At 37.9% G+C, this 144,179-nt stretch overlaps 1 protein-coding gene and 1 long non-coding RNA gene across 2 annotated transcripts; one reads left to right on the top strand and one right to left on the bottom strand.

The window, feature by feature from the left end:
* The first annotated feature begins 32,164 nt into the window (after positions 1 to 32,164).
* Macc1 (MET transcriptional regulator MACC1) lies at positions 32,165 to 99,115 on the top strand. The gene is made up of 6 exons (XM_037210920.1): positions 32,165 to 32,774; positions 72,779 to 72,901; positions 74,932 to 76,973; positions 80,110 to 80,298; positions 96,729 to 96,972; positions 98,994 to 99,115. Exons 2-5 carry the CDS (start codon positions 72,787 to 72,789, stop codon positions 96,939 to 96,941), a joined length of 2,559 nt encoding a protein of 852 aa, XP_037066815.1. The 5' UTR covers positions 32,165 to 32,774; positions 72,779 to 72,786; the 3' UTR covers positions 96,942 to 96,972; positions 98,994 to 99,115.
* Positions 49,118 to 59,657, bottom strand: LOC114701040. Its single transcript, XR_003735771.2, has 3 exons — positions 59,593 to 59,657; positions 51,648 to 51,759; positions 49,118 to 49,356 (listed from the first exon to the last, which is right to left on the bottom strand). It is a non-coding gene; the product is annotated as an uncharacterized LOC114701040 (long non-coding RNA).
* Positions 99,116 to 144,179: the final 45,064 nt, after the last annotated feature.

Consider the following 144,179-nt stretch of genomic DNA (forward strand, 5'->3'; position numbering starts at 1 on the left):
CAGTGATAGGATTGTGGTTTGGGATAGAGGAGGATGCAACCTTTCCAAAGCATTTGGAAAAAAATAAAATTAGAAGCATATGGATTGAGAAATGGCTCAGCAGTTAATGGCATACACTCCTCTTAAAAGGCCCTGGGGTTCAATTCCAAGCACCTACATGACAACTAACAATTGCCTATAGCAATAGTTCCAGAGGATCCAATACCCTTCTTCTGGGGATCATGGGAACCAAGTTTGCCTGTGGTGCACATATATAAATGTAGACATTCACACATACACATAAGAAATAAAACAAATCTAAAAAAAGATTATGTAGCTAATTAGAATTGTGTTAGTTTGTAAGTAAATATATTAGATTTCTCACCAAAGTTAAAAGGTGCCTAGAGTTTTAGTTATGTTTTTTAGCTTTGAGAAATGTATTCTATGAGTAAACATTTTCTTCCTAGGAAAAAGATTCTATGAAAATTAAGATTTTACAGGTTGGGGAGTTGGCTCCCCAGTTAAGAGAGTTTGGTGCTCTCACAAAGGACTACAGTTCAAATCCCAGCATCCACATGGTGACTTGCAGCCATCTATAACTCCAGTTCCAGAGGATCCTATGCCCTCTTCTGACCTCCTTGGGTGCCAGGCATACAAGAGGCAGACATGTATGCATGCTCACAGAACACTTACACACATAAAATAAATACATCTAAAATTAAAAAGAAAAGAACGGTTCACTTGTTCTCTGAACATAGCAACAGAAAGCAGGTCATTATTTTCCTTCAGCAAATTAACTAAATGTGTTGGCCCTTGAGCTTCAATTACATTTGAATGCTGGAGTGACCTTGGCATTCTGTTTCTATTGGGAAATAGCTGTTTCCATGGTTCTTTGCCCATTTTGTTGCTTTGAAATGGTGCAGGGCTTCTGCTTCTAAGACAGTGAGGAGATTGGCCCATTCTGGCTAAGGCATGCACATGGCATTGGGATTTTGGAATTTCTCATTTGTCTGATCTCAGTTACTATGATGGTGGCAACACAGAAGATAAATCCAGGCAAGTGAATAGACAAAGTTATAAATCAGTTATATCTGACTTGATGTCCATTTTTTGGTGAGTTCTCATTTCAAACACTGCTTCTTCATTCTTTAAGAAATATCTCCTTATAACTAACTGTTGCCAGTTTCTGTTTCTACCACTCCACTAATGCATCTTCGTAGACTGAGATCTCTAAGGAGGAATAGCATGTTGCTGGATCCAAGAGGTGTTTGTCAATCTTTGTCCTCCTTGACCTTCCTGTATTATATGGCCCTTTTGTGGAAAGTTCTGTCATCCTGTGTGATTCACTCTTTCATAGTTTCTCCTCTTCCTATCCTACGTGCTCAGTTTCTTTCACAGCATTCTCCTCCCCTGTATTTTCTTTAAATAAAGCAAAACAATTATTGTGTGCTTATCCATCCCTTGATCTGATTCTCACTTCCAGCTGAAGACACATTCCTGTCTTCATTATCTTCATTCCAGATCTTTCCTTCTTACCATACATGTTCACAAGGACCCCTTGAATACATTTTCACCTAAAATGGAATACAAGTACTTCAAATTCTGTTGTTGGGGATTTTTGCTTTTTGGGGGGCCCACCACCCAGCTCCCAAGTAAATTCACATGCGGAGCCTTATTCTTAATTATGAATGCTTGGCTTTAGCTTGGCTTAGTTTTTAGCCAGCTTTCCTTAACTTTAAATTATCCCATCTACTTTTAGCTTCTAGGCCTTTTCTGTTCTCTTACTTCTGTAAATTTTACTCTTACTCCTTGGCTTGCTGGTTGTGTAGCTGGGTGGCTGGCCTGTGGAGTCCTCCTCCTTCCCTGGCTGTTAGATCTTTGATCTCTCCTCCCAGTTTTCTCCTTCTATATATACACTCTCTGCTTACTAGCCCCACCTATCCTTTCTCCTGCCTTGCTATTGCCCAGTTCTTTATTAAACCATCAAGTGTTTAACACAGGCACAGTAATACAGCTTCAGAGTTAAACAATTGCATATGAACAAAAGTAACATACCTTAAAATATTCCACTACAAGTTCAACTAAAATTTTATACCCAAGCTAGATTTTTCTCCTGTCTCAGTCTCTACCTATGCTATAATAAGTTATTCTGAGAAAGAAGCAAGTGAGAGGAAAAAAAGATTTATTTTAGCTTACAGCTCATGGTAAAGCCCATCATGAAGGATAAATCAAGGTGGCAGGAACTTAGAGCAGCTGGTTACATGAGTCTACAGTCAGAAGAGAACAACAGAAGGAAATTAAAACATGCTACTGTTCAGCTTGCATTCTCCATGTCATGCTTCCAAGGATCACTTGTGCAGGGAATGGTCCTATCCACAATTAATGTGGATGTTTCCATATTAGTTAATGTCATCAAGGCAGTCCCTCACAGCCATGTTCAAAGGCCCATCAGGCAGGAGTTTCTAGATTTTGTCAAGTCAACAACCTGGGTAAGAGCAGATGTTCAAACCAAAGCCTGTGACTAATTCAGGTTTTCTTAATCTTGAGCCTAATGAAATATTCCAGAAAAGTGAGGATGAGTTTTAATGACCACCACCTTTTTGTTTTAGTAGCACATTGCTTATCCCCTTACTGCATCATGGTGTAGTCCCTTGGATCTTTTACTTAGGCAAAATAATGTTAGGACATGATCTCAGGTTCCTCCCTTCTGGAAGAGCTAGGCATTAACTTCCTTAAATGTAACCCTGTTCTTGATAGTTCTAGTTAGGGCTCTGTATCTATATTAGAGGTTAGAAAAAAATATCTTCATGTGGAAATATATCTTATGTAGGGTTGAGGCCTCTTGGGCTTTTACCATCCACTTTGGCATGCCTATTGTTATTGTCCTTGTTCAGCTCATGTCTGGGAAGTCATGCTGGTGAGACTTTATGGATGTTGCTTCTGACATTACTAGGAGACTCAGTCTCACAGCAAAGTCCCTGCTCCGTTGGCTCCTACAGTCATTCTTCTCCCTCTTCTGCCATGTTCCTGGAGCCTTGGGTACAGTAGTTGTTTTGTAGCTATATACATTGTTGTGTGATATTTTGATTGCATTCTGACAATAAAGTTTGTCTTGAATCAGAGGGTGGAGCTAGCCATTAGCTGACCAAAATTAACCATAGAGGTTTTGGAGAACTGAGGAAGTAGTAAGGTGGGGCTTAAAGAGTATCTTGACCCTTTTGTATGTAGGAATGGAAGAAGTAGGAAGTCATTGGTGACTGCTTCTCTGCTTCTCTGATCTTTGAACTTCCTACCCCAATAACTGACTCCTGATTTTTTATTGAAAAAGAATAATTAGATAAACACATCAATCAATGGGGACTGGGTTATCTAGTATCAAATGGTAACCCTGAAAGTAAACATACAAGTAACTTTATGCAGACTGAGAAGGCTATATTCAGACATATATGTGTATATATAAACAGTTAATAATGGGAGGCTTTGGAGTGAAAACAGGGAAGGGGGAAATGGTGTAATTATAATATCAAATATAAAAGAAATAACTAAAAATAACTAAAAATAACTAAAAAATAAAATGAAATAGAGAAAATACTATGTAGAAGTCTATACAGATAAAGACTAAGAAGCTTTTATTTCTCAGAATTCTCTGAAGCATAATTACTCCTTTTAATTTGAATAACACTGGCCTATGTTATGGAATCTAATCCTTCTAGTCACCCAACAAGTACGTGCCTATCTTAATAAACCCTTCCCATTATAATCTGTTCCTTGCCACATTGCTATTCTTGTCTTTTAGCAAACCGGTCCCTTTCACTGTTGGCTTTGCTGCAGCTCCATCCTTCTGTTGCCGGAATGCTATCACTGCCTTGAGTGACTGGTCACATGTAGGCTACCTTTAGGAGGTAATTCAACTCACTCATCAGAAACATAAGTCAAGGTTTTCTATGCCCAAACACTGTTCCCATGGCAATGTTGGTTACTCCTAATTTTGAACACCACAGCCTTTTTATTTATTTATTTATTTTAATAAAAATCACTTTATTTTAAAGAACTTGCAAATATAAAATAAGTCACACTGCTAGATTAACATAGCCACTCAAACACTTGCCCAGACCAAAAGATTACACATCTCAAAGAATGTCTATATAGTTAGAATGGCCATTCTGAAGTCTGTTTCCACAGACTGAAAGCCTCTGAGTCTTCACCCGGATGGGATCTCAGCTGAACTGCTTAAAAAGTCTCTAGTTCCTGGTCCTTGAGACTTATATACCTTTCTGCTTCCTGCCATCTCTTCCTGGAATTAAAGGCATGTGTCCAGGCTGGAGAGATGGCTCAGAGTTTAAGAGCACCAACTGCTCTTCCACAGGTCCTGCACCCACATGGTGGCTCACAGCCATCTGTAATGAGATCTGGCACCCTCTTCTGTGTATATAATAAATAAATTAAAAAAAAAATAAGTAAAGGCATGTGTTCTTCCCAAGCAAAGACATGAGATCTCAAGTGCTGGGGTTAAAGGTGTGTGCCACCATTGCCTGACCTCTATTTCTAATCTAATGACTGGCTCTGTCCTCTGATCCCCAGATAAGTTTTACTTGTTTGAGCACAATTATTACCACATACTTATCCACATACATGAAAATGAAAAATCCATGATTGACTTAACTAGAAAAATAATTATCTTTATGTCACTTTTCACAACTCATGTATCCTTTGCCTGCATTCAGTCTTTTCTCATCACCTACTAGTACCTTTATTGTCATCCTTTCTTTTCATATACTTTTATGTGTTTTGTGTATGCTTCTAGTTCTATACGCACCATATATTAGGTAGTTAGGCTAGTCTCATCCAGTAGACAAGCACAGAGTCTTTTGTGTAATTCTCATTATTAAGCAAAATGCTTAGATTAAATTTTCTAGTGACTTTTACATGATTTTTTGAATTTGCATTTTCTAAATTGACTATGCACAACATCCAACCCTTTCCTCAAGGCACAAATGCACCCCTCTTTTGGCACACAGTTTTGATGTTGCTATGTTCCAATTAAATTTTTCAGTGATTTTTGTTGTAGATCTTATGTTTCTTATGCTAGTCATTTGTTTATTAATACATCAAACACTTGTTGAGAGCCTGTATTATTAATGGGCACAGAAAAGTAACATGAAATAGGAATCTTCATGTCCCTGTGTTAGATTTGCTGTGATAGACTTCAACGTTGATACAATATGGGTCCTTCAAGAAAAAACAAGTTTGTCTTATAAAGTGTTAGTCCTTGGGATCTTGAATGTGTCTATCATGTTTAAGTCAGTGACATCTCAGATAAGACACAGCAAGAGGCAAAACTGTAGCTATGACCCATTTACTGTCAGAAGATTCCTTTCTTTTATTAAAATCCGTTTAAGGAGAGTTTGTGCTTTTGTTCAGACCACAGAGGTCGCTGAGTGAATGACTTTTTTTTTATCTTAATGGGATCTTTTATGCAACTGTAAGTCATTAAACTGGGAATAGGAATGTGACTGCCACCATTATTTCCAGAAGAATATTCAAATGATCATTTCTAAAGAAAACAAACATCTCTTGCTAATGATTGTTTGTACTGCCAAACAAAGGCTGTTTGTTTTTAAAACTGTTCAAAATTTTATGCAATAGGCATGGAAAAAAAACTTGTCTTTTTTTTGTACTATTTTATAGTTTTAGTCAAGAAAAAGGAAATCTAGTACTTATTGAATGTCAGTTGTGTACCCGGAATATTCCAGGTGTGTTTTCTTACTCTCTATGATGAATCTTGGAGCAGAGGGTAATGGGACTGGTTTTGTTCATAGAACAAACAGATCTCAGGGGAAGTGAAGTAGTTTGTCCTAGATTCCTGACAAGAAATTGGCAGTCTGACTTAGAATTCAAGGCTACCATGTTTGTCTAGAATCTTTCTAATATGTGACAGTGTCTCTCATACAAGCGATCAAGGCCAGAAAGAAACAATGTTATCCAAGGAAAGAGTCTATGTTTCTCATCTTTGCAATGATGCTAGCTTAGGCAGGATGCCCCTCTTGTTATTTGTCCCAGGGACAATTACCATCTATTGATAACTATTGTCCTCTATGGAAAAGTCATTTCTAGTTCTTTCCTAAGGCTAGAAACTTGTCACACATGAATTTTTGTGATGTGATTTATAACACAGATAGAGCTACTATGAAAAGTCAGAATCAAAGTTATTTTGACCAGTGGTATAGCAAACAAGTGTTTTACTTATTGTATAAAATGAAGCAAGAAATGTTTGATAAACAATCCCCATTTCTACCTTGTTTTTGCCAAATGCAAAATTAATTTTTAGTTTTCTTCTTAATTTATTGTATGATTTTGGTTACTAAGCCTTTCAGAAATTTTGTTTTCTTTTCTGCTGGTCAAGTATACTGTGGCCCAGTTTTGGTCCACTATTGGAAGATATCTATAGTTAACTATGGAAAGTTAGGATTCTATGAAGGAAAACATTCACACCAGGAACCAAGACAAAGCTAGGTCCTTTCTTATTGAGACTAGAATATGATATAACTTTATTTCAAAATATTAATGTTTATTCCAGCTGATATTTCAGCACCAAGATGCTGTGTAAAAAGGTTTAAAAGGTGCAGCTGACATCTGATTTCTACTATTTCTCTCTGGATTATATTAATTAATGTTTGATTTCCAAATACTTAAGCAATAACTAAGTATAATTCATTAGCACTCAATCACAAAGTGACATTAATGGCACATCTATTGTGGGAGAGAAATGGCTGCAATCAATACTTAGACAAGCAAAATATATATAAAAACTGCAGCTTGTTCTTTTCATTGATCTTTTGAGTGAAGAAAACTCATTACAATCCAAATCAATAGTGAATGGCAGGAATTGAGTCTATCTTCACATATGGTTAATTTGTTTCAGTAAGATTTAGTAAGAAGCCTAAACTTAGAGCAGTTCAAATTAGAAACTGACAACCAAGTTTTGAAAGATTTGTATTGCAAACAACTTTATTAGTTCCTACAATTTCATTTAGATTATGCCCTGAGCTATTATCAATTTTATTTTACAGAATAGAGAATCAAAAGAGAAAAATCTTTCCACTGTTGTTGTTCTTCATAACTAGTAGTGTTGCTCACAGCCTAACGTATACATGATGTAGCTCTAGATAAAGGGCTTTTGAGAAGAGACTGGATCTAGAGACCTCTGATTTTATCAATGGATTGATCTCTTGATGGGTTCATAATATGCTGTCACCTTTGGAATTTGGTGAAATGTAGGAGGTGTGGACTAAATAGGATGTAAACTAGAGACATGGCCTGGAAAGATATATTCAGTACCCTGCTTACTCTGATTCTCTGCTTCCTGGCCACTATGAATTAAACAGCCTCTTCTACCACATGATACTTCCACTACATGATGTTTTGACTGACATACCTTAGCAACAAAGCAAACAAACTAAAGACTGAGACCTTAGAAACCATGAGTCAAAAGTAACCTTTCCACTTTGTAAAATGTTTCACTTAAGTATTGTGTCACCATCATGAAAAGTCCCTGCTTCCAATGTTGTGCATGTACAGATACATAAAGCCTGAGAAAGCTTTAACAAAGGCTTCTAGATACACAAAAAATGGAGCCAAGAACAGCTTCATGGTTCAAGTCTCTCAATGCAGGTTGCAGTATAGAACCACATCCCCTGGCTATGGCAGGCTTGAGCTGCAGCATGGTGGACTCCCGCAACCTCATACACAGGCCAAGGTAAAGAGGTTTATTCCAGGTGCTGTTGGGCCTGAGAACATGGCTGCATGCTACCTGGTGGCAATGTGGACCCCACAGCTTCCCAGAGTTGGGGAGGTTAACATGACTCTTGTTGGTACCTCTGCCATATTGAAAAGCTGAGTGGGCAAAGCTGCCACTTTGGTCCTAGCCACTCTTGCTTAGCAGTTTAAAAACTCTCCTGGTCAGAAAGGATTACAGATACACAATAAAGGCAGATTCAGACAAAAAGACCTCTAAATGGGTCACACTATGTTTAAAAATGTGCATAGGCTTGAGAGAGAGAGAGAGAGAGAGAGAGAGAGAGAGAGAGAGTCATAGATGAAAAATTATTGTTTTAAGATAATAAAATAAAGTTCATAAAAGGGATAATAAGATATATTAAAAAATAAACCACATAAAAATGGGAACTACACAGAGAATCTGGATTATATATTTTATTAAGTTTTCTTTGAGATTTTTAATAGTTATTGAGCTAACTACGGAGAGACATTTGATTGTGGGGACTGCTAAATTAAATCAACATATATATTTTAAAAGGTATCTTGACTTCAAAATTTGGGTCTAAAGATATGTTACTTTGGAAAAGAGGTTCTGTTTTTGTTTCCACAGAAGATGAGAAACTATGGGTTACTTCCAGGTTAATATGGTTTGATCAAGGAAGAGCCCTTGAAAATCCTGACTACAAACATAAAGAAATAAACCTAAAGTAACCTTTAAGACACATGATGTATATCTTACCTTCTTGAACATAAAACAAAAAATTATCTTTGGATGGCTTGTATACAATGCATAGTTTATATTTATATTAATGTGTGTCTGTGTGTGTGTGTGTGTGTGTGTGTGTGTGTGTGTGTGTGTGTGTTACCTTTAAAGGTTTATATGTTTTCAGAACAAAGGGACCAGACACCAATAAAAACAGATGACCCAGATGATCCAGCATTTCAATACACTTCTGTTACTGTTTCCTCTGAGTTCTGCATCCAAAAGAGCTTCAAGGTTGCTGGCTGAGATGGACCAGCTATACAAAATACTCTAGTCAGGACTTGACCATAATTCTAATTTTTTTCAGGGTCTCAATAAGGTTACTAGTGCTCCCAATCAACAGGAAGTAGTCTAGAGAAGTATACCCACATTCCCAAAATATTGCTTATGAATATTTGTTGTCATTTAAATGGGGGTTGGTTATAAATTGTTATTGGTCATAGTCAATCTCTTTCTAAAGAAGAAAGGGAGATATGATATAGAAATGATGGGGAAAGGGTAAATTATTATAATAAAAAGGGTAGATAATTGAATCTACTTTAATCCAAAAGCAACTGTTAATTCAAAATGTTTTACATTGTTATGGGGCTTAGTTTATTGATACAAAATTTAAAGTCAATTTTGTTATATTGTGTGTATATTTCTACTCTTGTGTAAGGCATTATGTTTATTCAGCTCATATAATGTATACTTAAAAATTGATGTTAATAGTCATCTATAATAGTCAAACTTATAGTCATGTTAGTTAGGTTTTCTAGGTATACAAAGATATATTTCAATTAGGTAATCTTCAAACACTTCAAAGACCTACAGAATATGGCATTTAAAATGTTTTAAGAACTTAGACTTTTCTAGACAGTGAAACACATCTGTAACTAGAAGCACCAATTACTTCAAAGAGGGTGATGGGTATTGAAGAAACTCCTTATGGAGTTTGCTTTCAATGTGGCAAGGCTAGCCATTTTGGCAAGAAACTACTCTTGCCTGGACTGCTTGACAGTACACTGTATAAACTGAAAATATAGGACCTACAGGAAAGTGACCGCTAAACTTTGCCAAACAAGGCAGGATGGTCCTTCAATGTTCTTGCTTCACATAAGAAAATGCTAGACATTCTGCAGGACACAGAGGAATACAACTGATGAATTTTGCCAATATAGGTGGGACAATCCTTCAAATTTCCTGCTTCACTAAAGAGTCTACTAGATACTCTATGCCTGTAGGCTGAAGATGGATGCCCCAGTTTTACCGAAGAATTTTGGGTGACTGTCCAGGCAGCCAGATATCTGTTATTTCTAGAGTTTTGGAACAGATTTTTTTTTGGCAGATTTGTTGGCAATGCACTTCCTGTTTACTCAGGTAATATTATATCCTTCTGGGGTCTTTGATGGAGTTGAAGACTAGAAAAAAAAACCTAGTTATTGTAGTTTTCCTTAGTTATGGTAAAAGGTAAATTAGATATGAAACTTTAGACTCACAAAGATAGGATAGATGATAGAGTATTGTTGCTAGAGTTTTCCTGCCTTGCCCACAGTCAGGACAAATCTCTGTCTACCGCCAGTCCCACAGCCGCTCAGATCCAACCAAGTAAACACAGAGACTTATATTGCTTACAGACTGTATGGCCGTGGCAGGCTTTTTGCTAACTGTTCTTATAGCTTAAATTAATCCATTTCCATAAATCTATACCTTGCCATGTGGCTTGTGGCTTACTGGTGTCTTCACATGCTTCTTGTCATGGTGGCAGCTGGCAGTGACTCCTTCTGCCTTCCTGTTCTTTCTTTTCTCCTCTCTGTTAGTCCTGCCTATACTTCCTGCCTAGCCACTGGCCAATCAGTGTTTTATTTATTGACCAATCAGAGTAATTTGACATACAGACCATCCCACAGCAAAGTATTTTCTTTAATTTTGCCAAATACAAATATACTAGATATTGTAACTGTAACTCTTGCTTTATAACTGTTTAGTTATATGTAATTTTACTATGTTAAAGTGAAAGCCTTCCTTTTTGATTAGACAGAAAGTGAGAAGTGCTGTGGGATATCTTTCTGTATGCTGTGAATATGTTTTGCTCTCATTGGTTGATAAATAAAGCTGTTTGGCCAATGATGAGGCAGAATAAGGTTAGGCAATATATTCAAACTGAAGACAGAAGTGAAGAAGGGTGGAGCCAGAGCAGATGTTGCAAGCTGCCCAAGAAGCAAGATGTGAAAGAACTAGTAAGCCACAGGACATGTGGTGATGCATAGATGAATAGAAATGGGTTAATTTAAATGTAAGAGCTAGCTAGTAATAAGCCTGAGCCATTGGCCAAGCATTTGTAATCAATATAAGCCTCTAAGTGATTGTTTTAAAGTGGCTGCAGGATGGGGTGGGACAGAACAAAACCTCTGGTTACAAGTTCCATTACTCATTCCATCCCTCCAGAATCCTACCCACAAAACAATCCAAATCTGATGAGTGTTATTTGATTGCGTGATAGTCATGCTATTTCCTCCTAAATTTTCACAGTTCATTTCAGAGCCTAGATCTCCAGGCTAAGTTTGTGCCATGTGACTTTGTTGCTGATACTGGATTCCACTAGTGATTTCACTTGAGTCTGAGTTGTTCATATACATCTATGCTGCCTAACTGTTTCTACAGGTGTCAAATACTGTTTCATTCCACAAATATTTTTTAAGAAGCTACTATGTCCTGAAGATGTAGCTATAAATGAGATGGTCAATTTCTTTGCTTTTACAGGACTTAAATTCTAGTAGGGGAGCCAGGCAACAATTATGCTGACAGATCTATAGTATGGTTGTAGATATTCAAAGCAGTGTAATGAGAAAATATTTTGTATTATAATAGAGAGCTGTGGATATTGCTCTGTATGCTGTGAATGTGTTGCTCTGATTGGTTAATAAATAAAGTGCTGATGGCCAATAGCCCAGCAGGCAGTATAGGTGGGACAAGGAGAGAGGAGAATTCTGGGAACAGAAAGGCTGAGTCAGGAGGCTATGCCAGCCGCTGCCACCACCACCACTATTAGAAGCAAAATGTAAAGATACTGGTAAGCCACGAGCCATGTGGCAAAGTATAGATCTATAGAAATGGGTTATTAAGATGTAAGATCTAGCTAACAAGAAGCCTGAGCCATTAGGCCATACAGTTTTAATTGATATAAGCCTCTGTGTGTTTATTTGAGTCTCAGTGGCTGCAGGCCTTGGTGGGACTGGAAAAACTTCAGCTACAATGGATTATCTGTATTACCCTCTCACATGAAGATTAGATTAAGATATTAGGAAGAGTATTGATACTCCTATCTTTTGTTGTCTCTGGAAAGAGTAATGATATTTGCATCTGGCTCATTTCACTTGTTATAATGTCTTCCAGGCACATGCGTGTTTTGGAAAATGGCAAGATTGTGTGTGTGTGTGTGTGTGTGTGTGTGTGTTTTAAAAGAATAAATAACATTCTATTGTAACAGTGTGTGTGTGTCTGTATTTATACACTATGCACATAACATTTTTCTTATCACTCATAACATTAGTTTTAAGAAAATAGCACAAATTCAGAAACAGAGAATGAAACAATGCTTGCCTTGAGTTGGTGAGTCAGGCAGAGAAGAGATAAATGGGAGCTGCTGCTCACAGGAAGCACAGCAGTATGTCTGTAGGATGAACATCTCCAGAGTTGTAACTACACATGCAGACTTAATGAAATTATGATATCTTTGGGGTTTTGTTTCATGGGTAGATTTTAGTGGTTCTTGTGGTGAAATGATAAATATGTTAATTTACTTCACTATAGAAATCACTTTATTATCTCTATATATCCCAAAATGTTACATTGCAAACTTGAATTGTATACTATAAAATTTGTATTTTTACCTAAATAGTAATTGTGCTGTTTAGAGATCCTGAATGGCTTCAAGTCACAGTGTCAACATCCCTCTACCTCCATCACAAGCTTGTTTCAAATAATTCAGGGTTACTCCTATAGTGAGAAAAAATGAAGCTGATAATAGATAATGGCCAATGAATAGCAAGGGTTTATTATAATCTAGGCACCTGGCTCAGTACTTTGCATAAAATTATTAAATTTATTTCATTTAATAAAAATATAAATGCCATGAACTAAACATTATAATGTTTGTATTGTGGGCAGAAGCCCTAAAGATGTTAAATGTCTTACTCATGTTTACAAATGTATCAAGGGATCAGGAATGGGCTAAGGTCTCATCTCTTAAACACATCCATCTACGTGAAGTGAATAGAGTTTACATCAGATTTTAAGTGGAAAGTAGTGAATTTCAGGATACAAGTCATGGACTGTCTGAGTGTAACCAGTGGTCTTAATCAGTTAGAGAGAAGTCCAATTGCTAAAAACCACAGTTCTTTCTGCTTTACCTGGGGTTGTTGCCAAAGTCCACAACAAAGAAGTTACTGAACACAGCAGTGCAGGCTGATACAAACAGAAACTATGAGGAAAATAAGATAACTTTTCTCTGCCAGAATATTTCGACAGGACTCTTAGTGAAGTATCTGTAGGGTGTTCCTGGGAAGAACAGGAGGAAAGCCTTTCAAATATCATGAACTCAAAAAGGTATTTGTAGTTGGTGGATACCTGGGTTTTAGTACTTAAGACTTTCTAGTCCTTGATGCTTACCTGTCTTATATGACTTTCTGTTTCCTGTGTAGGTTAAAAGTAAAATTATTAATGTTTGCAGTTACCTCTCTGATCACCTGTTTGCTAATACAACCAGCATTGATTGAGAATGCCCCTTTTTGTCAAGCACTGGTTAGAGGGTTGGAATATTGGTCTATTTACCTTACTATAATGTGCTGTACTATTGTATGCTTTACTACAGTTAATATAATCAAAGATTGAGTAAATTTGTGAAGAAATTTGTTTAGTTCTTAGCTCTAGACGTTTCAGGATGAGGTGCTGCATCTGTCATTGACCTCGCTGACCAAGCTCTGAAGTGGCATGGGAAACAGCATGGCAAGGAATGGAAGCTTGTATGTGTACATGTGTGTATACGCACATGTCCTGCAGTCAGTCTCTCCTCCCCTTTTTACGAAACTGTCAGTGTTCAATTATGGAGGCTACAGCCTGATGGTCTTATTCAGTTATGAGCAGCCCCAAATGCTCCAGTTCTGAACACCATACTTGGATTAAGCATCCATACCTTCTTGATACCTCACAATAGGTATTAAACTTCAATATTCATTTTGAAGGGAACAAAATACATTCAAATTGGTATGTATAAAAATTAAAGAGCTAATTTGTGTTTTAAAGGTGCTTGCAGAATATCCCTTCTTCCTTGCTATAGTTAATGCATATTGTTAGTTTGTGATACTAAGAATGGAACCTAAGGCCTTAGACTTGCCAGGCAAATGTTCTACCACTAAGCTGTATTCTTGCCTCAGTAAGTACATATTATGACAGAAAACACTATGTAATGTTATAGACTGTTGGTTTATAACCCAAAACAAGGACAAATACCCACTAGAGCTTATATACTAGCCATTCTAAGGCAGAGAGAGAGAGAGAGAGAGAGAGAGAGAGAGAGAGAGAGAGAGAGAGAACTCCTGTGACATATGTTGAGTTGAAAAGGTGAGGTATAGACATTATGGAAAAAAGTCAGGGAAAAAGGATGAAAATCTGACCTGGAAAAAAGAGAATGGGAGGGAAAAGGAAGAATTTATTATCTAATATTTGTTTTAGAGGGATTATTTGCAGAGTCGAGAATGAATGAGGGTCTTAAAGCTCTTCCTATGCTTTCTATTCATTTTTTGTTGTTGTTGCTTATAATACAGTCAGGTGAACAGTAAAGGGACTGAAGAGCTATAAGGGAGTAAGTGGGGGAAATACACTCAAATTGAGCAGTTTTTAAGATTTCAGAGGATGGATTTTAGTTCTAGAGTATTGGTAGCTCTCCATAGAACAGTGTAACAAGATAAACATCTTAGGCCTCAAAACACAATTGAAAAGAGCAGTTTTCAACAGTAAATTGACACACTGGGAACATTTTTATCTGATTTATTCTGAATCCTCAATTAAAAGACTCTATTGAAAGTGTTTGGCATGACAGTCCTCTCATTATTGCTTCATAAAAGTCATTGCTGAGGTCAACAGCAACAAAAAAATGATATGATTTTATGTCAGGTCAAGAAATGCGGAAATATACTTTTCACTAATGAAAATTTACTTCCTCATTTTAACAAGGTACTTTTTAAAAAACTACTGTCACTCTAGGGTGCTGACACTTTCTTACTTGGCAAAATTTGTATGGTTTTTAAAAAACTACTGTCACTCTAGGGTGCTGACACTTTCTTACTTGGCAAAATTTGTATGGTTTTCTGATCTCTAATTCATTCAGTATAATTATTTCCAAGGCTGCTTAAAAGTTAAGTTGTGAGAGAACCACTTCAATGTGACTGAAATTCTGTGGTTGACAGGTAGTTTGTCAGACATGAATCAAGTATCTTTTCCCACACCTCTCTGCCTCTCCAAATCATGTTCTTATTAAGATCACAATGTCAGAGCATTCTCTAGCTATTCAGCCACATTTTGTGTCACTTATCCTGAGCATGGGCGCAGCTGTTGTACATGAACACTCTGGCAGAGGAGAAAGAGGGGATGACAGGCTTAGCATCCCTGGATCATAATTATAACAAAGGAAACCTAGGCCAGAACATTCTTCTCATGGTCTTCAAAGAGCATGCTCCATTACTTTCTAGAGTTTCCTTGCATATCTGTGCTAGGGAAATCACTAGTTCCAGGAAGCCAAAGTGGAGAGCCATCCAGGTCTTGTTTATTTGCACCTTACTTCTCTATGCCACATTGTCCATCTCATTCTTTTATTTGATACCCTATGAATAACTATGGTCTTCATTATTAAGATGAGATCCTAAATCAGCAGTAACTTGTTAGAAATGCAGTTGTAAATTCCTATTTCTAGGTGAATCATAATATATGTTTTTAACCAGAAGCTCGGCTTGTATTGGAATCTTTCACATCCACACATGCTCTGATATCCTTTCTCTGTCAAACCTGTCACCACATAGCATCTTTAGTTCTTTGATATAGTTATGTTTTTCTTATCTCTCAAGGACAGGCTTTCATATAATTAGTATATTCCAATTCATTTTTATATTATCCTGAAATATACTCAGAATCTGGTTTCTTTTCCATCTAGAATGCACATGTAGGAAGGAGCCATTGCCTCTCAGCACTCTTTCATTTCTACTTTACCTGACAGCCTGCCACTTTGCCCTTCTCAGCCCAGGGCATTAACACTTTTCTAGGCAAGAGCTCTTGACTAGGGTAAACCAAATGGTCCATCACATTACTTCTGGTTATAGTGACTAGTGACCACAAAGGGATGAGCATGTGATCACTTTGACAGAATGAGAAAACAACCAGATTGGTCTGGGTTTTCAGGGGAGGAAGACGTCTTACTTTTGAGGGGGTTTCAAGATGATAGGTTGTTGGGTTCTGGAGTTCCTCTTGTGTTCATTTCTACCTTTAGACCCAGGCAGAAGTGAACTGATGCTCAGTCATTTCCACTACCATTCTGCTTTTCATTCTGAAGAACCTCCATGGTCATGGGAACAGGGGAGAATATGCACTTTTAGGCTTCTGTACTGAACAAGGGAAGCTTTTTATGACTGTTGTGCTCTAAGCTCAGACCTGTAGACTATGTAAGACCCCCTCATTATCAGAATATAACTTGAATGAGAGAGAAGCAGCCTCATCCACCATTTTTCATTTATTATTTATAGCTCATGAAATGTAGCTCCTAAGTCAGTTAAAAGTTGCCTATTAGCCATGCCCTACCCACGAAGACTGAGTTGTTTCCTTTTTTTGTGCTTCCTTTTCTTTCCACAAATTTTTGTTAATACTTAACCATTATGGTACTGTGATTTTTTTAAAGAACATGTTTATCACTTTATTTGTAAAGAGCTCCATCTTCATTATCCACTCATTAATCCCATGAGTCTGCAGAGGATTGATTCCATGATTCCTATGATACCAAAGTCTGAATGTGCTCTCATCTCTTGTATAACATTCCAGAATATTTGTACATAACTTGAAGATATTCTCCTGTATGCTTTAAACCATTTTATAGTTATTTATAATACCTTGGACAAAGTCAATGATGTATAGATAGTAGTTACATTATTTAGAGAATGATAGTTAAGAAATAAAAATCTGCACATGTTCAGTTGTGATGCAATATAAATGTATCCTATCTTTGCCTAGTTGAATCCACAACTGAGGAAACCATGGACAAGTAAGGCTATCTCTCTATTGATAAATATTTAATACATAGATGAAGGAAAAGGTTTGAAAAGCTGTCTCCTTTTAATCTCCTTCATGACATTTTGTTATTTTTGTTTTCTAAAACTCTTTATTTTTCTCTCCCTCTGAATAAGCTGTTTTCTCTTTCTTTTTCTCATACACTTTTTTAATATTTGCTATAGCATAAGATTTTTAATCTTCCTATTTCAGAGATCACTTGAGCTTCTAGAACTTTGGCCATTTTTTTCATTAATGATTTCAAGAATATTTGTCTTTAGGAATAACTTAGTGCTTTCCTTGGAAGGGTTCACTAATGTTTAGTTAGTTGTTGTGGGTTCCTTGTCTATTAGCTTTTTGAGAACCTTACACAATATTGAGAGAGGAAGAAAAGAGAATCAAAGTCTGTGTACATTTTCAAGTAAACCCTGGTATTTAATTATAGGGTAATTTTCAAATAGCTGTGAGTCATACATGCTAAGCGCTTTAATAATGTTAGTCATTTACTCTTAGCAAGAGTCTTTCAAGGTAGGTAGATTTATTATTTCCACTTACAAAAGAGTCTCATGAGGCTGAGAAAGAGAGAGAGAGAGAGAGAGAGAGAGAGAGAGAGAGAGAGAGAGAGAGAGAGAGAGAGAAACAGAACCAGAATTCTATCACATACCCATCTCTATCAATGTGAGTATACTAGAAGGATGCATAGTGTTTGGCTTTAACAATAAGCATTTTTTGAAAACTACTTCCCCAGTTTTTCTTTCAATTTCCTTCAAATAAAGTGGGGACTGAAAAAGGCCTTACCTTCATTTGTGTGCATTCAGTAACTGGGGCCTTCTAGGATCTTTCATTGTCTCTTCAGTAAGCTGCCACTCATAGTAAAACTTTACTGCAATAATACTTTTGTTTGTCTCGGGTACACCAAAGCATTTTATAAGTATAAAAAGCAAGAAAACAACCCAGCCAGTGGCATAGATTAAAATTTTGTTGTGTGATTCTAGGCAGGACAGAGGCCTATATTGGGCTCCTCAGCAGCCTTATGAAGAGAAGGAGGAAACAGATTACTTCATCATGGTAATTCTTACAGAAGAGAAACCCATGAATTGAGCATAAGCCACACTCAGAAAAAGGTAAAGGCAACTGTGACTTCAAAGGTAAGTCATCCCATAGACACTCCAAAGGTTCTGACCTCTGGAGAGTTTTGATCACTTGTTTCCTTCTAATCTGTGAAAGAAAAAGTAACTGAATTCTGTAGTGACTTATGACTGGAAATGTCAGGGTGTGTCTTCACAATAACAGATTTTTGGGTGTCTCTGCAGGTCTGTGTGGACATATGTATTGTAGAGGAAGCTGCTAGATCGATTTGCTTTACCAAATAAAGATGCAAGCTATGCTCATTGTCAACTTTGGATCTGACTTTCTTCTTAAAAAGAGTTATGCATGACTATTTATGGATACTTTGGGAAGTTCTGGAAATTAAGATACCAGGAGTAGAATCTTGACACTTTGGCTAGATGTGCAACCTTGGGCAAACTTACCTTGTTCACATATAAGTGGAAGGTGTGAGAAGTACTATTTTGTAGGATATTATGAGGATTAAATGAAAATATTCATGCCAAATGGATAAAGGAATTTCTCCAGTGTCTGAGTGCATTTGGTAGTACTGAGTACAAGTTGTGCCCCTGAGGTTGCACTGCCTATAAAAATATGAGGAATCCAGGGCTTTGCCAGGAGTCACATTTGATAATGGTTAATATATTGATTGTTATAATCAATGTAGAGTAAGCCTTTATTAAATATTAACCCTGAAATGGAGTAGAGTACAAAGAGAAAGTAGCCTGGACCCAGTTCATATGTCCCCTCCCATATACATGCTTGATAGCAGAAGCCATTGCATGTTAAGCCATCTCACTAGCCATACCATCCATTTATATTTTTTTCTTTTTCTTTTTTCCTTTTATTGAAAATAGAATATTATCTCACAGAATATATCCTGATTATGGTTTCCCATCACTCTATTCATTCCAGTTCCTCTGTACCTCCCCTCCCATATGGATCTACTCCCTCATTGTCTCTCATTGGAATAGAATGGGCTTCTAAGAAATAATAATGAAATATAACAAATTAAAACATAAGATAAAACAAAAACTATCATATTGAAGTTGGAGAAAACAAACAGAAGGGAAAAAGCCCAAGAGGTGGCATAATAAACAGAGATCTACTCATTCACACACTCAGGAATCCCATAAAAACACTAAACTGGAAGCCATAATATATATAACAAGAACTTTGCAGATCTATGCATGCCCTATGCATGCTGCTTCAGTCTCTATGAGTTCATATGAGCCTTGATCATGTTGATTTAGAGGGTCTTGTTTTCTTAGCATCATTCATTCCTTCTGACATCAAATTTAGGACTGAGTATTCCATGGCCTCTCACTCTTTGTGTAAAGTCTGTCTGTGGGTCTCTGTATTTGTTCATCTGCTGCTGGAGGAGGCTTCTCTGATGATGGTTGAACAAAGCACTGATCTAATGAATATAGCAGAATGTCATTAGGAGTCATTTCATCATTATTTTTTATAATAGCTGAAGCTTTTTATAAGCCAAGCAATTATTAAGTATATATTACTCATATATTCCTTCAATCTGTGAAAAGTTAGAAACTGAGACACAGAGATTCAATAATATGCTGAATGGAGAAGGTAAAATCCAAGACTGTGCTTGTTTGATTTTGAAGTTCAAGTCCTTTATCTGCTCTGTAAGCCTCACAACTGCTAGGTGTGACAAAGCAGAGATTATGCTCATTTCCAGTCAGGGAGTGCTTGGCTTAGATTAAATGTCTTATATCAACATTGTGTAGCTTAATATCTGGAAAAACTAGAGTAGGAATCCGGGTGTTTGGATTCTTGCTTCACTTGCTTTTTTGACTATGCAGTGTTGAGAACATTCACAAGCACTTGAAGAATGGTTGTAAATATTGACTAAATACTTAAACTATTTACACTTTACCCTATTATTCATATTATTCTGACTCAAGTTATATATGCTTTTAACAATCTGTATTATCTTCTCTGTGTTAGTCAATTCTTTTGGAAGCTAAATGTTGCTTCCCAAAGAAACAGTAGCTGAAGAAGAGATTGGATTCATAGACTAGCCAACAAAATTTCCTTAACTCTCAGGGCATAAAGATACAATGTTCTGTAGCTAGAGTTTTCCTGCTTTACCCACAGTCAGGACAAATCTCTGTCACCCGCCAGTCCCACAGCCGCTTAAACCCAACCAAGTAAATACAGATACTTTTATTGCATACAAACTGTATGGCCGTGGCAGGCTTCTTGCTAACTTTTCTTATAGCTTAAATTAATCCATTTCTATAAATCTATACCTTGCCACGTGGCTCGTAGCTTACCAGCATCTTCACATGCTGCTTGTCATAGCAGTGGCTGGCAGTGACTCCTTCCACCTTCTTGTTCTCTCTTTTCTCCTCTCTGTTAGTCCTGCCTATACTTCTTGCCTAGCCACTGGCCAATCAGTGTTTTATTTATTGACCAATCAGAGCAATTTGACATACAGACCATCCCACAGCAATATTCATACAAATTATTAATTATTAATCTTTTAAAAAGAAAATAATTAATTGCATTAGACTAAATTCTAATGACTGCTTGGTTTTGTGGACTTATATAAGGAGATTTTCTGGGGCAATCTAATCTCAATAAAAGCGCTAGAAGTCGTGTTCACTTGGAAGAAGGAGGATAGAGGTAAATACACAGAGGACCACCCTGTTACTCAGTGGGCCATACATTAGTCCGTGAAGGTCTGATTTTTTTCATCCTCCTATAATCTTTCCACAGCAATATAAGTACACAAGTTGCTGACCTTTGTGTGAGACAGAAGCCATATACTCTACTAGATTACCCAGGTACCAGTCTGATTCTAAATCCTGAACACTACAGAGAGTGATTCTTTGGAAATCATGTTTGCACCCTTTAAAGTCTAATATGTCATTGCAACCCCAACATTGTAGAGTGAAGTCTGCCAGGAAAAGGATCAAAGGGCAAATCAATATCAACAGCATAAATATGAAAGGAAATTGTGTGGTGATACCACAAACTGCCTTTGTAAGAGTCTTAAATTTGTGGAGAAATCTTTTATATTGTGTGGCTTGCCTTTTGGCAAAACAAACACATCCAAAGGATTCCCTGCGCTCCTTCATATTTCAGAACTCTTACTTACATCAGCTCACTAGTGAAAGTGAAAGGGACTGTTCTCTGTTGAATTTCTTCTTTGGAATCCTGACGCATTCCCTGAAATATTTTAAATACTTTTTATAGTTTTCCCCCACTCACTAAGTGGTACTTTAAGCTGTTTATACAAAATATTTATTTTAAAATATACAGAATAACTTATGGAGTGTTGGAACATTGGGGATTCTAGAAAGAAGGTGGTATCAAATATCACCATGTTAAAGCTGACAAAATTAGAGCCATGATAAACATATGTCTAGTTCATTGCATCTACTGAGAAGATATATTGGGTCCTTTGAGTGTACCAGGACAATGAATGTTGAACAATGTCTGTTTCATATCTCAGAATACCACACCTAAAAGCATGGGCCCTTCTCTTATTGAGAATGCTGATTTGCAGAAGGCAGGAGAGTCTTAAAAGGCAGATCTCTTTTAAGAGTTGGCCTTCTCTCACCCTTGTTTTCTCTCTTTCAGTTCTCTCTCAAGCAGACTATAGAAACTAGAAGTTCATTCCTCTAAAATGGATTATAAAAACTGAAATCCCTTTCCAAAGTACAGTCTATAAAAGTCAAAAAGTTCATGTTCCAAATTTCTCTGCCTTTAAGTGTGATTCGTGGTCATAAGAGAATTCACTCACCTACCCTGTCTGAAAGTGTAGCCTCATTCCTGAAGCGTCCTGTCCTAGATTCAGCTGGGGATAGAATGCTACACACAATGGTTAGAAAGAATCTGAGTGGTAGGCACTGCAGATTTCCCCTGGGTCATTACCATGAGGTCATGCTTCAATTGTGTCTACTCACACTTCTGCATGACTGGATATTCTTTATGGGATCTAAACAATGTTCTATGAGCTTTGGGTCTAGAGTTTGGAAGGATTCTGTATCAGGCATGAGTTTTGTTGTTGTTTTCCTCAGTGACCTGTGCCAGTCATGACCCCTGTAATACAGGAGTATAGATGTAACCAACTGTCTTATTAAATAAGAAACACAGAAATAATGCAAAAGAGAAAGCCGAGAGGTCAGAGCTCAGAGCTAAAATCTCACCCTTCCACCTGCGGTGTCCCAGCTTCCCGAAGGAGACTCTATTTCCTGTCGGTTCGTCTATTTAAAGTATTTTGTTCTGCCTTCTCATTGGTTGCAAACCCAAACACGTGACTGCCTCGTCACTGTCTGAATGTACAGCCCCCTAGGTCTTAAAGGCATATGTCTCCAATGCTGGCTATATCCCTGAACACACAGATATCTATGGGATTAAAGGCATGTACCACCACTGCCACACTCTTGCTATGGCTCTAATAGCTCTGACCCCCGGGCAACTTTATTTATTAACATACAATCAAAATCACATTTCAGTACAATTAGATTACCACCACACAGGAGAAGATGTTACTTTTCACCCCTAAACTTGAACAAATATATGCTGTTAATATTTTAAAGGTAGTCTTCAGTGCAAAGAAGTTCTAGATAAACATTCAATAATAAGAATCTTCCCTTTAGAAAGAAAAAATGTTATAATTAAATTGTAATCTCAAAAAGAAAAAATGAATTAGAATCTTATAAAGTTGATATGGGCACCAAATTATTAGTTTAAAAATTGGAAATATAAAGAAATGAATTTTTAAAAAATCTTCCCTTGAAGTCTCTATGGCAGTGTTTCTAATTATCTTCATGATCTTTACAGATATCTAAGAATCACGCCGGCACCATTAAAAGTTAGTGACCAGAACAATTCCCAAGAAATTAGTATAGTCTTAGTATAGTTTTTTTAAGGATGGATATGATAAGAGCAAGTCTGTTTTCAAGATTCAGATAATGTCTATTTTATAGACACAGATAATGGGAACACATGACTTCCATTAATGCATTAAAAAGCTATGGAGTGTTGAAAATAATTTGACTACTCAGGTAAATTAATGTGAATAGTACTCTTTCTACATTTAGGCTTAGACATTTGAAATTGGATCTTTAATATAACAAAACTGTTAGTCACATTCATTTTAAAAGCCTCAACTAATCATATATGTGTTTCAAACATTGATTTTGATCTTTAAATTTTTAAATTGGGGCTAATGAGATAGCTTAGTGGGTAAGAACACATGCTGTTCTTCCAGAGTATCAGAGGTTGGTTGTTAGCACCCATTTCCAGTGGCTTACAACCATATGTAAGTCCAGGACCAAAGAGTTGATGTCATCTTTTGGTCTCTGCATATACCCATGTACAAGTGGCATTCACTCACACAGACACAGACAGATCTCATGTATAAGAGACAATATGTGATAATTTTCTTTCTAAGGTAATATAGTTAGTTAATATTATCAAAGTATATTTTATATGCATGGCTAAAAAGTCATAATAAAACTCATTATTTTATAAAACCACTCTATGGAAATTGTGATGGCTATTCTGTTTGTCAACTTGATTACATCTGGAATTAATAAAATGCAAGCAGCTGGGCACACCTGTGAGAAATTGTTCTTGGTGGATTATTTTAGGTGGGAAAACCCAACCTAAACCTGGGCCACATCTTCTGGAGTCAGCCCACATAAAAGGATGCAGAAGAAGGACACTTTTTCTTTTGCCTTCTTGCTCTCACTCTTGTTAGCAATTTCATCTATCTTTCTGTTGAGGCAAGTGACTTCTTCAGGATCCCAATATAGACTGAAGGCCAGCTGTGACATGTGCACTGAGAAACTACCAGATCCTTGGCCTTTCTGTTAGAAGACAGCCATTGTTGGGACTAGACAGACCATAGCCTAAAAGCTATAAACCACTCTAATAATCCCCTCTTATTATACATATATTAGTCCTATCAGTTCTGTTCCTTTAGAGAACACTGACTAATACACTGATAAAAAAAATAAGATAACCAATTTTTGAAAAAGATGGCAAGAATGAGCACATAGATAATAAAGTTTACTTTAAACTAATGTAAAAATTGGCTTCTGTATAATGGAGGAGGCAGAAGATAAGTGGCTGGGAAGGACTCAGGTGAAAGGAAGATGTACAATAAACATTGAGAATTTTTAACAAATTGGGAAGGAAATGCCTGAGAATTGCTAACAAATTTGCTGGGTAATTTTGACTTACCTATGATCCTTGACTTTTTCTAAAGATAATTAGAAGGGATGACCCTTCTTTGCTGTCCCCAACAGTACCTGAAAGCAAAGACAACCTCCCCATCAGAGTGAGACCTTTCTCCACTGGGAAGCAGTGCTAGTCAAAACTCTATGTGACCAACTTTTAGCTTTGACACCATCAGTTAAGTCTTTCTTGCTATAAGAATCACAGTGTTGAAGATGTATGGAAAAGACAAAAGACAAAGTGTGGAAACACAGAATGTTACTCACCATGTTTGTGTAATCACTGAGGAAGAACTTCCACGTGATTAAGGAAATAGCACGTTTTGTAAAATGAAAGATCCATAAAGCCATGCATTTGTATCTGTTTTCTCTAGTGCAGTATGCTCTGCTCTTAAAACAATCTCTTGTACACTGTCAACAGCCAAGAGTTTTGGTTGAACACAAAAGTGACAGCTCACATTCAAGAAATTCTTGCCCTTGTAAATGATTGTGCAGCATTCCTTTCTATAGTTTTGCCATTCCTGCGACCAGTCTGTCTCTCATTCTGCTTCATTGCCTTTTTGTGCTGATGCCAATCACCTATTCCTACTCTATTGCTTTCTACTTCAACAGTCTCTGATTACTACTGAAGCTTTTGATGAGTTTGCGACATCTTTCATCTTGTCAAGATGTTAATCAGAGTTTTTCAGTGTTCCCTTGCCTATACCTACCTCTATTTGAAAAATTCATTTGTGTGATAAAGAGAAAAAATTGATTTTTAATTAGTGAGTTATTACTTAATATAAAAACATCCTAACAGGGCATAGTTCACATGTTAGATGACTTCATGATACTACTATCTAGCTATGTATTTTTCAGTTTGTCCATGGAAAGGCAATAATTACATAATTGATCTAATATTTATTCCTGAACACAGCATACTCAGAGGGTAACACACACATGCCAACACTTCTGCATGTATTATGAAATAAAGAGTCCATGGATCAAGACTGAACTTTATTATATCGATGAATGCTGATTCTGTGCTATTCCTTTCACTGTATCCTTTTAGTTCCATTTTATTTATTTCAAAAAGTTGGTAAATGGATTTATATGCCATTCATTTTTTAAAAAAGGAATTTCAATCTAGTCACTTGTGGCCAGTCATGTGAGGAGTCAAGGAAGTAATGTCATATGTTATGTGGCCTGAAAACTTTTGGCTGTGGCTAGGTTTTTTTTTTTTAAAATAAGGAAATTGTGGTGTGACAATCCATATAAACTCTCAAGTACAGGCAAACTCTTTTCCTTCATTTAGCCCCACCCACCACCATCTCCAGCTTTGTTGTTTTCATAAGCTTACCTCCACTGTAATGTTGCTGAGAGTCCTGTAATGGGAACCCCTCTGAGGCATATTTCTATTCTAACATAATCTATTTTTAAAAACTGCTTTGATGACTCGTGATAGAAAATAACTTTGGGTCTGAATCACAAGTCTGTCATACTAAGATAATGAGTGATTGTTCAGAGGCAGGTGATATTTTAGACACCCAAAGCCTCTTCTAACATTTTTCCTGTGTAAAAATCAGACTATTTTCTATCACCTCAAGTGGGAAACCTGTGCAAAACCCATACCCAACCCAAAAAATGCTATATGGAGAATTTCCCAATTCTAATATAGATAATGCAGTGTGGCAGGTGAAATAATACCCCTAAGAAGTCCTGTTCCTAATCCCTGGCATGTACAAATATGTTCCTGACATTGGAAAATGGACATTGTGGATGTTGCTAAGGGTCTGTGTTTTGAGATGGGGGTAATAAAATTAGTCAGATTGTGTGAATGTAATCATAGATCATTGGAAGCCAGGCAGCTTTCCCTCTGAGGTCACAGAGACTTCATGACAGAAGACAATCAGAGATTTCATAAGACTCCCATTTGCTTTTTCTGGCTTTGAAGACAACATAAGGCACTCAAGTTAAGGAATGTGAATACCTGAGTGGCCCCTAGAAGAGAGAAAGGGAAGAAGGACCCTCCCTTGCAATATCCATAAAAGAATGTGATCCTACAGACACCTTGGCTTTGATTCAATGAGATTTGTGTCATTTTCTTGAATTCCAGAAATGAAAGATTATTTTTAATTACATTTAGTGTGGTGGGAGGCACATGCATATGGAAGTCTGAGGACAACTTGCAAGATGTGTTTTTTTACCATGTTGTCCTATTGATTGAATTTGGGTCCTCTGGCTTGGTGACAGTTGACTTTACTTGCTAAGCCATCTCACTGGCCCAGAAGTTAAAAATTACTTTTAGCCATTAATTTTGTAGTACTTTTATATTGTAATGATTAAAAAGGAATATGCTATGAATGAGTATGTTAGCACTGGGAGAAGGTACCTTGATAGATTAGGCATTCTGGATGGGAATCCTCCTTACAGAATATTGGATGGGTGATTTATGGCACCCATTGCCTTCTCTTCCATACAGCTCTGGGAATTTGACTAGTGTAGATATACTTAGATGTTTATCTGTAGAGTTCTACCTTAGGCTCTCAATGATATTGTAGAGCTCATTGTGACATAATACTAATTAGGAACATGCAGCATAAGAGGTAGCATTCTCAGGGCATGCCAACTTCCTTCATTTCTTAAAAAACGTTTTGTGTCTTCTTGTGAAAGATTTAAAAATCTGTAAGAGATGTATTTTTCCTGTTACTCTGACAAACATCTGAGGTAGTCATAAAGACAAAAGTCATGGTTATTTATAGCTTTGTAAATTTTAGTTCCTGCTACTTTTGTATCATTATAGGGTACCCAGTGTAGCATAATGTTCACTTTGTGGACCAGAAATGAAAGGAAGAAGTGTTCCCTTCAAGGGAATAATATTTCAATGAGCTTACAACCTCCTACTAGACTCCCCTTCTTAACAGATTCTACCATGTTTCAATGTCACACATTGGAAAATGAGCCATTGAGAAACAGTTACACTCCAAAATATTGCATGTAGTACCTAAACTATATAGTCATATAAATTAGTGCTTTCTGAATGCCCTTTCCCTGTCTTCCAGATTGTGATTTTTATAGACTACAATTCAAAGATGACATTCTTAAAAAAAAACACAAAAACTACCATTGATATGCCAGAGATTAAAATTTCCTCCCCAATTAGCTGGCGCAGTTGATATGTTGTATACACACACACACACACACACACACACACACACAAAACACACATACACACAACACACGCATACATATAATTTGTTAATGGAATGTACAAATTTGTTTCTTCGCAGAACTGATTGACAAAAACATGCTTTGGAAATCTTATGAAAATCATAAACTCCAAGTTGTTGTGAAAACACGTGAAGAACTTTTTCCAATGGTGATGTTTGTGGCAATTATATTAATAAAATAGAGAAGAATCAACACATAAATTTTAACATCTAACATATGAGACAAGCAATCTATAGGCCTTTTAGTAAAAGCTGTACAGAGCACCTTTTGCTGGAGATTAGCAGCAAAAAGGCAGCCTAGAAATATCCTGTGGTGCTGTCAAGAGTTGACCCCTTTCCTTGAAGATAATCCTGGAAGCAAATGAAAGGCAACAGTAATGACTTCTAATCTGCTACTTGCTGGGGGTCAGTTTATGGATGATTCATCTCATAATTGAGCCCCGACACAGAAAGATGTAATGAAGAAAAATATGAAATTGTGAGAACTTGGCTCACTTTCTTATTCTAGAAAAATAAGACCAATTAGACCTAAATTAGCTCTAGTCCTAATATATTATGATAATTGAGCTATTCTCTACAATTAAATAGTAGTTGGCCCTATTAGAAACTGTTTTTGGAAATTCGTAGTGTGATCATGACTCAAGGACAAAGTGACCCAGAAATAGAAGTTATACCAAACCAGAGTCTGAGAGTCCATACATACTGAAACAGGACAAAGAAAAACTCCCAGGGGAACTTTCTTCTAAGCTCCCAAATTTGCCTTCCTCTTTCCAATATAAGCTATTAGGAAAATGAACATATGGAGAATATACTGTTTCCTTACACTCTGGTGCAGTTGCAGTACAGATACCAATCATAAATGACATTTAACATGTCATTAAGGGACATTTTATTAGAAAAGAACTTGTTCATTAAGTAGCAGTAAGTAACATGGTGGGCATATTCAAACTCCTTTTTGTGTTTTTTATTTTCCTAGGGATATAGGAAATCACTAGCTCCAACACTTTCTAAACACACAGAGGGAAGAAAGTTCAAATTCTAAGTGATTTTAATCATTAGCTGGGGGGAAATTACTTCTGTATTCACAAGCAATTTGACAAGGTCCAAATATTTCAAGGATTTTTAAGTTAGAAGGACCACCAAGTAGACTTCTTCATTTACTTCTCTACTCACTTTAGGTCAACAGATGTAGACTATAACCAAGCATTTTAGAGCTTTTAGAGTTTTAACTATCTAATGATAAGTAATATCTAGTCTTTGATTTAGTAGTGTCTAAACATTGTAGGATACACAAAGCAGAGGTGATACTTGTGACAATATGGTAAAAGATGTGATCGGTGCTTACATCAAAATCTCTAGTTTCAATCAGGTAAGAGTAAATACTTGAAGTTGATTGAAATTAAAAACTAAAATACAAAATTCAGGTCCCAGGTTCCTGAAAGGGCTGGGCAATCATACACATGGCTTAAGAAGCTACAGAAGCAGTCCAAACAATGTGCCTTGATAGGTTTATTATTTTTTTCTAAGCCCTAAAAACCACAGTTTTCATGACTCACTGACATCATGAATCCCAGTTTTGCCCTCCACGGTGGCACAATCACATCCAGAGCAGGGCACTGTTTGCACAGCTGCCTTTGTTTGCCGAGTGTGGATTGTCTTCTGTATCTCCTTCTTTGTATTGACAGTTGCCAATTTTATCCCAGATAGCTGTAACTGATTGACTAGATTAAGAGCTTTGTCTCTCTTATCTATAAGGCCAGGCAAGATAGCAAGTCACCAGAAAGTCACCTTCAGTACTGAAGTATGTAGATGAAGGAAAAGAGTAGAATTTAAACTTTAATGGAGTACACCAGTCTCTTTGGCTTAAATGTTCTTTTGAGGGACTCTTGTTTTATTCTTACTCTTTGAATATGTCCAATTAATATGTTTGTGAGGGGGCAGGGGGATCAAAACTATGGCAAGGAAAAGAGGCCTGAAGTCCATGTGGTGGGTATATGTTGTATCTGGCTCATCTTGTGAGGAACTAGGCTTCACTGCTGATCAAGAAGCCTTTTTGATCTCTAAACAGAATGATGCCCTTTGGTGAGTGATTCTTACCATTTATTTTGGGTGGTGAAGGGACAGTATAGTCTGTTTGTCGCCCCCCCCCCTTTGCTCCTGCAGGCCCATTGGTCTTCTTGGCACCTCATGTCCTATACTGAAGGATGTGGGTATAGTTAGTTCTTAATTGGCCTGTGTACAGGATGGGTACACATGGTATAGCTCACCAGAGAAACCCTGCACCTGGCACATCCTACTCTCCTGTGCATTCTGGTGTGTTTCCAAGAAAGCACTTTAAAGCTCTTCCAACTTCTAGTTTCCTCCTCCTATCCACAGGCATGAAAGGGGGCTGACTTCCCCCATTCTTCTCAGGAACAAGCCTGTGTCTATATCAGGAAGTAACATCTGTCCATATTCTAAACTTCTTTTAAGGATAGTAAATTCCATGGTTGTACACAGTCATGATTTTGGTAGAAAATGAAAGCAGCTTAAAGAAACATTCACAAAGCATCAGCTCACTCAGAAATCCATGCCAGTACAAGGAGTTGGAAAGGGAACATGGAAGGGATGAAAGGTCAAAAGAGGTTTCCTTGATTCCTGTGTGTAGGATGGATGGGGAGGCTAATTTAGGTAGTTTTAATTATTGTCTCACAAGCAGGCTGTGGGACCAACAATTGTACAGTGCTATTAGAAACAGGGAGGTGAATGCTGTCATTATGGCACTGCAGAGAACACTCGCCTTTATCAGATTGCCTTTGTGTCTGATGCCCCACAGAAATGTCACTAAGTGAGTCAGCAACAGGATCTGACTCACTTCCTCCACCACTGTTGACAGCTAGAAGATGGCTGAGCATGTGAAGACGCAGAGAATAACTCAGAGACTGATGAGCAGAACTAGCAAGCGCCAAGATTCCCTTTCCTGGGTGAGGGAGATCAGTGATTAAGGACTGTTTTAAAGAATCTATAGTGTTTTAGGTTCATACCCCAGGAGACTGAGTTTAGGGAAGGAGAGCCAGAAATACTGGAGCAAGGATGAAAGATCACAGATGGAGGGAGGACCAGAGCTCAGAGAAGCAGTCACAAGGTAGAAGACTAGTCTTTAGAGAGTCAAGTAAGTACACTGCAGGAACTGGAACAGGAGAAATAGTGGTGCTCCACAAGAGCCTTCAGTTCAAGTACTGTCAGGGGCAGCATTATTTAATACTCTGACTTTCTGCAAATAAGTGTGTGGAGGCTAGTGTGATTGTGTGTTTCTATTGTCCCAGTACCCAGGAGACTAAAGTAGAAGCATTATGTTGCCAAGCCAACCTGGATGACATAGTGAGATTCTTATCTTAAAAGCCAAGGGCTAGAGGCTGGAGAGATGATTTTGTTGGAAAAAGTGCTTGCTAAACAAAGCTAGAGAATCTGAATTTGATCTCAAGCACCCATGTAAAGAGCTAGTTGCAGTGGTGTGCATCTATAATCCTAACACTGGAGGACAAGACAAAAGGATCTCTGGAGCTGTTGACCAGCTTCAGGTTCTGTGTCATGTCCTGTCTCAAAAAATAAGGTGGAGAATAAGACAAGAAGACACTGGCATTGACTCCTGGTCCCTGAATGTATACCAGTATGCGTGCATGTACACACACACACACACACACACACACACACATACACGGGTGGGGACGTAGCTCAGTGGTAGAGTTCTTGCTTCCCATGTGAAAGACTCTGGATTTAAGCTCCAACATTATGAGAAAGAGAAAATAAAGTTGTGGGAGCTGTAGTACATACTGGCCAGCGGGGGATTCTGATAGCAATATTCTTTGTAGAAACTCACTGGGTGGGATAGAGATGGTAGTAAGCATTAAAATCCAACAGGTTAATGTTGCTATTATTTCCTGCAAATGAGCACTTGCTTAACAGAATATCTATGTGTGTGTATTTCTGAGTCAATGAAGTGGGAATGAAATAAAGTCTTGCCTTCAAATAAAGATAAGGGCGCTTTGTATATACATAGCTGTACCCACATAAAATAAGGAAATATAAGAGTATATTCGGGAATTTATTAAGTGGGAAGGACTAATTCAGGTGAAGCCACATGAGAGGTAGAAGAGTGTTTATCATTGTTCAGTGAAAGGATGAATCTTATCTATTTGAGGAAACAGAACAGCTTGTAGGACAAAATGGACAGAGTTGGGGAAATGGGGAGCCATTCTTTGGGAAGCAGTACAAATGAAATATAAGAAAGTTATCCAGGAGTCAGGATTAACAGATGACTCAAGGAGGAAATTCATCTGGCCTTTGGCTGGACCAGGTGGCTTCAACAGCATAGTTACAAAGGCAGAAGATTAAAGAACTCTGGGACAGAGAGAGGAGAGCAGGGAATGGAAAACTTTCTTTTTGGCCATCTCTGCTTGGTTTGATGAAGTTTCATGTTACCTTTTTAAATCATTTTCTGGGTTGTGTCTCACAAGGTATAAAGGGCCTAGATAGAGAGGTTGTACGGGAAAAAAAATGAGTAAAACACTTTGCTTAGTTTTAGATTCTTAAAAACTTTCCTGTTACTAATTCTGCATAGTAGAACAGTTAATACATTGTTTTATTAATCGGCACTTTCCCTGTTCATTTTTTTTCTCCTGAATTCTGAACAACTGGGAAAAATGCTGGAATTTGCAAGAGGAAAAATGGACCCCAGAACGGAAAAGGAGGTTTATTTCACTCACAGTTTTAAAAGCACTTTGTAAGTGTAGTGTTTTTTTTTTTTTTTTTTTAAAAAAAGAAAGTTTGGAAAATAAAGGGTGAAAACATCTCCACACATCTGCAGCATCTCTGAGTGATAAGGAAAGTGCTGATGCCTGGCACTGAGGGTGTCTGGCGTCACCTCTGCCTTTCTGTTCACTTGCTTCCCCAGGCACAGAGGTGCTCACACCTCTGAATCACCGAAAGAGAATCCAGCCAGGCAGGTTCCACAGCTGCAAGAAGATTTGTTTGCACAAAGAATTTTCATTTCCTGCCAATACTGAAGGACTCTGAGCTTTTTGGCAAACAGCAAACTCTTTAATTTCCTTTTATGGAAAGAGTGCCATAGGTCCAGTTTGTTCTTAGATGTACCCTCTCCTCTCCTCCCCAGACTCCACCCCCACCCTCACCCAACCCCTCATTGCTTTTCCCACAACTTCCATTTTCTTAGAGTGAAACTCTAGCCATCTCCTTAGTGGATAGTTTTGGGTGTGGAGCCTGAATTATGGGTATTGTAGTCCTTTTCCTTCCAGGGTTTCTGGTTGGGCAGCATCAGTGTCACAGTGGTAGGGATTCCAGTCCCAGGTAGCTCTGTCAGGAGCAGTGCAGGTGCTTTCTGATCCCCGAGACAGGCATGTGCCTGAGCTGAAGAGACTTGGACTCACTTCTGCAGATGTAAGTGTAACTTTTAAAATGTATTATTCCTGTCACTGCTGATACGTGCTACACACTGGGAAGTTACATGATTTTCAGAAGCATTAACTAATGGGCTGAATCTTCTTTTCTAAGCCCTGCTTGAAAAAACAGGGAGGTAACTTATTCAACAAACTTGTGGGACAAAGAACAACACTTTGAGATATGGTTTTAAATAGTTTGTTTTAAAAGGATGAACATATACAACACGAAAAGCAAATTGTAAAAAAAAATGAAGAACATTTTAACTTGGCTCAGGGTGTATGTGGTTAAAAACCTCTGAAAATACTATTTCAAAAGGCATCTGGATGTGTTGACAAGATTGAGCTTTGGAAACTGGTGAAGCTGGATTGACCCAGTATGGCATGGTGTTTCAATTTGTGAAGGCTTAGTTTCCTCTTCTGTAAACTGCACTTAGTGTACCACATAGATTGTATTGTACTTAACACATGCTAGGCAGTACTGACAGAGGTGACTTAACCTCATCTTAATCAAGTGTCAATTAAACTTCAGAGACTGTCAAAGAGAGGAATATATATTATATTATTCCACTTACATGAGGTAGGTAATTCAGTCAGTTTTCACAGAAACAGAAAGTGGAATGGTGGTGCCAGGGTCTGGGAGAAAGAGGAAGCAGGAGTTGTTTTATGGGTATAGAGTTTTAGTTTTGCATAATGAATTAATTCTGGAGATGGTTTCTACAACTGTGTAAATTTATTCAGTGTTATTCAACTTTATAAATAGTTAGGATGGTTTTGGTATGTTATGATTTTACACAATTAAATGACCAAAAAGAATATAGTAAAAATCATGATGCCTTCCATTTATTAAGGTATCATTGATTCCTTAATGCACACTTGAATCTGTATTCATTGTGACCAGTTTCAGGTTAATATTGAGTTGTCCGTGCCAGGGTATTGTGTCTACATCGTAATATTTAGGAGCAGATGGTGATGTACTTTAAGCATGTTTTTAAAGTTATTTGGATCTTAGTGGTGATCTTTTTGTGCCCTCCTTTATTTAACTACAAGGTTTCCTTTAACTCATAATGACTTTTTTTTTTCAGAATTTCCTAGCCTACAAATTGTGAAGTTGTATTAATTTCTACAATGGATTTGGAATCTTTAGTTATAATTCATTCATAACATTTAAATGCATTATTTATTCCAGTTTCTCACCTTCCCTGTAGCTAATTTTTTGTATATATTTGTTTTTTGAGACAGGGTTTCTCTGTGTAGTTTTGGTGCCAGGACATATTTTTACCTGTCTATGCCTTAGAAATAAGTAAGACTATTAAGCCAGAACTTGCTAAAAGTAATTTTACATCTACAGGTACTAGCTAACTTGAAAGACAAAATATAGTTTAAAATTATATTGAACTTGAACATGTGATTATTTAATATTTAGTAAGTCCTTTCTCAAAAGACCCAGGTATGCCCTGCTATATGTGAACAGCATTTCCTATGGTATTTGGTGACCACTGAAGGTATCAACACATATTTTGTAAGAGATATGTCATGTAAATTTGAATTTTTTAGGAGTTATGACAGAACAGAACGAAAATATAGCTGGTGTGATGCTTCAGAAATACTGAATATATGGGGCACAGTCACTAATAGAACCACTATTTTGAGTTGAAAGTGACCTATGGTCTGGTTTCTGGAAAAAGTGTCATTTATTTGTTTAATAAAGGTTTTGAGGAATGTTTTAGGCTTTCCAGTAGGACTAGGCCTGGAGGCTACAAGAATGCCTCAGCAAGTCTTATCTATCCCAGAAGATGCATATTGAGGAAGGGCTCACCTATTGGACACCTAAGGCTGCTCAGGGAGTCACTATTGCTAATCCCACTGCATAGAAAGTATGATGATTAGAATGACAATGATGGGATTAAGAAGCAGCTTCTCTAAGTCTCTATTTTGAATTGAAGACACTGGAGGTTAGAAAAGTGAATTGTGTAAGAGTCGTTCAAAAGCAAAACAAAAAGATGCTTACCCAGTGCCCTAAGAAGGGGCAATAACAGTGTAATGAACTTCCAGAGGATGCTGAGGGAAGGGAAGTAGTGGACCTTTCACTGGGTCTAGAAGGATGGACAAAGCTGGGCTCTCCAGAGAAAGAGGGGAAGATTATGGCATACATGGCAGCATTTTCCAGACTTTGCATTCATGAAATTATTTTAGGTAACATACAGGCTAGAGAATCAACACCACTGAAATAACAAACTTAGAAAGTTACTATTTCCTAACATATCACGTTATTATGGGATAAATTTTGTTTTTTATGACTTGAAAATTCTCAATCTTAATAACCCCACCAGAATAAGCAACAGATTTTAGCAGGTGAAAGTAGTTAAATTACTTTTTAAATAATATTCATTTATAGATATTGACTATCCATTGCATATGTATATATTCTCAACTATAACATGTTGATGTTATAAATTATCCTTTATAGTATTTATTTGCATTAAAATAATGGTGGATTTACAAACATATTAAATGAAAATATGGTTTGTATGGTAACTGGCAACAAGAAAGTAATGAATGATAAGTACTGAAGTTTGTTGAATTCTAAAATAGAAAGAATGCTCAACATAAAAATATGGCACTTTCCATGTATATTTGGAAAGTAGGAATGTTGGATATTCTGTGGAGGAGCTGGTGGGAGATTTTGGTGATATCACCGAAATTGGATTGGCTGTGGAAACTTCAAAGTGACTTGTACTTCTAGATAACAGTGTTCAAAGCATTCTGACTCAGGGGCTGATGTCTTAGGAGCCTTACATGCCTTAGCAGATGTATCTGGAGCTAGCATACAGCTAAGCTGAGACATAGAGAATAGGAATATAAAGAAACTCATGAGAACAGACTGGTAATTTAAGAATGGATAATGAGGAGTGCATATACATGCACATGGAGATGTACACACATGTGAAGGCCAGGTGTGGGTAGTCTGCCTTTATCATTTTCTGCCTTATATTTTGAGACAAATTTTTCTCACTGAATCTGGTGGTCACTGATTTGGGCCTAGTAGGTAAAGTGCTTAATGTAAAAGCACAGAAACCTGTTTCACAATAAAAATCTCTTTGGGGATGCAGAGACAGGCAGATTCCCAGAGCTCACTAGTCAAACAGTCTATCCAAATAAGTACACACATGCACCCCCCTACCCCAGCCCCCAACACTCACAAAACAAACAAACAAGCCAACCCAACCAGAATATAATCATTTTATAAGAACATTGAACAATAATGACATAGTTTTCAAGCTTGGCAGTCTAAAGAGTGATAGTAACTCCTTGGGCCGTTGGAAATAAAGAGAAATGGATATGCAAGCAGAAAGGGGAACTATATCGTTCATCAAAAGAAAAGGTAGTTACAGGGCAGCCAGAAGCATAGCAAGGAGAGCAAGTACTGCAAGAACAAGACCTAGCTCCAACCTTCATCCTGTCCCACTCAAACTCTCAAGGAGGAAAACTAAGCCTCCAGCATACAGGGCTATAGGAAATGGGTGAAAAGATAGGTCAACTTAGCTAGAAAGTGACTTTCTCTTGGGGTTCTCACTTGATTACCATGACCATCTCGCTCACAGGTATACAGTGCTTCAAAATAAGGGATAAATTAAAGACTGATTTCTCAGAAGAAAAAGAAATATTTTCATCTCTAATCAAGAGATGGTTTGGTTCTTTGTTTTTGTTGTTGTGGTTGTTTGTTTTTCAGGAACAATAGAGGAATTTTGTACATTTCCTTTTTCTAATATAGAAATAAATTAATTCAAATGTTTCTCTAAAATATAGAATATTTGAAGATAGCTATCACACAGATTTGTGTATTTAAATCTCAAATTCAGAAAAGAATAACATTAAAAACAAAAGAAAAAAGTGTTCCTTAAACCTACTCTTCTCCAAGCTCAAGGATCATACTATCTTTTGTGCAGATCTCGGCAGAGTATGTTTTTGTCTTACAATTTTCAAAAGTTTTTATTTTTTCCACTGCCATGTGAGCATATCTACAGAAAATGTATAGAATTGCCTTGGATGCTTAGGCATTTTATGTAGACATTAAAGTCATTCATTTTTAACTCTTTCTTTTCTCTTAACATACTTTTGAGATTAATCTAGGTTGATTCTACAGAATGACCTATTAATTCCTACAACTTCATTTTGTTATAATGAATAAAACTGTAATTTACTCTATCACATTCTCTTACAAACTTCAAAATTACTCTAGAGAATGTTTTTGGGAATAGATTTGCTGAGCCAGAGATATATTTGTCTTGTTTTATGAAATACTGAGGAACTGTGTTCCAACATGTTTATACTATATTGTTTCCCCAGCCAAAATCAGACTTCCTGTTTGTTCCTGTTATGGGCAAGTTTGTTGGTGAAATTGGAATCAAATAATCTTTCTGGGTTAAAGGAAAGTGAGGCACTCCTGTCATTTTGGAAATTCTGATATTTTTGGAACATTTCAATATTTAAAACATGGTGAACAACTTTATTTTAAATTAATTCCTTTCTTTCTTAGTTGATGTTGCAAGAGATTGACTGACTTTTCCTTTAAATGACATTTAGTTTTATTATAATTCAATTAATAGTAATAATGATAATGATATTAACAGTAATGCCTAACATTACTAGAATACTTACACATGTCAAATACTGCATTAAATGCTTTACCTCATTTATTTCTGAGAGGCAGATAATAGTTTTTTTAATAAATATTTTAATTTTATGGTTAATTTAATTTTACATATCAGCCACGGATTCCCCTGTCCTCCCTCCTCCCACCCCCAAGTCTTCCCCCAATACACCCCCCATTCCCACCTCCAATAGTTTTTACTTAGATAACATCAAAGAGGCATTCTTGAAGGATTCAAATAAGTGCTATTTTTTTTAACTGAAGAGACTTTAAATTTGCCTAGTAAATACCAAATTTCATGCTTACCATTTGACCAAACTTTACAAAACTTTGTATACTTGAGAGAGGAAATTAAAGAGGTAAAAACTTGGAGAGAAGAGCTTTTAGACAATATGGACAGTGGAGACTCTATCTGGAAAAGTTAAGCAATTTATTCAAACATTAATTCAACAAATAATTTCTGAGCATATACTGTTTGAGAGTTGAGCTATTTTGAAATACATTAGTGATTAAGAAAGACAGCACCACTCCTCACTGCTGACTAAGCTTGGGATGGGGTATTTGGGGAGAGGAAAGCAAAAGCACAAAGGGAAATGGCAAAAGAGACGGGCAGTCTGTAAATATGAAGGCTTTTCAAGGGTCAGCCTAAGGAGTGTGCACTTTTCCCTGAAGGCAGGGAGGATTCCCTGCAAGTCTCTGTGAGGCAAATGGCAGCAGCCATTTTTTATTCATTAAATATTTATACTATCTGCAGTTCACTTAGCACTGGGGACAGAGGAAGTAAAATAGTTATTATGAATTAGAAGTAACAGAGAAAGTATAAAAATTATAATGAAATATGAGAATGAAGCCATTGCTTTAGAGAAATGCCTACTTCTGGGTATGGTAGTACGGTCATCAGAGGGAGGACAAGGTAGGAGACATACCAAGGTATTTTGAAATGTTTGGACATTATTCTTTTAATTTTTAATTTTTATATATAAATGCGTTAGGCTTGGTCCATTTAGCATTACTTGCATATGTATGATTTCAGACTGACCACTTGGTATTGGATAACCAATTAGGGCACTCAGCCCTGGAGAAAACTTTCTTCAGCCCTTAGTACGCCTTAGCTGTCTGTGGTTCTTTGTTTATGTGAGATTTCCTATGCTTCCATATTAGCCCGTTTATTGGTACTTGTTCAGGACTTGTTTAGGCCATCATATTGTTGAGGTATTGTGGATGAAGCCTCCCTGTCATTTTTAGGCAACACAATTTTACAGCAGATTTCCTGGCCCCCTAGCTCTTATAATCTTTCTATCCCCACTTCTGAGATGTTCCTTGAACCTTAGGTACAGGAGTTTGGTTGTAGATGTACCAATTGGGGAAGGGCAACCCATGATCAGTTGTGTTCTGCATTTTGGACAGTTGTTTTTCGTAATGGTTTCCATCTGTAGCAAAGTTTCTTTGATGAGGGTGAGAGGTACACTTATTTGTGGGTATATGGATAAGTATTTAGAATGTAGTTAGGAAGTGTACTGGTTTAGTAAAGTGGTGGTAATAGGTTTTCCTCTAAGATCAATGACCTCACTAGCCCCAGATAGTTGACTAAGTTTACAGTACCAGCCATGTTTTCCCTCATGTTGAGAGAGCTTTAAATCCAATTAGAGAGCTGTTGGTTAATGTCAAGATGTGAGGAAACCCTTAGAGATGTCTTGCAATGCTGGTATTTGTTGTGTTTCACAGGTATCACACCAACAACAAATGTTGGTTGTTTCCCTCCCTTGGAACCTTGCATGGAAACTTCATGTACTATGAAAGCTAGTCCCCAGAGAGGAGGTTTTCAGGTCCCATCCATCTCAGATTCTCCAAGATCTGTGTACACTATCTTCAGCAATAGAGACTTATCTTCAACCTTTGGGAGGCAACCAAAGGCAACATCAATAGCCTATATTGTTTTAGAAGTCTCATGAACTCCCATGGCCAGGATGTTGGATATTCTTAAAGAAGATATATTTAGCATTTTATAAAAATTAATACATTTTTTAAATTATAAATGTATTGTCTGCTTACTGTAATTAGTTTAAGAATCATGATCCTATTATCAGGAATGGACACCTTTAAGTTTATGTGTGTATATTTTAGTCTGTTTTTACCTAAAATAGATATTCAGAATGCTAAGTGACAAAAATGTGTGTGGACTTTTCATCTCATTTTACTACACATTACTAATTGTTATATCACCATTACATATTATTGCATAACAAAGGTTCAGATTAAGAGCAGTGGGGAATTTGTTGCAACAGTTTCTTGAGAACAACGTAGAACCTTCACAAAAGAAGTGAAACTAATGATGGGAGTGCATGGAAATTAGTGGATTGAGGAGAATGCCTGAAGGGCAGGGAAGGATCAGATTGATTCTAGATGATCTCACACTTTCTAGTACTGCTATCATATTGGGTAGGTAATAGTGTATTTGTTCCTTTAGATAGGAAGACAGGAGCAACAGGTTTTGGGGGAATGACTCTAGGTGATTTGAGTTGAGCCTGGTGGACTTTGACATATTGTGGTCTTCCATACAAGGAAGTAACTGGGCAAATTATGAGTTAGAGTGTACATGGGTTAGATATGGATATGGAATTGGCATTGGTGTGTTTGTCTTTTCCAGTTGGTGCCTCTGACAGAGCAACAGCCAAAGTCAAGAATGAATAGGAAAGGGCAAAGAAATAGGGCAAGTCCCATCTAGAACAGAGTCAGTGAACAAAAATATGAGAACTTTTCAAGAATGGAGAAGTTGGGCGAGTGTGTTACAGAGAAGTCAATGAAGAATGAATGATGTCCTGTAAGTTTCATTGCCAATCTTGTCTAGAGTGATTTATCCAGTGTTGCAGGGATAGATTTCAGGTGACACAAGACTTGTGTTTCAGGAAAATTACACTTGGGGCAGTGGATAGAATGCTTTACAGAAGAAAAAAATAAAAACAATAAAATGAGGAACTAATGTAATTGGAAGAGGAATCTAGAAGGGGACAATAAAGACTAAACCAGAGCAGAAGTCACAGCATCAATAAAAAGAGACTGAGGCAGTTGGATTTGTTGACTTGATGGCTTTCATATATGAGGAAGGTTGAGGTTAAGGGTGCTCTAAGATTTTAGTTGGAAATGAATGTGAAGATTGCAAAGCAGTCAACAAAGGCAGAGTGATGGTGGAAATGTGGTATGGAGAGCTGTAGTTTGAAGTTTATTTGGAGGTGCACACAAGTGTGAGAGGCATTCTCAGAAAGGCATCTTGCAGGTGAATGTCAAGGTTCTGCAGTTCAGGGGAAGGATTTAGGTGAGACTCAAATACCAATAAACTTTTCCTATAAAAGCTGAGATTTGGAATAAGGAAGAAAGCTGGAGCATGAGCATGAGAAGAAAAGAAGTAAGATATACTTTAGAAATAGTTAAATAAGTATATAATAGAGAAGAACCCACTGCAGGGAACAGGGAAGGAAATGACTAAGTAACAGCAGGGAAATTACTGGAACACTAGCTCAAGAAAGCAGATGAGAGAGCATTAGACAGCCAAAGTCAAGGCCAAATCAGACAACAATCCAAGAGAAGCAGGAAGAGAACCAAGCAGGTAATCTGGACTTCTTCTAATTCTTTTTTCCTCTTGGGAAAGCTCTGTGACATTGTGATTTACATCTTCTCCTAGTAACATTTTCACATTTCTCCCTTGTTTGGTGCATACTATTAAATATTTACAGTGGATTCTGTGAAATGGATTTTAATTTGTTTTCTTATTAAATGAATTCATAGGAAATACTTTATGATTTGGCTACATTGCTCAAAAATGACCCTCTTTGACACTATGAAAATATATGACAGGTAAAGCTTATATACTTCCCTTCATAGTTTTCTTTTTTGCAATTTTCAAGAAAATAAACTATTTTAATGTCAGAAGTGATATTGAGGCATATATTAAAGTGCATTTGAGAAAATTTTTCCCTTGATAAGCATAGCATAGATTTAATTCTAGATCTACATATTGGGGTCATGGGGAAAACCTCTTAATGCTTCTATAATCAGAAGTAGGGAGTTTTAATCAGTGTTTGCAATCTTACTAAGTTGGTCATTCTCTTTTTGAATAGTTTTAATAATCAGGGGAATGTAACAACTATTATTTGCTATTAATATAAGTAATGCAATCTAATTTTTGAAGTACAATGGTTAAATCTTTCTTATTGTCACATTACTTATGAACTTATATGATGAACAATTTTTACGTGTTAGAATACTGCTCATGTTTCAATCTATTTTGTCATCTTGTGTATAAACAAAGTGTCACAAATCATCTGCTTACTGGATAACAAAACTCCCTTGTTCACTCATGTTTTTAGAGGTTGGTGTTATTAAATAATTGGTTGATTATATGTTTTCTACTTAGACTTGGGTTGAAGTTACAACGTCTTAGGCTGTCAAAATTGAAAAATAGAGGCTGGGAATATTGTGCAAACAGAAGGACTTAAAAAATACTAAAAACACAGCAAGCAAATGTAAGCTTCAATATATTTCCTAATATCCATGCATGGATTTTTAAAAAAGTATGTTATTGGGCCAGTGAGATGGCTCAGTAGGTAAGGGTGCTTATTGTTAAGCCTCACAACTTGAGATCAATCCTCAGGACCCATGCTCCTCTAGAAAAAGAACCTACTCCAGTAAATTGTCTTCTGAATGTGGGCAGTTGCATGCATGAATTCATATGTGTATACACATACCACATAGACACACAGACACAAAATAAAGTAAAAATGTAAAAAAAAATGCTTAATGTTGTTTCGTATTCTTGGGTGTCAAACCATACCATACACCATTCATTTGTGTACCCCAAATCATTCTTACATACAAAGTAATTCCCCAGAGTATAGAAGCACATAGATATTTTATGTTTCATTATGCAAATGTAGCATATCTAGCTCCTACTACTTTACTACTTATATTTAGTGATGGAATCCTATTGCTTATGAAGGTACACTAGTGTATTTACCTTAATTCTTCTAATATTAGTAAAAACTTCAGAGTCAGAAATTGAGATAAAAACCTGATAAATTCAAAGGACAGAGGAGGAATGATCAGCTGACCTCATTCTCCATATTTCCCAGATGGAAAAGCCTGAAAAATCTTCCCAAGCTCCTTCTTATCTCTTTCTGTCTCTTTCTATCCAGCTTTCTCAGTCCTCCAACATATCTATGTCTGTTTATAGTCAGCCAATCACTGAGTCTACCCTTTGATTCAAGATTTAACTTTATTGGCACATCGGAGTGGCACTGTGAACAATTTTCCTATAACGGTACACCTTTCTTAAACTATGGTGATCATGCATTTTCTTGTATTTGATGATAATTACCAGAAAGCCAATTTTGATCAGCAGTGATCATTTTTGCACAGGAACAAAATGTAAAGGGGGAAAAATTAGCTCAGAGTCTAGGACAATTGATTTCAGATACCTTAAAGGGATCTGGCAAAAATCCCAGCTGGAAACATTTTTATAGCATTTAAAATGAATTCCACCTGCAGCTAAACTACAAGTGCAAACAGACACGAGGAATTTGTGAGAATAATTTCAGAAGGCAATCCCAGTCCTGAGAAAGGGAGATGAAGGATATGGCTCTTTCATACCAGCCTAGAGGATGTGGCTTCCTGAAAGGCCAATGTTTCTCTGCTAGCAATCAGAGGTCCAAGAGGCGTGGTTGACGTAAGAATTGGATGCCTCACCTACTTCACAAACATTGCTGAAAAGCTTCTGTGGCTCTCCCAAAATGTGGGTATGGTGACATATAGGGGACACACACACACACACACACACACACACACACACACACACACACACACACCACATACCACAGTGGCATCAGCATTAGCAGTGATAAACATCAGCCAGATTTATACTAGTGGACCAAACATAACTTTGTTTGTTTGTTTGTTTGTTTGTTTGAGATAGGGTCTCTCTACATAGCCCCGGCTGTTTTGGAACTCACTGTAGAGACCAGGATGTCCTTCAACTCTTCACATGCCTCTGCCTTGTGCTTAGATGAAAGGGATGGGCACCATGCCTGGCCTCAAAGGCAACTTGAAATTGAAGTAGAATACAAATGTTCTGTTCTGTTCTCCACTTTCCTTATCCTTTGGCTGTGGAGTCATCAATAATCCAGCAACTTGAGGCTGTGTGGTGGGACAGGTACTGTAGGAAAGCATAGAAATAAGATTTATCTTCTTTCCAACTTCCAAAAGGCTGTAGACCCTAATGGTGGGGAGGTTGATCTACACCAGGAGCTTGGTATGCTGGTAGAAAGTTCCCTGAATGACAGGCACATAAAGATAGAGAATCCACTTTAGTCTACTTACAAATTTCAAAAGAAAATACTTTTTGATCTAGAAGTTCCTAACTTGTTTACATGTATCAGATAGTAATGCAAACTTTATCCTATTTACTGTCTAATAATTCTGGTTTTAGAAACATGATATAGGCTCGATGTTTAATCAGGTAGGCATGGTCATCTTCATTGTCAGCTTGAATAGCTTTGGAATCCCATGGAAGCTGCTGTTTCTGTAAAGGCTTTCTTGTTTGTTTCAGAGAACTGTGGTAAAAATCCTTTTCCCCCCAAGTTGTTTTGTCAGAGCACTTTATCACAGCAACAGAAAAAGAAAGAAGACAGTTGAATAAAATTCATCTTGAAAAATATTGCTTCATATCAAATATCTCACACTGTGAAGCAAGTGCCTTCATTTTAAGGGGGAGGGGAGGTAGTACAGGAGTCAATGGGAAGAAAGTAAAAGGCAGGCATGGGGTTGCAGCACTAAAATCCCAGCACTAGGGAGGCTGAGGCAGGAGAAAATGAGTGCCAGTCCTGGCCACACACTGACTTCAAGGCTCAATTTGGTGAGATTCTGTCACAAGAAAAGGTTGTTAATTTGCTATGAGATGTAAAACCTGCTTCCTTTCCAAGAGGACAGGTTGAGTCTACCTAATCAATTCTCCTCATCATATGGGTCTACAGCCATTCTGGAATTGAGAAGTGGGTATGGCCTGCTTCATCTCTTGCCTACCTTACCTCTCCTATTACCCAGCCTCTATCTGGCTGATGGAGTTTTGATGGCTCCATAGTCAGAGGATAAGGAAGCTGGAGGAGAACAGAATATTTGTATTCTACTTGAATGACTGAAAGTAGCCTTTGGCCCTTAATTAGTTAGGCAGGCATGGATTGGCATTTTCTGGATGCAGAATGTTAGTGAAAATACTCATCAATGATGTGGAATGACCACTGGACCCATTGGAATGGATGCTGGCTAGAATTTGTCACATGTCTACTCCTATGAACATCCATTTTCCCTGAAACAGAAGAAAGACAGTAAAGTATTTCCTGGTGTTTGTGAAATTTTATTAGTGGATTGCACCGTGTTTCTAGGCTGGGTGGCTGGAAATGGTTTAGGAATCTGATGCTGTACTCATGGAAATGTTTTCCCTGGACTGAGTACTGAGTGTTGATACATTGCTTCAGCTGCCCTCTTATGCAAACAGCACTGCTTGATTTCTTACATCTTGGGCTAAATCTGGCTGTTTGCTCAACTCAAAATTCCCTGTGATTAACCTATGCACTCTTGCCTTTTGCAATTTGACAACAATTTCCTTTCTCTTCCAGGATTTGTTGTTGTGAGCTGTACATTGGTTGAGATGATTAATACAAAAGGTCTTTTGGTGACCTCTCATTTCTTTGGTGTCATTGGGGTGTTTTCTTCAGTGTTTATTGTTTTGAGCTGTAATTTCATACTGTTTGCTAATGGGAGAAGTGTTTTTTTCTGTAGCTATTTCTTGTAAGTTTTTAGATGAGCATATAATGTGTGTAGCTGCATGTATGTTTGTGTGTGTAGGATATAGGCACTGGCTTTTCTTTGTTCTTTTTGTTGTTCATGACTGCACAGGTGAACTCATTGGATCTTTTAAACTAAGTTTGCTTGAGTCCCTTTCTTTTATGAAAATGTGTACAACACATTACTTTCTTCTTGAATCACTTTCTCATTACCTTCTGGCTCAAACACTGCCCACATTCTCCCACATGCCCTTTGGGTGCAATCTGTCCTTTGTTTTGGATAACTGCTCTGGTGTTACCTACTTTCTAAATGAGACTGGACAGGAGAAGGTCACATTTTGCCAATAGTTTATATGTGAACCTATTTTCCCCTTTAGCAGCTAATAATTTTCCCTTCTACTTACAGCTTTTGTGTACAAGCCTCATATGAGCTGTATAATATTTCTACATCTGTGTCTTAGCAGCACATGGTGCAAAGAACATTGGCTGCTTCTCTTCTAAGACATGTCTAGGATTAATAAACATAAGTGTAAGATGACAGACTCTCCACAAATTCAAATTACTATGGTTAGCCACCTTTCCTTTCTACTGCCATCAAAACACTAGACCTCACAGAGGATTTGGCATTGAGAGTAAGCTTTGCATTTTAAGAAGTGTTTTATAGTGCTTATTTGTTTAGATAGCTTCTTTTTCTGCACAGTCTTAGGATCATATTTATGTGGAGAAAGGATTTGTTAAATGCTCTCAGTAGTATTTGCTTTTCCAATAACTCTTCATTGTTTGCCTGTTCAAACTACTATTATTTTATCCTCATTGTGTCTTCAATTTGAAGGGTTTTCTTGTGTACAGTCTATCAGGGTCCATGGGATTTATTATTTTGACTGAATTAATTGGATATTATGTATATAATTTACCTATACATTAATATCCTAAAATAAAGTCAGGACTGGGGACAGGTTGAAGAGAGGTTGAAGTCTGGAGAGAGAGCCTGAGAGTGAAATCTAACCTGGGGGCCACCTTGAGGAGCTTATCAAGACACAACTGGGTAATCAAAAGGTGGAGCCTGTACAGAATGTTTACTGGTCTGGGTAAACCTGAAATATTTACATTGGCCAATGTCTCATCCTCCGTGCCTTTCACCCACTGATGAGGACTACTGCCACTTTGCTGTACTGTAGTCTACATTGGGAAAGAGAATAAACGTTCAGCTCCCTTCCTCTGGCATCGCTGAGCTATGTATCAGAATCTGGCCTACCTAGCAATTGTTTTCCCTTATCTACATTTATTTCTGTCACTTAAAATGTTATTTTCTAAGCCTTAGTGATTTAAAATTGGAAAATAAACAAGATTAAAGAGGTTTAAAAATACTCAGAAAACTGTTATTTCATGGAAAACTGTTATATATTGAGATCCTTTGATAAGATCTCAATCACTGTGTAGCCCAGATTGGCCTGGAGCTCTTAACTGCCTCAGCCTCCCATGTACTGAGATTGCAAGTGTATGTTACCATGCCTGGCAACTCTTCTTTTTAAATGGAACCATGAACATCATATGAATGAGAGCTCCTTATTTCACAGATGGAAACATGACTCTCAACAGTCAAGAAGTGGCTGTAGGTATTGGGAACCACTTTTTACAAACCTAAATAGATCCTGCTGTCCTACCACTCCATAAATATACAAAATTTTGTTTTAAATGGTGCATTTTTTTCTTTAGAAGTATCTATTGGAACTTTGTGTGAGTGTGTGTGTGTGTGTGTAAGAGAGAGAGGAGAGAGAGAGAGAGAGAGAGAGAGAGAGAGAGAGAGAAGAATATGTGTGTCTCTTTCTGTGAAGATGGTAGGTAAGAGGATAACGATGTTGGCTTTTTTACTTCCTGGCTACTAATGGTCTTACTTTGCCCCTGGTGAGGCAATAGGAGAACAGAAAGATGTCAGACTTCCCCAAATCCTGAGTTTATCTTCCAAATGACAATTTGGTTTTTCCACATTACATACAACAAAGCAAGAAGTGGTACTGTATAGCCAGACATGCCTTGTTAGCTTGGGTATTATGTGGTTCCCTTGGTCTAGCTGCATCCTTTGCAGGATGTATCTTATAAATATCAGAAACTGGTTTCTGAGTATTGGCTGTAACAGGATGTAACTAGATTAGAAAGAAGAATTTGAAAGAAGCTAAGGGCAAAGTTGTATCTCCTGACTATTACCTCAACCTACCAGTTTCATTTCTCCAAATTTCCTTCCAGTTCTTATCATTAATGCATGCATTGCATCATGTAAACTTTCAACATGATCTTTTCTATTAGACATTATGCAATTTATCATATAATTAAGGACTTTGTGACTTCTTTTTAAAAGATGACATCATGTCCTAAATTAATAACTTACAATTTATTTAATTATTCCTCTGTTGTAGAACATTTGGGTAATTTTCAGTTTAATTTTCAATCACATATGAAATGTTCTGTCAAAGAGGTTTATAAAAACACAGCTGTCCTTCTGATTATGTTTTTGGAGAAAAGACTGATTACTGAGAATATCCAAAAGCATTTTATGATTATTGATTTGTATTTTCCAGCAAAAGATTTTATATGAAGTTTGAATTTTATACAGCTTGATGAGTGGATCTCCTTGGAAGAAGAATATAAAATTATGAACAGACTTCTCAGTAACTCTTACCTTGAGGTCACTCCACAGTGAAAAGCCATAAGCTCATCCTGTTTGCATTTTTAGGCACAGACTTCTGGGTACTGTGACAGTTGACCTTTATCAGTAGGAAGTGAAAATTTCTTATCTTTGAAGATTCATGAGTACTCTGTGTTGTAATTTTAATATGCTAGTTAATTCAACTGTACTTAGAGATTCTGTTTTTGTGTGCATTTTTTGGTTGTTGGGGCAGCACATTTTGTTGTTCTTACTCCATAACAAAATACTCCAAAGCTCACAGTTCAAAACAACAGCCTTATTGTGTTTTGCAATTTGGTGGCCAAGATTAGATGGGGAATAGCTGTCTTGTTCTTCTGCTTGGCTTTCTGATTGAAGCTATCATTTCCATCTTCTTCAGGATACAAGATGGCTTCACATTCATGTCTAATATTCAGAGGGGAATGAATAGAAGCCAATATTCAGTTAAGAGTAGCCAGCAGATCATCTTTATGAGATCTGTCCTACATGGTGGTCTTGGGACAATTCAATTTATTACTTGGCAGCTACTTGACAGCTGTTTCTGAATAGGCCAAAGTTTCAAGAATCTTTGAGTAGAAGATACAGGGTTTTTTAATGCTCTAGATTTGGAAATCCCTGAATCCTTCCTTTGTAACTAATATACTTTTATTAGTCTCTATGACCAATCCAGATACAAAGCAAATCTCAAAGAGAAAAGGAAAGAATTGAAGGCCATCTGTAACCTACCACAGACTGATCATGTTTCCCTGGATGTTTACAATTTGTATAAATTATCCATTTCATAACATCATGTACTAGAACTGGAAGAGAATAAATGCAAGCAGAATATTAATGTGTTTTCATGAGAACAAGGAAAATAGATATGGTATCAATCTGTAATATAGGATTTTTACATATGCTTTAAAGAAAGTATAAAAATTGTTTAATAGAAGGCTTAAATAATACCATTAGTTTATTGTTATATTTTATATTGTTCTATCTTTATTGTGTATTTATGTAGTTTATCTGTCCTTTCTGTTAAAATTTTTATTAAATTTTTTTTGTGTGTTAAGGGGCGTGCGCAAAGTCAGAAGACAACTTTTGGGACTTCTTTCCCTCATTTCATCATCTGGAATAGAATTCAGATTGTCAGGCTTGAAAGCAAGCCCTTTTCTCTGCTAAGCCATCTTGCCTGTTGAGGAAATAAAAATAATATATAAATTTTTTAACAATTTTCTTTATGGAGAAACCAAACAAACAAAAACTGTACCAAAGTTACCACTGCAGAAAATGTTACATCATGCCCCAGGCATCCACTTCCTTCCTTTGTATTCTTCCATGCACTGTAGCTTTCTGGTATCCTCCACTTTACCCTTCCAAGTTTTTACTACAGGATTTCAGTTGGATTTTGCCCAGAAGAGATCCTGAAAAGAGACTGAGAAATGAAGAAGAGAGAAAGTGAGTAATTTGTTTTCTCAGTTTCTGGGCCTCCTTGGGTGGCAACAGGTAGCTATGAACCCCGGTGCCCATAGCTCAGGAGCCTTCTGTGGTTCCAGGACTGGTGTATTGTCTTTAATGCTTCTGCCCAGTCATGCTCCCCTGACCTAATCCAGGACCTGTAATCAGAGCCCATGTGTCAGCTCTTATAAAGTAGAATGTCTGTTCTAGAAGCAGATAGCTCAGCCAGACTGTGTTTCTAGATTGGTATGAAACACACCTCACTTTTGACTGCCCCAGTACCTCATCTATGCTTCCAAGGTTTGTAGGGGGCAGCTGCTGTGGGATGGTCTGTATGTCAAATTGCTCTGATTGGTCAATAAATAAAACACTGATTGGCCAGTGGCCAGGCAGGAAGTAGGTGGGACAAGGAGAGAGGAGAATTCTGGGAAGCGGAAGGCTGAGGTGGAGAGACACTGCCAGCCGCAGCCATGACCAGCAGCATATGAAGACGCCGGTAAGCCACCAGCCACGTGGCAAGGTATAGATTTATGGAAATGGATTAATTTAAGCTATAAGAACAGTTAGCAAGAAGCCTGCCATGGCCATACAGTTTGTATGCAATATAAGTCTCTGTGTTTACTTGGTTGGGTCTGAGCGGCTGTGGGACTGGCGGGTGACAAAGATTTCTCCTGACTGTGGGCAAGGCAAAAAAACTCAAGCTACAGGCAGCTTTCTTTGAATCTCCAAGATCTTTTGAGTCACCTTTGAATTGCATCAGAAAGTAGGCCCAGGCTTCTCCCACCACCTCCTCTCTTTTGTGTCACAGGTCATAGGGATACTAGATGCTTTCTGGAGTTATTAATATATTTTTGTTAACTCAATGCTGTTTTTTGCTCTTTCAGACTTCTAAACACTTTTTAAAACTAATAACCTCTGCTTGAAATATTTCACATGGTTTCCATTTTCCTTACGGAACCATGACAATATGGTAGGTGTTGCGTTACTGCCAGTCATTTGTAGATAGGAGTGGGAAGTCCAGTGAAGAAGAATACACAGATTAGTATAGTTGGTGTGGCAAAAGATGACAGTATGATCAAGACATTTATCAAATATGGTTGCATTATTTTCTATGTCTTTTATGTCATCCCTTATTTATGGGCTCTGTGTATGAGAATACCAATTGTTCTTCTCTAGGAATGACTATTTTCACAAAACAGAAAACAAACATTCTTAGGAGCACTACTTTTTTTTTCTTGTCAATGCCACATTCAATTTTGTAGAAGCTGAGGTCACAGGAATATGGCCATTGTTTTTTCTGTCATTAACAGTTCATGTACAGACTCTTACACTAAAATGTGGGTTATTATTAGGAAAAGACATTGCAGTGAAAACAGTTCCATTTTTCTTGATTTAAAAAATAGAAGTAGAATTCTATGAGTTGCCCCTTTGAAGCCATGAACTGCTCCAGGAGTTTCATTCTTTAAAACTAGCTGTGCAAGTATTAAGAATGAGAAAAAGTATTAGCTGATTCCTTTGAACAGAAGAATTAGCAAAAAGGAATCTTTCTTATTATGCCTTGGCACTTACATTTATTTTCCAATTATACAAAATTTATATTGAGAAAAATTATTTAATATCATCAGATGATAATTTAAGTAATATCTGACTATCAAATATTATGAATATACTAAATTAAAATAAAATGCTTTAGTTAAAGAAGAAACTGTTCAAAATTAAATATTTATTTATGAAAGATAATAATTAATTTTTATATTGAGCATATAAAAATGTTATATTTGAACAAACATAAAATTTCTTTTTGTGCCTGATCCTGTGGTTCTAATAGATACATTCTCATGTTAGATTTGATTATTTTCTTTTTATCTTTGTAGGACCACTTATTAATACTCATTCATGTCTTAAGTACCCTCCTTTATTGTTAAGTAAATCTTATATTTGAAAGACTGGTCTTAGTGAAAGTAGAAGGTTGTCCATTGAAGTCATCAGTACACTGAATGATATTTCATGTGACTGCCTTTGTAAGCTGAGGTCAAGTGCTGGGACTTGACTTGCAAGCTAGGTCAAGAATAGACTATTATATTTATTAGAGTGGGCCTATGAAAAATGAAAGGACTAGAAAATCATGTTACCCAACACTGTCTCAAAATCATCTAGACAAGAAAGTGCCTGTGGTTTTCTTCTCTCTGCTCTTTTTACACAAATACCATTCAACCAGAGTTAAGAAGCACAAGTTTTAGACACTATATACATTGTAAGCAAACTTACCATGTTTTTGTTTTTATTTTGATGTAATGTTACTTGTGTCATCCTTGGTAACCACCTTTTGAGGATGTTCAGATACTGATAGTTTAGTGGGCATCCACATATACTACCCTGTCTGAGAGCAAAATAATAAGACAGGGTTACACAGTCACAAAATAATGTATTTGAGTCATATAAATGTTAAGTAATGTCACACTGTATTACAAAAAGAACGTATTTGTAGGGGATTTATTGTAGGATTGTGTGGAAAATGATTCATATGGCATTTGCTAACTATTCATATGTTGGGTCAAAAGACACTAAGTTATGCTGATACCCCATTTATGATCTGGGGATAGTTTAGTTCCAGCAATCAATACTCTCCATGACATTGAATTAATATGCTTATTTTTAAAATTATTTTGAAGCTTACAAATTTGCCTTTTTGCCTGGTGAAAGTTGCCATAAGCATATGGAATTTTAAAAATTGCAATGCAACTATATTAAATTGTATACATTTAATCTCATCATTTTATACTTTCAAAATTTATATATTATTTAAAATTGAGAAATCTGCTGAACAAAGGCAGGCAAATGGAGTAAATGTCACCAAGGCTTTTATACTGTAGTAAAAATTAATTCCCTATAAATCTGTGGCTTGGTTTGTTGTTGCTTAGCTTCATTTTTGTTGTTAGTTTTATTGGGAGGTATGGTGGCAGAGCTGACACCTATAAGAGCTGAGAACGACTGAATAACATGGATTTTAAACCCTGTCCATTCCAGGACAAAATGTCAGCCAGTCAGCCCGTCTCAGTGCAAATTATGCTCCTTCAGCATATCATAACTTATATCTACTCACATGTCCTTGGCTAGAGATAATGACAAGGTCCTACCTGGCTGCTAGCGTGAGCAGAAAGTTTGTGTCTAAAAATGCAAAGAGGTAGAAATGTTTGCTGGAAGGCACGTGTGGCCGTAATGACTTTAGACACATAAATTATGTGGAGATGTACATCTTCATGTAATTTTAAAAAATTCTTTAAAAAAAAATCTTTCCTAAGGAATCCTCACTAAATTCATTCTTCCTTTTTTTTCAAACATAACAATTCAAGTTCCTCAAACCAATTATTTGACATTTTTATTTTTGTCATATGAATCTCCCAAAGTTTCCACATAGTACCTAAATAATACTCCCAGTGGAATTAAATGTAACATACTCATCTTCCATTTTCAGTATGTTTGACTCTTATATATTATTTTGCCTTTTTTTTTCAATATGATGTTGCAGTTTTTATATTTGTGTTCCTTCCTGACCACAACCATAACTTCATTCAACCTATTGTTGGGTTCATTAAAATAATAATTTATTTTACTTTTTAATTACTTGGTATAATTTAGTAACTATCCTATTCTTTTGAACCATTTTTTTCTATTGAAGTTTCCCTGGACCATTTATGGTGTTGCTGGTAATAAATTCATCATACTTTATTGAAAATCTCACAAAACATCTAAACCATTCTTTTCTACCTCATAACAATCAGAAATGTTCTCAGCTTATGAGAGTTTATGGGAAAGCCATACAAGGAATTAAGGAAAATGAGCAATGTGAGAAGTCAAAAAACTAGGCTTTACTGACCTGGAAAAATTGCATCCTGGGTTCTGCAACAGCTGAGGTGATTTGGAAATAACTCATATGTCATTTCCTTAGAAGACTCAGGGCTCTCTATACAAGGGTCCAAGGACTCACTGCACATGTGGTTCTCTGTGTGTTGTTGAGAATGTGGACTTGGGGCCAGAGTGTTAGAATTCAGCTCCATTTCTGTTCTTTCTCAGAAGTATGATATTAGGTAAGTAAGTGGTCCTTGTGTACTGCAGTTCCTTAACTAGCAGATATTCACAACAGTCTTTGATCAGTCCCACAGTGTTGCTGTGAGGGTAAGAGGTAATACAATTGCACCCAACCTTTTCTGGAAAAGCTGTTATGAGATACTGCCCTCAGTAGTAACTTGCTTTAGCCTCTTCCTACTTCTGGATTTTTCTTATTTACAATCTAGTGTCTATTATCTTATTTTACTAGCAATGCTTTAAAATGCTGAAGGTTTTAGTTTTTACTTTCTTCTCTACTTCATCCTACACTCTTTACACGAAAACAGACCCCTTTTCATTATTTTTCTTCATAGATTAAAGTCTGTCTGGAGGAACACTTATGCTTCCTTCTGAGAATTTTGTGGGCACCCTTTGTTCGCAGCAAGGATACCAACCCAGTCGAAGGACCTTTCTTAGTTCTTGTTTCTTTATTTCACAGTTACGTGACAATTTCACTCAGTTTGTTTCCTTCACTGAGTTTAATTTGAGGTGTTTCTTTTGGATATGGTTAAATGCCAGAAGCTGTACATTTGAAAATAACAATTGTAAAATGATCCCTTAAAGCTTATAATGGGTAGTTCCCTAGGATATTAATAGAATTGTAATGAGTGACTTACTTCTGTTCTTAAAATAACAAGTGGTAAGCTTTACTCAAAGAATCACTTCTTGGTGATTCAGATTTAGCTTTTTCTATTTCTTAATACCAATACTAATTAATGATCTTTCATAATCTTGACAGAAGGTTGAGGAATGATATGAGTTGTATACTAAATTAGGGAAGACAATGTCTGCTGATCACATTTGAAAGGCCTTCCCCTGCTGAACTTCTAAATTCAAATTAATGGTGTTTTGGTCTCAAGACCAAAAAATATTGGACATCATTATCATAATGCTGATCATGATAAAGTTTTGAGGAGAATAAGAAAGAAGGTGACGTATTAGTTAAGATATTTAATTTTCTTTCTTTTTTTTTTGACCAGTTTTCTTTGGTTGATCTTGGTACACAAAGTAATTTGCTGCTTTAGGAGGGAAAATAGTTTAATTTTATCAAAATTTAATCATTATTTCTGGAAACTATACTCCATATGAAAAGAAAAGTCTTTCTTGTTAGGAGAAACCATGTTAGTGAACCTGTAAATATATCATGCTGTAAGCCATTGATATCTTGCATGCTTCAAACATCTCTAATGTGTGAGGAGAAGATCTATTTTTCCCCCTCTGCTGGTTATTCTTGTGAACAGTTATTCAAAAAATGGCATGGGAATAACTGTACAGACAGAATGCCATGAGCTAGGCAGTTAGAAGCTTATAAGCTCTCTTAGCTAGTTCCTATCCTATCACATTAAATAAAGTAAATGTTAAGAGCTTTATTCAAGCATATAAAAGAAAGATGTGTGGCAAATGGAATGAGAAGTGGAAGAAAAAATGCTTCAGAGAATGAAGATATAGTTAGGTTGAAAGACATGGCATTTGTTCTTCCTAGAACATAATGGAAGGTTATGGCCACATAAATCTGAAGTCAATTTTAGCATTAGGTAGAGAGAGGGCTAGATGCTGTCAATTTATATTTTTTTTTTGTTGTTGTTAGATTAGTATGCTAGCACAAAAGTGAACTTGGGATTTGAGAGCAAATGCATATAATGCTGAATGATAAAATCAAAGCTGTGAAGGGGGCAAGTGAGGACATCTGGGGATAGAAAGTAGTGTTGAAAGTTAGAACCAAGTATTTCAAGTCTCTGACTTCAGTAATTGTTGGCACTGGGATATTACAAGGAAGCAACGTTATGTAACACAAATATTTTTTAAATAATTTATTTAACTTTATCTAATGTGCATTGGTGTGAAGACATCAGATCCCAAGGAACTGGAGTTACAGACAGTTGTTACTGCCATGTGGGTGCTGGGAATTGAACCTGGGTCCTCTGGAAGAGCAGCCAGTGCTCTTAACCGCTGAGTGATCTCTCTAGCCCCATTTAACACTAATCTTAAAAGGTCTTATTAATAAAAAAAAACTTGGGAGCCAGGTATTTGGGTGAACGCTGAAAGATCAGAGAGACAGAATACACCACAGCTAACCTCACCTCCCCAACTTCTCAGCCAATCCTGTTTCCTCAAACTGGAAGCCTCTGAGTCCTCATCTGAATGGATCTCAGCTGAACTGCTACTAAAAGCTGAAAGCTTAACAAAGGCTCTAGTTCCCGGTCCTCACGCCTTATATACCTTTCTATTCCCTGCCATCACTTCCTGGGATTAAAGGTGTGTGTCCTTCATTACAAGGCCCCCCTCAATTCTGCTACCAGCTAGAGAACTTTCTGCTTTGCAAGGGCTCACTTGAGTCATTTATGCCCATAAGGATTTGCTTTTGCCCCATAATGTAGCATAGTCATGCATATGCATCTTATCAGAACAGAAGATGAACTGTCCATCAAGAGAAGACATCAGAGATTGGTGAAAGTCACTGGCATGAGACCATCTTAGAACTCAGCCTCCTACACTAGTCACACTTATTTAAATATTTTTCTCTAGTGTAGATGAGCTGACTTTACCAAGTACAAGATTTATAATGTGCAATTTGTTTCCTAGATTTGTAGCATTTGCTTTCACAGTCACTCTATTTTATGGATTTTTTTTACTTGTTAATGGGATTTCTCCCATGACTTTGTTGAGCTATTTGATTCATGGATATGTATTTATCTTTTATTTGGCTGCCTAGAGTTCTCATTAATTCTAATAATGTCATCTGTTCTTTTGGCTTTGTTGGGAGCATCATCAGTTTTATAGATAATAATTTTTCTCTTTTCAAATGTTTATATTTTAATTTCTTTTTCTGTTTCACTTCCTTGGTTATAAAATCTAGAGAGTTGGAGAGTAGAAGTAACATGATTTGCCTGCCTCATACCTCTAGACTCAGGGCTTTCTAAATGTTCATCAACTGTGAGTACAAAGGCTGCTTTGTTCACCTAGTAAATTAATTCTATTGCTATTAATATGTTATAAAAGTGGAAGGTGGCTGAATCAGCATGCATTACTTACTCAATACTTTTATGGGTCTCACTTGTTTATACTTTATGGGTAATATTTAACCTTACATTCATTTGAGTTTTGCTGTAACGATTTATTTAACAATGTTATGCTTATTAAGAAGAACCATAATTCTTTATGATCTGGGATATTTATATCAGATTTTATAACTAAAACTTGTTATAACTATAGTTTATTCAGCTATAAATATGGTGAATTCAAGAGAAAAGTCCACAACAGAATAAGGGTGAGCACAGAGATGATAAAATATTGACATAATTTTAGTCAGTTATTGATTATGTTTATAAAATAAAATTAGCATATGAGCCAATAACAAGTTTTTTCAGTAGGAACAGATTGTTATATTCAGTTTGGTTTTAGAAAATATTTATAAGAAATATTCAGGTATTAATATTTGTTGTAATCTGAGAATTAAAATGTAACATAAAAAATAAAGATAAGATGTATTTAGAAATCTGAACTGGAAAACAGAAAGGATATTGAAAATTTTATCAGTGCAATAGAAGGAAGAGATGAATGAAAGCAAATAAGCAAACAGAAACTCAGGTAGTTGAAATGAATAGAATTCCATAGCTTAAAGATGATTTAAAATACTAGAACTCAATTACTTAAACATATCCTCTGCCATCCACTGTGACTTTTCAGGGATCTGGCCATTGCTGCTAATGGTAGTGTAAATAACAGCCATCATATGCTTAAAATAAGGCTATAGAACAAGGTAATGCTCAATAAATATCTTACTTATTTTAAGTTACAATCCATTTTAAGATACTGTTGTTTCACATAACACAAGAAGAAGAGGAAGAAGAGGGAGCGTTAACTGACAAAGAGTAAAACCTGACATTGATTACTTGGTTTTTTTTTTATTGTCTATTTTTTTTCCCAGAGAAGTTGAACCATGAGAAGGAAAGTGTTACAATATTATGAGGTGTAACATCCCACTGTAGTGGGTAGCCATTCCAACTTGGTTCTGGAAGTTCCAACCCCCATTGAGACTCTGGCAACTGTCACGCCTACGAGGCGGGGCGAGGGGAGGCGCCTGGGGACCCAAGAGCTGGCTCAGTCGGTAGAGCATGAGACTCTTAATCTCAGGGTTATGGATGACGGTTATAGGGTTGGGGGTGGAAGAAAATATTAACTCAGGATTGTAAAAAAAAAAAAAAAAAAAAGAAGGGGTGGGGGGAGAAGAAATGGAACGGATAGGTATAAGATATGATGGTAAATCATTGTATATACTAGTAAACAAACTTAGTAAAATAGCAACCTTAGATAATTTGCACTGTAATTTGTACTGTTATAGAATCTTATATGTTGATACAAATGTAGACTATTTTTATACTCCTGTTTAAGATAATTTGTATATTGATACAAATACAGAACTATATTTGTTATAATGTACATATATTTCTACTCTTATTTGAAACATTTTTATATTGATACAAATGTAAATTTATATCTGTCATACTTTATATATGTTCTACTTCTGTTTAGGATATTCGGTATATTGATATATATTTAATATTATTGTCATATTGCATATCGCACTATATATTCCTACCTCTGTTATAAATATCTTGTGTATTGTCACAATTTTGAAGTCATCGTTCTTCACCATACATTTGCTTATAGACTGTTTACCTTATTTACGTGAAGCCTTAGTCCTTAGGTTATTTTGATAGATAAGATTTATAGATTTATAGTCGCCTATGTCATCTCTATAGTTACGTTAGTTAGGTTATCCAGATTTACAGATACATAGGTTAGATGGGCAGGTAATCTTCAAACACTTCATAGACCTGGAGAATATGGCATTTAAATAACTTAGAATTCTGTTGACGTGAGACACAATTGCTCCTGGCTGCACCAATTGATCCCGAGAGAATGTTGGGCTTCTAAGACATTTCCATTTGGAAGTTTGTCTTTTGGCACAAAATGGCCTACTGGGCAAAGAACTGCCCTTGCCTTGATGGTTGACAGTACAAATGCAATGCTCTCCTTTCTGGACAAGCGGGACACAAGGAAAGCGACCACTGTACTCTGCCAAGACAGGGTAAGATGGTCTTTCAGAAATCCTGCTTCTGAAAATGGTCTGTCAGATACTCTAGGCCTGTAGCCAATTTGAATGCACCAACAATGCTGAGAAACATTAGGTGACTGTCCAGGCTGCCAGCTGTCTTGGTCTACTCTTGCAAGATTCCCGAAAGTTGCTTGCATCCGTCTTCCATTTCTCAGGTACCGTTATATTCCTTCTCAGGTCTTTGATGGGATTGAAGACTAGCAGTTATAGTTACAACTTAGTATATATAATATCTTAGATAGAACTTATTAAGTATTAGGTTCAGGTTCTTTAGGATAGGACACCTTTGAATGATTTTTATAATATGCTGTTTACCTATGCTCTATACTTCTCTGGATTTTAGTATGTGTTTCTTGCTTGATATTGTTTGCATTGGTTGTAGTTACATCTTATCTAGGTCATTATCTCTCATTATTTCTGGACAATATTTGATAACCATTCCTTTGTATATAGTCTTGTATTAGTTTAGAACCTTCTTATTTAGACAAAAAGGGGGAGATGTAGTGGGTAGCCATTCCAACTTGGTTCTGGAAGTTCCAACCCCCATTGAGACTCTGGCAACTGTCACGCCTACGAGGCGGGGCGAGGGGAGGCGCCTGGGGACCCGAGAGCTGGATGGGCCAGCGCTCGCGCTGGGCGCTCTCTCGTGCCGGGACGCTGACCAGTGCAGATTGACTGTGTAGAGCTCCGGAGAACACCGTTGGACTGCATTACACCTTCCCCAGACCCTGCGACCTACCCATTACTTAATTTGTGAGTTTTGCCATTAAATAAATATCCTTTTAACTACGTGGAGTGGCCAAAATAATTTCTCCAATATCCCACATGAAGTTGGTATGCTGGTGTCACTGTCCCATAAAATATAAATTGCTTTAGATTCATATCAGAGAAAAGGAGTACTAGAGAAAAATGAGGAACATCCACATCACTGTTGCCCAAAGGGCACATGTTTCTAAGCAGTTTGGTATTCTAGCATGCAGGATTTACCTTTGGATATGATCATTGATGAAGTCATGATCACTCAGCCTCTCTGACTGCCTAATGGGTACCTGAAAACAAAAGCGAGGAACATGAGAGTGGGAGGGAAGATAGAGGGCAATGAGTAGATTTGATATGATCACAGTGCATTATATATGATACTGCCAAAAATAAAACAACTGGACAATTTCAAGACCATGATAAAAATTCATTCCTCCTCTAATAAACAGAAAGATTGTCCCTAAAGTTTAGAGCAGAATCAGCTTCCAATATGCTCATGCTGTTCAGAAGTTGAGATTTTCCTTTACAACATTTAAATGCTGTATCTATAACACTGTCCCAGTAAGTATCTTGGCTAGTGGACTATTGTCTTGAAAGAATGTCCATTTTGAACTGTCATTTATTTTATATACTCAGCAAAATATGCTTGTATAAAACAAAATGAAGCATTCACATTCTTACCATCTCATGCCATGATTTAGTGCCCCTCAGTGCTGTTTGTGTATTGGAACTTCCTGGGAGATTATTTATTAAGGTGTGTGTATAAAAATATAAATATAATACACAATATATAGTATATAAATTTTATATATATACCTGAACTCTGTCTCAGACTCTTGGGCTGGTTTCTTGACTTCTGTAATGTTTTTAAGCTCGAAATTTGATTTTGATGTAGAGGAATGGTTGAGAGCCACTGTTTTATACAAGTCTGTTTTGGGAGGCCAGGCAGCAAGCAAGAACAATACGGAACCTCAGCTCTGCACTCTAGAAAGACCCTGGGCTGGCACCAGGTGGTGCTGTGCACAAAACTCCAGGCATTCTTCCAGCATCCTCAGCTGATCACAAGGTGCCTGCCTACCAGCCCCACAGAGAGGCAGAGGGTCTCAGCAGACAGAAAAGTCGATTTTCTTGGAGTGAAGTGAGTGTAGAGATGGGAGCTTCCTCTTACAAAGGCTCATAGGTGCTTTGGGCTGCTTAGTAACAAGCTTTAAGTTCATTTTATGATAAAAATTGAAGGATAATTCTGCTGATTGAGTTCTGATGATTTCCTTTGCATTTATTTTTTCAGTCTCTTAGAAATAGGTTTAATTTAGTTATAATTCATATATTTGTATATTCATGTATATACATTAAGTTTAGCAGTGGGTATGCACAAAGTGTTGATCCAAGAGTATGTTTCTGTGAGTATTGAGACACATGATTAATTCCATACATTAACAATGGAGCAAGAATAGGCTAAAAGGCATTAAATTTTATTACAAAAAGGCTGATAAAATCAAATGTTAACTATATTTTTCAATTACCTTTCCGGTGAGATGCAAAGGCTGCTGTCAGATTGAACATTAAATTTAGCCAGAATGACACTTAAATCTACATAGTGTTTATTCTTTTTCTGCTCTCTAATACTTTTGGTACTAGGGATTTAGCTCAGAGCCTTGAACGTGTTGGCAAACACTCTACCCCTGAACTACATGCCTATGCCTCCTCTTTTCTAACTTCCTTTAAGTATATTGTTTGTAACTGCTCATCATTCTTTCATAAAACCATTAGAATTAAGGCTAGGTTATGGTGGTATATACCCGAAATTCCAAGACTTGGGAAGCAGAGGCAGGAAAACCAGGAGTTGAAGGTCATCCTTTGCTACATGGCAAATTCCAGGCCAGCCTGGACTATAAGAGTCCAAACGCAAAACACATAATCAGAAATGGCACCAATGTGCTAAAAAGAAAAAGAAAATCATGTTGAGCAGTGTCCAATTTTTATTGAAAGTTCATAACATTTAATTTTTATTTTAAAAATTTAAGATGTAATTTAAAGTTTATTTTATCTTCTCTTTATAGATGAGAAAATTGGTGCTCAGTATAGTGTTTATTTCTAGGTTTTGATTAAAAATTATACCTTTAATTTCAATGACAACATCGTTTCTACTACAGCCCACTGTATATACCTCTGTTGTCATGAGTCCAGGCATTCCTTTTGCCAGAAATAATGGCAACAGATGGTAACACTGTATGTGAGTGTGTAAAAGAAAATATAATATAAGGTCCCAGGATGCAACTAGTTGGTAGGTATTTCTGTTTCTTAGGGATGGAGGGAAGGATGTGTGGAGGGAGCCTGGATTCTCAAGGCATCTGTGTCAGAAGCCATAGCTAGAGCCAACCACTTGACCAAGTTTTTTCTAACTTCTCTCCCTGAATAATCCAAAGAAGCAGTGGACAAGAAGAAGGATCTCCTCACCTGGCCATTTTTATGTAACATTTCATTTAATCCTTGTTGTAGTATGACAAAGACTATGAAAATATTAAAAATTAATAAAAGTAATATTTTATTTTTTTACAGACAATACACAGCACCTAGAAATGTTTGCTATTTCCTAAGCTTATATGTAAAGACTTGAAACAAGAGAATTCTGACTCCAAAGTCTTTGTGCTTTTTAAAATGCATTTCTGTGTAAGAAAAGAACACCAAAAAACATGGGTCAGAGACAATCAGGAAGTGCTTTTGATTTACTGGCATGGCTGCTTTGAATGGAATAAGAAAACAAACTCTGACGAAAGTTCAGTTCCTTGGAATTTGAGGGCATGAAGCTTTGGCTTTATTACTTACACTGTAAATGCCACTTTGGGTTTAGTCCTTTTCAATCAGGAGTTGATATGTGTGTCTTTAGAAAAACACAGCCCAGATATTTCCCTGAGGTGTGGGGTGGGGTCGGGAGTGGACGTGTTTTAAATTAACAATTATGTCACAGAAGTCACAGCTGACAACTCAAACAGCAAAACTCAACTTGCTCAGTACTGGGCCAAGAGTTGTTAGGAACATCTAATGCTTAGAGTTAATGTTAAGAAATGCCCTATGTTGACAATGGTAACAAATACACTAACAATTTTCATAAAGTACTAATGCTCACTCTGCAGTCTAGAAACACTGCAGCCATTATCCCAGTACAGTATACAGATACAGAGTCATCTTCTGCCCTAGCCTATGTTTTAGCTCCTTGAGAGATGAGTGTCTAACTTTTATATAGCCAACTTTTAGGGTCTCAGGAGAAAGTTGCTTAGGATATGGGAGTCAGAATTTGTCTCTTTTCTTTCTTTTTTTTTTTTTTTTTGGTTTTTCGAGACAGGGTTTCTCTGTGTAGCTTTGCGCCTTTCCTGGAACTCACTTGGTAGCCCAGGCTGGCCTCGAACTCACAGAGATCCGCCTGGCTCTGCCTCCCGAGTGCTGGGATTAAAGGCATGTGTCACCACCACCCGGCTAGAATTTGTCTTTTTAACCTGAAATCTGTCAATAGAAATTCAGATGAGAAAAGCTGTGTCCACTATGTCTCACTAGGCAGGTGCATTGTGTTTTTTCTCATTTTGGGACTAGCCCGATACATATTCATATGTTAGAATCTGAGGCAGGGAGCTGATTGGCTAGATCCACAATTCCCATCTGATCTGACAGAATTGGCTATAGGTAAGATGGCACTGAATGTATCAAGAGAGTTCAGGGAAAGGGATTTGCTGTTGACATGACTGTGAGAAGTTATTCTCAGTAGGTTAATGCGATGCTCCTCATTCCTCTTCTTCCCCAACAATGCTGTGTCTCTGTTAAGTGTTTGATTTGTAACACATGCTCACTGAGAAGCTTGGACATAATAGTATTTTCCTAATGCAGTCACTTTTACAAAGAAAGAGTCCCATTTTTGGATCATTGCTACTAAGTAAACTGGAACGTCCAGCACAGTGTTTGAAAATATTTTTATTTTGATCTTCCCACCAACTTCCTGCAAATGTCACCTCTAATTTATTCCCTTACTTGTTTTGATTTTAACAGTTTTACCCAAGAATAATATACACTTCTATGTTTAAACTTGTGTTACTTGAATATTTGAAAGTGTTCTCAAATTCTTTTTGAACCAAAGAATGGTGTTTGGGTATATGTATATGTTCATATGCATAGCCATGTAAAATGAACCTACCTGAAAATAGATAAAATTAAAATAGCAAATATCCACTGACAATTATAGTCTTAGCTTAATCTTAAAAGATTGCTGTTTTACAATGTATAGTTTATCAGAAATCTGCAATAGTACATTGAATATTCCTTTCTTTAGGAACCATGCTCTGAACTTTCAAAACAGGCTATATTTTATTAATCTACTTATCTATCTATTTATCTATCTATCATCTATATATCTATCTGTCTGTCTGTCTACCTATTTGCCTCAACAAACCTCTGATACTTCCACCATGGTATTTTAAGATTTTAAGTTGTGATAAAGCTTATAATGAGAGGGGAGTCCATCCTTAATGGCTTCCAAACCTGCTTATATCTATTTAGTTCCCTAACAAACCTTTCTTTTTTTTTTTTTTTTTTTTTTTTTTGTCTTTGCCATGTTTGGTACTTATCTTAAACTCTAAGTCATGATAACTTTTGTGAGTATATAACAATCATTTTCTTCATTGGTGGGGTTAATGGAAATGAGTAGCGCTGTTCCCACAATTCCTTCCTGTGGATTTCAGAGTCAGTTAATGGCTATTTAACTCACAAACCTACTTGAACCTTAGCCATACTCATACTTGACTTCTCTGCAGCTTGATTTCATTGATTGTAAAACATTTTTTCATTAAAACCAATACTCCCTCCCCGCCCCCTCTTCATGGCCACTTGTAATTTCAGCTATATATCTGGTTCTGAAGGGTAAACACTGCCTGCTTTGTAAATCAGGATAATTGACATGCATAATTGACAGTGTTCAATGAAAATATAGAACCTTGTTATAACCTTGTTGTATCAAATACCTCCCTAAAGGCTTATTAGGTATTAAATAAGGTTTGGTTGCCAGCTGATGTACTTTTGACATGTGATTGGATCATGAGAGTTCTGTGTTAATCAAGCTGTGCTACTAGGAGATAGGAATAATTTAAGAAAGTAAGCCATCAAGTGTCTTTGAAGATTTTGTTTTGTCCTAGACACGTCCTCTCTGTCTTTTGTCTGCTTCCTGGATGCCACTATGTGAGATGATTTCCTCAACCATGCCCTTCCACCGTGATGCTTCTGCCTACCAGGGGCCTAAGAACAGTGGAACCAGCTAATCATGGATCAATGTCTTTAATACCATGAACTAAAATAAGTCTTTCTTCCTTTGTTTTTCTCAGATGTTAGTCACTGTGGTGATCTCTTGTCCAAAATATAATAAATATTTCAGTGGATCATTATATTAAGCAAAGGGCCCTTCTGAGAGCGGGGTCTGATGTTACTGGACAAGAAGTCACACACCCATGAAGAAAACGCTAGTGAACTTGAGGATCATCTTCCAAGTCCACATCCAAGACAACTCTTCACCACCCAGGGTACAAAATTGCACAAAGCTCTCAAAATTTCTAGCTCTTATGACCCTTGTTTAATTTTTTGAGGTATTTCTTTATCTGTTCAGAGTCCCTGATAATTTGCCTTCAAGAATGAAGATTGTGGAGCTGTTCCTTTGCTGCATCATTAAGCACAGCAGAGTCTGGCCTGTCAGCTCTCTGCCTCTGACATGTGCTAATGTGATATATGCTGCAGAATTTTTATAATTTCCCTGAATTTAAGTTCTGCCAGTGATTGCCAGTAAACAAGTGATGAATACCACACCTTGTATAGTGATATTAACAAGAAAATGTACTGATGAAGTGATTTGAGCTACCAATGCTAGAAGCATCATAGAAAATACTATCTATCCTTTATTAAACTACCTGAGACAGGCTCTCTGCTATCCTCCCCAGAGAATCATCTAAAGTGACTTGTGGAATTTGCTATCAGGCTGTCAAACCTATTAAATATTTGCTCAGAATGGTCAGAGATTAACAAATACTGGAGCTACTCCATAGGTGGTGTTAGGGTATGTACATCTCCATCAGAAGGTGCCCTAGGGATGACATCCAAGAAGACCACATACCCACCAGTATACAGACCATTAACATGCTAGTTAATGTCTTCAGTGACAACGATTCCTTCATGAGCCAGTCAGTTCTTATATACCAATTGCATTTTTATGGTAAGGTAATATTATTTGGGCAGGTTTGACATTTAAAAGTAAAATAAAAGTCTATTAGTTTATCAATTTCTTTCCTGACATTTCAGTGTTTGTTATCATCTATAAGAGTGGTAGCTGTCATAGACTAATTTACATTTTAAAGCCACATAACACACCATGGGAAGAACTAAATACAGTGCAGGTCTTTGGAAATAACAGGAATCTGAGACATTCAAAGACTAATGAAGATATCCTGAACTTCTGGTTTCTATAATACTGATTGATTTTCATTATATAAAGACCACTGTAAACATTTTAAACGGCTGGGAATAGCTTAGTGCTAGAGCCCTGAAATATGCAAGGCCCCTGTTTCCATCCCCAGCATGAAGAAGACAGATTGACCCTTTTAAAGAAAGAAATCTTTTTTTTGTTTGTTTTTTTGAGACAGGGTTTCTCTGTGTAGCTTTGCACCTTTCCTGAATATCACTCTATAAACCAGGCTGGCCTCGAACTCACAAAGATCTGCCTGCTCTGCCTCCCAAGTGCTGGGATTAAAGGCCTGTGCCATCACCGCCCGGTGAAAGAAATCTTTTAAAGTGCATTGGTTTTATTGTTTTCGGGTTCTTTAAAAAAGCCAAAATACAAACAACAAAAATTCCATACTCCTCCCCACCTTTTTCTCCCCTCAAAAAACTTGAAACATTTAAGTTTCCCCAGTTGCTTAAGGGCTCGTGTATTACTAGCAAAATAACTCAATGACAAAACTTTGCTCATCAGTTCTTTAAGAAAAAGGTGGGGAATGGGGTTTAAGAGTTCAGAATAAGTAAAAGACACACCAGAAAGCCTGTGTTCCAAATTAAGTGGATAGGAGATGGATTTTTGGACATCTGCTCTTTCTAGAAAACTGGGTTCATGCTTCTCTAGACAATGTCTGACAACAAATGCTGCTTTAGATTATGGCTGCCCTTGAGTAAAACTGCAAGAAAACATAGGAGAGTGATTAAGTGTGGCTGTGCTCTTTGCCACCCAGGGTAAACAAGCCTTGTTCTCTGCAGTAGGCATACTCTTCCATCTGTCACGCTAACCTAGATTGTTTCACCATTCCACCTCTCCCCTTGTCCACATCCTAATCCAGATTTAGGACCTAGTACTGTGGTGAAGTGTACATACTGAAAGATTGGGCCAGGAAAAATTGCAGGGGTTGTTGAGAACAGCCTGGAGGCCAGCTAGGAAAGCACAGGAGTTTTTGGAGTGTGGCTCTCAGCATAACTCCCACAAATGCAACAGTCATTGGCCAGCTTTGTTTTGGATTCTTAGCCTTAACCCCAGACTTTCTACAGCAGAAGCACAGAGGTGAGGCCCACAGGCTGTATTTGGTTAGATCTGAAGGTGAATCTGGTACACAGGTTTAAAACAACCAGGTGGAGGGACAGTGGCTGACTGGTGTTGCTGGACTGAAGGATGAATCTATGAACTACAAGTGCCTGTGTTCCCAAGATGCTATGATCTTTCAGCGAGGAGCTTGTGCTTGCCCTTCCTGAAATGTTATGGTTCTTCAGTAATATTAATATAACTACCCAAGACCCTGGGGGTGCTTTCCCTGTGAGTAAGGGCTTCTTGTTTTATTTCGATGGATTATAATTTTTTTAACTTGGAAGGTTATTCATTTCAAAGGAATCTTGGAATGTAAATTGTCCTTTGTTGTGTTTTTCCCCATAAGAGAGGAAAGCGCTCAGACAGATGGTTAAATTGGTTTCTATTTAAAATGTACTTTATCTTTCTGAAAATGCTTTTCTGTGGAAAGACCTGAGCTTTTTGTTTGTTTATTAGAGTTTGCTAAATTTTGCTGAAGGATTGAGCTCTGTCAGCCTATGGTGTGCTAAGGACTTTTAACTTTGGACATCATGCTTGGTAAAAACCAACCACAGAATTTTTAAAGGGCTGCCAGGAAACTTGAGGATTCAAAAAAAATTTGCATATTGCATAATTCATTTTCTTACTCAATTTTCAATGTAATTTACCGTATAAGAGGAAAGTTTGTTATTGAACCATTTAGGTTTTTTGAGTATGCTACCTTTTAAGATACTTTTGCCCACGTCTTGGAAAACGTCCTCCCTCCTTTTCATTTATTTCTCCTTTCTTCTCTTTTGTTCCTCATTATAAAACCAGAAAAGGTTTTTTAATTTCTTTTGTTAAATGTATTTTTATGTGAGCCATATCTTCCTTATCTCACTCTGGCTTGGAACTTACTGTGCAATCCAGCCTGGCCTTGACCTCACAGAAATCCCACTGCCTCAACTTCCCAAGACCTGGTTTTAAAGGCATGAGTCACCACTTCTGGGGAAAACAACGACAAAACCCAAAAAACTTCTTTTGAAAAGAAGTCAGTAACTTAAAAGGATTATGCCAAATAGGAAGGTCAACTTGAAGGAGGAGTTATAGGCAGCACATTATTAAGAACAAGAGGACTATTGCTAGAATGTGGACTGGAAGATTGGCTTATCTTAGGATGCAATGGATGCAACATTGGGAACTTTAAGACAGAGAAAATGGAGTCTTGGGTGACCAGGTGCATGTGCTGCTGTAACACCAGGAAGAAAGTTTTTCTGTGTCAGTCATCTGCTTCAGCATAGTCACATCCTGTGACTCGGGCTTGAAAAAAATTCTTTTTACATGTTTTAGCGTCTTTGCATCATGTGCATGCAGTGCCGTCAGAGGCCAGAAGATGGCGTTGGATGCCCTGGTACTAAAGTTACATATGGCAGGGAGCCACTATAAGAATGCTGGGACTCCTATGAGTGAGTACATACCATATTTGTCTTTCTGAGTCTGGGTTACCTCACTCAGGGTGATTTTTTCTAGATCCATCCATTTGCCTGCAAACCTCATAATGTCATTGTTTTTCTCTGCTGAGTAGTATTCCATTGTGTATATGTGCGACAATTTATTTATCCATTCTTCAGTTGAAGGGCATCTAGGTTCTTTCCAGGTTTTGGCTATTACAAACAATGCTGATATGAACATAGCGGAGCAATTGCTCTTGTGGTATGATTGAGTATTTCTTGGGTATATGCCCAAGAGTGGTATAGCTAGATCTTGGGGGAGATTGATTCCCAATTTTCTAAGAAAGTGCCATATTGATTTCCAAAGTGGTTGTACAAGTTTGCATTCCCACCAGCAGTGGAAGAGAGTTCCCCTGGTTCCATATCCTCTCCAGCATAAAGTGTCTCCAGTGTTTTTGATCTTAGCCATTCTGACAGGCGTAAGGTGGTATCTCAGAGTTGTTTTGATTTGCATTTCCCTGATGATTAGGGATGTTGAGCAATTCCTTAAATGTCTTTCAGCCATTTGAGTTTCCTCTGTTGAGAATTCTCTATTTAGTTCTATAGCCCATTTCTTAAATGGACTGTTGGTCGTTTTGATGTCTAATTTCTTGAGTTCCTTATATATTCTGGATGTGGAACAAGGATGACTGGACTGCTACTCATGTCACCAGGGAGGCTACCTGGAAAACAGGACCCCAAAAAAGACACAAGGATTGCCCAATGATGGAGAAATGGCTGAGATATACATGAACAACCTGAACATGAGTGGGAGTAATGAAGGGCGAGGGTCAAGGGAAAGAGAGTCTGGGGGAGTGGGAGATCCCAGCTGGAACAAGAACAGAGAGGGAGAACAAGGAATAGGAGACCATGGTAAATGAAGACCACACGAGAAAAGGAAGAAACAAAGTGCTAGAGAGGCCCACAGAAATCCACAAAGATACTTCCACAATAGACTGCTGGCAATGGTCGAGAGACAGCCGGGACTGACCTACTCTGGTGATGGGATGGCCATACACCCTAATTGTTGTGCTAGAAACCCCATTCAAGGACTGAGGAATCTGGATGCAGAGATCCACGGCAAGGCCCCGAGTGGAGCTCCGGGAGTCTAATTAGCTAGAAAGAGGAGGGTTTATATGAGCAAGAATTGTTGAAACCAAGGTTGGATAAAGCACAGGGACAAATAGCCAAATGAATGGAAACACATGAACTATGAACCAAAGGCTGAGGGGCCCCCAACTGGATTGGGCCCTCTGAATAGGTGAGACAGTTGATTGGCTTGATCTGTTTGGGAGGCATCCAGGCAGTGGTACCAGGTCCTGTACTCAGTGCATGAGTTGGCTGTTTGAAACCTGGGGCTTATGCAGGGACGCTTGGCTCAGTCTGGGAGGAGGGGACTGGACCTGCCTGGACTGAGTCTACCTGGTCAATCTCAGTCCTTGGGGGAGGCTTTGCCCTGGAGGAGGTGGGAATGGGGGATGGGCTGGGGGGAGGGGAGGGGGCAGGAAGGGGGAGAACAAGGGAATCCATGGCTGATATGTAGAACTGAATGGTATTGTAAAATAAAAGAAAAGAAAAAAAAAAGAATGCTGGGACTCGAACCCATGTCTTCTGGAAGAGCAGCAAGTGCTCCAAACACTGCCGTCTGTGCAGCCCCTTGAGGCTTATTTTTTTCCACTGAAAATCAGATTCTTAAACATCTGTTCTCAGTGTCAAGGACCAAAGAGAGAGCTGTATGTAACACTGACTCTCACTCAGGAAATGAGAACCCTTAACATAATGTTTATACTTTTAACTGTAGTTCATCTGTCTTCACTGTTGAATAGTACTGTTACATTAAAATACCATAATTTATTTATCCATTTATGTGATAAAAGACATTTAAATTCAGTTTGCATTTACATAATTAATAACATTCATGTATAATCTCCTTTTTAAAATATTTCTTTTATTTTTGAGATTATAATTGCATTTCTCCCTTCCCTTTCCTCCTTTCAAGCATTCACATATACCCCTCCTTGCTCTCTTTCAAGTTCATATTTGTTGTTACATTAGGAATTACATTTGTAACAATGTAATTGTTTGTTTTTATTAATTATTGTTACATATATATGCATATACATATATATTCCTAAATTGCTCAGTTTGTATGACGTTACTTTTATGTGTGTTTTCAGGAATGACCATTTGATATTGAATAGCCAATTGTTGTGTTCTGGGGAAGACTACTTTGTCAGACCTCAGCATTCTTTAGTCGCCTGTAGAGTTTTAGAAGAGCAAAAGCAATGGGATGGAATTGAAATTCCTGGATACCAGGCTGTGAGCATCCTCACAAATCTTGTCAGATGGACTTCAAGTGGTTGTATCTATTAATACTTCCACCAGAGTATATGCACTTTCCCTTTTTGCTAGGTTTTCTCTTTAGGCTACATTATTGGTGAGCTTTTACAGGTAAAGATTTCCTGTCATATACAAAAGATACTATCTTGAAGCTTATTTCCTGGTTCTCTGGCTCTTACAATCTTCCCACCCATCCTTCTGAAATGTTTCCTGAGCCTTGTGTGTAGGGTTGTGTTGTAGATATATCTATTGGGGTGGGTACCCCATAGTCAATTGTTCTCTACATTTTGACCAGTTGTGGCCTTCTGTCATCATCAATCTGCTGCAGAAAGAAGCATTTTTGATGAAGGGTGAGAGCTACACCTGTCTGTGGGTATAAGGATGAGTATTTAGAATGCAGTTAGAAATTATACAGGTTTAGGAAAGTGGCAGCAGTAGGTTCTCCTCCGGGGCCATAGGCCTCAGTAGGCTAGGTTCACAGTATCTGGCATGCATTCCCTTCTATTAAGCAGGCCTTAAGTCCAGTTAGATGGCTGCTGGTTACCCTCAGTGCCACTATTACACCTTAATTGTTTTTTTCCCTTGGCAGCTTGCATAGCTCCTTGTAGTACTATGAGAATTAATACCCAGGAAGAAGGCTTCCACGTCAGATCTAACTCAGTTTCTCCTCTACCTGAAGTATCTGATGTCTTCAGCAATAGGATCTTACCTTCAATTTGTAGGAGGCAACCAAAGGTGATGGCAGTAATCTATATTCTTAGGGTGGTTTTCTCTGACCAACAACTCAAAAGGAAGTTTCCCATGCCTGGCAATGGGGTTTTGTTAGATGTTTATGGCTTTTGGGGGAGGATTGTCATCATAAGTGGCATAACATCTTTTAAGCTACATACATGTTTAATTTATATATACATAATTTTAGTAAACATGAAATAATATGATTCCCTATGGCCTTTTCAAACAGCTTTAGTATTACATATTCCTCCTCTACCTCTGAATTGCCTTTCCTCCCTCATTCCCTAGTCAGTCCCCTTTCCCATTTTTTCCATTTCCCCCTTCATATCATCAGTGCTTGGAAGGCAAAGGCAAATGGACCTCTTTACATAGTGGACTTGATTTACACAGTGAGTTATAGGCCAGCCAGGGCTACATAGGAAGACTTTGGAGAGGGGGATAGGATATTGTTTTTTGACATTGACAATGAATAATTCATAACTCCTACATTGCTTTTCATGAATGCCTCAGTCAGGTGGATATCAAGAGTTTATATGAGTATGAGACTCCTTCTGAGGTGGCGGTTCTGTATCCTTGGTATATTTCTGTTCTAATTTCACATTGTATTACTTAGCACACATTTATAATAAATGCTGATAGCTGGCAGGCAATGAGTATTACCTAGATTATCTTTAACATTTGTCTTTGGCATTTTCAATGACAAAAATGTGTTTTTAAACATGTCTCAAAAACAGCATACTTTGTATGATAAATACAATAATTTTGATTTTTCAATTAAAAATAAAAGGGAAAGTTACAAACATACTCATATACATATAATATATATCTAATGTAATTTTCATGGGATTGTGTTGGACATGTAGAAGAATTTGGGAATTTTGAGATTAGTTTGATTTTCTAGTAATCAGAGATTATCTATTTAAGTGTCAACTTATTATTCTTTCTCTTATCTTTGAGATGTTCATTGATTGCTTTATATTGACTCACTAATGAAGGCATTTCCAGGGTAAATTCTTTGTTTGAGATTAATCTAGAATTGGCATTTTTCAAAAATGTGATAACACTCATTTCAGGATATTTACCAGAAGCAGAGACCTGTGTTCTGTGTAACAGCTCTGGCTGTCCTGGAACTTGCTTTGCAGTGCTGGGATTAAAGGCATGGGTGACCACTGCCCAGCTCTGTATAGATATTCTTACATGAAGTTTTCTTTTTAAGTATGAATGACTATTTTTTAGATTGTTTCCTCTGCCAATTTACTTATATGTGCTTACAATAAATATGCCTCTAATTGCTTTATAGGTGGCAAGATGCTAATCAGTGAAAGAGCCAACTGCTGGCCAAGAGGAATTGCTCGAAGTAGATCTGAAGGAAATTTGGTTGACATGGAAGCCTCAACACTCTCAAAAAATCATAATATTACAGGTACAAGAATTTATAATATGGTAATATTTCTGTGGAATTAAGTCAAATCATTTCCTATACGTATGAAATGTTTGCCTCTAAAAAGTGCCATAGAAGATTTACAAAACTACCAAGTACAAGTGCTATCACAAATAGAATATCATTAAAGATAAATGTTTTCTTAAGAAAGTACACTAATATGGGCTAGAGAGATGCCTGGGTGGGTAAAGTGCTTTCCACTTAAGCACGAGGACAAGGCTTTATTTTGCCTGTATACATTAAAAGGCAGGCATGGGGTGTGCATCTGTAGTCCTAGTACTAGGGGATCAGAGACAGGCAGATTTGGAGCTTACTGCCCAGCAAGTGTGGCAAGTGAGCTCCAGGTTCAATGAGGGACCCTCTCTCCCAAAATAAGATGAACTGTGATTGAGGGAGACACTTAATGTCAACTTCTGACCTTCAAATAGAGATGTAATTGTATGCACATTCCCTCCCACACACATGCACCACACATACATGTACCACACACACATACACACACACACACCACACACACACATGCACCACACATACACATACACCACACACATACATGCACCACATATACACACGTGCACCACACACACACATACACCACATACACACACACATACCACACACACATATACTACATACACATGCATGCACCACACACACATACATGCACCACACACACATGCACCACACACACATGCACCACACACACATGCACCACACACACACACACATGCACACACACACAAATAGATAAAGAATACTCACAGATTACAATAAATATCATAAAGAGGCACAAATTTATTAATAAATGAATAGTATGTCCTGAAAATATTGTACACTTGAATGGAGACAAGCAGAGACTGAAGCAGCCTAATAATCTTCATGAAGCAGAATCCAATTTACCTGATATCAGAGGGGAAAAAATGAGTTTTGGGAGAGTTGGGGTAGAAGGATTGAGGATGTGTGGTAATAAGATAAATACTATTTCTGTTTTTCACAATCCATCTTATACTTTTTAATAAGTAGCATAACTCACTTAAAGCAAAATAAATGCTCTATGAATATCGGGGGGGGGGGGAAGTAACAATTTTCTGAAACTCTTGTTTCCAGAAAACTCCAGATAACTCAGTTGTGCACGATGGCTTTTATTGTGCCTGAGGCAGCAGCAAATGCACGGAGCCTTCACATGTGTGACTAGTAGTTTCTGTGAAAAAGCCAAACAGAAGCCGCTCTGAACATAAAATAACCTTGACTCTATGGGATATGTTGAGGAAGTTTTTATGTGCTCTTCAAGCCCTTTCCAGAGACATAATAAAGTTTCTGTTTCTAGTGGCATCCCATAAAGTCCAGTGAATTCCTGCAGGCAGTAACTTCACTGTCAATCTATTTTTTTCAGTGTGTCTCTCACACACATACAAAATGTAATGTTTAATTTATTAATACAATGTTACCAGAACATGAATAACTAATGATAACTTTAACTTAGAAGATTGTTTAGAAAACCATTTTAAGTATGTATGGATATGTTTGACATTCCTTAGGTATTATTTGAAAAGAAAGACATCAAATTGATCCTTTGGACATAATGAGACCAACAGCTCAATGTTTAGAAAAATCTGAATGTTGGCTGTTTTTTCAGGAGTCTAGGTAAATGAAACATAAAATAATTAGGCATAACTTTATGTAAGTATAGGTGAATGTGTTAAATACATTATTAGTGTATTGTTATATGTAATTATCTACTATACTCAACATTCATTCACTTTATATTTCATGATACCTTAAGATAAAATTAATGTACCTGTACTCAAAATAACTTGGTATAAAATTCCCTTTTCCTCATTATAAACAAATTGATATGATTTACTACTGAGCTTGTAGTAGACAGCAGCCTTAAAAATCAAAACCTAAAGTAAGTTTTGAATTTTTAAAGTATGAATAAATCAATCATGGTTGTATCTCAGACTCCCACTTTATTTATTTATTTTTTGCTTTGTTTTTGTTTAAATATCAAGCATGCCAAAAGCTCGGCTTTCCTCACAATTGGCCAGATGCTTCTGTTCATCATGGCAATAGTAATGCAAAAGCTACAAATCCATTCTGGAATGAGCTGTCTGCCTCGAACCCATTTCTGGATGACATCACTCAGCTAAGAAATAACCAAAAGAGAGATAATATGTCCATTTTGAAGGAGGATCCTTTTCTTTTTTCAAGACAAATAGAAATAGGGAATTCTTTTGATTCTTCTGGTGATGAACTTGACATGGATCACTTGCTTAGGCCATCTTCCTCAAGGAAGTCAGGAAGATCTAAGAGTGTTTCAGAACTCCTGAACATCTTAGATGATACAACACATACTCATCAAAGTATACATAGCTCTGGCCAGATCCTAATACAAGACTTAGAATGGCTTCAAAATGACCGAGAAGCATATAAAATGGCTTGGCTAAGTCAACGTCAGCTGGCCCGCTCTTGCCTGGATCTGAATATAGTTAATCAGAGTCCTGGGTGGGCTCAAACACAAATTGCAGAGACTATTGCATTTTGTAAATTAAACCATCACGGAGGATCAGTGCAGTTACCCAACTCAGATATCACTGTTCATGTACCCCAAGGACACGTAGCTGTAGGAGAATTCCAGGAGGTATCTCTGAGAGCATTTTTGGATCCTCCACCAAAGCTGAACCATGATCTGTCCTGCACTGTAAGCCCTCTGTTGGAAATCAGGTTAAGCAATCTGAAGACCATGGAAGCTATTTTGCTGGAGATGAAAATTGGAGCAGAAGTGAAAATAGATCCTCTGAGCCAAGTCATGACAGAAATGGTGTGTTTACACAGCCTGGACAGAGAAGGCCCTTTCCAAGCACTAAACAACTGCTATTTCTACAAAGACACAATTCAAGCAAAGATTCTTGATCTGAGCCCTGTAATGTACATAGTCATAGCTGTGCAAGCTAAGGCCATTCAGCCACCAGCTGCTACTATTTGGGATTATATTCATAAAACCACCTCCATTGGAATTTATGGACCCAAATATATCCACCCAAGTTTTACTGCTGTTTTCACAGTTTGTGGACACAACTATGTGCCAGGAAAGTTTACAGTCTCTGACATTAGGAAGGGTGGAAAAAACGTAGCTCCGGTAGTATTTCATCTCTGGGGGAAACATTCATTTTTACTTGACAAGCCACAAGATTTAATTATTTCAGCTTTTTCATGTGATCCTGATTTTGAAGTAAAGGTAGAGAGAGAAAGGAAAATAATTGCACAAAGGCAATTGGAAGCAGGTGCAGTAGTTCATCAACAAATGTCCTTTTCTTCAGTTGAACACAGAGAGATGCACTTGTTTGTTTTCAGGGTTCATGTGGGGTCTCCCAGGGGAAAACCAGTCACACAATTTTTTGTCACTTCACCTGATCCAGCCCCAAACCTAAAAAGGCTCTCACATCTTCAGAGCTATTTCCAGAAGGAGAGAGAAGGCAAGAGAGTGCCTTTGTTATCAGCGGGCCTTGTTAAGTACCCCACTTTCCAAGATAAAAATATGAACTTTACCAATTATGGGGTCACACTGAAGACGGTCCTGAGGCAAAGTAGGATTGACTACTTGCTTGATTATTTAAAGGGGGATACAATCGCCCTTCTTGGAGAAGGCACAGTAAGAGCCATTGGACAATCCAAAGTGAAAGAATGGTATGTAGGAGTCCTCCGAGGTAAAGTCGGACTTGTGCATTGCAAAAATGTCAAAGTGATTTCCAAAGAACAAGTGATGTCTCTGTCTGATGGCATTTTGACAACCAAGAATCTTTTGGAGCAAATTGCCTTGCCATTTAAAAATCTGACTTATATATACTCTGTTGTATTGACCCTGGTATCAGAAAACATTCATGACTGGAAAGTTTTAGCTAATGTCCTGGGCTACTCACATCTGGCACAGGAAGATTTTGATCAAATTCAAGCAGACAAGGAACCAGAAAGGGTTTCTTACATTGTCAAGAAGTTAAAGGAAGATTGCCACGAAGACAGAAGTACCAGAAAGTTTCTTTATGAACTGATTGTGGTGAGTATTGGTTGATCGTAATAACTCATTTAGAGATCTTGATGATATTTATAACAAACATGAAAACTAGTAGTCATAAATACATTGAAGTCCCTGGGAACTTTTCCTACAAGGTCATAGCATTAGATTCATGATTTGAGAGTCAATCATGATTTTCTCAGAAAATAGGTCTACAAAAATCATCTTTTAAGAAGGTTTAAAGGTTGTATTTTTGTTGGGCCCTTTCTTTTAAATTTAAGAGATTAACTCTTCTTTTCTCAAATATTTAGTTAGCCCTTCAAATATCATAGGAGCTCCATAACATGAAAGTAAAGAAGAACAAACAAACAAAAAGATCTGACATACTAGTGGCTCATTTTTCAATATTTGTTTCCTTCAAACACATAAGTATTATCCACTATTTCATCAGTTTAATGTTCTTCGGTATGTAATAATTCATGACCCCAACAATGATTCTGCTTACACTATATTTAATATTCTAATAGAATTTTCAAGGATCAACTCTTTTTAGCATGTAAAAGCCTTGTGAAGAATTATAAATAATTGGATTTAAAACAGAAATTCAATGTTATAGTAACAAAATATCAAGATGACATCTCTAAAGAAGATTAAAATATGAATGTATGAAGGTAGCTAATACTTTCTAAATCCTAAATGCTAAAACTACCTTCAAATAGTGTGTTGGGGAGCATAAAATTGTCATTGGTTGTTTTTTACTCTTGGTCTTTTGGGGGCCTGCCACCCAGTTCCCAAATAAAAAACATGGAGGCTTATTATTTCTTATGAATGCCTGGCCTTACCTTAGCTTGTTTCTAGCTAGCTTTTCTTAAATTATCCTGTCTACCTTTTGCCTCTTGGATTTTTCCCTTTCTTACTTCTGTGTATCTTACTTTCACTCTTACTCCATGGCTGTCTGGGTGGGTGGGTGGCTGGGTGGCTGGGTGGATGGCCCCTGACATCTCCCTCTCCTTCTTTTCTTGTTCCTTGATCTCCTCTTCCCAGAATTCCTCTCTTATTTATTCTCTCTGCCTGCCAGCCCCACCTATCCTTTATCCTGCCTTGCTATTGGCTATTCAGCTCTTTATTAGACCAATCAGGTGTTTTGGACAGGCAAAGTAACACAGCTTTACAAAGTTAAATACAGCATAAAAGAATGCAACACATCTTTGCACCATTAAATGTTCCATAGCATAAACAAATATAACACATCTTAAAATAATATCTTACAACATAAAATGTTTTTGTAAGTACATGTTAGTAAGTGTACTGAATAGCATAAGTACGAAGTCAGTGCCTGTCAGTATGGAAATGATGATTGAGGCAGTGAGCAGAGACATGTTAAGAAGTAAGTTTTAATAAAGCTGGAAACAGCAAAGAAAAAATGGTGAATGAATTCAATCTGTGACATTAATAATAATTTGTATGCTTAAGAAATGATTGTACAATGGGACCAAGAGTAGTAAAACTTGAGAGCTGTCTAGTTGGCAAGTGGACAGTTTTATTATGAGATGCTGTGTTCCCACTGACTGTGGGCCCAGATGACTGAATACTAGAAGCTGTCCTGCTCAGTATAAGCTACACATTCATTTTGTAATAGCTTCTTTGTGTAACCCAGATGTTGTTCAGCACAGACTCAGAAAACTACAAACAAAAGTTTACTTTCTTTTCTTGGTAGCTGAAAATAAGTCAGGTCTGATCATACCTGTAGTTTGGGGAGGGCATAATAAATTATAGAATATCTTGATTAAACAATGCTGATAGAGACCCAATTCAAGAGAGTGTATTTAATGGACCAAACAATTAATAAGAAGCCTTAGTGGTACCATAAGGACATCCTTCTAAAAGAGGCTTCGGCTTGGCCATCTGTTAGCAAACTATTGACCCTTCTGTGGTATAGAGTTATATCTTCAAACATCCTTTGCATTAAGTGTAATTTTTTCTTGCTCTGTTTCTTGATGGGTCAAGTTGAGAAGAAAAGAGTGAATGCTTTTGTCTACTTAATATGTGACATTTCTGAAAGCCCTTCAGTATGTGCTTTTACATTAGTTCTAGAAGATTAGGCAGAATGGTATTGTCTCCATATCCACTATACAAAGCATTACAATGGTATATCAAATACTTCTTATGAAATTGTACTTTGCCATTGTAGAACATGCCACAAAACTCAAGTATGCTTTGCAGGACTTCTGACTTGGGATTGCTTCTCACTGGGGCTGCCATTGTCAGAATAAAAAGAGGGGTCAATAAAACTAGTGTCTAGAGTCCATGAACTGTCCTGTTGATTGTAGATCTCATGAGGATAGACATGGTAGATTTTAATTAGTGCCTTTTCAATTAGTTTTACTTTATTTACTTTTTCATATGGGTAAATAAAACTCCTAGGTACTCTTACCTAATAAAGGACTGCCAAGCATGTTTACAGACTTATTTGCATATATATGTATCTATTCATATATTTTTTAAATATACTCAAAGCATAAAAGAAACTTATACTGCCAGAAACAAATAGTCAGAAAGAAAGCTCAAGTGTGCAAAAAATGAAGAAAGGGAGTCTGGTAGCATTCCACTTTCACATCGTAGGAGAGCATTTGCTTTATTACCTTGTGGTTTACATTAACAGCATCATGTTAGTGGTGAGGAAGGCAGATGATTTAAATTCAGAAACATCTGTAGCTTTGTTCAAAATTAAAGGAGCAGCATGTGTTTATTCAATAAACATGATTCTAGGAAAAATTTAAAGCACATTTTGCTGAAATAGATCTGTGTTAATCCTCTGTTAAGGTAAGGAATGAGTTTTGATTCAGAGATTATCAACTGCTGGAGTCTGATAAACAGTTGATTCTGTTCCGTTAGTAGTTAAAGACTTTAAGACATATATTAAGAAAGTGGTTTACCAATGATGCCATAGTTAGCTACTGAGGCTATACTAATGCTCCCCTAATTCTAGTATATGTGATCACTGTGATTAATGTGTTCAATTTTCTTAAATATAAATCGCTGTTCTGAGTTTGAAAACCTCAACTATATGTGTGGTGGGTAAAGGGATTCCAATTTCTAGAAAACATATTGAAAATTGTAGTTTAAAGGAAAAAGTCAATGAGTTGTATTTGAGTATGATATATACTTGCTGCCTCAGGCTCTGCTAAAGATGGATTGCCAAGCATTAGTGGCGCGTCTTATCCAAGAGGCTATTATACTGACCTCAGCTGTTAAGCTTGGAAGAAGCTGGAGGGAACTTGCTGAGAAGTCGGCAGGACTCACTAAGCATCAGATGCAGGCATATGAAATTCCCTACCGAGGAAAATCTGGAGATGTTTCAGCTGAGGTGAGACTTTCATATATGTTCTATTTAGCAGTGACAAATGGTAGCCAAGTAATGAAAATATAATTTAGTCTTCTCCATATTCATGAATTAATTAGAGGAACACTTGGGGAGATCTACTAAATGAAGTTACTATCTGGGTAATCCTGTTGGAAATATTTGAAATATATGTACTATACTTGTAAAAAACACATTTATATTTCTCTTGTTAGATTTCATATTAAAACATGGCTTTTGATCAAAATTAATTAATTAAATTGGGACAGTGATGACACAAGGCTACAAGAATTTAAGGCATAGAGCAGGTGCATTTTGGAGTCAAGCAATACTATCAATCAAGTCAACTCCCAGAAGATATACTTAATCATATGTGACAAATGATAAGTGCTTGTTAATGACCACTAGGAGGGTGAATGATGTTGGGCCACTGGAAATGACTGACAGAGATATCAAAGAGCTATTTCATCTCTTTTGAAATTCTATGTACAGTAAGAACTATAAATATACACAGAATGAAAGCATTTAATACAAAGTATTTGTCACAAAATCTGATTGTGTAAGCAGTATTGTTACATGGATTCTACTATGTACATAGCATATACGTATTTCTTCAGACTGTCATGAAAGAAATGTGATCCAATTTTTCTCAAATTAAATAAAATTTGGAAATCAATATGGCGCTTTCTTAGAAAATTGGGAATCAATCTCCCCCAAGATCCAGCTATACCACTTTTGGGCATATACCCAAGAAATGCTCAATCATACCACAAGAGCACTTGCTCAGCTATGTTCATATCAGCATTGTTTGTAATAGCCAAAACCTGGAAACAACCTAGATGCCCTTCAACTGAAGAATGGATAAAGAAATTGTGGCACATATACACAATGGGATACTACTCAGCAGAGAAAAACAATGACATCATACGGTTTGCAGACAAATGGATGGATCTAGAAAAAATCATCCTGAGTGAGGTGACCCAGACTCAGAAAGACAAATATGGTATGTACCCACTCATAGGAAGATACTAGATGTGGAACAAGGATGACTGAACTGCTACTCACATCACCAGTGAGGCTACCTGGAAAACGGGACCCCAAAAAAGACATGGAGAAATGGATGAGATCTACATGAACAGCCTGGTCATGAGTGGGAACAATGAAGAGCGACGGTCGAGGGAAAGAGAGTGGGAGATCCTAGCTGGATCAAGAAAAGAGAGGGAGAACAACAAATAGGAGACCATGGTAAATGAAGACCACATGAGAAGGGGAGGAAGCAGAGAGCTAGGGAGGCCCACGGAGATCCACAAAGATACCGCCAGAAAAGACTGCTGGCAATGGACGAGAGACGGCAGGAACTGACCTACTCCGGTGATGGGATGGCCAGACACCCTGTTAGTTGTGCCATAAACCCCATCCAAGGAAGGTCTGAGGAATCTGGATGCAGACATCCATGGCTGGGCCCCTGGTGGAGCACTGGGAGTCTAATTAGTGAGAAAGAAGAGGGTTTATATGAGCGAGAATTGTTGAAGCCAGGGTTGGATAAAGCACAGGGACAAATAGCCAAACGAATGGAAGCACAGGATCTATGAACCAAAGGCTGAGGGGCCCCCAACTGCATCAGGCCCCTGAACGGGTGAGACAGTCATTTGGCTTGATCTGTTTGGGAGGCAGCCGTGTGTTGGTGCCGGGTCCTGGGCTTGTTGCATGAGTTGGCTGTTTGAATCCTGGGACATATGCAGGGACACTTGGCTCGGTCTGGGATGGGGGGACTGGTCCTGGCTGGACTGAGTGTACCAGGTCGATCCCGGTCCTCGGGGGAGACCTTGATCTGGAGGAGGTGGGAATGGGGGGTGGGATGGGGGGAGGGGGAGGGGGCGAGAGTGGGAGAACAGGGGAATCTGTGGCTATTATGTTGAACTAAATGATGTTGTAAAATAAATTTACTTAAAATAAAAAAAAAAAATATTTTCCAACAATGAGTATATGTTAGGTGCCCTGCATCTTTAAGCAAGTTAAAACTTTTTCAAGGTTTTTAAGTTAAGGCCAATATTCTATTTTGAGATATATAAGCACAATCTACAAGTTCTGTGTCATTTTGGGTCATAGAGATGGATATATATATTTTTATTTTTTCAAGACAGGGTTTCTCTGTGTAACAGCCCTAGCTGTCCTGGAACTCCTAGAGATTTGGCTGCCTTGCCTCTTAAGTGCTGGGATTGAAGGCCTTTGCCACAACACCTGGCTGTAAGATGAATTGCTACATGGTCTTATTAATAAAAAACCTGGAGCCAGATATTGGGGTAAAAACTGAGAGATCAGGGAAGCAAAAAGAAGCCAGCTATGTTCTTACTGCTAGAAATCCTCAGCCAAGAGAGAGTTACTTCCTATATATCTACACCTATATACCTTTCTGTTCCTTCCCTCTTCATCTCTCTGCCCATCTACACCACTTCCTGTCTGTCTGTACAGACATCCAGATCTCCATGGTTAGTGCTGGGATTAAAGGCATGTGCCACCATGCCTGGCTTTGTTCCTAGTGTGGCCTTGAATTCAGAGAGATCTGAATGAATCTCTGCCTCCCGAATGCTAGGATTAAAGGCGTGTGCTACCATTGCCTGACTTCTAGTTTAATATATTGACTGGCTTTTTCCTTGGATCTTCAGATAAGCTTTATTGGGGTGCCACAAATAAAATACCACCACACCTGCCCATAGAGATGGATATTTACTTTTGAGATTCCTCTTCTTACCATAAAGCAATGATTCTGTTGGGTGACCAGGTTGCAAGAGTTCAGTCAGTCAAGTAATTTGACTTCTTCCAGCTGCAGCAGGTGTCAGCTGGACAGCTGATGAATTCCTGAAACCCAGCTTAGAAGTGAGAACTTCTAAATAAAATCTACCCAGGGGCAGCTATGGACTGGACACATATGTCCCACTTGTTGGCTACACTTATCTCCATAAACCTAGAAGGAAATTGAAGCCTATCAATGAGCAGACTCTAGCATGAGCATAACACACAAGATGGACACAAGTTTTCTCTGCGTGAGTTGAAAAATCAGCAACCTTGAGGAAGAAAAGAGTATGTGAGAATTGTGCTGTTGTGGTCCTGACATTTCAGTTAACTAGTTAGAAATCTGTCTAATTGAAAGCTCCTCTTCTTTTGTCTATGATAGGGCCTTGCTTTTAAGAGTTTTGTTTAGACTTACTGGAGAGCTGCTTGTCCTGCCAGCCTTCCTAAGCATCTGGATTCTCTCTAATTGTGTTTATTGTTTGTCTCCTCTTAAATCTTGATGCAGGCTAACACACAGCCTATTTTTCCATTATTTGCTTTCACACAGCCCAAATCCTAAGTGACTAAGTCTGTGTCTGAGGCTGATAAAATCTCAGAAGCATAAAGGAAAGCCCCTAAATGTTTTCTGAAGCCAACAGTTCAAGTCATTGCAATGAATACTAACAGCCAGTACCTGACCTATATTATCACTTAGAAAAACTCAAAGGCATTTTAGCCTGAAGCCATTCCAAATGTCCTATAACAAATTTTACCTGTTTGACCACTTAAAGGGACAATGTATGCTAATTTCCACAATCTAAAGTGTTATTGTAGAGTTTTTATTCTCCTTGAAAAAAATGGATCTTAAACATGATGGATTTGACAAGATTGGTAGTTGAATAGCTCTAAGTGAGGGTGCAGTGGTCAGGAACTGGCTTTGGGGTGAGGAAACACCAACTTAGTGTTCTTTTGCTGTGTTGTCTTTGTTTCTGTCATATCATTTACTCTAAAATATGATCTATGGGCCTGTGCCCCTGGTACGTTTTTTTCTTCTGAGACACAAAAAACCTGGGAATCTCTGCAGGTTCCCCTGGGACCCAGCTTGACAACTATGGTATTATGTTGCTTCCCAAATATGCCTGATCATCTTCATCAAGTCTCAGGATGGTTGAAGAATGGGGATACTGAATGCAAAGGAAAGGTCTTTGGAGAATTCGGAGGATGTCACTTTTTAAAATAAGCACCTCCTCAATTTGTATTTTGTTACTACAACTACTTACTACATTAAAGCAAAACTATAATGTTTAGAACCAATCATATGCATATAAACAAAACACATTTTAAAAATCATTTTGTAAGTTTTTAAAAGACTTATTTATTTTTATTATATATATATATACATATATATATATATAAGATAGATAGATAGATAGATAGATAGATAGATAGATAGATAGATTGATTGATGTTTTGCCTTTATAAATGTCTATGTTCCACATGCATGTTTGGTGCCTTTGGAGGCCAGATTTTGTATCAGATTCCCTGGACCTGGAGTTACAAACAGTTATCAACTTCCATTTTGGTGCTGGGAATTGAAACTGGGTTCTCTGTAAGAGAAGTCAATGATCTTAACTGAGCTATCTCTCCAGCCCATGAAAACACATTTTAAGGAAAATGTTTTTTTCAGAAAATATGTTTATACTGTGAAGCCAATACCGACTCCATCTTAGGGAATGGCCACCATCTTAAACCACCCACTGTACTCAGTTCCAGTAAGGACCTTAGGAATGTGCCATGACAACTTGAACAGATATAAGGGCAGTATGCTCCTGCAGACATTCTGTCTGTGGTTTATGGCCCTTGAAGATATCTAGATAATCCTGCCCAGCAAGTTGTGATTCCCCACCAAGAAGTCCAACCCCAATAGTTTAAAAAAAATCACCTTGCCCCATATCCCTTCTACCCAGTCCCAAGTTGTCAAAGTATGTAATTCCAGCTTATGGTTTTTCCCTATAAAAACTCTCTACCCCTGGGCCCGCTGCCACTGCCGCATTTCCTTCCATCTGCCATGCCGTGGCTCAGGTTTGAAACCCGACAATAAAAGGACCTTTATGTGCTTGCATCAGAAACTGGAGACACAATGAAGCTAAGACTTTTTTTTTTTTGGTTTTTCGAGACAGGGTTTCTCTGTGTAGCTTTGCACCTTTCCTGGGACTCACTTGGTAGACCAGGCTGGCCTCGAACTCACAGAGATCCGCCTGCCTCTGCCTCCCGAGTGCTGGGATTAAAGGCTATTTTTTTTTTTTGAAGCTAAGACTTTTTAATCACCATGTGTTTTCCATCTTTGACACTATTCAAATGTAAAGCAGTACAGTCAGTCAGCTGTATTGTAATTCTCTTTGCAGTCACCCCTTAGTGCAAGTCTAATTCTCTTTTGTATCCTCTAGAAGCAGTCTTTGTTTTCCCTTCTTTTCTGATTTACATCTGGAATGCTCAAAGCATTTTATCCTACATGCAGATTTAAAATGAGAATGTAGAACTGTTGTGATTTCTTGTTAGATAAAGTACTTATTATACAAACATAAGGACCCTGGTTGGGTTTCCAGAGCCTATTTTTAAAAGTCAAGCATGCAGGTGGAGATAGGGAGACCTAGTTGGTATGTTCAGCCAATGAGAGACACTTTCTCAAAAAGCCAGATTACAGGATTGGAGAGATGTCTCAATGTGTTAAGAGTGCTTGCTGTACAACTGTGAGACTCTGAGCTCAGATATCAGCGCTCACATAAAAAGCTGGATATGGCCAGGTAGCTTAGTCTGCCTGTAAACTCAGAACTGTGAGATGCAAAGAAAGAAGAATCATTGGGGCTTGCTAACTGGCAATCAAGCTTCAAGTTGAGTGAGATATTTTGTCTTAAGGGAATAAGTAAAGGGATAGGATGAGGATATATACACACTCCCTCCACGTGACTGTAAGCCAAACACACACACACACACACACACACACACACACACACACACACACAGGAGAGAGAGACATACACACAGACACACACACACAGATACAGAAAGACACAGATACACAGACACACACACACAGACACACACACACAGACACACACACACACACACACACAAAACAACAACAGCAACAGCAACAACAACAACAAAACAGGTGGATAGCCAGGTTTGTTTTCTGGCTTTCAAATATACATTGATTCTATGTACATACACAAACAAACACAACACTGGGTGGGAGAGTTGGTGATTTTCATATAGCTAATTCTATCAGTTTTTTTTTATAAGTGAATGAAAGGTTTTATATAGAATCCATTCCTGTTTGGTATCATTCCCAATTGTCTTTTCTTTCAGTGTTTTATTCATCTACATACTTAATAGGCTTTCTGAGTCAATCAGTTCTTACTTAGCATTGGCTCACAAACTTCAAAGCACACAAAAGTAAAATAAGACTTTTTTCTTTTAAAATCTAATGTTTACATTAGTTCAAAATTAGGATAAACTTAATTTTTAAATAAAAAGTATTTTAAAGAAGCTCCACTACTGAGCTACATTTTCCATCCAGAAGCACATGATGAGATAAAAATGAAAATAGCTATGTGTCAGTCATTATGAGAATCTTCTTCACACATCTCATTAATTTCAACAAACAGAAAGCAAGGCATTAGAATCATCCTCTTTCTTACACACAGGTACCCTGAGTATTAACACATTTATATAACAACCAGAGTGACATGGTGAGTTACAGAACTAGGGTTTGGAATCCTTTTTGTCTTATTGATGTTCCTGACCACTAATCTAGACAGAAGATGAACCTTTACAGAATTGACTAAGTAAGCAAAGATCAAAATGATCAGGAGAACTCGGGGGATGCCTCCTAAAACCAAAGAACCAGTAGTATTTCAGTTACTGCCAGGCTCTGGAGTGGATTCTCATTAGCAGTGAGGTCTAGAGAGCACTGATGAGTAATCATGTATGGAGAGAGATGTGGTGTTTCACTTGCTGGCGTCTAGAGGGAAAACTCTTCAAGTAAAGCTCTCTTGCCTGGATTTCTGTTCTATTACTCCATTCAGTAGCCCCCATGACTTTGGACAAGTTACTTGGCTTTTCTAAGAATTTTTTAACTGAGTCATATAGCACTATCTTTTCAGGTGTTTAGATGGTCAGATAAAATAGTATATATACAAACTATTTGTGATATTTGATGATAATTGTCATCATGAAACACATAGTATTTATTATTTTGTTGAAGAAGAAGAGTTGCATTTGAAAAATCTATGACCTTGAGTAATTTTCTGGAAAATGGAATAAAATGGAACCATTTTTAGTGATAGGACTGAGAAAGAAATATATCAGCAGTGATTTCAAGGTTTCTGTGCTGAGAAACTAGCAAGGCTTTAACACATGGGGGGGGGTGAGAAAAAGTCTTGGGAGATCAGCTTTTCCTTATGGGCTTAACATTTAATTTTCCTTGGAAAATATCTCTGACAAAAGGTACAAGGGATGGCTTGGACTATTTAGAATGATCCTGTTCATAGGACAACTCCAAGCCTTTGTTATATGGGTGTTCTGTTGTCTCCTTATTTATCTGAGCCTTGATCTGTTGAAGCTTTGCTATGTAAATCTTTGTTGTTTTGCAGTGAGATATATATTTATTCTCTCATAAAGGGAAAAGTATTCTATGAAAACTCACCTACCAGTGACAGAAAGAATAGCATATCCTCTCAGACCTTTAGTGTTGGAACTAGAGATAGCACAGTCATATTGTTTTGCCATTTAAAAAAAAAAAACAAGATCACATAGAGGTTGGTCATGAACTCATGATGCAGCTTAGAATGACCTTGAACTTATGCTCTCCCAGCTTCCACCTGCAGGCATGGGTCCCTATATATGTTTATGTGATGGTGGAGACTGAACTCAGCTTCATGATTGATAGTCAAGCATTCTATCAATTAAGCTATATTCCCAAAGGCCTGATTTCAAGTTTTATTTATCAAGTCTGTTATTAGAGGGAAAGGGGTCTATGATTTTAGAAAACCAGCTAAGCATAGGACCCAACAGCAGTATTTATAAAAACCACTTGGTAATAAAATAAATCTGTGGTAATCATTTAGTGAAGTGATGCTGGATGTATAACTCAGGGACCTAGATTCTTGTCTGCATATGTGACTGTGATTTTGTAATTAAGCTTCAAACTCAACAGTAATTACCTGTGACCAAGCACCTAATGTGTGTGAGGAAATTTTACATCTGTTGCTTCATGTGCTTAGTGGTGCTTTTATGACATCTTGTACACTTGTTTATTTGACAGCAGGAAAAGATAAAAGCTCAAAGAAAAATTTATAGCTTGTCAAAGATCCTGTACTACTCTGTCAAGAGGCTGACTTCCAACCTAGAATATGCACCTTTAAGTCCTTGCCATTATAGTTCCTAGAATTTGCATATATATATATATATATATATATATATATATATGCAGTAAAGAATGGATTAGAGAAGCTTAATTTTTCCAAACTGTAACTTTCAGGAGTCTCTTATTTGTGTGAGGGATGAGAATAGATATTAGGGAGAAGGCAATAAGGGGTCCCCCTAACTAGGAATTGGTGAGAATGGCTTACCTAGCAGGTCTCCATCTCATGTTGGACTAATTTGAAATGACTTGCAAGAAATGGGTCCACCATAATTGTCTGGTTCATGATAATGCAGAATTCCTAAGTGATTATTGTTACTGCAAACATAGCTGGCTACATTGAGACCAAGATTTTTCTCTTTCCAAGAGAATCTTACATCAGATTTTAACTAAACACTATCTCTATTGAGGAAGTAAGATGCCTGAGGAGTTAGCTTTTTTTCTCTTCTGAAGATAACAGCCACCTGCTTTAAAAATTATTTACATATTTACTTATCAGAGATGGTGTAAGGCCTACCTGGATATTCTAAATGATGTGCTGAACACAGAACACATATAATAACCTTTAGAAAGGCAAATGTGCCTCAATACTTCTGCAGCTAATGGTACTTAAAATTAAATACTGCTCCTATAATTTTATGAGATACAAGTAGGTGGATTACTAATCCTCTAATGTGGTAAAATGCAATTATCCAAAGGTAATTAAAATCAATTACATTCTTTATATTATTCCTATTTTATAAGTTAAAAAAGACAGACCGGGATTCTCAGTTCTGAATTGCTCCTGATCTTGCTGCATTTTGTCATTTAGTGCAATATCTAATGAGTTGTATTGGCTTCCTGGAATAAGTACGCTAAAAATGTAAAACTTGATTGTTCTTGTTTCTATTCCTGTTTCATTTCATTTGGATTCCCATATTTCACCATCATTGTTCCCTTACTTTTACTGTGTCTGCTAATACTGAGACGATAAATCAAAAGTAAGACATATTTCTTCCATATCTACACTGGAAGTTTTGAAAATCACTTAATAGACTAAATGCTTTGCTACTTCTCTGTGTATAAAGAGAGGGGAGCACACAGATGAAAAATTAAGAGTGCTATGCCTCTATTAGCCTCATGTTTTCTATTCTAGGATTAGTCTATACTGCCAAGAAGTTAACATTAAGTAATATAAAGGCATGGGATATGGCTTAGTGTCTAAAATCTTTGACCATAAGCCTGAGAACCAGAGTTCTTAGCTGAACCCTAGCTTCCATGTAAATGCCAGGTGGGCATGGCAGCTGCCTATAACCTTAGCAGTTACAGAGTAGAAAAGGGGAATCCCTGAAGCAAGCTGATTAGCTATACTAGGTTAATGGGTGAGAAAACTCTGTCTTGATATACAAAGTTGGAGCCATTGATTTCATCTGGCTTCCGTACACAAGTGCACATGAGCATGCATGTCCCCCCACACATAGACACATATACACAAAAGCACACCACATATACATATACACAGAAAAGGAAATCTGAGAGCAGAGGAGTAAGGATGGAGCTGTGCATCAGATGTTTGTGACAAAGATGAAAGGGCTGAGGGAATTTGCACTGTGGTTAAGACTAACTCAATAAACCCAAAGTCTCAGCAGCATGCTTCCTTTTGATATTCACAGCACAAGAACAGAGTGTCTGCATGTCTTAGTCATAACACTAAACAAAACTGGAAAAACCATTGTTAAAACTTGGATTAGGTAAATGTAAAGAGAAATGTGGAGGAGGTCTTGTTAATCTACCACTCAACTTTGGTGTTTAACTTGTGTTGATATGAAAAGAAAATTATTGATTCAACATGTTATTCCTTCTGCCATTTCCAGGGATGAAGACATTATTTTCTTTGTAATTTCTTATAAAATGTGAATCTTTCGTGAACTTCTTGGGTCTGTACTATATTTTAATACAGAATTTTACACAATTGATGCATGCAAGTTATCTTCTTTATTTTTGTCTTTGATATATTTTCATTTTATGGAGGCAAGTATAAATAAAATATAAATTCGGAAAATTAAATGTGAACATATTTAAGAATTTGAATCCAAATATCATCCATCTTCTCCATAAAGGACAAAAACTGATTGGACCATTTATTGCACTGAGGAAATCTGGCTTTGTGCAGAGAAGCTTAAAATAGAAAAGTTATGTTTAGCACACCTGGTATTTGTTTACTGAGGAATACTGTATTTCTTGAATTTTAGTATTTCTCTCACTGTATGCAGTTTATAGCTGTTGACAGAACTGTGTGTAGTGGCTTAAGTGGGGAATTTCTCTGATAGGCTCATGCATTTGTTCACTTTGGTCCTCAGTTTGTTGGTGCTGGTGAGGGGAGGTGGTTAGGAAACGTTTAGGGCATGGAACCTTGCTGGAGGAAGTTCATCACTTGGGGCAGTCTTTGAGAGAATATATCTTGTCTTACTTCAAGCTTGCTTCCTCTGCTTCCCATGTGAAGTTGAGCTGTGATCTCTCAGCTTCTAGTTCCATTTACCTACTGTCAGTCCTCCCCAGTTATTATGGACATCTACCCCTCTGGATCCTTAGCTAAAATAGACTCTTTCTTCTATAGATTGGTTTTGTCCATGCATTTTTATCACACCAACAGAAAAGCAACCAATACTAAACTACTTTTCAAAATGGTTCAAACATCCTTTTGTTTTTATGTTTCTGGCCAATGAAAGTTAGCCTTTCTTCTTGGATGTTTTAGATGGAATATATTTTCAGTCCTCAATAATCTTAACGTATTTATCTGGAAAAGTTAGGATTTAAACAACAAATTTATTTCCTTTATAGAATGTTCACTTTTCTATTTTTTCTTTCTTTAAAAAATTCACCCATTTCCTGATGATTATTCCCCCGGTTATATTTATCTCTTTCCAGTGCTCAAATTCTGTATGTGATCCATTTGGGGGTGGGTTTTGATTCTTTGCACTTGTTGTCCCCCTTTATGCACTTTACACTGACATCTTTAGGGTTACCACAGGTGGGCAGAATGTCCATATCCTTGCTTGCCTATGTTACATGTTTCATTGCATCACTTTGTGTTATAGAATGTGAGGGAGGTAACAGAAAAAGATACCTGCTGTGTCATGGTGGTGAAAATTTAATGACTGGCTTTGCAAGAGGGAAAAAGCCTCAATCATTGCTTTTGCTAATTTCCATGATATAAATACTCCCAACCTGGATGATTTTAATCTATTAATTTAATACTAAACACACACACACACACACACATACACACACACACACACACACACACACACACACACACACACACACATATATATATATATATATATATATATATATATATATATATATATATATATCATATGTGGGGCTGTGGAACTGACTCCAGGCAAGCCACTAGACATCCTTTTAAGTCAGTGGGGTCCCACTTTTTTTGCATCATGAATACCATTCTGTACTCTGACTCCACTCTCTCTCCATCCTTTGCTTCTGGATCTTACTTGTCTACTATAGTACACTTAACAGAAGTTTAAATTTCCACCCCCATTTTCTCTTCTTTGACATTTTCTTCTATTCACATGTTTTTCTTCATCACTGTGGCATGAATGATATTCAATTCCTGATTGCTCTCAAGTCATTTGTCCATTCTAAGTTCTTTTCAGATAGCCCTTTTCCATTATCTCACATTCCATAGAGCTAAAAAAAGCTTATTTGTCTTGCCTCTATTAAAAGTTTGCATATTTTCCACTGTATACTACTAAAAAGTATTACACGCAAACTATAATATGGGTACTTCTTGGGGTACCTTATTGAAGAGACAAGACTTGGAAATTATTATCCATTCTTTATAGCTTAAAAATCCAAAGCTCAAACTGAACTATCAAATAAGCAATGGAACCTGGATGTGAACATAGGACCTTGGCAGTAAAACCTACTTTCCTTCTTTACAGCATATCACTCCCCATCCAATGGCAAGGTGATGTTTTATGCCAGGAGAGGTGGCTCGTCAGTTAAGAGTACTGGCTGTTCTTGAAGAGTACTGGGCTTGGCTCCCAGCACCCACACAGTGACTCACAACCACTTATAACTCCAGTTCCAGGGAATCCAAAACCCTCTTCTGTCCTCTGAGGGTGCCAGTCACACACATGGTCCACATATATACGTACACATAGAACAAAATATAACCTTAAAAAAAATGAGAAGGTCCTGTGTTTCTCACATTGATTGATGCAAGTCAGTTGAGAGGTATAATTTTTGTAATTGTTATTATCAAGTCTTGTCTGTTTATCCATTGTACTAATGTTCGTTCAACTGTCTGTCTTGTTCCTATATCTAAGCACCATGCTTATTCCTCATTTTGTGCCTTGTTGTAACAAAAATTTTTGCAGGGATATGTATCCAGTGAATCTTGACTTAGCAAGTAAAATAACTAGTGGACAAACATGTATTTACCATATTTATACTGTGTGTGATGGTATTTTTCTACCATCTGGGTTGAAAGCCACTAGTGATTTTGTATATAGCAAATCAGATTTTATACTGAAGAAATATGCAGGCTTAATTTGCTATATTGAAGAAAAACCTGGATGGAAAATCTCATTCATATTTTAGTTCAAATTAGGAAAGTAATCTATGCCCTTGTGTTTCCAGCCTAACACCCTCATACCCATTTCTGTCTAGATATGATTTAGACTTCAGGGACCATCAAATGAGTTCAAGGCAATAACCTCCCTTACATTTCTGATTAATTTAGGTACTCCTGGGAGCTTTCTTCATACTTTCAGAAGACTTACATAGAGATCAGACCTCAACAGTCAATCCATGTTTCTCTGAATTGCCAGTGCTGGTTGCACTATTCTGTGTTCTGTACAAACTGTCTATGTGAAGAGGTTATGTAGTACTCTGTACAAGTGCATGGAGAGATGTAGGCTCTAATTTATGCATCACTTGAGTATATTTCCAGTCTCTTAACAGCACAGAGAAGTCTATTCAGGTTTGAACACACCTTGGGGCTTTTCTGTATATGCTAATTTACCTTGCCCAGCAAGGCATGCCATGCAGAGCTTGTCTGCCTGAGAAAGTCAGTGGGGTGGTTTAACTGCCCATGAGTATAAAAGCACTTGTATGTGCAGCACAGTAAAGAACTCTGAAATCACTCATTTGATATCCCCAACAGATACCTACCTTCTATGGTATTTTATGCTAATCTTCTGCTCTATCATCTTTTACTCACCGCTGTCAGTTACTGCCAATTGTAAATATTTCCAAATACATTTCTTTTCCCAACTCAGTCACAAAGTGACTTAGAACAGTCTGAGAGGCTGTTAAATATACATAACAATTATGTAAACAATACATGACAAATAGAAAAGTATTATCCCAACTAGTTGAATATTAGTGATTGAATGGATTCAATATAGAATATAAGTTCAGAGCATGAAACACTCACAGAGACTAATCTACATTTTCAGTGCATCTCTGCATCTAAGCACTGACAGTTGAGATAGAGCCCTAACAAGATTCTATTAATGTGGCTCAATTTGTCTTCCTTGCGGAATAGCTACTTAATACCGGTAGCGTGGGTAGTCTGTGTTCAATGGAAATCTTCAGAAAATAGGACACCCCCCTGGCCTTTTTTCAGTAGTGGAAGATACAATTTCCCATAAACAGGATCCGTGACAGTAAAGCTTATATCCAAAACTCTAAGGCAGAGCTTCTCAACCTTCCTAATTCTGTGACCCTTTAATACAGTTCCTCATGTTGTGGTGATGCCCAATCACTAAATTATTTTTGTTGCTGCTTCATAAGTATAATTTTGCTACTGTTGAATTGTAATGTAAATATCTGTACTTTCCAATGGTCTTTAGGGTTAAGAACTGCTGCACTAAGGTGACTTCTACTTCTGTGTCATAAACCTTACCATGATATAACTTTGACAATTACACTTCATTCTCTATTTTACAAAATTAGCCTTTGCAAGAGAAGTGAGGGGATAGGTGTTCATGTCTCCTCAGAAATGCCAAATTGCTCAAATGTTACTTGAACAAATAACATCACATTACCCTTTGAGCTTTTTCATGTGGACTGAAGCAAAGCATAATGGTATCACTTAGAGATTTAATTCTTCCCACTTCAATTATAGACTATATGGATGATAGTGGATGCAAGTGGAAAAATTATATCCAATTACATGGAATGTTGATGTTAATGGAGGCACCATTTTTAGAAAGCAATTCTGTGCAATAGTAAGCTCAAAGTCTGTGATTTTAACATTTTATGAGTGATAGAATTACAAATAAGTTAATTTGGTAAGCCCAAATAAATAGTGAGTACTAAAGTTTACGTTCTAAATATTCAAAGCGTCTGTGTATATCTTGTTATTTTCTAGATTAAATTCATGTTAACCTGTGTATATATCTGTGTTCTTCCATTTGTCTTATTTGGTTTGCCTTTGTCTTCATTCCCTCTGAGCCTGTTGCCTTGGTAACTATCACATACTCGCTTGTATGTGAAGCTCTCCTTTGACGTACATTTATTTCTATGGAAACAGTGATGTCATTGGTGTGGGCAGGTGCTCAGGGGAAGCAAAGTTAAAAAAAAAACACATAGAATACTGATTTTCTTTGGGTCATAAAATGTACCACAAAAGTAAGTTTTTGAATTAAAGAACTATTATTTTTGTTTTTATTTTGATTTGATCATCAAACTACAGTTTTCCTTATGGATAGATTTGCTGGAATAGAATGAATTAAAAGTGCAAAACATATTGGATAGCACATTATTATAATATGTAGCATCATAGAACTCAACACAAATACATTTATGTAAAAAACTTTAATCTTAAAAGTCAGAGAATTAAAAGTTTATCTCAACACTGTTTATTATTATAAAAAATATGGTGCTGACAAAATGTCTCGGTTGATAAAGGGGCTTGCCATGAAGTTTGATAACTGAGGTTTCACCCCTGGGGCTCACATGGTAGGAAAAAACTCACTCCATTAAGTTATCCTCTTACTTCCACATACATCTATGGCATATATTCAACCCCCCCCACACACACAATAAATAAATACACAAATAATAAAATGTAAAATGTAAATTATGCAAAGAATTTTATATTAACATCAAGGCAATGTACACTAAACAGTGGATCAGGAAAAAAGTCCATACTTTATAACCATTATATCTTTGAAAAAAAAAAGTCTAATTTTAGAAACACAGGGATAAATAAAGACCACATGAGAATAGGAAGAAGCAAAGTGCTAGAGAGGTCCACAGAAATCCACAAAGATACCTCCACAATAGACTACTGGCAATGCTGGAGAGAAAGCCCGAACTGACCTACTCTGGTGATAGGATGGCCAAACACCCTAATTGTCGTGCTAGAAACCTCATCCAATGACTGAGGAAACCGAATGTAGAGTTCCATGGCCAGGCCCCAGGTGGAGCTCCAGGAGTCCAACTGGCGAGAAAGAGGAGGGTTTGTATGAGTGAGAATTGTTGAGACCAAGATTGGAAAAAGCACAGGACAATAGCCAAACAAATGGAAACACATGAATTATGAACCAATAGCTGAGGAGCCGCCAACTGGATCAGGCCCTCTAGATAAGTGAGACAGTTGATTAGCTTGAACTGTTTTAGAGGCCCCCGGGCAGTGGGACCTGGACCTGTCCACAGTGCATGAGCTGGCTGTTTGGAACCTGGGGCTTATACAGGGACACTTGGCTCAACCTGGGAGGAGGGGACTGAACCTGCCTAGACTGAATCTACCAGGTTGAACTCAATCCCCAGGGGAATGTTTGCCCTGGAGGAGATGGGAATGAGGGGTGGGTTGGGGGAAGGCACGCACGGGCGGGGGGGGGGGGAGGAGAACAAGGGAATCCATGGCTCATATGTAAAATTAAATGTAAAAAAAAAAAAGAAGTAAGCCAGTAAGCAGCAGTCATCCATGGCCCCTGCATCAGCTCCTGGCTCCAGGTTCCAGCCCTGTTTGAATTCCTGTCCTGACTTCCTTTGATGATGAACAGTGCTATGTAAGCCAAATAAACTCTCTCCTTATCGACTTAAAAAAAAAAAAGAAAGAAAAGAAATGATAGTGATTATTTTTCTAAATCAAAAAGTTCACATAATAGGCATTCCATTTTATTTTAAGTCTTTAACATTTAAAAAAATTCTCTTTTTCTGTCTCTCTCTGTCTGTTACTTGTCTGTTATTCACTTCATTCTATTTTTTTCTTTTATAGACAATATGGAAACCTGCCTATGATTTTCTGTATGCATGGAGCGCTCACTATGGAAATAGCTATAGAGATGTGTTACAAGACCTTCAATCAGCTTTGGACAGAATGAAAAACCCTGTCACCAAACAGTGGAGAGACTTAACTGGAACTTTAATATTAGTAAATTCTTTAGAGGTTTTAAGAGTAACTGCTTTCACTACTTCTCAAGAAATATAGAATGAAGCATGTTTGCGGAGCAAGGAAAATGGTAAGGGAGAAAGTGTTTGTGTGTGTGACCTCTCACAGAGAGAGAGGGGGGGAAGGAGGGAGGGAGGGAGGGAAGGGAGATGAACTCATAAAAATGTCTTGCTTTTTTTGTGTTTGGAAAACCATGTTTTGCCTTGAGAAACAAAGCCTATAACTCTTAGCAAGACTGGATTTTGTAATCAAACCTTTTTTTTTTTTTGTATGTGGTGCAAAGGTAAACAGTAAAATATTCCATTATTGAGAAGGAAAGAAAAGCCCTTCCCTCTTCTTCAATGTTTATTCAGTTTTCTAAAGTTAAAACATGAGTGTTCAAATAATAACATCAAGAAGATACCTCAATAAACTGGAGGCTTTAACATGGGCAGCTATCATGAGGCAGAGAAATAGGAGTGAAGACACTTGACTTTCAAAGGCTGCATGACTCTGTACTGCGATCTGTATTCTTCAATGGAGTCTGTCACCATTGCTCCCATGTTCTATGTGCAGAAATCAAGTGTGGAAGAGCATCCACAGTCAGTGTAAAGTAGGTTTTCTGCCTTGAAAGACTGATTCAAATTTTTGAAAAAATCATGCCACATATCAGAATAGCAAGAAAGACAAAAAAAAAAAAAATAAGAATACATACTGAGAAATGAAGCTTGCTCCTCTTTTTCAACATCTCTTGAATAATTACTGGAAAATATGACACCTTCAGAAAAACTGTTTTCAGACATGGACTAGGAGTTTTCATCAGCTTCCTTCAGCACTTTGGAACTATATGTTATCCTACTTAATTTGAAGTTTTCTCCCTTGATCAGAATGAAAAATAATTCTTTAGCCATCGGGGTATTTAATACTGAGTTACCACAAACAATTACTATCACCAAAACACTTTCAGTACTAAAATACTGACATTTGTGTGTGTGCTCACATGAAGACATGCACTGTGTGTGTGTGTGTGTGTGTGTGTGTGTGTTTGAACATATCCCAGAGTGTATTACAAAGCTTGTGGAAGATCTTGAGTCAATATAGCTGTTGATGATTGGCAGAATTGACAAAAATTGTCTCTGTCCAGCAATCCCATGGCTGCTATTGTTTATGTGGTTGAACCTCCCTTTACTTATTGGATTTCTCTTAAGGGAGGAGTGAATCTAATATAGGTACAAAGCCGTTTGAGATGTAAGATAATAATGAGGAAGATGATAATGAGCATGATTCCTGGCTTCAGTGCTATTAATGACAGGAATGGGCAATAAAACAATACATCATTACTGTAAAATGGCATCTATAATGACATCTGCAGTGGAGAAACTGATGCTGGAATAGAGGCTGTCATATCAATGGGGAAGAGAGTATATTGAAAAACAAATGATAAGCCAAGCATTGCACCTAATGTTGGCAGGGTAGGGGGATGGGAGCCTGGAATCAATGGATCCTTCAGGCAGTGGATAGTTCCAGGTTGAAGGGGACAGAGGGACAGGGTGATGAGTAAAAGGATAATGTAAGGAGGTAAAGGTGAAGGGACAGGAGTGAGGGTAGAGGGGGAGGAGGCTACATTCAGGTCACTAAACCCTTTAGGACTTAGGAAGGAATGATACATCTCAAGGCTAATTTGGAGAAACTGAATAAAGTTTTGTTTGTGGATTTCTGAATAAAACATGTCCATTTGGCTAGAAACTAAAAGCACAATCATTTTAGAGCTTTTAATACTCCCACCCTGTGGTATTTGATATGCTGGCAAAGGTAATTTGAACTAGTGTTTAGAACAATCTTAAAGGCTTTCATTATTTATTTGATGATAAGATAACAGTCTGTCCAAGGGCTTGCTTATAGATGCATGTTCAAGGACAGAATTTATTTTAGTTGAAAATAAATTCAAAGAGAGGAAAGAAAAAACTCAGCCAATTTGTTAGTCTAGGGCACAATGACTTGAAGTAATGACTTTGCTTCCTTTAAAACACTGTTGTTATCTTATTAATGTGTCAGCAAACTTGAAAATTTTGCATTGGGGTAGTGAGGATTTAATTACTGTTTTTTTTACAGGCAACAAAGACCAAGAAGACAGAAAGCTTGCTAGCCCATCCATGTAGTAAGATTAAAAACAACAACATGTGTGACAGTTGTGTAGCTTGGTCTTCTTGTGGGACTCCTGACCATGGGAGCAGGGACTTTTGCTGGCTTTTGGGACCCTACTCCTCATACTGGGTTGCCTGTCCATCCTTAATTATATGCCATGTTTTGTTGCTATCCACGGAAGGCCTGCCCATTTCTAAATAGAAACAGAGGAGGAGCGGGTTGGTTGGGGCACAGAGGGTGTGTGTGTGTGGAGGAGGACTGGGGGGACAGAGAGGAGGGGAAATTGCAGTTGGGCTGTAAAATAAATAAATTAATTAATAAATATTAAAAAGCAAAACAAAACACTTTAGGTTTGTACCTTGTCATGCTTTGAAATTGTAATTGGGAATTTTAAGAAGTTAAAAAATAAAAACCATCTTGGTAATTTAAGGATGAAACAGTGATTTAAATATTAACATACACATAAAACTGGTGATCTCTTATATTCTTCCAAGGTCATTTTAAACTCATGTCCAATCTGTTCTTTAAAATTTGTTCCTATATATTTGTATAAATTGTTCCTACTTTCCTGCATTTTATAATATCCTTGCTGTGATGAATTTTCCTCATCAGAATAGATTAATTCAGTAATCACAAATTGCCTTTTCTACTTGGCATAAAGTCAATGGAATTAATAAGGCTCTTACAGTCTCTCTTTGACATCATTAAAGTATCAAAAGCTATTAATCTAAAACTTCTCCAAGCGTTGAAAAAATGGAAAGAGATTAGATGGTCCTTTTGGTTTCTTAAGCTTTTCATTTAATGATGCACAAATTAGCATGAGATTCCAGTTCATTCTGGAGTTCAGAATGTGACCATTGTTCTTTGTAATTCCCAGATTCCTGGCTTCTTTCTTCAAAGGGCTTCACATGAGTCCACCAGGGGATTCCTTCAACAATGTACCACTAACTGTTTATACCAATCACAGAAACAGCACTTTTTTTTTTTTTTTTTTTTCGAGACAGGGTTTCTCTGTGTAGCTTTGTGCCTCTCCTGGAACTCACTTGGTAGCCCAGGCTGGCCTTGAACTCACAGAGAGATCCACCTGGCTCTGCCTCCTGAGTGCTGGGATTAAAGGCGTGCGCCGCGCCGCCGCCGCCGCCGCCGCCGCCACCACCGCCCGGCGAAACAGCACATTTTTATGTCATGTAGCTAATACTGTGTAAATTGTGTGTAAACTGTGTAGATAGCTAAGTATGTAGAATAATGAATCAATGGATGCCACTGAACGGAGAAAAGATACTGATAGTAAACAGCTTTGAATGTATGTGACATGAGTTTCTGTGGTAGTTTAAATAACTACGGCCCCCACAGACTCATGTGTTTGAATGTTTGCCCCATAGGAAGTGACACTATTAGGAGGTGTGGCCTTGTAGGAGTAGGTGTGGCCTTGTTATAGGGGGGCAGGCTTTGGGGTCTTATATGCTCAAGCTAAGCCCAGTATGACACACAGTCTCCTTCTGCTACCTGCAGATCACAATGTAGAACTCTCAGCTCCTTTTCCACCACCATGTCAGCCTGCATGCTGCTGTGCTTCTTGCCATAATGATAATGGACTAAACCTCTGAAACTGTAAGCCAGCCCCAATTAAATATTTTCCTTTATAAGAGTTGCTGTAGTCATGGTGCCTCTTCACAGCAATAGAAACCTAAGTTTCCAAACTTTAATTTTTAGACCATACTGCTGTACATAAAATATTTGGTGACTTTTTGATGCCTAAGGAATATTTGAGGGCATATAAGAGAATAGTAAAAATTTAAGTCAGTTTAGGTTTTTGAAATTAAAATAGATTTTCTACTGTTTATACAAACACAAAATAGCCTGTAACATTTACAGTCTCTGGGACCTCACTGGCCAACAATTCAACACCAAAAAGGTAATTCATTCCATGGACTAAGTTTTTTATTTGTGCACTGTCGCCTTCTTATGGGTAATTTCATTTTAACTCTGTGTGTCTGTCTGTCTGTGTGTGTGTGTGTGTGTGTGTGTGTGTGTGTGTGTTTTAAGAAATTTTTACAGCAATAGGTTTCCATCTGAATTTTTTCAAAAGGTCTTTAATGTCAGTTTTTCTTCTCCATATTCCTTCTACTATTCTGTCCTCCCAACCTTCATCTCATTTAACTCTTATTTCATTATTCCCCTTAGACCATTATACCATTGTGTTCTGTCTCCTTTCCCCTGAAAGACCCCTTCTCACAGCACCTATCACAGTTTTTATTTTATTGTTGTATAAAGACACCATGGATAAGGCAGCTTATAAAGGAAAACATTTAATGGGGGTCTTGTTACAATTTCAAGTGGTTAATCCATGACCCTCATGGTGGGGAGCATGGTGGCAGACAGGCAGGCATGGTTCTAGAGAAAAAGTAGCTACGAAGTTGCATTCTGATCAACAGAAAAGAGGCATTTAGAGAGTGAGAGTAGGCCTGATATGTGGGCTCTTGAAACCCCAAAGCTCACCCTCCCAGTGATGCACCTCTTTCAACAAGCCATGTGTGGTGGTATTCTAATTGTACTGAAATGTGATTTTGATTGTATGTTAATAAATAAAGTTGCCCGGGGGTCAGAGCTATTAGAGCCATAGACAGAGTGTGGCGGTGGTGGCGCACACCTTTAATCCCATAGATCTCTGTGTGTTCAGGGATACAGCCAGCATTGGAGACATATGCCTTTAAGACCTGGGGGGCTGTACATATAGACAGTGACGAGACAGTCACGTGTTTGGGTTTACAACCAATGAGAAGGCAGAATGACTATGAAACGATTTACACACAGGGAAATAGCTCTCTTTCGGGAAGCTGAGACCACTGCAGGAGGAAGGGTGAGATTTTAGCTCTGAGCTCTGACCTCTTGGCTTTCTCTTTTACAATGGTTCTGTGTTTCTTATTTAATAAGACGGTTGGTTACATCTACAGCCATGCCTCCTAATACTTCCTAAGTAGTACATCAACTGGGAACCAAACATCCAAATGTATGAGCCTTTTCTTATTAGAACCATTACATTCTACACCCAGGCCCCCATAGATCTGTAGTCATATCATGATGCAAACTGCATATAGTCTAACTTTAAAAGTCTCTATTATCTTTCATGGTCTCAACACAATTTGAAAGTCCAAAATCTCTTCTGAGATTCAAGGCCATCTTATAATCACCTATAAAATCGAAATCAAATTACATATGTCCAACATACAATGACACAGAATATACATTATCATTTCAAAAGGAAAGAAACTTGGCATTGTAAAGAAGTCTTGGACCAAAACTAGACTGAAAACCAGTAGGGCAAACTCCAAACCCTGCAATTTCATGTCTGATGATAATGGGCTTATTAGATGCCTCTTCCCTTCCAGCTTTGCCAACAGCAGCACACTTCTTTCTTGGGTGGTTCAGCTTCCTGTATGCAACTCTCCTTGGCAGGTATCTCACAGCTCTGGCATCTCCAATCCCTTGGTGTCTCCAACTACAGGCTTTACTTTCACAGCTTCACTCAATGGCTTTTCTGGGCCTCCATGAAGGGACTCCTCTGCCACACATCTGGTCTCAGCAGTTTCCCTTAATCCCGGAGGAAGATTCCACAGCACCTTTACACCTGTAATTTTCTTGATAAAGCCAGAGCCACTGGCTAAGGCTGCCAAATTATGCTGCCCCCTGGGATTGAAACCTGCCCCTCTCCATGACTCATGTTTGTATGAACTTTGACTTATTCATAGTTTCCTTTGTTGACTAAGCTTTGCTTTTCACAGCTTGGAAGTTTAGCTGGGTAGGGTCTTGCCCTGAGGGTACCACTCCCTTTTTTCTATCTAGCATCAGGGTTTTCTTTTAAGCTTCTCTTCTCTTTGAGCACAGGACATGGCTCCAATGTTACATTTACTGGTACTCTTTTCCTCCTCAAACTGTACATTTTGCATTTCTTTTAACCCTACTTGCTCTTTTTCATTGTAGATCTGTACAAAGTAATTGCATAAAAGTAATTACATAAAAGTAATCACTAACAACTGCATGATGCAGTCAATACTAGGTTACCTTGAAATTTTCTCTGCCAATGATACTAGTCTAAAAGTCTTCAGTTTAGCCTCTGGCATATTTTTTTTTTTAGACAAGGGCAGAAAGCAGACACATTCTTTGCCAAAATATCACAAGACTGATCTCTAATATTTTTATCCTTGAAAACCACTTGATCTGGGCCTCTGTAGTTACATTGCTCTCAGCACCATGTCTTCCATGTTCCTACTAGGATGGATTATTAAGCCTTACTTACAGCATTCAATCACTTTTCTAGTCAAAAGTCTTGAAGTGATATTTCTACAAACAACAGCATGGTTAGACCTGTCACAACAATACCCCAGTCCCTTATACCAATTTCTGTCTTAGTTTTTGTTCTATTGTGAAGAGACACCATGACCAAGGCAACTTACTATAAATGAAAGCATTTAATTGGGGGGCTTGTTAAAGTTTCAGAGTTAGTCCATGATTCTCATGGTGGGGAGTGTGAGGGCTAGCAGGCAATCAAGGCACTGAAGCAGTAGCTAGTTAAGAGCTCATATCCTAATCTACAGGAAGCAGGCACAGAGACAGAGAGCAAGAATGGACCTGTCTTAGGCTTTTGAAACCTCAAAGCCTGAATCCGCCAGTAACATACCTCCTCCAACGAGGCCACACCTCCTAATCCTTCATGAACAGTTCCATCAAGTGGAACACAAGCATTCAAATATATGAGTTTATGAAAGCCATTTTCATCCAAATTACCATAGCTCCATACTAGTTTCCTGACCTCTATGGGTATTCCAAGTGAAACACACAAATATGAAGATTCAAAGCTAACATCCTTAAATGAAAGAAAATATGACATTGATGTTTCTGGATTTGTGCTACCTCACTCAGAATGATTGTTTACAGATCCATCCATATACCTGTAAATTTTTATTAACAGCTGAGCAATGTTCCATTGTGTAAATTTACCACATTTCCATTATCTATTCATCCATTGATGGACATCTATATTGTTTTCATTTCCTGGCTATTCTGAATAGAGCAGCAATGAATATGAATAAGTAGATATCTCTGTAGTATGAAACAGAGCCCTTTGAGTATATGTCTAGCTGCTGGTATATATATATATATATATATATATATATATATATATATAGAGAGAGAGAGAGAGAGAGAGAGAGAGAGTCTTTGTTGTTATGACTGGGGTAAGATGAGCTCTCAAACTAATTTTACTTGAACTTACTGGAAAGGGAAAGGACTTTCTGAACAGTATCCTGATAGTGCAGGCATTGCAGCTTTACATTTCCCTCATGGTTAAGGTTGTTAAATATTTTTGAAAATGATTGCAGCCATTTATATTTTATCTTTTGAGAACTCTGTTTATTTTCATGCCCCATATTTTATAATTATTTTTATGTTTAGTTTTTTAAAGTTCTTTGTATATTCTAAATACTAATCCTCTTTATTTGTCAGACCTATAGCAACTGAAGATTACTTTTCCCCATTCTTTAGGCTGCCTCTTTATGCAAATGAAGGCATCCTTTGCTGTACAGAAGATTTTTAGTTTCATTAAGTCCCATTTACTAGTTGTTGGTCTTAATGCATGCACTACTGGGTTCTGTTCAGGATTTAGTGTTTGGATTTCTCAAGAATGAATTTGATACCACTTAAGACTGCTTTTCTGAACTGTGAAGAAACACCATGTCTTGGTGGTTTGAATATAAATGGACCCCAAAGCCTCATAGATTAGAATGCTTAGTCACCAGGGGAGTGGCACTATTTGAAAGGATTAGAAGAACTAGGTGGTATGGCCTTGTTGAAGGAAGTATGTCACTAGGGACACACCAAGCCCACAGTCTCTCTCTCTGTCTGATGATATGAATGTAGTTTCAGCTACTGTTCCAACACCTGCCTGCATGCCTCCACACTCCCCATCATGATACCATGATGATAGATGGACTAAACCTCAGAAACTGTAAGCAAGCCCCCAAATAAATGCTTTCTCTTATAATAATTGCCTTGGTCATGGTGTCTCTTCACAGCAATAGAACAGTGACTGTTACTCCACCTACAGCAAGTAACAGCCCCATGTTAAAGTTGTCATTTAGCATTCTTTGAAGCTATTCTCTTAGAATGACTATTCAAATTGGTATAAGAATAAAGAATGTGTATTTTATCAACTGAAATCCCTGAGGAACTTTCAGTTGTCCAGTGATTCTGGGCTTAAAATATGTGACTCAGCTAATATGTTTGGTCTTGTTTAATTTTTTTTTCTCCTCTGTTTTTATTTGCAAATTTCACTCTGGAGCTCCCCTAAACCTGTGGAACAGTTCTAGGTTCATCCTTCATTGCCTCCATGTAAATAGCACCCTCATACTTAAATTTCAGTTTCAAGGTGCTCTGGTCTTGCAGTGTACCAGCTTGGCTACACTATGCAATGTTTTCTAGAATCTTTTGCTCTGATTGGTCTGGCAACAAGAGACATATGGGTTAGTTTTAAAAGGTAACCGTAGTGCCCCAGATATTGACATCGTAGGGAGCAGATACAGGTCAGGCCATATTCTAGTCTCTGCTTCAGCTTGTCGACAGATGGCAACTGAATAACCTGCAACAACATTTTCCTAGAATCCCCTGCTTACCATTCTCCAAACCCCTGTCAGGAGTGAATACTGCAAGCTTTTCATAGCAACAGGGCTCAAGGAGAGCCTAACCTAGGTGCTGATGCCCAACAACTTTCAGCAAATTCTTAACCACTTTTCTTTCTTTTAATCTGACTTAAGGCTAAAGCTGGAAGAGCCAGATGAGACTGTCTAGCATTCACAAGCATGTCAGTGGATAGACCTTTTAGATTTAACACCCATTCCTCAGCCAGTCTCTGGGGGCTATAATTTGTGGTTTTCTTTGATAGGCCTGACCTCAATCACCTGCTAATTCATTGATGCTCCATCCACACTTCCAGGTCGAGAGTGGAAATCATTGGTCACCAGGTGGAAATGGAATCATTTCCTAGAAACTCGAAGAAGTAGATGGTAGGCAGTTAGGTTTTCTACTAAAATTACTTCTAAAAATGTGATGTGAGATTAACTTTGGCAACCTTTCCCCTTCAAGTCTAATTTTAAAAGCTCATCTTCTGAGTCCTGTACCCAGGACTGGGCAATGGGCCTGCTTCTGTCAACTTCTTGCACTAAATCATTGATAACTAAACAGAATTCCACAGACCATTTCTGCCCTCTGTATGCTAATTTATAAACTGTCCATTATAGGACAGAGTCACATGAAACCTCCTGGAGGCTACAGGTGTATTTGGGACACGAGACCAGGAGTAAATCTCCTATTACTTTGCAGGCCCTATCACTATGTAGACACACTTCACCTGCTGTTAAAAAGAAAGTGCTGGACACAGAGGGAGAGGAAGATGCTCCCGGAATACCAGCTCAGAAAAGAGCAAAGGTAGAATCAAATGTCTTGACATCTCACAGATCCCATGGAACATTTCCTGAATAAAATTAGGAAGGAGATCCAAGACCAGTTGTTTTTTCCACTGTTCTCATCCATCTGAGATTTCTCTGAAGATGATTATCACCGCTTATGAATACATAATAACCATAAATGCCACCCAAAGAGCAAGTAGAATAGGAATAATCACTGAAATGAATTAGATGGCTTTAAAACATCTTTGAAAAAAAGAGCAAAATGAAAGAAATATTTCAGGCAAAGATGCCGTTCATTTTTAAATGTATGTCAGCTTTATTAAGATATAATTCATATATCATTTAATCCACCCATCTGTTCATTTTTAAAAGCCCACCGTCATTTTCCTTTGTGTTTAGTTCCTATTAAATGTTTGTTTAATTATAGTCTTAATTTACTCTGCACAGATCAATGCTGTTCAGGAAGGAGACATGTTATGCTTTTCAGTGTTGGGTTGAATGCTATGAAATAATAGAAGCTGAACAAGGTCATTCATGAGAGGAAGAGGAGTAGATACTCCTGTATTTTGAAAGATATTTTCAAGTAATCTCCGCTCCACTTTTCACACTCTTAGACAACCTTAGTATTTCTTTTCATTTGGATTTTAGAGAACTTACTTTGTGCTATAATCAAGTTCTGAGTCCATTGTTATAATCCTACTGAAAGCAGCAAATCTGCTTGCCCTTGCTTTCTGCCTTAAGACAGGTTTTAAATTGTTTATGCCAATTAGTAAATCCTATGTTTATGAAAATATCGCATTAGTCTGGTAAGACTACCATATGAAAGTACCATAGACTGGGTTACTCAAACAACAGAAATTTACGTCTTTCATGTTCTAGGAGTGAGAAATAAGATGAATGTTGTGTCAAGGCTTGTTCTTTGTGAGGGGGTGAGAGAAGAATTTGCTCTGGGCCTTTCTATTCAGATTCTATCTTCTCCATTTGTTTTTCCAAGATCATTGTTCCATGCACATGCCATGACCTGAACCTCTTTTAAAAAAGATTCCATTGTTCTGGATTAGCATTGGCTCTGTGTTCATCCTGATCTCATTATCTAATCAAAGTCTGCCCTCTATCTCTAAGACTATCACATTCTTAGGATCAAGACAAATGTACCACATGAATAATGCAGAGCACAATTCAGCCCCAACAAAAATGAATTGGCAGAATTTTTGTTTGTTTGTTTTAGTTACTGTAATTAATTACCTTGGTCAAATGAATTTTACTACAAGTGAGCACGCTGCTGCTGCTGCTGCTGCTGCTATCGCCAAAAAATCAACAGTGGCTAAATAACCACTCAGAACCCCAGAATGACAGAGCTGGACAATCTCAGCAGCTGCAACTGTTTCTGAATCAGTTTTTAACATCTAGCATGCTGTCTAGCCAGACTCTGCTTATTAGAACTAATGGCAAGCCATAGCTGATGCATATTTGTAGGTGATGACTAATGGCTCTTTTTGTTGTTCTGTTAGAATCTGAGTGCTACAGAAAATCAGTGGCTTATTGAATTTTTGTTTGTTTGTTTTAAGATTGTATTGCTATGCTACCCAGGCAATACTCAAACCCGAGCATTCGGTGTGGTGTGTTGTTTTAGCAAGCAGAGAAAGAAGACAGTTTGAAAAGAGACTGGGTGCCATGGGTTGGAACTTAGATTTGAATATGAACCCCTTTGGTTATATTTATTTTAACTGGTGAACCCTGAGATGCCTGGGGGAAAATGTCTCTATTGAGCAAACCAAATCCATTGGGGGCTTAGATGTCTTGGAAAGACAATGAACAATGAAAGGTCATCCTGGTCTTAGAAGAAGTTAGTAGATGAAGCCGAACTGAGAACTTTGATATGAGAGACAGAGTGCCTCCCCTCACTACAGACTCCTTACAATATAATTGGGGTAAGCAACTGGAGAATGAGAGGTTGCTGCTTGGTTTTTGTCAACTTGATACAAACCTAGACATATCTGGGAAGAGGGAATTGTAACAGAGAAAATGTCTCCATAAGATTAACCTGTAGGCAAACAGGTTAGGTTTTTTCTTGATTAATGATTGATATAGGAGGGCCCAGTTTACTGAGTGTGGTGCCACCCCTGGGCAAGTGGTTTTCAGTTGTATAAAAAAAAGCAAGTTGAGCAAACTTTTAGGAGCAAGCCAGCAAACAGTGTTCCTCTGTGGTCTCTGCTTCAGTTCCTTTGTCCAAATTTCTTTGAGTTCCTGCCCTGACTTTTCTCAATAGACTGTGGCACAAGGTATGTAAGCCAAATAAACCCTTTCCTTCTCAAGTTGCTTTTAGTCATGAGTTTTTATGATAGCAATAGAAATTGTAATTTAGACAGATGGGTTTCTTAAAACATTGGATTTTCAGTGGGAAAACCACTAAAGTCCTAAACAAATTCAAAAAGCTGGTTAAATTCACCTGGAAAGAATGTTACCTTAAAAGGCTAGCAAGCACTTTCTAATAATCACAATAGTAACTGCTGGTAGAATAAAGGGCATTAGGTAACTTTGAAGAGGGGAAGAATGAACAAAACCCTTGATAGAAAACATTTAAAGCAAACACAATGTACAACACTTGCTAGGGAAACAACTAAGAGCACTGAAATTCTGGCTGATGTTATGACCTGAAAGAACTTCTGTCCTTCCCAGGGGGACAGTCCTCAGAAGGAGATCATGAGTTTGTTACCCAATTACTCATTTGTCTGGCTGCACAATACAAAATTACTAAGTAAAATAGCAGATGCCAGAGGCTGTGGGAGTAAACAACAAATGGCAATTAATTCAGGTGTTGATCCACCAGGTGAATAACTCTGATGGAGGAATCTCATTAAGCAAGGCTTACAGGACCGCAGATTCTGAAAACTGTTTGCTTCTGTCTGTAATTTTTCTCGTGTGCCACTACATTTTTTTCCCTAAAAACAGCTATGGGTATTTTCCCCACTGCTTGTGTGTTTATTTCATGCATATATTCCATCTACTAGGAACACATATAGCTGTGGATGGTCAGAAAGATGATTTCTGCTTAAGCTGTATACTTTTGATGAATAGAAATATTACTAGGGTGTTTTTCATTACTCAAACTAACAGAAAAATGACAATATTCTCAGCTACTAAGTTTGCCTTTTCAAATCCAAAATAGACTAGTTGCCCCTGGAGATGAAAAGGACACGTGCAAGTTCCCTGGTGTGTGGGGGACCAGCTCCCACACTTATTGACCCCAGGGACTCTTGAGGAATGAGGGATAAGAGACTTAGTTAGAAACAGAGGGGAGAGAAACAGAGAAAACACAGGATAGATTTGAATGGTCCTTATCCAAATGGGCCAGAACTTTATTCCAAAGGTCTATTTATAACAATGCCAAGGGGTGGAGCAAATGACCTCCTCCTTGCTAATTACAGTCAAGTGTAGACCCTTACAAACACCTGGTACCCAGGCCCGTGGTCCGATCAACCTCTTTTGCAGTCCTGCAGGGTACAGCCACTAGGAAACCTAGTGGGCTACAACACAGATGTCTGTTTGTTGAACCAAAGTCAGACTGATAACACTAAGAAATGAACTCCATGTAGCAATTGGCTTTCTGCATGCACTTCTAACCAAGGTTCAGTCAACTGTTTATTGTTTAACTCCAAGATTTCAAAGTCACTCTGTCTGGGAACCCTAACCACTCAGAGCTACATGCCTGCTTTACTCACCATACCCAGTCAGTGCAACCTCCCTAGCCTGAGAGAAGCTGTGGGACTTATCATGTGTTATTAGAATGGGTCGGATTCTGTATATGTAACTCATAATTGTCCAGAGTTTGGTTGTTGAAGGAGGTGTGTATAGAAAGAGCTATGCAGAGAGAGAGAGATGTTCTATAAAGAGCTGTGTGTAGAAGATGTGTGTGTGCAGAGACAGCTGTCTAGAAGATGAGTTGCTATGTAGAAGAGAGCTGTGTTGAGAGATGAAGCAGTAGCTGTGTAAAGACGTGTGTAAGAAGAGATATGTAGAAAAGAAATGTGTGTAGAGATGTGGAGCTGTGTATAAAAGAGATGTAACTTATATAGAGATGTGTGTCTATGTGAAAGGTAGATGTAGCTGGGGAGAGAGATGTAACTGTGAAAGGAGATGTAACTGTGTAGAGACGTGTGGCTGCAGGGGAGAGATGTATGTACATAAAGAAAGATATGTAGCTGTATGTAAACAATGTAGCTGTGTGGAGGCAGAGATTTTCAGAAAGAGATTTTCAAGATGAAGTAAAAGAGAACGTTACCATCAGAAAATGTGTGCTTCCTTAGTTATCCCTCAGATGAAAAAGTCTAGCCCTCACTGCATTCATTTTTTTGTTTGTTTTTTGCATACCCTGAAGGTGGTCTTGGAGCAGGATCTCCCAAAGGCCCCCAATAAGCAGACAAACATAGCATTGAAGACTGTTCATGATTTAATATAAGCCTAACTGTAAGTTCATGGATGGGCATTGTTGACATGTTATTTTGATTTGTAAAAGCAGTATTAAACATAGTCTTCAGCATATGAAAATTTTAAAGTGGAGAAATCATATTTGTTAGTTATTTTTCCCACTTGAAGGTATACAGCTTGTGGTAAGGAAAGAACAGTGGTGAGTGGTGGCTCCATGATGATGAAGGGGTATGGAGAAAGGGGTGGGGGAGGGAAGGAGAGAGAGAGAGAGAGAGAGAGAGAGAGAGAGAGAGAGAGAGAGGAGGGAGGGAGGGAGGGAGGGAGGGAGGAGGGAGGGAGAGGGAGAGGGAGAGAGAGAGATTTAGAAAGGGCTTTAAGAAATTCTTTTCAGGATTGTGTAGGATTTGATAGTGACTTAACATGCAGTTTACATTTACTAACTGTGATGGTTAGTGTTGTCAGTTTGACAGAATCTAGAATCACCTGAGAAATGAGCCTCTGAACATACTTGTGAGTTATTATCTTGATTCTGTTAATTTAAGTGAGAAGACCCACCCAATGTAAGTGGTGCCATTCCCTGGCAGGGATCCTGAAATACACAAAATGGAGAAAGGGAGTTGAGCTTGCATCCATCTCTCTCTTGTTTCCTGATGGTGGTTGTGATGTCTGTTGCTTTAGCTTCCTGATGTCTTGATTTCTTGGCCATGATGGTCTATACCTGGAGCTGTGGTTTAAAATATATTCTTTCTCCTAAAGTTGCTTTTGTCGGAGTATTTTACCACAGAGGCAGGAAAAGAAACTATCTTTAGTTATGATTTCTGGAACATAATCTGTGCCAAGTTAGGTATGTGTGATTAGTGATCCAAAGAAACTGAAATATCAAGTGTAGTAAGGTAACACATGTGGGTATGCATGTGCATAAGAGAGTGTCACGTAGCACAGGTTAGCCTTGTAAGGTAGCTGATACTCCTGAACTCCTGACTGTCTCGACTATATCTGTCTACAGAATGCTGTGTTCCTCAGCTTTTGTTTTCTTTCTCCTCCCATTTCTTCTTCTCTGCTTCTTCCTGTACTTGTTTCTTGGTAATGTGAAAACCTGGGGGTAGACATACTCTCATTAGAACAACATTTAAAGTTATTTTTCAGGAGCAAATGGTTTCTTAGACCTATCATGTTTGAAGCACAATGAGTGGTTTGAGACATGACCAAAAAAAAAAAAAAATTTAAGATATTTTCAATTTGGTAGAGAAGCTAATATTGAATAAATAATTGCAGATATGTCAGAAAGAGGAATTGTTCAGCAGAGGTATAATTTACATGCAGAGAGGCCCTGAGTCAATGTTCTCTCTCCAAGGCTTTATAAAACACACTAACCATGAAATATGTTGAGATCTGTTATCATTATTTCAGCTCAGTTCTGTTCCTGCCCTGTGGTTTTGTGGCATAACAGTAGATATGCTCAGGCTACAGATAAGTTTTTTTTTTATATATTTGCATTTAGGTAGATTAAAAGCTCATTTGACAATTACTTTCAACTGTTGCAGTGAGTACCAAAAGCAAATTTGACCTTTTTCTTTCCCTCTGGACTTCTTAAATTCCATTTTTCTGTGTCCTGGGAATGCAGCATAAGCACAATTTACAAGCCTTACTTCCTTCTCATCCCTATTTGTTTATTGATATCTTCTGTATTATTTAGGAGCAGGACACACCTTCAATTGGAAAGTTTCTAAAATTCTATGCAAGGTTGCTTATTAAATATTATGAGAGCTGCATTAGCTCACTCCTTGATTTCCCTGGGATCAAAGGGCACTTGGAACACAACATTTAAGCTCTGTATACACTCAGAAATATATCAGTAAATCCTGACTCAACAGAGCTAGCCTATGTTTATGGGCAGGGCTTTTGCATTAATAAAAGAGATTATATTTCCACAGCACTCAAGTGTTTGAAGGAGTCTTAGGTAAGCAGTACTCAAGAAGAACTAATTCTACCACTGTGTACTTCAAGCTAGAAAATTCCTTGAAAGAAACCCAGTTCAAACTAGTTGTGAGGCTGAGACTTTGACAATGCTGCTTCTTGTCAATAATAAATGGTATTAGATAATTGGGAAAAAACATTGGAGCACCAAAGATTTAGCAGAGTTCTGTCTCCTGAAAACACACCAACCCGTAAATCTGTATAGTATCAAGGCATATCTGTGAAAGTGTTATCTAAATTATATCTCTGTGGGATTCTTTCCAATTAATCAACTTCATTTTTTTTTTAAAAAACTCTAAAGTATGAGTTTTTTTTAATGTTTTTATTTATTTTAGCAAAAGTCTTGTTCAAAACAAAGAAAACATTGTTAAAGGCATTTTATTTAACATGTAATAGAATGCCTACTGAATGTCCTGTGGTCATTATGACTTTCTTTTGACAGTAATGACACACTGACATAGCCGATCTGTGTTTCTTCTCTAGTGGCCCTATATCAATATCACCATTACTGAGATGGTTAGATAATTTCCCTGGTGAAGCAATTTGTAACATTCATAAAATAGAAATTCCTCACAAGTCCATTTTATAATCAGAATATCTTATGATTAAGAAGTGCATCTGGGGGCTGGAGAGATGGCTCAGCAGTTAAGAGGTGGCGCTCCAGGAGTCCAGTTGGTGAGAAAGAGGAGGGTTTATATGAGCAAGAATTGTTGAGACCAAGATTGGAAAAAGCACAGGGACAAATAGCCAAACGAATGGAAACACATGAACGATGAACCAATAGCTAAGGAGCCCCCAACTGGATCAGGCCCTCTGGATAAGTGAGACAGTTAATTAGCTTAATCTGTTTGGGAGGCATCCAGGCACTGGAACCTGGACCTGTCTTCAGTGCATGAGCTGGCTGTTTGGAACCTGGGGCTTATACAGGGACACTTGGCTCAGCCTGGGAGGAGGGGACTGGACCTGCCTGGTCTTAACCTACCAGGTGAGTCTTTGCCCTGGAGGAGATGCGAATGTGGGATGGGCTGGGGGGAAGGTGGGGGGGGTGCGGGAGTGGGGAGATCAAGGGAATATGTGGCTGATATGTAAAATTAAATTAAATTATAAAATTAAAAAAAAAAAGAGTACTAACTGTTCATCTAGAATACCCAGGGTCAATTCCAAGCACACACATGGCAGCTAAAAACTGTAACTCCAAGATCTGACACCCTCACACAGAAACATGCAGGCAAAACCACCAATACACATAAATAACTTTTAAAAAATACATCTGATAGTTACCTAGATTTTATTTCAATAATTTACATGTTACAAGTCAGGCGTCTGTGGTACACGCCTTTAATTCCAGCACTTGAGAGGAAAATGCAGGTAGATCTCCAAGTTTGAGACCAGCCTGGTCTACAGAGTGAGTTCCAGGACAGCCAAGACTATACAGAGAAACGCTGTCCCACAAAATCAAAACAAACAAACAAAAAAACCAACCACCACCACCAACAAAACCAACTTACATATTACAGAACTCATTATCTAAAAACACACAGATTTTGAACATTTCTCCTTTGACAAAAATATGCTGGTACTTTAGCCCAAATCTGCCTTTTTCCCATTCATTCAGGAATTCATCATTTAATATGTATCTACAAATGTATAATCCGTGCCATTACAAAAGTGATATAAGAAGATAACTCCCCTATTTTCATAGAAACTTCCCAATTTTTGTGGGTTTTGAAGTTGGTGAAAAGAAACTGCTGTTAAGTCTGCTTCCTTCAGACATTTGGAGATAATTATTTTCTCAAATGTTTAAACATTTCCTCATTAATCTGCCCATCCAAAAAGTCTCTTTATTTCAAATAGAGTTTTCTGATTCTCTACTGCCTACATGACTTTCACTATGGCTTGTTGATACTCCTTTTGGGTATATGCCCAGAGCTAAACCCCACCTCACCTGAAACACATCTGTTCAGTCATTTATTTAGAAAACTTCTTTGGTCTTTATTACATGTTACCCAAGTCTGAATCCAGCCATGTTTTAGAGGAAATTTTTTTTCTGTGACAAATATATGAGAAAAAATAGTTTAGAGCAAAGGAAAGATTGTCTCAAAGTCAGATGTCACTGACAATGGTCAGCAGATCCCACTGTTTCTCTGCCCATGATAAAGCTAAACATCGTGGTACTTCACGGCTATTGGCTGTTCAGCTCTTTATTAGACCATCGGGTGTTTTAGATAGGCACAGTAACACAATTTCACAGAAACAAATGAAACACAAAAGAATGCAACACAGCTCTGCATCATCAAAACAAATGTTCTACAGCATAAACAAATGTAACACACCTTAAAACAATTTTCTACAACACCTGTTATCTCCAAAAAACCTATCACTCAGCAAAATTTTAATACACAAGTCTTTGGCATTTTTTGATTCAAACATAACACCATAATTTCTGAACTGAGAGGCTCATGTTCCAAGGGAAGTTTCAGAATGTCTGAGCAAGACAATTGCTTCCCTAAATGTGGTAAAAATACTTCTATTTTTAGCCTGCAAATAAGGAAATGGATCACTGTACATTTGTGACTTAACTTTGTATTTTAAGTTAACAAGTTGTAGCCACGGATACAGGCCAAATATGACAATTTCATTGAGCAGTCTTTAAGAGAAGACCTTGAGATGCAGCACAAGATGCAGCAAAATCAGTTTTAAAACCAGAGAGAGAGACAGAGAGAGACAGAAAGAGAGAGAGACAGAGAGCTAGTTGTGGTGGCACACACTTTAAAGCCAAGCACATGGGAAGCAGAGGCTGGTGGATCTCTGTGACTGTGAGGTCAGCCTGATCTACACAGCAATTCCAGGACAGCCAGAGCTATATAGTGAGACTTTCTCAAAACCCTAAACAAACAACATTCCAGGAGATAGGGAATGATTGCAACAAAAACCTTTCCAGGACAGAGATAAGCTAGAACATACCGACATGTTTCTAATCACTATTAGTTTGAAAAGATGCAAATATTTATGGCATAAGCAAGTAGATGTACATGTTTTCAACATTATGAAATAGTAGCATTTTGTCTTTGTTCCTTCATTCTTCTCCTCCCAGAAGTGTTAGCTTCTGAGCCTGTGACCTCATCTTCTCAGCAATGTCTTAGATACAAACATCATTTCTCTGTCATTTTAATCTCCTCAACCTGGGGAAGTCTCCTTCCCCTCTGTACTCTGTGCATTTTATTTATCTGTGTATTGTATTTTTAGAATAGTTCCTATCTGTGCTACAAGGGTGTTGTAATTCACATGGGAAAAGTTCCCCCAGAGGCTTGTGTATTTGAACACTTGGTTCCCATTGGTTGCACTACTTGAGATGGTAATGTCACCTTTATGAGGTAGAGCTTTGCTGGTGAAAGTACATTACTGAAGGAGAGTTTTCAGGGCTTAGAGCCTCACTCCACTTGTTTTATTCTCTCGCTCTAGTTCCTGTGATAGAATGATAATGTGATCAGCCAGCTTCTTGCCTCTGCTGCCATGCCATGGCTTCATGGACTTGATCTTAAGCCAACATAAATCCTTCCTTTCTGAAGCTGCTTTTGATCAAGGTTATTAATAAAAAAGTGACTAATACAAAATGGAATTAATGATCAAAATAGCTTCAGTCATTTGCTAATTCATATATCCATTAATTTCATTTATTCATTTAACTTTTAAAACAAATTTAGTGCTTAGCTCACCCTTGGAGTTAACTTTTGTAGACTGAATGAATTAATAGGGACTGATCAACTAATCACATCTTTCCATAGATTAGGTTATTCATTGTTTCATAGGTGGAAAGATGACTGGGGTAATTTTTTTCTGGATGAGCCTATAATATGTGATAGAGAGATAATTCCAACACTGTAGGAGGGTTGATGTCCAATACTTTATCTGTCCACCATCCTTGTTGTGATTCTGGCCTCTCAAGTGGTTAGCAAGTCAGTGATGTTATGTTAAGAAAGCTGTGGCCTCTGCAGAATATTTGGTAAATTTCAGTGTTCTTTGGAGTCTATTCTCATGGTCATTTTGAAGATGTTTCATTACTACTACTTACTATTGGTTACCAAATATTTTAAATACAAACCTTACCTCTCTGAAATCTTCCTTCAGATCACCTATCATTTCAGAATGTCTTTTCCTGCTGGAGATTTGTCCTGATCCTTCTGTCTTCTCATATGATGGGAGGAAAAGTCATAGGTGTGCAGGTTGGTGAGCAGTGTAGTCAGACTTATAAAAGAGGCTTATTATCATTTCCAGGGTGATAATAAGCCTCTTTTCATCCCTGCTTTGGGGGATGAAAAGATCTCATAGAAATCCATTGCTAAATATTCTTGAATATATTCTGTGGAACTTCATAAGCAGAGGTTAAGAAGGTCCAAACAGGGAGGTGATTAATCACCAGAGGAAATGCAATGTGGAAAACAGAAACCAAAGGAGGAAGAATACAGGGAGGACTAAGATGGAAGCTTGACTGATTTATCTACAGAGCTTTGGTGAGGTGGAACTGGAATTCAGAGCCATCTTAGAAACTTGATGTAAGCATATATTTCTTTTTCAAATTGAACTTCATGGTACTGTGAGGGTGACAGGTGGAAGTGTCTCAATCTTCTTGAAGAAACTGACACTTAAATGTGTCATGTGTCAAAGCTCAAATAACTAGAGAGTTGTTCTATCCATATAAAGCTGTAAAGAGTTTGTAACAAGCACACTGAACAATAAAACACTGACGATCTTATAAGAGGTAAGCTTCTATGTTGAATGTTTGAATACCCTTTAGATATTGTGCCTTCAGAGAAAGCCAGTAGTTACTTTACTGTTGCGGGGATAAAAATATTCTGTCAAAAGCAATGCAAGGATGGGTTTATTTTGACTCACAGTTACAGGGTATGACCTATCATGGTGAGGAAGGCATGGTGGCAGGAGCTGGAGCAGACAGCTGTTCACATTGATTCCATAGTTAGAAGGCAGAGAGCGATAGATGCTAGTGCTACTGCTCAGCTTGCAATCTCCTTTTTTTCTAAATATATTTTTTTTATTTATTTTTTTTTATTTTAAGTAAATTTATTTTACAACATCATTTAGTTCAACATAATAGCCACAGATTCCCCTGTTCTCCCACTCTCGCCCCCCTCCCCCTCCCCCCATCCCACCCCCCATTCCACCTCCTCCAGATCAAGGTCTCCCCTGAGGACCGGGATCGACCTGGTAGACTCAGTCCAGCCAGGACCAGTCCCCCCCTCCCAGACCGAGCCAAGTGTCCCTGCATATGTCCCAGGATTCAAACAGCCAACTCATGCAACAAGCCCAGGACCCGGCACCAACACACGGCTGCCTCCCAAACAGATCAAGCCAAATGACTGTCTCACCCGTTCAGGGGCCTGATGCAGTTGGGGCCACTCAGCCTTTGGCTCATAGATCCTGTGCTTCCATTCCTTTGGCTATTTGTCCCTGTGCTTTATCCAACCCTGGCTTCAACAATTCTCGCTCATATAAACCCTCTTCTTTCTCCCTAATTAGACTCCCAGTGCTCCACCAGGGGCCCAGCCATGGATGTCTGCATCCAGATTCCTCAGACCTTCCTTGGATGGGGTTTATGGCACAACTAACAGGGTGTCTGGCCATCCCAACACCGGGGTAGGTCAGTTCCTGCCGTCTCTCGTCCATTGCCAGCAGTCTTTTCTGGCGGTATCTTTGTGGATCTCCGTGGGCCTCCCTAGCTCTCTGCTTCCTCCCCTTCTCATGTGGTCTTCATTTACCATGGTCTCCTATTTGTTGTTCTCCCTCTCTTTTCTTGATCCAGCTAGGATCTCCCACTCTCTTTCCCTCGACCGTCGCTCTTCATTGTTCCCACTCATGACCAGGCTGTTCATGTAGATCTCATCCATTTCTCCATGTCTTTTTTGGGGTCCCGTTTTCCAGGTAGCCTCACTGGTGATGTGAGTAGCAGTTCAGTCATCCTTGTTCCACATCTAGTATCTTCCTATGAGTGGGTACATACCATATTTGTCTTTCTGAGTCTGGGTCACCTCACTCAGGATGATTTTTTCTAGATCCATCCATTTGTCTGCAAACCGTATGATGTCATTGTTTTTCTCTGCTGAGTAGTATTCCATTGTGTATATGTGCCACAATTTCTTTATCCATTCTTCAGTTGAAGGGCATCTAGGTTGTTTCCAGGTTTTGGCTATTACAAACAATGCTGATATGAACATAGCTGAGCAAGTGCTCTTGTGGTATGATTGAGCATTTCTTGGGTATATGCCCAAAAGTGGTATAGCTGGATCTTGGGGGAGATTGATTCCCAATTTTCTAAGAAAGCGCCATATTGATTTCCAAAGTGGTTGTACAAGCTTGCATTCCCACCAGCAGTGGAGGAGAGTTCCTCTAGCTCCACAACCTCTCCAGCATAAAGTGTCTTCAGTGTTTTTGATCTTAGCCATTCTGACAGGCGTAAGGTGGTATCTCAGAGTTGTTTTGATTTGCATTTCCCTGATGATTAGGGATGTTGAGCAGTTCCTTAAATGTCTTTCAGCCATTTGGGTTTCCTCTGTTGAGAATTCTCTGTTTAATTCTAAAGCCCATTTCTCAATTGGACTGTTGGTCGTTTTGATGTCTAATTTCTTAAGTTCCTTATATATTCTGGATATCAGTCCTCTGTCACCTGTGGGGTTGGTGAAGATCTTTTCCCATTCAGTAGGCTGTCGCTTTGCCTTGTTGACCGTATCCTTTGCTCTACAAAAGCTTCTCAGTTTCAGGAGGTCCCATTGATTGATTGTTTGTCTCAGTGTCTGCGCTACTGGTGTTATATTTAGGAAGTGATCTCCTATGCCAATGCGTTCAAGATTACTTCCTACTTTCTCTTCTAGCAGGTTTAGAGTAGCTGGATTTATGTTGAGGTCTTTGATCCACTTGGACTTAAGTTTTGTGCACGGTGACAGATATGGATCTATTTGCAGCCTTCTACACGTTGATATCCAGTTATGCCAGCACCATTTGTTGAAGATGCTTTCTTTTTTCCATTGTACACTTTTGGCTTCTTTGTCAAAAATTATATGTCCATAGGTGTGTGGGTTAATGTCAGGGTCTTCAATTCGATTCCATTGGTCCACATGTTGGTTTTTATGCCAATACCAAGCTGTTTTTATTACTGTAGCTCTATAGTAGAGCTTGAAGTTAGGGATTGTGATGCCTCCAGAAGTTGTTTTATTGTACAGGTTTCTTTTAGCTATTCTGGGTTTTTTGTTTTTCCATATGAAGTTGAGTATTATTCTTTCCAGGTCTGTGAAGAATTGTGTTGGTATTTTGATGGGATTGCATTGAATCTGTATATTGCTTTTGGTAAGATTGCCATTTTTACTATGTTAACCCTGCCTATCCATGAGCATGGGAGATCTTTCCATTTTCTGACATCTTCTTCAATTTCTTTTTTCAGGGACTTAAAGTTCTTGTCATATAGGTCCTTCACTTGCTTGGTTAGTGTTACCCCAAGGTATTTTATGTCATTTTTGGCTATTGTAAAGGGTGATGTATCTCTAATTGCCTTCTCATCTTCTTTGTCCATTGTATATAGGAAGGCTACTGATTTTTTTGAGTTGATCTTGTATCCTGCTATGTTGCTGAAGGTGTTTATAAGCTTTATCAATTCCTGGGTGGAATCTTTGGGGTCACTCAAGTATACTATCATGTCATCTGCAAATAGGGAAAGCTTGACTTCTTCCTTTCCAATTTGTATCCCCTTAATCTCCTTATGTTGTCTTATTGCTCTGGCTAGAACTTCAAGTACTATATTGAATAAGTATGGGGAGAGTGGACAGCCTTGCCTCGTTCCTGATTTTAGTGGAATTGCTTTGAGTTTCTCTCCATTTAATTTGATGTTGGCTGTTGGTTTGCTATATATTGCCTTTATTATGTTTAGGTATGTTCCCCGTATTCCTGATCGCTCCAAGACTTTTATCATGAAGGGGTGCTGGATTTTGTCAAATGCCTTTTCTGCATCTAGTGAGATGATCATGTGGTTTTTTTCTTTGAGTTTGTTTATATGGTGTATTACGTTGATGGACTTTCGTATGTTGAACCACCCTTGCATCCCTGGGATGAAGCCTACTTGATCATGGTGGATAATTGTTCTGATGTGTTCTTGGAGTCTGTTTGCCAATATTTTATTGAGTATTTTTGCATCAATGTTCATGAGGGAGATCGGTCTGTAGTTCTCTTTCTTTGTTGTATCCTTGTTTGGTTTAGGAATCAGGGTAATTGTAGCCTCATAAAAGGAGTTTGGTAATGTTCCTTCTGTTTCTATTATGTGGAACAATTTAGAGAGTATTGGTATTAACTCTTCTTTGAAGATCTGGTAGAATTCTGCGCTGAAACCATCTGGTCCTGGGCTTTTTTTGGTTGGGAGACTTTTAATGACTGTTTCTATTTCCTTAGGGGTTATTGGGCTATTTAAATAGTTTATCTGGTCTTGATTTAACTTAGGTATGTGGTACTTATCCAGAAAAATGTCCATTTCTTTTAGGTTTTCCAGTTTTGTGGAGTAGAGGTTTTTGAAATATGACCTTATAATTCTCTGGATTTCCTCAATGTCTGTTGTTATGTCCCCCTTTTCATTTCTGATTTTGTTGATTTGGATTCTCTCTCTCTGTCTTTTGGTTAGTTTGGATAAGGGCTTGTCTATCTTGTTGATTTTCTCAAAGAACCAACTCTTTGTTTCATTAATTTTTTGTATTATTCTCTTAGTTTCTAATTTATTAATTTCCCCTCTCACTTTGATAATTTCCTGGCGTCTATTCTTCCTGGGAGACTTTGCTTCTTCTTGTTCTAGAGCTTTCAGGTGTGCTGTTAAGTCACTAGTGTGAGATTTCTCCAACTTCTTTATGTGTGCATTTAGTGCTATGAATTTCCCTCTTAGCACTGCTTTCATTGTGTCCCATAAGTTTGGGTATGTGGTGTCTTCATTTTCATTGATCTCTAGGAAGTCTTTAATTTCTTTCTTTATTTCTTCCTTAACCCATTGGTGATTTAGTTGAGCATTATTCAGTTTCCATGAGAAAGTAGGTTTTCTGTAGTTTTTGTTGTTGTTGAGATCTAACTTTAACCCATGGTGGTCTGATAGAACACAGGAGGTTATTCTAATTGTTTTGTATCTGTTGAGATATGCTTTGTGGCCAAGTATGTGGTCAATTTTAGAGAAAGTTCCATGGGGTGCTGAGAAGAATGTATATTCTTTCTTGTTAGGATGGAATGTTCTGTAGATATCAATTAGGTCCAATTGGGTCATGATATCAGTTAAGTCCTTTATTTCTCTGTTAAGTTTCGATTTGGGAGATCTGTCCAGTGGTGAAAGTGGGGTGTTGAGATCTCCCACTATTAATGTGTGGGGTTTTATATGTGGTTTAAGCTTTAGTAATGTTTCTTTTACATATGTGGGTGCCCTTGTGTTTGGGGCATAAATGTTCAGGATTGAAACTTCATCTTGGTGGATCTTTCCTGTGATGAATATGTAATGTCCTTCTTTATCTCTTTTGATTGATTTTAGTTTGAAGTCTATTTTGTTGGATATCAGTATGGCTACCCCTGCTTGTTTCTTAAGACCATTTGATTGGAAAGTCTTTTCCCAGCCTTTTATTCTTAGGTAGTGTCTGTCTTTGAATTTGAGATGTGTTTCTTGTATGCAGCAGAAAGTTGGGTTCTGCTTTCGTATCCATTCTGTAAGTCTATGTCTTTTTATAGGTGAATTAAGTCCGTTGATATTAAGGGATATTAACGACCAGTGATTGTTCATCCCTGTCATTTTTGGTGGTAGTGTGTGTGTACTTCCCTTCTTTGGTGTTTACTGTTGTGGCTTTATCTATTGCCTGTGTTTTCAAGTGTGTATCTGACTTCCTTAGGTTGGAATTTTCCTTCTAGTGCTTTCTGTAGGGCTGGGTTTGTGGATAGGTATTGTTTAAATCTGGCTTTGTCTTCGAATGTCTTGTTCCTTCCGTCTATGATGATTGAAAGTTTTGCTGGGTATATTAGTCTGGGCTGACATCCATGGTTTCTTAGTGTCTGCATTACATCTGTCCAGGTCCTTCTGGCTTTCAAAGTCTCCATTGAGAAATCGGGTGTTATTCTGATGGGTTTACCTTTATAGGTCACTTGGCCTTTTTCCTTGGCTGCTCTTAATATTCTTTCTTTATTCTGTACATTTAGTTGTTTAATTATTATGTGTCGAGGGGACTTTTTTTGGGGGTCTAGTCTGTTTGGTGTTCTATAGGCTTCTTGTATCTTCATAGGCATTTCCTTCTTTAAGTTGGGAAAGTTTTCTTCTATAATTTTGTTGAATATATTTTCTGTGCCTTTGAGTTGGTATTCTTCACCTTCTTCTATCCCTATAATTCGTAGGTTTGGTCTTTTCATGGTGTCCCAGATTTCTTGGACATTTTGGTTCATGACTTTGTTGGCTTTAGTGTTTCCTTCGACTGATGAAACTATTTCTTCTACTGTATCTTCAATGCCAGAAATCCTCTCTTCCACCTCTTGCATTCTGTTGGTTATACTTGCATCCGAAGTTCCTGATCTTTTACTCAGGGTTTCTATTTCCAGCATTCCCTCTGTTTGTGTCTTCTTTATTTTTTCAATTTCCTTTTTCAGTTCTTGGCCTGTTTCCTTTGTTTGTTTCATTGCTTTTTCATGATTTTCTTTCAGTGTTTTATTGTTTTCTTCCAGGACTTTAATGTTTTCTTCCAGGACTTTAATGTTTTCTTCCAGGAATTTATTTTTTTCTTGGAGGGCTTTATTGTTTTCTTCTAATTTGTTTGCTCTTTCCTCTAGTTGTTTATAGCGTTCTTCCAATTTCCTTGTCTTTTCCTCTACACAAGCCTCTACCTTCTTCATGAAGTTACTCATAAGGCTACTTTCTTCTGCTTCTTCCAATTTTTGGTGTTCAGGTCTAGATGTTGGAGGCGGGCTAGGTTCTGGTGATGCTGTATTGCTCTTCATTTTGCTGTATGTACTTCTGCCTTGACGTCTGCCCATCTCCTTGTGGATCTTTCTTTGTCTTATCAGTGTACTTGTTTCAGAAAGAGCTGACAGATTCAGGAAGACTCTCTCTTTTGTCCAAAAGGGAGTTCTCTTGTCCAACTCTCTGGTCCAGAAGGGAAGTCCGGGGCGGGCTCTGGTCCAAATGGCAATCGGGAGCAGGCTGGGAGCTGGGGGCCGGTCTCTAAGTCTCAGGAAGTGGCTGGAGTCGCGGGCAGATGGGCGTGGGGGCAGGGCGCGGAGATTGCAGGGGCTGCTGGGGGGCTTGGAAAAGGGGATCCCTCCCGATGGGGCTAGAAGGGGAGCTGTCCAGTGGCCAGAACCTGGTGCCAAGTTGGGCAGGTCTTCCCGGAGTGGCTGGTGTCCAGGGATTGGGTCCGGGTTGGATCCGGGTACTCACCTCTGGACCAGAAGGGAAGTCTGGGGCAGGCTGGGAGCTGGGGGCCGGTCGCTAAGTCTCAGGAAGTGGCTCTGGACCAGAAGGGAAGTCTTCTAAATATATTTTTAATTAAAATAGAATTATATCACTTTCCCCTTTTCTTTCCCCCAGCCCCTCCCAAGTACCCTGCCTCAACCCCCTCCTATGAGCCCCCACTCCCGAAATGATAGCCTCTTTTGACTTATTATTATTGCTGTTGTTGTTATTCAGAGAGAGAGAGAGAGAGAGAGAGAGAGAGAGAGAGAGAGAGAGCGCAAAATAGGACCCCAGGACCTCAACCCCACGGAATGGTGCTGCTCACAGTTAAGGTGGATCTTCCTACCTTAATTAACCTAATTTAGATAATCATCTGGAGGGATGCCCAACCCTAACTTAATTTAGATAATGCCTTATAGGTGTGCCTGGAGGCCTGTCTCTAGGAAGATTCTAGATCTTATCAACTTGACCCTCAATATTAACCATCACCACTGTGTAGATCTCCTTTTCAGTATTCAGGATCTAAACTGACTAGTCTAATCTATCATCATGAGGCATGATTGATAAAGGATGATTGTTCTGACATTTTGACTCTGAAGCCAAACAGAAGAATCCAGGTCTTGGAAGATGAATGAATACAACAACTGATGATATGTAGATGGAAGGATTTGGGGGCTCAAGACTTTGAACAATAGTTTCTACAAAGAAATGCAACTTGCAAGAACCTTCTGCAAGGCTGCTGAACTGATTAGATCTTCAAAGATTCTCAAGAGGCTGAAATGATGCAGGTCTAGAGATTAATAACAGTTCATCTTGGGCTAATTTTAGCCCCATTAATAGGTATTCATTGCTCACCTCTGTGTGTGACCTACCATTCTTGTGACTAACAGGTAAATCCTTTCAGAATCTATTAGTAGACCATTAGATTCTACCAACTAAAAGGTTAAGAGTGTCATCAGACATCAAGAGTGTCTCATGTATGAGAGAGTCTTCTCAGATGCCAGTCTGTGTCTACAATAGAGAGAGATAGCTATGGACCATCTCATACATCATTCCTCTCAATGAAATGTGGCTAGGATTGTAGTACACAGCACTACCAGCCTCAAGCATGGCTTATGAAAAACTTAACCTCCTTTTTTATTTAATATGCTTTTTGAGTTATAAACTTATCTAGATAGCATTATAAATATCTGGGTTGATTGACCCTACTTGCAATACTTCATAAAAATATTAGTATCCAGTTATATCACATTAAATGGTGAACATTTCCCTAGAGAGGAGGCTATTTCTATAGGGCTTAATGTCTCTCAGAGTTTGGGGATGTGTTACTCTTTTACTTGGCACTCTGAAAGGCTAGCTTCTGTTTAGGATTTTCTTTCTGTGTTCTATAATGGATGCTACTAGTGAAGAGGAAAGCAAATTAGGAATAGTTGTCTATAGCTTTAAATATGGGAATACTTTTAACTTTTTATTCTCAGAAATCTCAAAAGAACTAATGTAAATAAAAATTATTTTTAAAATCATGAAGTGACACACACATGCAAATCATTCCTTTGTAGTATATTTAATCTTGGAGGTGCCTTGGAAGAATCTGAAATTTAGTTAAGGATCAGGATTCTCAATGGTCCACCTTGGATTTTGAAATTAATCTTTCTATCTGAAAGATTAATATAGCAGACATTTTTATATGGAATAGCAGTGGAGACCTGAAGAAACACCATAGGAGAAACCAAGGAGCTATTAAAATTACTTATGGTTGCTTATATTCTAGTCATACAAAATAGATACAGAAAATGAGAAATTTGTGTCAAAAGGAATAACATGCCTTGGGAGTTAGTTTCTCAGAGTAAAGGCATGAATAATTCAGAAAATCACAAGCACAGAGTCACTTGTCTTTAAAGGTGGGGTACTTTGCAAGAGAGCTTCTGAAGCAGGTGGGGGACTTGTGAGGAAAATTTGTGGACTGCAACATTTCAAGGGAAAGGATGGCACTCCTTTATGCCAGAATTCCAGCAGGACTGAGTGATGACCCTTAGAAGAATGTTTGGTAAGCATGAACATGAACAGGGAATGGGCAGTGATACTAGCTGAGCAGGATGGGGGTGGGGGGCTGAGGATGTTTGAAGTTCTTTCTCTGGTAAGGAAATGAGTAAAAAGCTTTGCCTTGCTTTCTTGTCCCAGATTCTCATATTTTACAGTCTGATACTCAGTTTCTAATACATGACATTGTTTGTAGCTCCACTTATATAATTTTGTCAGTTTTTCATCTTTATTTAAGAAATATGTCACCTGCATTAAAAATGATAAAACAGGTGTCTTAAGATACACGAAAAACTGCCTTAAGAAGATCTGTTACTTATGTATTTTTTCCTTTGTTGTTGTATCTTATGCTCATACTTGTCACTGGCCTTAATAACCTAAGGACGCAACTGAAAATGTACCCAAAGACAGCAATTCATAACTAAAATTGACAAGAGCATAACGTTTAGCAAGAATGTCAGATGAACATAGGTTCATGTAGTAGGTAGTCCTTCATGAATCTTTCTAAGCACTCAAAATTATTACATATTATCAATTATCACAGCATACATATGTGGTAAAGGTATGAAAGACATATGCTCAGGGAATATACTGCCATTTCATATTCAGAGGAAATAGTGAAACATTTACTAGTTCTGTAACATTTATGTATTTTTTTCTAAATTGACTTTAGAGCCACTTGTACCAAATATTAATATTTGTTAAGTGATGTTTTTACAGATGAGCCTTTGGATTAATAATACATCCTGTATATTTAATATGCTTTGTTAAAAAAGATAAGTAAGTTATATCATAGAGTCTATACTCTCTGTTTTGGCTAGGAATATTCACATCTACTTCACCCCTTATGGAAAAAAAAAGAAAGAAAAAGTTAAATCATTCACTAGTCTCTAGCTAATCTCACCACTTAGTAGTTGAAAATATTTTTCACCTAACATTAAGATACAAGGATACAACATTTATAACAATGCTATATGCAAAATATTTTATAAAGGATAACTCCTATACCAAGAATATAGTATGCAATGAAAACTGAAATTACTGTAGTTTTTCTGTAAAAAGTTAAAATTGCAAGCCATCGTGTGGTTGCTGGGAATTGAACTCAGGACCTCTGGAAGATCCATCAGGCAAATGGATGGAACTAGAAAATATCATCCTGAGTGAGGTAACCAGATTCAGAAAGACAAACATGGTTTGTACTCACTCATATATGGATGCTAGATGTAAAGCAAAGGATAACCATACTGCAACTCACAACTTCAGGGAGGCTACCTAGTAAAGAGGACCCTAGGAAAGACACAGGGATTGCCCAGCAACATAGAAATAGATGAGATCTACATGAGCAAACTGGGAGTGGGGGGTGGGTAATGGAGGAAGGGTTGGGGGAAGAGAGCTTAGGGGAGCAGGAGGTCCTAGCTGGATCAGGAACAGAGTGGGAGGACAAGGAAAGAAATACCATGATAAATGAAGACTCCATGGGAATAGGAAGAAGCAGAGTGCTAGAGAGGTCCCCAGAAATCCACAAAGATGACTCCACTATAGACTACTGGCAATGATCGAGAGGGTGCCTGAGCTGACCTACTTTGGTGATTGGATGGCAGAATACCCTAACTGTCACGATAGAACTCTCATTCAGTGACTGAAGGCAGCAGATGCAGAAATCGTGGCCAGGCCCCAGGCGGAGCTCCAGGAGTCCAATCGACGAGAGAGAGGTCTACTGATCATGGTCTCCATATGAGCAAGAGATATGGAGACCATGATCAGTAGAAGTACAGAGACAACTAGCCAAACTAGTGGAAATACATGAACTGTGAACCAATAGCTGAGGATCCCCATGGAACTGGACTAGGCCCTCTGGATAAGTGAGACAGTTGTTTAGCCTGAACTGTTTAGGAGGTCCCCAGGGACCTGTCCTTGGTACATGAGCCAGCTTTTTGGAATCTAGTGCCTATGCTGAGACACTTTGCTCAGCTTCGGTGCAGGGAGGAGGGGTTTGGACCTACCTCAACTGAATGTACCAGGCTCTGCTGACTCTACAGGGGAGATCTTGCCTTGTAGGAGCTGGGAATAGGGGGTGGGGTGGGAGGAAGACTGGGGGTGGGTAGGAGGAGGGAGGACAGGGCAATCCGTGGCTGATATGTAAAAAGAATAGAAAATCTCTTAATAAAAAATAAATTTAAAAAAGTTAAAATTGCACAAAATTTATAAGGGAATTATCTCTCATACAATGAGGTACAATTGGTCAAATAATCTGGAATGAGGATTGGGAAACTGGCTTCTAACTCAGTTCAGTTTATTTACGGATAATCCAGATGATCTCGCTGGGTCTTTAACCATTTAATATGAAAGGAAGACTTCATGTGTGGGTCCACTCAGTGGAAAAATAACCAAGTATTAAGAAATTTGATTAGCCCAGCACTCGGGAGGCAGAGCCAGGCGGATCGCTGTGAGTTCGAGGCCAGCCTGGGCTACCAAGTGAGCTCCAGGAAAGGCGCAAAGCTACACAGAGAAACCCTGTCTCGAAAAACCAAAAAAAAAAAAAAAAAAAAAAAAAGAAATTTGATTAGAAAGTCAGGTTAAGGTATGGGAAAAATAATAGTCATGATCTTAATATGATGTTTGTGTGGTCAGACAACATGAGAGTGCTCAGTTCTTTTTGTTCAAAGATGAGGCATGGCAGTGCTGGGGCTGGAGCGTCATCAGAATGGTTCAGTGATCCAGGTGGTGGTGCACGCCTTTAATCCCAGCGCTCAGGAGGCAGAGTCAGACAGATCTCTGTGAGTTTGAGGCCAACCTGGTCTACAGAGCAAGATCCAGGACAGGCACCAAAAACTACACAGAGAAACCCTGTCTCCAAAAACAAAACAAAACAAAACAAAACAAGATTCAGTGAACTACATGGGAATCCAGGTAAGTCTCAATGTCCATTGCTGCACTAGGCTCTTTATAAGCACTGTCAGTACTAATTAAGGGAATGAAATAACAAAGTCCTGAGTGACTTCATCATCAATAAGGCAGATTCTGGGATATGGGAAGAATTTGACTTATTTATTTACAACCTTAGGCAAGAAAATTGTGTGCCAAAAAATTGCATTTCTCCAGTTAAAAGTATGGATTCCATTTATTTCTAAAGCTTAAATATTCTTTCCAAACAAGCTGTTTACTTTTTATTTCTCTCTGCCAGAAACCTCCATACATGCTCAGTTCGGCAGAGAAATTGGTCTTCTGTGTCTTAAGTAGAACACCTCAGGTTGACAGATAATTTAGCCCTCATGAAAGTAAAAAGCCAACTACATTTTCTTGGTGCCTGCCATTCTCTAGAAAGCTCAGAGCTTCCACCTTGAGAAGGTAGTTTCCCTTAGAGAGGTCACCATTAAACTCTTATAGAAATCAGACTTTGGAAGTGGTTACCCATTCTCTGTATTGATTAGATTGTTGTGGTAACTACAGTAGGTAAAAGTTCAAAGGCAAGTGGACCTTGGTTGGCCACTGAACTCTGACATACATAAAACTCTTCTGGGACCATTTTCTTAATAGTTAGATACAAATAATAACATACAGATTGCTGTGGATATCATTCTATATAAATAAAACACTGATGGCCAGTGACCAGACAGGAAGTATAGGCGGGACAAAGAGAGAGAAGAATTGGGGAAACAGGAAGAAGGAGGGAGAGACACTGCAGCCACCGCCAGGACAAGCAGCATGTAAAGACGCCGGTAAGCCACCAGCCACGTGGCAAGGTATAGATTTATAGAAATAGGTTAATTTAAGATATAAGAACAGTTAGCAAGAAGCCTGCCATGGTCATACAGTTTATAAGTATTATAAGCGTCTGAGTGATTATTTTATACATGGATTGTGGGACTGCGGGGTTTGGTGGAAGCTGGAGGGAAGCCCTCCAGCAACAACAGATCTACCTTGCCAAGTTATTGTGAAGGTTAATAGGATAGTCCATATAAAGTCCTCTGCAAACTAACCAATCAAATATGGGGACAACTATGTGTAGCACACAAAAATGGACATATCTGTGCTGGTTCCCATCTCTGTGCCCTTTTCTTCATTTTTCATAAAAACCACAAGATTTTAAGATAATGATATTAATGCTTTCATTTTACTACCATCAAAATATACAGAGGTGTGGTGATATTGTGTTCCCCAAAATATTGTGCACCATAATAAACTTATCTGGGGTCAGAGAACAGAACAACCACTAGATACAGAGGCCAGAAAACAGTGGCACATACACCTTTAATCCTAGTATTCCAAAGGCAGACATCCATCCAGATCTCTGCTTCTCCTGTCCACATATCATCATGGACATGAGACTCAACATTAATTGTGCCCCTGATCCAGTCCTCTAAGGGTGCAGATCTTGCCTTTAATGGCCTGATTATTCTTTTGCATGCTGCATAAATTAGCTCAGGCCTACCACTGACTAGCTAGCTCTTACATTTAAACTAACCTATTATTCTTATTTATGTTTAGTCATGTGGCTTGGTACCTTTTCTCAGTTCTGCCTTCACATCTTGCTTCATCTTTGTCTGGCTGGTGACTACTGACTCAGCCTTCCTGTTCCCAGAATTCTCCTCTCTTTGTCCCACCTATACTTCCTGCGTGGCTACTGTCCAATCAGTGCTTTGTTTATTAACCAATCAGAGCAACACATTCACAGCATACAAAGTGATATCCACAACAGGAAGGTTTTTATTCAAACAGATTAAGTTTATGTAGAACAATTACACAATATATATAAAACTAAAATAGTATTATATATGAACATGCTTTCTGTACTCAAAAGCTTTGAATAATACATCTCAATATAGTTCTTTATTACAATTCATTTTAACATTTTCCCAAAGTTATTTAGGTCATTTATAATTTTCCTACCACAGCTGTACCCACTTATCATATTTATGTTCAAAGAAAGCAGTTCTCCATACATAATAGCAGTTTGTATAATATATGTTCTTAAATCTTAAGATAAATGTAAATGGTAAGAATATTTGTAATGCAGGTACTGGTCTACACTGGTGACCAGTCTAGTGAATACCCTAACTATCATCATAGAGCCTTTGTCCAGTGACTAATGGAGGCAGATGCAGAGATCCATGACCAGGTGCCAGGCTGAGCTCTGGGAATTCAATTGATGAGAGAGAGGAGGGATTCTGCAGGCGGGGAACTTTGAGATCATGATGGGAAGAAGTACAGAGATGACCAGCCACACTATTGGAGGCCCATGAACTGTAGACTAGTGGTTGTGAAGCCCCCACAGGACTGGACTAGGCCCTCTGGATACAGAAGACAGTTATTTCGCTCAAACCATTTGGGGAGCACCCAGGCAGGGGGATCGGGATCCATCCCTGGTGCATAGACAGGCTTTTGGGAATCCAGTGCCTATGGTGTGACACCTTGTGAAGCCTTGGTACAGTGGGAAGGGGCTTGGATCTGCCTAGGCTCAGTGTGCCCGGCTCTGCTGACTCCCCATGGGAGACCCTGATTTGGGGGATGTGAGGTGGCTTGGGAGGGAGGACTGAGAGATAGGAGGATGGAGGAGGTAGGATCTGTGGGTGGTATGTAGAGTGAGTAGAAAATCTCTTAATAAAGAAAAAAAAGAATATTTGTAATGCTACTAAGCAAGAACATCGGAGATAAGGACTTCCCAGTACCTGACAGTCCACACCATTATATGGAAGAATAATTACTGGTTTGATTGAAATAAATGATAGTCTATAGAAAATTCTATGCCTTGGTAAGGCTCCTCAACAATTTAAGTGGAAAGAAAGAATGCTTATTCTCATTATAAATATGTCAGTTAAATACACACACACACACACACACACACACATACACACACACACACACACACACACACACACACACGTCCTCTATTGTCACAAGAAAAGGAAAAAGTTTGTCCAATAATGAAGTCATATTCTGTTTCCATAACAAATACTCCCTTGTTATGAGTTGACATCATTATTCACCTCCTTTGAGTTATATCTGGAAAATGCTTTTTGTTTCACTATTATTAAATAGTGGTTTTTTGAGCACATCTGACTCACACTCTCCTTTTTTATTTACCCATTGTGATCTATTTATCTACAACATATTTCTTTTTTTTTTTTTTTTTTTTTTTGTGATGTATATTTTTTATTTTACAATACCATTCAGTTCTACATATCAGCCATGGGTTCCCCTATTCTCCCCCCTCCCACGCCCTCCCCTTACCCCCAGCCCACCCTCCATTCCCACCTCCTCCAGGACAAGTCCTCCCCCGAGGACTGTGATCAACTTGGTAGACTCAGTCCAGGGAGGTCCAGTCCCTTCCTCCCAGACTAAGCCAAGTGTCCCTGCATAAGTTCCTGGTTTCAAACAGCCAATTCATGAATTGAGCACAGGACTTGGTCCCACTGCCTAGATGCCTCCCAAACTGATCAAGCCAATCAACTGTCTCACCTATTCAGAGGGCCTGGTCCAGCTGGGAGCCCCTCAGCCTTTGGTTCATAGTTCATGTATTTCTATTCATTTGGCTATTTTTTTCAATAATTGAGTAAAACTGAAATTTATTATATGCCACAGTCGTCCTAGGGACCTCCATGCTATATATATATATATATATATAGCCTTTATGGTTCTATGGGTTGTGGTCTGATTGTTCATTTTATATCTAGAATCCACCAATGAGTGAGTACATACCATAACTGTCTTTCTGGGTTTGGGTTACCTCACTCAGGATGATTTTTTCTAGTTCCATCCATTTACCTGCAAATTTCATGCTTTCATTGTTTTTCTCTGCTGAGTAGTACTCCATTGTGTATATGTACCACATTTTTTTCATCCATTCTTCCGTTGATGGGCATCTAGGCTGTTTCCAGGTTCTGGCTATTACAAATAGTGCTGCTATGAACATAGATGAGCATGTATCTTTATGGTATGTATCAGCATTCTTTGGGTATATGCCCAAGAGTGGTATGGCTGGGTCTTGAGGTAGTTCGATTCCTAATTTTCGGAGAAACCGCCATACTGATTTCCACAGTGGTTGTACAAGTTTACATTCCCACCAACAGTGGAGGAGTGTTCCCTTTGCTCCACATCCTCTCCAACATTGGTTGTCATTGGTGTTTTTGATCTTAGCCATTCTAACAGGTGTAAGGTGGTATCTCAGAGTCGTTTTGATTTGCATTTCTCTGATGATTAAGGATGTTGAGCATTTCTTTAAATGTCTTTCAGCCATTTGTAGTTCTTGTTTTGTGAATTCTCTGTTTAGCTCTTTAGCCCATTTTTTAATTGGACTCTACAACATATTTCTATGAATTAAGACTTTACTTGTTCATTTTTAACACTAAAACAAAGGCTGTAGAATATTCCATTACACTGTGTGAATATATGTCACTGTGATTGGTTGAATAAAGAATCTGACTGGAATAGCTGAACAGGATAAGATTTGGTGAGAAATCCAAACAAAATGTTGGGAGGGGGAAGGGCAGAGTCTAAGGAGTCTTGAGCAGAGGCAGAAAGAAGATGGACATGCCATACTGAGAAAAAGTACCAAGCCACATGGCAAAGCATAGATAAGAAATATGGGTTAATTTAAAATGTAAGAGTTAGCTACTAACAAGCCTGAGATATTGACGGAACATTTTTAATTAATATTACGCCTTTGAGTGGGACAGAAACTTCTGCCAACATAAGGCAAAGCATTTGCCTAGATTTTTCCATATACAATAAATCTATACATTGAAAAAGAGTATAAAAATACATATTTTCTGTAGAAACTTGCTTTATCTTTTCCTGAAAGATAAAAACTAAAAAAAAATAATGGAGCATTGCAATAGCACAAATAATTAGCACAGGATTTGAAGATTTATAATATATTAAGAGAATAATCTTATTATGGACCTTACCTGTGATGCTTTGAATAAGATGCCCCTCATAGGCCCAGAGGGAGTGGCACCATTAGGAGTGGCCTTGTTGGAGTAGGTGTGGCTTTGCTGGGGGAGGTGTATCACTAGGGGTGGACTTTGAGGTCCCAGAAGCTCAAGCCTGGTTTTTGTGTCACTGTCACTTCCTGCTGCCTGTGGATCCAGATGTAGAACTCTCAGCTACCTCTCCAGCACCATGTCTGCCTGCATGCCACCGTGCTTTCTGCCACAATGACAATGGACTAAACTTTTGAACTTAAGGAAGCCCCAATGAGTTTTCTTTATAAGAGTTGTTGTGGGATGATGTCTTTTCACAGAAATAAAACCCTTCTTCCCATCATTCTAGTTTGGCTTTTTATTAACCAATGAGAGTGATACATATTCACAGTGTATAGAAGGATTTTTCCACAGCACAAGCTATGTCACCATGGTCTATCTGCTTATGTTAAGGTTCTTGGTATAAAGAACGTAGACCACAGTTAATTTCAACAAACCAGTTATTTCTATTATTAAGATAGTTGTGTATGCAGAAGACAAGGCCTGAGTAAAATGGAAAATTCCCATGGAATCTGTTCTCATTCCACTTAGCTGATAACAAATGAGAGATCACATAATTACATCCTCTCTCTCCTTAGCTATGTATGCTTTCATCTGAGTCATTTTAGAAAACTGTACAGAAATTTGGTCTTTTCTTAAGCCAAGTAAGGAAAATGAAGAAAATGGAATTCCATAGATGCCATCATTAATGGGAAAGCTATCAGGGCTCAGAGCTATCTCAGAAGAGCTGTTTGCAGCTCTTCTCAGACTTGATGATGATGCAGACAGATCCACAATATAAAAGCAGAAGTCTCATGCTGTGGCTTCCTTTCAGTCAAAAATAGCTGTCTTTGTTTCTGCTTCCTTATAAAACACAGCACAAAAGAGTTTCAATAATTTGATTGGTATTGTGACTAGAGAGACAGCTGAGGTGAGGGAAAAAAATGACAGCATGAAACCAAAAAAGAACACAGTAACTCAGTTTGGGGTCTGAATCTAATTTCTAAGATTGGCTGATGCAGCACAGAAAAGACTCTTCACTCAGAATCCATTTACAACAAATAACACAAGAAATTTGAATAAAAACAAAGTAGTTGGAAGGTGTCTTAGCGAGGGTTACTATTGTTGTCATGAAACACCAAGACCAAAAGCAACTTGGCGGGGAAAGAATTTATTTGGCTTTTGTAAATCATAAATCAAAATTCATTCAGGAAAGCCAAGGCAGAAACTCAAACCAGGTAGGAACCTGGAGGTCAGAGCTGATGGAGAGCTATGCTGCTTACTGGCTTGCTCCTCGTTCAGTCTACTTTCTTGTGGAATCCAGAGCCACCTGCCAAGGGATGGCCCCACACAAGAAAATGCACTGCCTGCCTACAGCCTCATCTTAAGGAGGCATTTTCTCAGTTGAGGCTCCCTATGCTCAGATGACTCTAGCTTGTGTCAAGTTGACATTAAATTAGGCAACATAGAAGAACATGCGTTAGGAAAGCATGATCCACTCAGAGATAGAATGTTGACAAATAAAGTGATGGAGCCTGTGTTGGGTATGGCTATACAGAACCACAGCTGAGCTCTCTGTACAACGACTCCATTCTCCCTTAATCAACTAGAGTCTTGAATTTCATTTCAATCACTGAAAATTCAAGTATCCTCTGTGTAGCATGAATCTTAAAAGGTCTTATTAATAAAAACAAACCTGGACCCAGATATTGGGGTGAATGCTGGATGATCAGAGAAGCAGAACAAGCCACAGCCACCTTACCTTGCCAATTCCTCAGCTGATCCTGTTTCCTCAAACTGGAAGTCTCTAAGTCCTCATCCAGAATGAATCTCAGCTGAACTTCTGCTCAAAAGCCTAAAAGCTTAACCAGGCTCTAGTTCCTGGTTTTCAGGCCTTATATATCTTTCTGCTTTCTGCCATCACTCCCTGGATTTAAAGGCATGAGTCACCATGCCTGGCTGTTTTCTGTAGCACGAATTGCTAGAAGGTCTTGTTAAATAAGAAACAAACCTTGGAGCCAGGTATTGTGGTAAATGCTGGAAGATCAGAGGAGCAAAACAAGCCACAGCCACCTCACTTCGCCAATTCCTCAGCTGATCATGTTTCCTCAGACTGGAAGCCTCTGAGTTTTCATGCAAATAGATCTCAGCTGAACTGCTTCTCAAAAGCCTGAAAGCTTAACCCACTCTAGTTCCTGGCCCTCACGCCTTATATACCTTTCTGCTTTCTGCCATCACTTCCTGGGATTAAAGGCCTGTGTCACCATGACTGTCTGTTTCCAATGTGGCCTTGAATTCTCAGAGATCCAGATGGATTTCTGCCTCTGGAATGCTAGGATTAAAGGAGTGTGCTACCACTGCCTAACCACTATGTTTAATATTGTGTCTGTTCTGTTCTCTGACTCCAGATAAGTTTATAAGAGTGCACAATATTCTGGGGAACACAATATCACCACAGTTTCCAGTGGGGCTTTGGACTCACAGAGATCCAGATGGATGTCTACCTTTGGAATACTAGGATTAAACGCATGTGTGCCACCATTTTCTTCTGGCCTCTATATCTAGTGGCTGTTCTCTTCTCTGACACCAGATAAGTTTATTAGGGTACACAATATTTTGGGGAACACAATATCACCATACATGTTTTTCCTTAGATAACTTCAGAGTTTGATGAGCCATCTTTGAATCTCAGATGCCATGTAAGTTTGATTACTTTATAGTAACAGTGGCCTGTGTCAGTGTCCTGAACTTAGATTTTGTGGGGTTGGTGTCAGTAATCTGATACAAATATATCTATTTTTTCGCTTTATCTATATTGCTTCTTCATTAGCTTGCTCATTTTCAGCCAAGAATGGAACTCTCTTTCTGGTTTATTATTGAACTATTCTTTTCTAATAGAATTAACTTGTTTTATTTTAATAAGTTTTAATAGGACAAAATGTCCTCTTTTCTGGACTAAAATAATCTCTGAAAATACACAGATAATTAAATAATACAACTTTTCTGAAAATTGTATGAATAATTAGGATGTGTCAGAGATTCTGTAACAACAACAAAAAGACTCAGATAAAATTGTATGACCATCTATGGAATCCATCTGAAAGCAACTATGATAGAAAACATCCTCTTACCTCAGAGAGCAGTGTGCTCAATATTACAAACTGCAACAAGAAAAATTTATGTATGCTCTTCATTCTAAGCCTTATGAGATTCTCTTAGGACCATGTTTTTAAGAGATGCCTGAATGGTCTGTATAGAAGCAACCTGCCAAGAGGAAACCAGGAAAACTGAGTCAGCTTCATTCTAAATCATCATTGTCTGTGTTGTGGAACAAATCAAATGAAATTGTTCACTCTCTTTGGAAAATGTTAATTCAACTTTCTAACTCAAGTCAGTTTGTATCTATTGATCCTTCACCATGTGCCTGAATGGAAGTGGTTAACTGACTTGCCCTCTTGTAACCCACTATTCAGATAGGAAGCCAAACATTACACATCAAATACTAATATAAAATTCAGCTATTATCGCAGATAAGCAAAGGGACATGTGTGATTGCTGCTGGGGGTTGGTCAAGGCTGAAGTAAGGGAGGCTGGCTTCACAGAGAAGCTGTCATTTAAGCCAGATAAAGAACATTTCTCTTTTCCTGCATTCTGAGAAGATGCTCATTAATTTTTGAATAATATGTATTTTCTTTCTCACTGACCAATATTTCTTGATATATAACTTATTCATTTGGTAAAGAATTAACTAAATTTCCTTTTAAAATATAAGCACCCTGTTTTATATGTATCATTGAAATCCAGAGATGGAAGTAGGCATTTTTATTTTCCAAATGGAGAATTTGAGTCAAAAAGTTAATTTAATGGAAAACTAAAAGAGAATTGGCATTTTTGTCTGTAGAAAGAAACGTTATTTTATCTGGACATCTTAATTAATAAATCAAGTAAAACTGTCAATCTAATGAACTAAAAATGCTAACATTTAGCAGGATTATATTTTTTTAAAAAATCACATATTTAATGATGGATAGATTCTGAGAAATGTGTGGATTTCCTTATGCAGTAATTTACACAAACTAAGATGGTTCATCACTATAACCCTGAGATCCAACCTCATGTATGTGACCCATCATTGATAAAACCATATGCAAGGTTCTGGAGAAATGGTTCATTGATTAGGCACTCTTACAGAAGAACTGGGCTCTGTTGCTAGCATCCACATGGTAGATCATAACTACCTGTAACACTATCCCAAGGAGATCCAATGTCCTCTTCTGGACTCTTTGGACATCTGCATGTATGTGATACATATACAGACAAGCAGATGCACACATACACATAAAAATAGAAATTTCTTATAAACCTTAGTTAACACAAGACTATTTGTACATGGGCAGGCATTCAACTGTTACTACTTGGTTTCAGAAATTAGAACGGGGTCAATAATTTTATGCCTGGGTTTGTGCTTGATAATAGTCCAACAGTCAGAATGACTCAACATTCAAATGGAATGACTTGGGAAATAAAGAGTTATGATCATGAAAGGGAAAGTCACCATCATTCAAAATAGTAAACACTTCCTCAAGAAGCAATTTTGCATTTACCCAAATATTCTAGACAAGACAGGTGAATCAGGGAGTTTAGACAAGACAGGTGAATCAGGGAGTTCTACTCCACTGAGGAGCAGGAGATGACTGAGAAACAAGATGTTAAAAATAAAATAAGCAGCTGAGAAAAAAGATACCAATTCTTCATCATGAGTCTTTTAGGAATGTTGTGTGTCTTCAAGATATATAAGAAGCTAAACAAATCTTTTTCCCCCTTCCATAATGAATTATGAACCATCTGCAAAGACAAAATGCCTAATCAAATACAGTGTTCCAATATGCTTTAGACAAAATGACATGTCTAAGGAGCTAGGTATGTAAGATGTCAGATAACTATAAAATGCATTTTAAAATGTACATCTTAAACTATAAGGAATGGATATGGATTGACCTCCTAAGTACTTTGATTATAATTTTAATAGTTATCAAACTTACAGCAAGCTGAAAAGCTGAACTTTCATTCCAGCCATATGGTTCTGAGCATCTGTATTCAAGCCAATGAAAACACAGTGCTGAGTAGGATTTTTCTATTAATAGAGATTGATTTGTTATTAAATGAAATTGGATCACTTCTATTTTTATTCTTATCAACCAAAGGGAAAAGAGGACAGTTATTTCTATTATTCTTTCACAGTAGGTGAAGAAAGGCTTGCACTTAGCATATTGTTTCCTGGTCTGTCTTCTGATTGTTAGGATCAGGTTCTTTGAGTTTCAATAAGGTTTGACACTAGTTACTTGGCTGTGGTTGATATATTGTGTACCCTATTAAACTTATCTGGGAGTCAGAGAACAGAACAGTCACTAGATTAGACATAGAGGCCAGACAGTGGTGGCACACACCCATAATCCTATCAACTGGGAGGCAGAGATCCAGAGTTCAAGGCCACACCGGGAACAGAGCCAGGCATGGTGGCACACACCTTTAATCTCAACACTTGAGATCTCATGTCTTTGCTTGGGAAGGACACATGCCTTTAATCCCAGGAAGTGACAGCAGGAAGCAAAAAGGTATATAAGGTGTGAGGACCAGGAACTAGAGGCTTTTTAGCAGCCATTTGGCTGAGATCCCTTTGGGTGAGGACTCAGAGGCTTTCAGTCTGAGGGAACAAGATCAGCTGAGGAATTGGCAAGGTGAGGTTGGCTGTGGCTTGTTCTATTCCTCTGATCTTTCAGCATTCACCCCAATATCTTGCTCTGGATTTTTTATTAATAAGGCTATCTAGCAATTTGTTTTACATCCCTCATTCCTGAATTCAGCTTTAATGGAGTGACAGTTCAAGGAGAAGGAGTTTTATGAGTTAGAACCCAATCAGTTCTCAGTATTTTTTTCTGAGAGATATGTAAAGATCCCTGATTCCTTTGCCCAATGACTGTCTTTTGCTTCTCACACTCCCAACTTATAAGCTGGCATCATTCTGATAAGGTAAGGGCTGCACCACAATTGCTCAAAAGTTCCATTCTTCCCCACTTATGGTTCTTTTTAGTCACACACACACACACACACACACACACACACACACACACACACACACACACACCCCTACCCCTACCTTCATCTTGACATGACTCTAGGTGGCCAACATTTCTATCTTCTCTACACAGATCCCAAATGACTTTAAAATGTGGCTGGTTTATGTTTCTTGCTTAGTGTGGTATCTTGCACATAACTATATAGTACAACGAATGTATTGCTTGTCAAGAGACATGAGGTAAGTTTGGTAAGAACACCGTTTTGTAAGACCTATATTTCCTTTTCTTTCTTCATTAATTACTTCACAGGTGAGTTGTGAACCATAGACACAATGCATCTGGTTTTAATGAAGTATCATGTGATATCCTTTCAGAAAACCTTGAATTTGGTAATGATGAGATTAGGTACACTAACATCTGGTTTAACAATTATGTTCTGTGTTTATCAATTAATGACTCAAAGAAATGTGATTTTATAGAACAGCATGCTAAAATGTCATTCTGGAACTATTTTGTTTCAGAATTACCCAAGTCAGAATAACATTCTAGTCACTTATTTGTTTCAAATTTAAAAGCACATAGTAATCTACTACTAAAATGATATTCAACTCCTTCTCTCTCTCTCTCCCTCTTTCTCTCCTCCTCTCCCTCTCCCCTTTCTTCCTATCTTGTGTGTGTGTGTGTGTGTGTGTGTGTGTGTGTGTGTGTGTTGTGTATGCATGAGTTCATAGGTATGTGCCAGCATGTGAATGCCAGAGCAGGATGTTGGGAATCTATCTTTAACTCTTTATTATTGTATTTTTCATTTATGTGTATAAGTGTGCCTACCTGAGTTTCTATGCATTGTGTGTGTGCAGGAGTCTGGAAGCCAGAAGAACAGTCCTAGAACTGGTGCTACAGGGAGTTATGAGCCACCATGTGGGTGCTGGAACCTGAACTCTAGTCCTCTGCAAGAGCAATAAGCACTCTTAACCACTGAGCCATTTTTCCAACCCTTTGGGACAGTTTCTTAATAAAACGCGAGCTGGAGGTTTGGGATAGGCTGGCTACCTGTCTCACTTGCCTCTGTCTTGCAGTGCAGGAATTACAGGCGCCTGCAGCCATGCTCTGCTATTTACATGGGTACTAGGGATTCCAATTCAAGTACTTGTGCTTACAAAACAAGCACTGTTACCCACTGAGCCATATTTTTAGTTCCCTCAAATAATGTTTATTATTGTTATTAATTTTAAATTATGTGTATGTGTTTGTCTGGACGTGGGTTATACAGTTAAGTGCAGTGCTTGTAGAAGCCTGAAGACGTTGAATTCCTTGGAGCTGGAGTTACTGGCAGTTGTGGGCTGAAAGACATGAGTACTAGGAACTGAACTTGGGTCCTTTGTAAAAGCAGTTCATGCTCTTAACTGCTGAGCCACCAGAACACCTCTTATTATAAATTACATGTATGCATAACATACATTTATTTACATGTATGTGCATGAACACAAGAACACATGCATGGAAGTCAGAAGATAATTTGTAGGATTTAGTTCTTTTCTTCCATTACATGGTCCCTGGGACCAAACTCATGTACTTGAGCTTGGCAGCAAGAGTGGTATTGCTCATCCAAGTAATTTTTTAAGACATACTTGTATGCCTTCAATTCTTCATATGAAATAAAAGAAAATATTTTATAAGAAGCTTTGTATTTAAGTCAGTGTGAAACTTTACTCTTTTGGATCACATGTGGGCCTAGCTTATTTTATGGACTTTACCAAAAAAACTAACTGGAGAGAGAAACACAGTGAAACTCTGGATTTGCTATGTATTAATTTGGGACATTTCCATAGCTAAATGATAGCTTAACCTTAGCCCTTAGATCTTAGTATGTAGTGTTCTAGTGGAAAAATGGTAAATATAAAATAATTGATATCTGGTTTCTTTATGAGTTTTTGTTTTTAGGGATCCTCTGGGAAGTTTATTATGCTTTCTATCAAAAGGCACCCCCAAATAAGTCATGATTCCTGGGTAGGAGTTCAGAATTATTTACCTCCATTCAACCCTGGGTAAAGGTGAGCCAAAGGGTATCCTTGAATATTTACTAGATCTTTGGTTTGAACAGAGTACTGAAGGTGAAAAGAAGAGGCAATGTGAATAGATGTCTCAAGGTCAAGTTTCTTGAAACATGGCAAAGGTCATCTAAGGAGTAGTTGGGAATAATGGCCTCACTACATAGGATGGCTTCCTTATATACCCCTCTAAGAGCATATATGATTAATTCTGTATTATAAGACTAACACTAATTGCTATTTTTGTTACTTTTGCACAGCTATGACAAAAATCTCTGAGAGAACAACACAGAGAGGAATAATATCACAGTTTCAGATTTCAGTTCATAGTTCTTAGCTCCATTATCTTTGAGAACGCCTTATGTAGAAGAATTTAATGGGAAAAATTATTCAACTCATTATGTATAGGAAAACAATGAATATAGGACTGGAGAATAGGAATCTTGAAAGTCATGGTCCCAGTGACTCACTTCCTCCAAATAAACCCCACCTCCTAAGGTTCTGCAACCTTCCAAAATATACCACTAGCTAAGATTCAAGTATGAGCCCATGGAGGATATTTCAAGTTCAAGTCATATAGTTCTATTCTGTGCCCTAAATGCCTGTCTTAGTACTGTAAATGTGGCTATGATAAAGTACCCTCACAAAACAACTGTAAGGGAGAATCGTGTTGTTTTAACTTACTATACTAGGTTCCATTCCAGTTCAGCTCCTTGTATGTGCCTCTCCTGGTCAGTGTTCCACATTTACAGTATCTCTGTCATCTTGGGATCTCTATTGCAGCCTAGGATGCACCTCAAAGCTTCATTCCTAGTCCACAGAAACTGTCTGCCTGGGCTCCAACCCTGCCACATATTTCCTATCCTCCTATTCTTTTGCTTATGTAGCTGAAGTTTTCTCTGGTCCTGCCCAGCCCCATGGACCCTGCAGCCACTTGTAAAATAATCACTCAGAAGCTTATATTAATTAAAACTGCTCGGCCATTAGCTCAGGCCTACCACTGACTAGCTCTTACATTTAAACTCAGCCCATTTCTGTTAATCTATATGTTGCCATGTGTTCTGTGGTTTTACCTGTGTGCCATTACATGCTGCTCCCTGGACAGCAGGCTGGCATCTCCTGATTTAGCCTTCCATATCCAGAATTCTCCTTGTCTGTTTATCCTGCCTATACTTCCTGCCTGGCTACTGACCAATCAGCATTTTATTTATCATCCAATCACAGCAACACATTCACAGCATACAGAACATCCCATAGCACCTCCCCTTTTCTGTCTAATCAAAAAGGAAGGGTTTAACTTTAACGTAGCAAAATTACATATACAAAAATAGTAATCAAGCAAGAATTAGAGTTATAATATCTAGTCTATTTGTATTTGGCAAAATTAAAGAAAATATTCTATCTATCCTATATTTGTGAGTCTAAATTTTTATATCGATTTTATCTTTTATCATAACTAAGGAAATTATAACTATCTAGTCTTTAACTACATCAAAGACCTCAGAGGGATACAACATTACCAAAGTAAACAGGAAGAGCATTGTAAGAAACTTTCAAAAATCTAGAAGAACAGAGACAGTTGGCTGCCTGGACAGTCATCCAAGGTTCCTCTGTAAAGTTGTGGCATCCATCTTCAGCCCGCAGGCCTAGAGTCTCTCAGTTGCTTCTCTCTATGTCCTGTAGAATGTCTGATAGTTTCCTCTTCAA

Source organism: Peromyscus leucopus, chromosome 14 (genome assembly GCF_004664715.2).
Source record: "Peromyscus leucopus breed LL Stock chromosome 14, UCI_PerLeu_2.1, whole genome shotgun sequence".
NCBI lineage: Eukaryota > Metazoa > Chordata > Mammalia > Rodentia > Cricetidae > Peromyscus > Peromyscus leucopus.

Excerpts from the sequence above, each read along its gene's own strand:
- Macc1 (XM_037210920.1), top strand. The coding sequence starts at position 72,787 with ATGCTAATCAGTGAAAGAGCCAACTGCTGGCCAAGAGGAATTGCTCGA. Across the intron at positions 72,902-74,931 it reads AAAAAATCATAATATTACAG|CATGCCAAAAGCTCGGCTTT; the intron begins GTACAAGAATTT and ends TTAAATATCAAG. Across the intron at positions 76,974-80,109 it reads TTCTTTATGAACTGATTGTG|GCTCTGCTAAAGATGGATTG; the intron begins GTGAGTATTGGT and ends TTGCTGCCTCAG.